Source organism: Dromiciops gliroides, chromosome 3, assembly GCF_019393635.1.
Source record: "Dromiciops gliroides isolate mDroGli1 chromosome 3, mDroGli1.pri, whole genome shotgun sequence".
In the NCBI taxonomy this organism is placed as follows: Eukaryota; Metazoa; Chordata; class Mammalia; order Microbiotheria; family Microbiotheriidae; genus Dromiciops; species Dromiciops gliroides.
In genome coordinates this window covers 418,778,116-418,922,294 of record NC_057863.1, presented here as the reverse complement: position 1 = coordinate 418,922,294, position 144,179 = coordinate 418,778,116, and the positions used below count along the sequence as shown (strand labels likewise).

The 144,179-nt window shown below is 38.5% G+C and overlaps 1 protein-coding gene across 3 annotated transcripts; it reads right to left on the bottom strand.

Annotated features, from left to right (window-relative positions):
- Positions 1 to 38,484: 38,484 nt before the first annotated feature.
- Positions 38,485 to 137,320, bottom strand: HIBCH (3-hydroxyisobutyryl-CoA hydrolase). Of its 3 annotated transcripts, XM_043998698.1 has the most exons (16): positions 137,070 to 137,320; positions 123,955 to 123,997; positions 118,059 to 118,093; positions 114,982 to 115,122; positions 114,669 to 114,753; positions 113,127 to 113,135; positions 105,421 to 105,501; positions 104,673 to 104,725; positions 81,297 to 81,375; positions 75,665 to 75,810; positions 66,288 to 66,374; positions 64,815 to 64,873; positions 63,116 to 63,197; positions 52,545 to 52,664; positions 51,737 to 51,770; positions 38,485 to 38,795 (listed from the first exon to the last, which is right to left on the bottom strand). In XM_043998698.1, the coding sequence occupies exons 4-16, from the start codon at positions 115,117 to 115,119 to the stop codon at positions 38,680 to 38,682; spliced, it is 1,089 nt and encodes a 362-aa protein (XP_043854633.1). In that variant the 5' UTR covers positions 115,120 to 115,122; positions 118,059 to 118,093; positions 123,955 to 123,997; positions 137,070 to 137,320; the 3' UTR covers positions 38,485 to 38,679. The 3 variants fall into 3 exon arrangements, with proteins under 3 accessions (XP_043854633.1, XP_043854631.1, XP_043854632.1); XM_043998696.1 differs by lacking the exon at positions 118,059 to 118,093 and having other exon boundaries at positions 137,070 to 137,319; XM_043998697.1 differs by lacking the exons at positions 113,127 to 113,135; positions 118,059 to 118,093 and having other exon boundaries at positions 137,070 to 137,318.
- Positions 137,321 to 144,179: the final 6,859 nt, after the last annotated feature.

Genomic DNA, 144,179 nt, shown 5'->3' with positions numbered 1-144,179 from the left:
AAATGTTTGAAAGATTTCAATAAATTGTATTATACATGGGGAGCTCCCAAAGGCAGAGTTCTATAAACAATTTGCATTAGTTCACAAATACTGGGAGGTTCTCTGCCTGTAAAATGAATGAATCTGGGTAATTAATTGTGCTGCTTGATACCAAGGTAGCTGGCTTTATCCACTTCCAGAGCAACTTACTTTCTGCGAGGCTTCAAATTCACCTCAGTACATAGCAGAGTACTGCTGCTAAGGCAATGAGACCCCTAGACATTTGGCCATTGTTTGAGTGGAAGGTCATAGGATCAGAGATTTAGAGCTGAAAGATCTTAGCAATAGGCCAGTCCACCTCCACTACCACCACCACTACCCATCATTTTACAGATGTGGAAACTGAGTCACTAAGGGGTTGAATGATTTGTCTAAGATTATACAAATAGTAAACTACGGAGATAGGATTTGAATTCAGGTCCTTTCACTTCAAAAACAGTATTTTCCCCACAACATTAAGATGAGAGAACAGTTTGTTTTGGTTTGTGTGTTGATGATTTAGGAGCCTTATCATGGTTCTGAGGAAAAGAACCTCTCATAGAGAAGAAAAGCTGGGGCCACAGTTTTGAGCCAAGCAAATAAACATGCTTCCATCACAGACCAAACCAGGATTCATAGAGTCAGTACTCACAGGTCTAGGCAGAAGGTCATAGAAGAGTTTTTAGCAAGCTCTAAATCTAGGAAAGTTGGCACTAAGGACGCTTGGGAGAAACTACGAGGACTAACTTTGAAAGAGGAGAGGTGGTGAAAGTCTAATGGTTTTTCTCATGGACATACTTTGCCTGACACAGTATACTTTTTTTTGGTGGGGCAGTGGGGGTTAAGTGACTTGCCCAAGGTCACACAGCTAGTAAGTGTCAAGTGCCTGAGTCTGGATTTGAACTCAGGTACTCCCGAATCCAGGGCCGGTGCTTTATCCACTGCACCACCTAGCTGCCCCCGACACAGTATACTTTTAAGGAGGCAACCTGGTGGGGGGGCAGTAGGTTCTGATGTACCAGTATTACTGAGGATGCAAGCCATGCCTTTTACCTCTCTTTTGCTTGTCAACTTTCTGTTTGAATGATATAACAAATCTGAACCTCCTTGAGAGGCAGCAGGCTTGGTGGAAAGAACACTGTCTCTGGGGTCCAAGGACCTAAGTTCAAATTCTGCCTTGGCTCCTCAGTAACTGCATGATCTGGGGCAAGTCACTTGACTTCTCTGGATCTCCATTTTCTCATCTAGAAAATCAGGTGGCTATACTAGATTATCTCTAAGGTCTTTTATCACTTTGAATTTCGTGCTTTTAATATGGGCTCCATTGATAAGCAAGAAAAAGCAAGGAAGAGGCCTGATGGCAAATTTGTGGGAAGACTTGGACAAAAACTTAGGATGGACAGGTATGGATGGGCTCCAGTAGGTATCTATGTAGGGAACATCTTCATCAATGGGATCTTAGATCCACTTGAGTAATTTGAATCTTAAAGAAATGTTAAATTTCTGGAATAGTTATACATAGCTCATCTATTTTTTAAACTTTGTTCATCTAGGCTTAAGAAAACAAGAAGAAAAAAGTTCCTATGAATCATAAAATAAATGTAATGTTCTTTCTAAATATAGAAGGAAGAAGAAGAGGTTTTGTTGTTCAGTTGTGTCCAATTCTTTGTGAGCCCATTTGGGGTTTTCTTGGCAAAGATACTGGAGTGGTTTGCTCCAGCTCATTTTACAGATGAAGAAACTGAGGCAAACAGGGTTAAGTGACTTACCCAGGGTCACACAGCTAGTAAGTGTCTGAAGCTGGACTTGAACTCACAAAGATTAATCTTCCTGACCGCAGGCCTGGTACTCTATGCACTGCACTACCTGTCTGCCCCTCAGAGGAAGAGGAATAATATTTATGTATTTTAAGATTTTATCCATTGGAAATTTTTCATTTATAAGAACATCTCTTGCTTTCCTGACTCCTCAACTGAAAGTGACCTCTCCCCTCTTATTATCTGTACCTTATTTGTACCTTACACCAGTAGTTAACTTTGTATTGTAGTTCCTTACATGCGTATTTTATTCATCCTTTCTATCTAATAAGCTCATTGAGGACAGGGACTGTGTCATATCTTACTTATATTTTTCTCTCCTATTACATGTATTTTATCTCCAGCATAGTGTAGAGGGTTAGAAAAATTATTAAGTAAATATAAATGTTCAGATCTATATGATCTGCTTTGCTACACAAGCACATTCTTTGTAATCTATGAGCAAAAGCATCAAGAATGGAGATATTAAATTTATATTCTACCTGCCTAACTATATTCTTGCACTTTCATGGCAGATATGACCCACCAGCACCTGAAAGGGGCTTTGAGAGACACCCCTTTGTCACCAACAGGGTAGCTCCAACACTGGACTGAACACTGTGAAGTCCAGCTTTGTCCTTTTCTGTTTTTTTATTCTTATAACACCCCCATTTTCTCCTTTGTAAAATAGGGTGGTTGGACTACATAATTGCCAAGCTGCCTTCCAACTCTAAAGCTTCTGGGGCAGCTAGTTGGTGCAGTAGATAAAGCACTGGCCCTGCATTCAGGAGGACCTGAGTTCAAATCCAGCCTCAAACACTTGATACTTACTAGCTGTGTAACCCTGGGCAAGTCACTTAACCTTCATTGCCTCGCAAAAACAAACAAACCAACTCTAAAGCTCTACAATCACATGATTCTCTGGCTGCTAATCAATCCATTATACAGCACTAAGACCAAACATTTTAAATAATTTTCTTGGGGCATGAGCCATTCCCCCTCATTAAAGTTACGTTGATTTTTCTCAGCACAGTCCTTGTGACAAAGGCAGTGCAAATAACAGTATATTCACTTTACAGATGAGGAAACTGAAAGAGAGTGTGTCCCACAGCTGGAAAATATTAGAGACAGGCTTGGAAGCTGGATCTTCCAACTGGGGGTCTTCCCAGTCATAATCATCCATCCCCTAGTCCTCCTACCCCACTAAGGTGATGAGCTTGTTAGCACACTGGTACAGGAAGAACAGGAGAGGCTTCTGGCTCAAGACAGTGGACTCTTCCCCTTCCTTTACAACCTACTGCAAAGAATGAGAGTAAGGCCAAATCTCTGTAATGCTTTCTGATCACTGTGAACAATTCTTAGGACAAGGGCATTGGTCCTATCCACCTTTAATTGTATGGATTTTTTCTTAATGAGAATGAAAACGTCAAATATCTCAAATGGAAAATGTAAATGAAAGTGTTTAAACCCTGCTGATGAAAGCACGTATGTTTTGTTTACTTGCAGTGAGAGCTCCTTGTTGCACTGTACTTTCCATAGCTATTAGATGGGAAGGATCAGTGCCATGCAGAAAGGAGAGAAAAAGATCGGTTCTTTTCTCATAAGACCCTAAATTAGTTGGTGTTCCCAGTGGAGGATGGGCTATTTCCTTTGTAACTCTAGCACCTGGCATAGGGCCAGGAACAAAGTGGGTGACTAACAGGTGTTTAGTGGTCCGTTTATACCCTGATAGTTTGAGTAGCCTCTTTCCTTGATGCTCTACAACTCTGGGAAATGAGAGAAGGGAGAAGTGGAAAGAGGGAGGGCAAGAGAGAGAAAGAAAACATTGAGGGTGGGGGAAATTGATAAATAGGTGGAATATATAACACTTAAAGGTTTGCAAAGTACAGTTTTGCAAAGGGAGGTAGGTGTTATTATCTTAGTTTGTGGTGTTGTTTAGTTATGTCTGACTCCATTTGGGGTTTTCTGGAAGAGATACTGGAATGGTTTGCCTTCTCCAGCTTGTTTTACAGATGAGGAAACCAAGGTAAACAGAGTTAAGTGACTTGCCCAAGGTCACACAGCTAGTAAGCATCTAAGGCCATACTTGACTCCTGGCCCCAGCACTCTATCCACTTCGTCACCCAGCTGCCCATACCTCAGTTTTACAGAGGATGAACCATGAGGCTGAGAGACTAATTGACTTGACTCACCTCACAAAGCTACTAAGTGTTTGTTTGTGACAGGATTCAAACTTGGATCTTCCTGATGCTATGCCACGCTGCCTCTTAGAGAAAGAGAGTGGTTCAGTTACAGTAGCCCTAAAACCCTGCCTGGCCTGGCTACAGGCCATTCAGAGCAATTCTGGAACCACAGATTTCCTCTAAGGTTGACTTTAGCTGTGTTTTGTCCTGATTGTGGTCCTTGGTATCATGGATGGCCTGAGGTCAGACTGGGGCTACTCTGGCCTGGACCCCAACTTTCAAAACAGAACCAAAGTGCTCTTCTCTGTTCTATTCTGTGTGGTCCCAAACCAAACTACCATTCCAATTATATAGCAAGCAGTGCTACAACCTGGTTGTTGTTGTTTTCCCTTCATTCATGAAGAGGACCATGACATTGGGGTGATGTCATGATTTGCACTGAACTGGATTTAAGTGAGGGAGGGCTGTGCAAGGTCACAACCTCACTCTCTCCTCCAGAGCTATCTGGGTCCAGTGGGAAGATATAGATTAGGACAACTGGAGATGGCCCCAGATGTTTAAGGCAATTGGGGTTAAGTGGCTTGCCCAGGGTCACACAGCTAATAAATGTCTGAGGTGAGATTTGAACTCAGTCCTCCTCACTCCAGGGACAGTGTTTTATTCACTGCACCACCTAGTTGCCCCTACAACCTGGTGCTGTAGAGAGGATATGTACTTAAGCTGGCCCTGGTCACCAGGTAAATTTAAGATTCTGATCTTCCATTGTGTGGGGATAGGTGAGGTTGCCGTAGTGGTGGTGGTGGGGAACTTGTCCTTGTTTGCTATGGTGAAAATACAGTAATGTTTATCATTAAAATCCACCTAGGTTTATGGGGGAAAAACTTCGTTTTTTTTTTCTAGTGTCTGCAATTTCTTTGCCATAGCATGGAATCCTTCCTTACCTTTTCTGCCTTCTCTTCCTGTGTAAGATTTAGCATATTACACTACCACTATGCACTTCAGTCATTCAGGCTTAGAATCATCTTTGGCTTTTACTTCATCCTTAACACCATCCCTTCACACCCCAGCCAATGGGGGTACCAGATTCTATTGATTTGCAGTATGTTTCAAAACCATCTCTGCTTCCATTCCAGCCCCTCCAGCAGCCTGCATCTGGTATCTCTTCCCAATCCACCCTTCACAACGATATACAAGTAATCTCCCTAATAGATCTAAAAGCTTTCAGTAACTTCACACTTCCGATCCAAGAAAATGTAAATGTCCTTAACACAATGCTTGGCACACAGGAAGGACTAAATAAATGCTTTTCCAGGCATTCCAGTCTTATTATTTGAAGCACCTCACTAGCTCCAACCTGCCACGGCACCATACCAGGAAAGGAATGCTGGATCTGTCAGAGGAAACAGGGTGGTACCATCACTGTGGCACCAAAGTTGGAGTGTGTGACATTGGGCAAATTACTTTGAGCCCGTTTCATTGTCTGTTACACGAAGGGGGAGGGAGGTCACACTAGATGACCCTTCAAGGTCCCTTCCAGATATAAATCTCAGATTCTACCTTTCCACCTATATCCATTTGTTGCAAAATGAACCGTTCTCTGTTCCCAATTCTTGTCACACCTTCTCCCACCACCTTTGCTCATTCTCCGTGGAGAAGACCCTTCTGGCCTTGCTCCTCCATTGTTCTCAAAAGGGTGATTTCTCTTTCCTCGGATTTGTCAGAGTATTTCGCTGGAGCTCTGTTCCATTCTCTTTTGTATCATTTGTTTGAGTCCTTCTTTCCCTTCCTTCCCCCTCCTCCACTCCCATTAGACGGTATATTCCTGGAGGGTGGTAGGGGTTGTGTTGCGGTTTGTTGTGCGATTTTTTTTTTCCATTTTTACATCAAAAGTTTATAAATTGAGAGTTCAGAGAGACCTCAAGAATTACCCCATTTTACAAACTTGGAAACTTGGTCCCAGAGAAATTGTGTCCCAGACCCTCTGACTTCAGATCTAGCTCTTTGTCCCCTGCAACACGTTCTCAACCAACGCCTTGTTTAATAAATGTGTGTTGAATCTAATCGAATAGGAGCTAGCGCTGTCTATCCCCAAGGTTAGTCCTCTGCTGTGCCTACTTGCCTTCCTCCAGAGAAGGTCACTCTCTGCAATAGAGTTTATATCCAGGACAGATTTGGCAATGATAACAATAACCAGCTTTTATATAGTGCTTTGGCGTTTAGAAAGGATTTCACCTGTTCTCTCATCTGATTCCTCACAACCACCCAGTGAAACAGGCGCTATCATTAGCCCTCTTTTACTGATGAAGAAACAGGCTGAAAGAGTTAAGTAATTTATCAGGATCACACACCCAGTAAGGGTCTGAGTCGGGATTCGAACTCAGGTTTTCCTGAGCTCTCTTTATCCATTATGCCACCAGAACCTCGAAAAGTAATGGGGGAGGTAGGGCGGGGGTCCCACAGCTGTTGCAGTGGGTGTGGGATGCCAGGCGGATGGGATGGAAAGGTTCTCGAATTCTACGGTTAGCTTCCGCTGGCGCCAGGCGGACGTGGCCCGGGCCGGGGGCTACCTGCGGGCTCCGCAGGCCGGGACCCTGTCCGCGCGGCCCCGCAGGGGGCGCTGCAGAGCCTCGGCTGGCCAGGGCGCTCGGGGAGCGAACGGAGCACGAGCCACCTGCGCCGCCCGGGCGCCGCCGCCTGCGCCGGGCGAGAGCCGGAGAGGAGAGCGGCCAGGCTGGAGGCGGTGCCCGTGCGGGCAGAAGGACGCCCCGTCCTCCAGAGGCGGCTGCTTGTCTGAGCCCCGGGCGGCTCCATCTGCAGCGGCCGCTGCTGCTGCTGCTGCGCTCGCTCCCTGCCCACCTGCTCAGCGGGGCGCCCCCTCCCTCCTTTCCGCCGGTGACGCCGACAGACCCTCGGCCCCGGTTGGGACAGGGAGCTCGGCCCTGGGGCCCGGCCCGACCCGACCCGACCTGACCCAGCGCAATGAACACAGCCAGCTGCAGACTGGGCTTCCCGGGCCCGGCCCGAGCCGCCCCGCGTGTCCCCGCAACAGCTGCCCCGGCCTCGGGCGAGTAAGTGAACATCTGGATCACGCGCGTGTGTCTGTGTGTCCGCGTCCAATGTCCGTCCGTCTTCACCAACTTGGCGGCGCTGATCCGTCCGGGGCCGGGAGCCAGGCAGGTGGTGCGGAGGGCCGGGTGCGCGGGCCCCGGGTGGTTCTGAGCCCCCCAGACACTGGCACAGAAGGGTGGTTCTGCGCTACTCTGTAGATGCCCCCTCCGCTGGTGACTGATCCTGGAAGGAGGCATCTTAGATCTACAAAGCTTAGGATACTAGAACGGTTTGTGTGGCAGAGCTGTTGTCGAGGCTCGTTTGCTGGGTGGGAAACGGCCAGAGGTTTGTTCGGTGGGAACCGTGCTCAGACAGATCCAGCAGTCACCCAGGATGCAGATGGGAACGAAACCTGAGGCCGATCTCGCCGATTCATCAGCCTTTGGGGGGTGGTCCTGGGAAATGCTAGCATCCTATGCATCAAACAGACAGTGGAAGTTTGGGACTTGTTTCCATTGCATTCGTCCTTTCAGTATATCGCATTTGTTAGAAACTGATGCATAGGATGCTTGCCATGGTGCATGTTTCGATTCAGTAGTGCCAAGGCATGAAAAATCGACTTTTAGGATAATCAAGCATAAACCAGAACACCATTCACTGTTCCTTTTTTTCTGACTTTTGGATTAACTTTAAGGTGCTCTACCATAAGCTTTCATCAGGAGAAAAATGGAAGATAAGAAAGCCCAAATCTTGGGGAAAATCTATGAATACAATTTAAAAAAAAACACATTGTTTCATTTTCCTGATCTTCCCTGATATAGAGACTACTTATCCAAACCGTCATACAATACAGGAATCCTATCCTTAACATTACCGACAGGTGACCAGCCATTCAGCTTCTGTTTGAACACCTCCCATGATGGGCAGCTCACTTCTTTTTGGCAATCTATCTCTTTTCTTTTGGACAGTCAATTAATTGGAATTTTTTTTTTACATTAAGCTGAAATCTTCCTTCCTGTCCTGATCATTGATCCAATTGGAAGAACACAAAATAAATTTAATCTTCTTCCATATCATAGTCTTTCAAATACTTAAAAATAGTTATTATATCATCTCTTCAACAATTCATCATGATATCCCGGATGAGCTTGTCAGTGTCTCTCTTTAAAAGTGGCTGCCCTGAACTAAATTTACTATTCCACATATGGTCTTAGCTTTTTTAGTAGCTACATCTCACTGTTGCCTCTCAGAGAGCTTTTATTCAGCTACAGCCCTCAAAGGTTTTTAATATGAATTATTCTTGAGTTAAGCCTTCTCCTTTCTCTACTTATACAAGTTGTTTTGTTAAATTTATACATCTCACTTAAATTTCATCTTGTAAATTGTCTAATTGTCTCCAACTTGCCGACTTCTTCTAAAGTTTTAATTTTTTCATAAAACATATTAACTGTCTCACCTAACTCTGTCTTCTATAGATGTGTTCATTTCTTTTTCTTCATAAACATCAGTGAAAATGTTGGACAAGATAGGGGCATAAACTCCTGAGTCCTTCTTCTTGACTGACATAAGTCTATTAAGCAGCACTTTGAATTCAAAAGGTCATCTGAATCTTTTGTTGTTCAGACTTTTCATAACCCCATTTAGGGTTTTCTTAGCAAAGATACTGGAGTGGTTTGCCATTTCCTTCTCCAGCTCATTTGACAGATGAGGAGCTGAGGCAAACAAGGTTAAGTGACTTGCCCAGGGTCACACAGCTAGTAAGTGTCTGAGGCCAATTTTGAACTCAGGCAGGTGAGTATTCCGGACTCCAGGTCTGGCATTCTATCCACTGCACCCCCTAGCTGCCAAATCTGAATCTACCTCCCTCTTGTTGCCAAAGATACCACAAAACACTGTAAAATTCCTTGCTGAAATCGAGGCAAATTAATATCTACAAAATATTCCTGATCTACCAACTCAGTCACATGCTTACAGAGGAAAGGAATATAGTTTGTTCTAAGTATACTTATAGTGGTTGCTGCTGATCATACCTTTCTTTTCAAAGTGCTCATAAATCATTTGTTTAATATAGCATTTAGAATTTTGAAAGTGTGGTTTCCTGGGAATCCATTCTTTTTACTCTTTTTTGAAAATTGGAATGTGGGGGTGGGAAAGATTTGCCTTTTTCCAGGGTTTTGACAACTTTTCCGTTCTCCATGATTAAAAAAAAATTACTGATGGTAGTTCTATTATCACAGCTGCAAGTTCTTTCTGTACCTAATTATATAATTTGTCTGAGCCTCATGATATGAAGTGATTGCACATGGCTAGGTGCTGGCTTCTGTGTTTACTGTCTCGCCTATTTTGGATACCCATTCACTCTTTTATTTTTTCCCTGGGGCAGTGAGGGTTAAGTGACTTGCCCAGGGTCACACAGCTAGTGTCAAGTGTCTGAGGCTGGATTTGAACTCAGATCCTCCTGAATCCAGGGCTTGGTGCTTTATCTACTGTGACACCTAGCTGCCCCCACCCATTTACTCTTTTTGTTTTTGTTTTGTTTTGTTTTGTTTGCAGGGCAATTGGGGTTAAGTGACTTGCCCAGGGTCACACAGCTACTAAGTGGTAAGTGTCTGAGGCCGGATTTGAACTCAGGTACTCCTGACTCCAGGGCCAGTGCTCTATCCACTGCGCCACCTAGCTGCCCCCACCCATTCACTCTTAATTGTGGTGGTTTTACTTGTTTTCCGTCTGAGGATCATTCTCCTTGAGAAATACAGTGTGGTTATAATAGAAAGAATACTGGACTTGAATCAGGAATGTTGGGTTCAAACTCCAACTTTGAGACTTTTGAACTGTGTTATAGACATCTCATCTTGGTTTGTACTCATTCCACAGCACCCCACAAATGGACTCCATGTTTTGGCAGTCAGTCCCAGAAGGGAGGGCACCTGTTCTCTGGAAATTGAACCTAGTCCCCTAAACCTTCTCCAAGCCATGGATTTCTCAGCTGTAAATAGGGATAATAATGCATGGAATACCGCCCCCTTGTTGGGGGGAACCAATGAAAAAGCTACACAAAACACTTTGTAGCTTAAAAGTCCTCTGTAAGTGACAGCTTTTTGACCATGAAGATGGAAACAGAATGGTTTCCATCATAGATTTCAACTTGGTAGGACCTTAGAGATTATCGAATCCACTGTCCTCATTTTACACATGAGGAGTTGATACTCCACCTTCTTTCTAGTCCCTATCAGTATTGTCAGTCTACCTATGATAAAAGGAAATTTTCTGAACTTGCCATATTTGGTGATCCTTAAGTAACAATTTAAAAAAAATATTAGGTTCAGCAAAAAAAAAAAAAGTATTGCCAGTATGTTATCTTTTTTTTTGGGGGGGGGGAGTGGGGCAATGAAGGTTAAGTGACTTGCCCAGGGTCACATAGCTACTAAGTTTCAAGTGTCTGAGGCCACATTTGAATTCACATCCTTCTGAATCCAGGGCCTGTGCTTTAGCCACTGCCCGCCTATTTGCCCCACCAATATGTTATCTTAAGTAGGATACACTAAGTTGATTTACGTTAAGAAATATTTATTAACTACCTATTGTGTGCAAGACATTGTTCTAGGGGCTGGGAATACAAACACAAATATAGGATAGTCTCCCTCCTCCTTCATCACTCCTTTCTAATGAGTTTATATGTTCCTGGGGAGATACAACATGTACAAAGATAAGTAAATGTGAGGTAATTTGTAGGTGGAGAAAACATCTATGACTGGTGGATCAGAAAAGGTTTCTCCTAGAAGGTGGAAAGTGGAAAGAGACTAAAAATTCTAGGAAGAGAGTTGAGGAAGTGAATTCCAGACACAGAGAACAGTCTGTTCAATAGCATGGAGCCTGGAGAGGGGATGCTGAATTTGAAGACCAACCAGCAGTGCAGTATGGTGGGACCATAGACTACATGAAGGGGGAAGGGGAGGTAGAAATAATGTGAAATAAGACTGGAAAGGTAAGTTGGAGGCAGGCTGAGACATTTTTCTTTTATTTTAGAGGCACTAGAGTTAATGAAAAATTTTGAGCAGGAAAGGGAGGCATTCAGACCTGTTACTAGGAAGTATATTTTGGTAGATGTATATGGAGCATGGATTGGAAAGGGAAAGAGACTGAAAAGCAGAGAGACCAATAAGGTCTGTAATAATTCAGGTGAGAGATGCTAAAGGATTCAACTAGAATGGTGGTTACATGAATAGGGAGAAGGGAAAGGATGCAGGAGATATAGTGGAGGCATAATTGCCAAACCTTACTAACAGATTGGTTATAGGGGGTGTGGCAGGAAAGGGAGGAGTCAAGAATGACTATAAGTGTCCAGAAGAAGGGCTGGTGGTGTTTTCAACCAAGTGGCAAGTCAAGTATTGTGAAGATAAAGAAAGGATCATGGGGGATTTATCATCTATCAGTTAAGATTCATGTTACTAACCTCAGAGCAACTTCATTTGAGGCTTGGGGTCCCAGGTCAGACTGCAAAGGGTTGAGAAGTGAGGATAAGTGGTGAGGAAATGGAAGAAGGAGACTTTTTTAGGAGTCTGGCTGTGAAAGGGGAAAAGAGGTGTATAGTGTGGATAAAGCACCGACCCTGGAGTCAGGAGGACCTGAGTTCAAATACTGGCTGTGTGGCAAGTCACTTAACCCCAATTGCCTCACAAAAAAAAAAAAAAAAGGTGTATAGTGACAGCTTGAAAGGATGCCAGGGGCCAAGTATGAGTTTCTTAAGGATGAGATAGAGTGGTCATTATCCAGGGTGGGATGGGATCATGGGCATGAATAGGGAGTTTGGCCTCACCTGCACAGAAAGCCCACTTTTCCTCAGATACTAGAATAGTAGAGGAGAATTATGGGACAATGGAGAGGAGTTTGGGAGTTTAAAGTAAAACAGAGAATGAATGTTCATGACAGCCTTGATTTTTTAAGTGCAGAGTAGGCAAAGCCCTCTACTGAGAAAGGGTGGGGTTGGGGGATGAGATTGGTTAAAGGGGCTTGTGGGGAGAGAAAACAAAGTTTAGAAGAGCTACTAGAGGAAGGATGATAGTTAATCAGGGAAGACTGAAAGCACTGCCATAAAATAGGGAGGACCCAGTCGAGATTAAATAACTTTAATATGTTGTGGAGCCAAGCAGTGCAACAGGATGACTTCCTCCAATAGAATCCATCAGCATAGTAGGAGGGGAGAACAGGAATGATGGGCCTAACCCAGTGCTGGGATTGGCTAAAGTGCCACAAATGATAGGACGAGGAATACAAGATTAAAGAAGTGTTAAATAAGAAACTGAGTTTACTGCTACTGTTTCACAGTTGGGGGCTTTGTGGGTTTTGAAACAAATAACTATTAGCAGTAACTTGATGTGGGGATAGCTTTTAGTTTTTATTAATTCCAACCCAGTAAGCATTAAGTATCTACTATATGAAATTCTTAAAAGTAAAGAGATATGCTGTTTTCTGGTCTTGTGGTGTCTATAGCTTAATTGCAGAAATGGCACTGTTGTATGAAACGATTTTTGTTGTTTTTCAGTCATGTCTGACTGTTCATGACCCCATTTGGGGTTTTCTTAGCAAAGATACTGGAGTGGTTTGCCATTTCCTTCAGCTCATTTTACAAATGAGGAAAGTGAGGCAAACAGGCTTAAGTGACTTGCGGGGGGTCACACAGCTAGTGTGTGTCTGAGTCCCCATTTGAACTCACTTAATTCATGATCGTAGGCCCAGTGCTCTATCTATTGTGCCCAACTAGCTTCCAGCTAAAGTAGCTCATTGAGGGGCAGCTAGATGGCACAGTGGATAGAGCACCGGCCCTGGAGTCAGGAGTACCTGAGTTCAAATCCGGCCTCAGACACTTACCACTTACTAGCTGTGTGACCCTGGGCAAGTCACTTAACCCCCATTGCCCTGCAAAAGAAACCAAAAAAAAAAAACCTGAGGGAAAACACTAGTAATATGCAAACCAACCCCCAAAAGCCAAAAAAAAAATAAATAAATAAAGTAGCTCATTGAACAGCGTGCTGTTGGCATTTTAGAGGCAGAAGTATGGGGCTGCTTGGGTCACTGGTCTGACCCAGTGAAGAACCTATTAAAGATGTCAGGAGTTCTCAACATGAGGTCTGCAATCTTAAAAAAAAAAAAACATTTTATTATCTGTATTTTCATATAATTGATTTCCTTTGCAGTCCTATGCATTTTATTTTATGCATCAAAAAACATTATTGTTTTTTCTTCTGAGAAGGGGCCTAGAAGTTTCCCAGGCCACAGCCACAGAGTTCTAGGACATACAAAAAATAAGAGCGTCCTTCTTGGGTGTCTTCCATATCTGTCCTCTCATCTTCACTGTCTGCTGCCCCTTCATGGGTAAAGGCATGTTTCTACTCAACAGGACTCATACTGAGAAACCTCCATACAAATTAGGCTTGGTTTAGTTTCCCCCTATTAATAAAAGGCCTATTTTATTTTGACAGTCATTTCAACAAGCACCCCTCTTCCCTTCTCATAAATCAAGTTAATCAAAACCACCTCATAAAGTAATTGCAGCTAAGAGTACATCACTTTCTTTTTCTGTACTTTGTCATTTATTAACAGAAAGATGGGTGCTTTAGTGATTGGAACCCAACATTGCCTCCTGCATTTGACTCGAGTGTTGTTGCACACAGTTGTGTTTTGCTGTAGGCCGAGATACCAGTTGGGAACAAAGATAGACTACTTCTAACATGGGAAAGGTGTGTTTGTCTGAGACTACTTCTGAGAGAATAGTTGCCTTCATTTATGGGATGTGGGGCATGATGAGATCTCAGGGGTAGGGAGAGGTGAGGGATACTGATTTCATGCTGTGGGCCTGCCAGTTACAGAGGAGCAGAGGATTTATTCCCGAGGATGCTGTTCCAGTCTCTTTCATCCTCTTGTTACTCTTAAATGAACAGCACTATCCTCCCATCTGAGAAGTCAAGAGAAAACAATGAGACAAAAAAAAAAAAAAACAAAGCTTTGGGGATTGTAGAGATAACCTCAGCACCCTTCCAGAACCTATCTGTGCCTCAGTTTCCTCACCTGCCAAATGGAGCAAATAGTACCTTACCTCCCTATCCCAGGAGAGTGTTAATAAGAGGATCATCTGAGTTAATAATACATGTAAAAGTTCTGGTAAACTGCCAAGCCTAGAAATCCATGGCAATAGGGAATTGAATAAACGTTTTCTTTGTCACAGGAAGGACATTTGAACATGATTCCTTGTTTGGGGACTCTCAATCTCAAGGTAGTGTTGCTGATGGGGTGGGGGTGGGATTTATGCCAATTATGATCCAAGTTCTGATTCATGCCCAGACTCTTCACCTCACTTACTGATGAGAAGAATGGCCCAGTTGTATCCCATGAAACAATGATGGCCATGTTCTGACGAGGCCACCCTGCTCCTATGGGTCTGCCCCCTGAACATGAGGCCCTTGCATAAAGCTTTTTTCAGTATGGGGAGCAAAGATCAGCTCATTCAGACTCCAGACAGCACATTATCATTTAGCCAGAACATCAGTCAGCAAGACACAATGTCACTCACTATGTGGGACATACAGTCCCAGGAAGTGTTCTAAATCAGGGGCCCAAGTCCTTTTAGAAAAGGGCAGCTACTTTTCATTACCTGAATGGGGGTGGGGAGGGGTACGCCAAATCATTGATTTTAGAGGTCATTCAGTACAACTCCCTCTTTTTATAAATGAGGAAGCCAAGGCCTGGAAAAAGGTGTTAAGAGTAGCTACGTGTTGAAGTAAAGAGTGCTGGACCTGGAGTCAGGAAGACCTGGGTTCAAATTTAGCCCCAGACATTTATCAGCTGTGTGATCCTGGGCAAGTCATTAAATCTGTCTGCTTCAGTTTTCTCATCTGTAAAATGGGACTAATAATAGCACCAACCTCTCTGAAGGTGGTTGTATGAAATATTTGTAAAGCACTTTGAAAACCTTAAGGCACCATGTAAATGCTAGCTATTGTTGTTGTGATTATTAAGTTATGTGCCCAAGGTCACACAGATGTATCAAGTGTCAGGGCCAGGATTTCAATTCAAGATCCTGCACCAATCTGGAGAAATGACATTTTATCCTCCTCATAGATGAAAACTGTGGAGGAGGGGAGTGTGTGGAGTGAGTACTTAAGTCCCTGAGCCAGCTTGGGTAAAAGATTTCTGCTTTGTAAGTGGATTTAAAAAACAAAGACAAAACATCCGGCTTCATTACTTAAAGCAAAGTTGAGAGGGGAAGTGGTTGGGGGCTGCTTGTGGTTGTTACCCTACCAACTAGAAATCCCACTGAATTTAGGAGAAAGTAAGATGTGGCAGTGACATCCGATGTGGTCCATCAGCTAATGCTTACGTGGGCCAGGTTGTTCTTGTCATCCTACTGGGGACCCAACTGGCAAGCTCCAGTTGGGCAAGGAAGGCAGCTCCTCCCTTCCTCCCTCCCACCCTGTCCTCTTGTCTCCTTTCCTTTCCTCCTTCTTTCCCAACTTCCTCTGCCTCTGTCCATATAGGGAATCATACCCTTTACCTGTGGGTACTCTGCCCAAAGAAGTATAAGTTTTGATTGCTGAAATCTCACAAGATGTCTTGACGTTTACGGGCTAGATTTCTTTTTTATGGACAATGCGCTAAACCCAAATCACTCTGGCTCTCGTTGATTGGCCAACAACAGGTGCCAGCCCAAGCCTCATTCAGCCACTGTTTGGCCTCTTGATGTCTCAAAATGAGTGTAAATAGCAATTGTTTTTCTGTTTTGGCCAGAAATCTTGAAGGTCTTCCCTCCCAGATTGACTGACTGATTTTTTTTTTTGACTAGGTAAAAGAGGCCATTGTTTGCCTTATTTATTACCTAGTTTTTGGTTTTTTTTGGTGGTTTTTTTTTTTTTGCAGGGCAATGAGGGTTAAATGACTTGCTCAGGGTCACACAGCTAGTGTCAAGTGTCTGAGTCTGGATTTGAACTCAGGCCCTCCTGAATACAGGGCTGGTGCGTTATCCACTGTACCACCTAGCTGCCCCCTCTTACCTAGTCTTAATCACCGAATGGGCATTGACTCAGGCAGACTGAGACCAGGGAAAAACCTTGGCTTAAAAAGTCCACAGTGTCCCAGTGCATCCAGGGCCATCTCCAGTCATCCTGATCCATATCTTGTCACTAGACCCAGATGGCTCTGGAGGAGAGAGTGGGACTGGTGACTTTGCACAGCCCTCCCTCACTTAAATCCAATTCACTGCAAGTCATGACACTGATGTCGTGGTAGGACAAACAACAACAACAACATGGCCTCCATCACAATATAGGACTCAAATGCCAGCTGGTTTGGGGTTGCAAGTTAGGGGGAAAATTAAATCCTGTGATATAAGGAAGAAGATATATATGATATCACTTGGGAATGAGTAGACCTTGGTTTAAATTCTGGCTCTTCTGTATACTACCTGTATTACCTTTGGCAAGACATTCTATTCTCTGAGTCTTTAATTTCCTCATCTGTAAAATGGAGCAGATTTCTTTGTTATATGGGATCTCTCTCTGGGAAAAGGAGGGATATGGGCGGAAATTTAGGCAACACAGAAATAAAAGATAGCATAAAAATTTATTTTTTAAAAGAATCCGGTTGGAACAGATATCTCTGAAGTGTCTACCATCTCAACAGGCTTTGTCTATTAAATATAGGACTAGGAGATATTTCCATGAATATCAGTTGATTTAGGAAAATAACTGGAAGGAATAAAGAGACAAGAAATCTATGTCTTCCCAGTTGCCACCAATGGCACTTGGAAAAAAATCTATACTCCAAATGTGATCAATCACACATGTACCCTTTGTTTTGGAAGGAAAAGTTGGTAAATCTCTGCTCTGGTATACTCTTTGCGACTTTCAAATAACCATAATGTACCTGACATTTTTAGCCATGTATATTTTTTCCATGGAGGTAGGGAGAAGGAAACTTCTTTCCAGTAGCAGAAAGCATTAATTTATTTTTATTTTTGTAATGGGCACTTGGTAGATGTATAGCCCACCTGAGATGGCATCAACTGTGTGAGAGATACTTATCCCAGGGTGTCCAGACATGTGACAACCTCCCATGAAATTAGTTTTTGTAACCTGCCGTTACATTTTCTTAAAAGTGTTAGTTGAGTAGAACACTTTTGATATGTTTATAGGACTTTAAGTAACTCAGTGTGATTCCACTGACCAACCCATCTTCCATAGTCCTGTTATGCACTTAGTGGGCAGTCTAGCTAGTTTAGTATATAATGTACTTTGCACACCTGCTTTATTTTTCAGGCTATAGGTTAAAGGACAAAGGACAAGAAAGAGCTACCAGTCTCCAAAATATATTTGAATAAGAGCCTTCATTGGTCTATGTGTTTTCCAGAGAGCTAGTTGTTTCCACAACATCTGGAGTGTTGGGTTTAAGCCTAGTTTATGTCCAAGGACTTTTGCAGTGGGTCTTAAGGCCAACAGTGGAGGGTCACATCTCCAGAAAGGGTTTCCCTCATCGCCCATTTATTTGCTTCCTTTTAAGATCCTGGCGAAGGCAGATTAATTTGCTTGCTCTATGACTGACCTTGAAGTCTTACAGCTGGTGATGTGGTTTAGTACTTAACGTTCTTAAGTCAAGGAGTGTTCGCAGAGCACCTTACAAATATCTTTGAGAAGAAGAATTCTTTTCCCATTCCACCTCACACGCTGAGAGGGAGACACTTTTAGTATTTTGGCAAGCACAAAAGACCACTTGATCTGGAGAAAAACAAAGTACTCACTTTAGTAGGCATGTGAACTACTTGGACACAGGATAAACATCATTCTGCAGTTTATCATGACTCCCCATGATTTTCATTACATTGTGCTAGGCAAATGTGAGTTTTTAGTGGTAAGGGGATTTTTTTTTTCAGGACAATGAGGGTTAAGTGACTTGCCCAGGGCACACAGGTAGTGTCACGTGTCTGAGGTCGGATTTGAACTCAGGTCCGCCTGAATCCAGGGCCGGTTCCCTATCCACTATGCCACCTAGCTGCCCCAGGGGATCTTTTAACATTTGGTTCTTTAAAGGGAGAATCAAAGGGTCTGAGGAGTAGCCCTGAAGTTAAATGAAGTTTATATTGTTTTCTACATATATGCCAGTTTTACTCTATTTTTTCAAGTGAACTAAAGGGCCATGGGAATTATACCTGGCATTTAGTATATTAGTACTTAAAATATGATGCAGTCACTGAATTGGGCCCATTTTAACAAGATGAATACAAAATGCCCACTGGACACTGAAACATCTCCTGGGTATTTGGCACATACTGTCCTAAGAGAGCAACCAGATAACCCGCTAGATTGTCGACTTGGATTAATGGTTAATACATTTGCCTGGAGTCTTTCTTCTGCAGTATGAAGTCCAATAAAAGATAACAGCAACAGCAAATCCCTTCAGGTATAATAGGTTGCCTCTTGTTGAGGGTCTATAAGTGGGATTAATAATCATAAAGCACAGCTGGTCTTCAGTGAGATATAAGTATTTATTAGGTACTGGTCAAGTATTCAGCATTCTTTGGCACATTAGTAAACCATTTATTGTGGAGAACCCTAGACTCTTACCATGTTTTAAGGATTTAAAATTTCTCATTAATGATGAAAATCCAAAAGAGTCTGTGTTTAGAGGTTGCTGACCTCTATAATGACAATAAATTAGTATATTAATAATTAATGTTACTTATAGATATATTGATATCAAAATATTATATAAGTTCTAATTAATGCCAATAACAAATAATAGCTAGCATTTTAATACTTTTAAAAGGTTTACAAAGTACTTTATATAACTTATCTCACTTGATCCTCACAATAACAGAGTGAGGTAGGAGCTATTCTTATCTCCATTTTCCAGGTGAGGATGGAAGCAGAGCAAGGTGGTGATTTGCCTAGGTCACTTATGGATTAAGGCAACATTTGAACTCAAGTCTTCCTAACTCCAACACTCCATACCCTGCATTATCTAGCTGCTTTCACCTAAAAGTTTTGAGGAACTTGTCAATCAAAACATTTTTAGCTCTATATTACTCCTTCCTCTCCCACCACCTGTGGCACGGTGATGTGCTATCACTGGGCAATTCCCGGTCTGACCTCTGACCCAGCTACTACAAAGCATGTGATGAGAGTGTCCAAATGTGATGATGTCTAGGGCCTGTTTGGGGAGGCAGCCATCAGTGCCCCTATGTTCTAGGGGCTGGGGAAGGCAGAGCCTTCCCTTCCATTAACAAACATTAGGTTCACAGCTGGTCAAGGGGAAGGGCCCAGGAACTGAAAGTGGAACATTTATTTATAGCTTGTGCTTACAAGTGTACTAAATAGTGCTAGGATTTGCTTTCTGTGTTGACATGAGGAAGGCCAGGCGTGTGGAGACTCCTCCCACCCTCTTTTTGCTGCTTTGAATTTCCTTCTGTTTGTTGCAGGTAGTCTGCTAACGAGCACTAATATCAGAGTGATACAGAAGGTGAGGAAGGAGCCTCAGTCTGTGGGTACGTAGCACCCTTACTGCTTTGTTGTGGCCCTCCCTGTGGTGGCGTGGTTCAGATCCTGGACCATGGAGGTGATTGGAGGAGGACTGGCTTATTGAGGTTGTCACCTGTACACAAAGCCTCAAGGCCGGCAACACCCTTGTAGATGTGGACTCCCATTTGGAATGTTACTGTAACAGGATTAAAGTCTGGATGGAATCCAATGGCTTGGCTGAGAACTCATCAGGGCATTTGTGTGCTCATTAGAAGAGAGGTTGTGTCAGGGTCTGTGTATACAATTTTCACAGGACACTCTCAATGGTACTTAACATTTATGCAATACCAACAGTATACTCAGTGCAGCACATGAATCTCGGCATCTAAAGAAAGGGCTACCGATTGGCGCAGTCATGTATGGGGGAGGAGGGGCTTTGGTGTCAGACAATGGCAGGCCCTTTGAGAGACCGGAGTCCACAGGCAGGATAGAAGAATTATTGTAGGAATTTTAAGTAGGGAACCATAACATGGTTTCCCTAAAGGTTGACAAGAATTAATTAGGGCAGTAGCAGAAACAGGACTTTTAAACTGAAACTGCCAAAAGAGCTCATTAAGGAGCTACAGTGTGCAGGATTGGCAAGACACAATCATAGAGAGGCCTTTGGGATGTGGGAATTGAGGTAATTTTTGAGGTAAATTGATGTAAAGACCCAAGGTGTCTGTGCTTTGGTCTAAGACTTCTGCATCATCAGTGAACTAAAACAAACAAAAAACTTGTTGACCAGTTGTAAGACATCTTTATTCTTAGGGACTACAAGGAAAATTCTGCTTTTTTTGTTTGTTTGTTTGTTTGTTTTTGTGGAGAAATGGGGGTTAAATGACTTGCCCAGGGTTATACAACTAGTAAGTGTCAAGTGTCTGAGGCCAGATTTGAACTCAGGTCTTCTGGAATTCAGGGTCGATGCTTTATCCACTGCGCCGCCCAGCTGCCCCAATTCTGCTTTTTAAAAAATGACTCCTTTAGGTACCACCCTGGTAACAAGGAAGGGAGATGGCACGAGTCACCAAAGTAATTATGCTTCGCTTTCCCTGAGACAAGTATCCATCAGTTTCATTTGTGCTTTTTAAACAATGATGTCAGCATACTTCGGTCCTTTTGGACTTTAATACCTAAAAGCAGGAATTCTACATTAACTCCCAAGATGCTCCATGAAATTGTAGCCAGGTTCTTTACACTCCGAAGGTCAGTGTGCCTTGTTTGTAGCAGGCCTCCCTGCCAGCTCCACCCTTTGGCACCAAGCCTGCCCTCTAGAACCAGATAAAGTCTACTCCAACATCTACAGCAGTGCACTCCAGACTTTTGTTTGATTGCACATCCTTATCATATCCCTTATGCTCCTTTAAGATTTACCTGGTTAATAAAATGATCCTATTATGTAATTATTCTAACCTCAAATTACAAGTAGCTTCAAAGTTGTTATGCAGGTAGCTGTAATAGTTTTATCTTCTACTTAGTGACTTATTGGTTCCTATTTTTAATGTGGCTCTAGGTGGAAGCTTGGAAGTTTAAAGAAAATCAGAAACAAAAAGCATGATGCCTTGTGTGGTTCTTGCTGGCAGGAATATATAGCCAAGCAGCATGTGAAGGCTATATATTTATAATAGAGTTGGATGCTCTTACATTTGCTTTTGCCTTGTTAGGTCACAGTGGCCCTCCCTCTAATTTCCCCCCCCCCCATTGGATGACTATGGTTCTCATTTGTCATTGAACTTCACACATTCTAGTTATTCACTCACCCCCAGAAGCGACACAAAATAAGTCTAACCCCTTTTCCCACGGGACAGCTCTTTGAGTATTTGAAGCCTGCTGTCGGGTTAGGCTACATGATCTTGTAATGCCCCTGCCAGGTCAAAATCTATGATGCTATGATCCCCCCACCCCAAGTCTTGCCTTCTCCAGGCTATTCACATCCTTCAACCAATCCCCATTTGACATAGTTAGTTCTCTCCCTTGTGTACCAGGTCCAGGGGTCAGGCAGCCCATTTCATTGTTTGGATAACTGGTTGTTGGAAGGTTTTTCCCAAGGATGAGCTAAAATCAGCTTCCTTGTAACTGTCAGTCTTTTCCTTTCAGGAAAAGATCTTGGGTTTCTTACTGAATAGAGCCACCTGTTTAGCTAACATCATATGGAAAGAACATTATTTACTGTACTTTTTTTTAAAGGATGCCTTTTTTATTATTTAAAAAAAAATTTTTTTAGTGAGGCAATTGGGGTTAAGTGACTTGCCCAGGGTCACACAGCTAGTAAGTGTTAAGTGTCTGGGGCTGGATTTGAACTCATACACTTCCTGACTCCTAGGCTCTATCCTAGGGCACCACCTAGCTGCCCCATTTACCGTACTTTTAAATGATGCTGTTAAATGAGTCAGAATGATACTTTGCTCTCTAACATGGATTTCTTCCTCCAAGTTCTGGCAAAGACCCCAGGAGATAATTTCACAGTAATGAAAGCAGTGGAATGCTGGGAGATGTTTAACAACTGGCTCTCAAAAAAAAAGTACATGTAACACACTGCTAAGATTAATTTGCATTATTAACATATCACTAACATCACTTTCTCAAATCTAGACAACCAACAAAATAAATCAAACCCCAGTTTGAAGGGTTTGCCAATTTTTGAGGTGTAAATGCTCGCAATGAAAATTGAACAATCAGCTGTCTTGAGTGTGTAGACTCCAGCACGCCTCTGATTGGGAGGGACCTTAGAGATAGGGTTAGTCAAATCTTCCTGTGCAGGAGTCTTGACAGTTAATTAGTTATCTAGCTGTTGAATGCTTCCAGTGAGGAGGAAACCCCTATTCTTTTTTTTTAAACTGCTCCATTACAAGCTTCTTCTTCATATTGACCTTTTATTAATGAGGTAAGAATTGCTGATCCTAGTGCTGGAAGGGACCTTGTCCAATCCTTTCATTTTACAGTTTTACAAACTGAGGCCCAGACAGGTTAAGTAACTTGCCCAAGATTAATAGTAAGTACAAGAGCTGGAATTCAGAGCCAGGTCCCTTTAACTTCCAAGTCCATGCCCTGTCAGCTGTATCATACTTCCTCCCCCTAAGTTCTACCTACTGGGTCTGGTTCTGCTTTCTGATAGTATACAGATCTACTCCATCTTTGGCAGCAGTACTCTCCAAACTTTTTGGGTCATGTATAAAGTGTTTATGCATTCACTACCCAATATGTCTATTTACTTATTTATAAATTTACTTACATGTACTACTTAACTAATAATTGTACACTTGATAATTGATGCAAAAAGATTTTAAAAGAATGAGATAAAGATATTTGATCCTAGATCTTGGAGGCAATAGGAGTTTGAGTAGGGGAGTGACATGGTCAGACTTTCAAGTCAAGGAGATTAGTTAAAAGAAGCTTTTGTAATTGTCTAGAAGCAATGAGTACCTGAACTAGGGTTGTAACTGTGTTGAACCGACAGAAGGGAACATATATGCAAGAGATGTTGTAAAGATGGAAATGGCTAGATTTGACGACTGATGTGGAGTGAGGGAGAATGAAGAGTTAAGGATTACATTGAGGTTGCAAACCTGGGTGACTACAAGGATGGGAGGATACCTTGGTAAAGAGGTATAGCCTTTGTGAGGAAGTATAAAGCTCACAACCAATCCATGCCCACTCACTCTGACCCATCAAAAATATGTGTGTGGGGGGGTGCTACTCACTGACCACTGCCCCCCATAGTACAGAGCCTGGCACTTGCTATAATCACAAGGTGATCTTGGGGAGAGGGATGGGGAAGGAAAATTTAGCTTCAGTAACTTCTGCAAGTATTTAGGTGATAATAGGCATTTGCCCAGGCACAACCACCCAAGGCCCAAGTGAGAAAGTATTGAGGGATAATGAATGGGTAGAGGAGGTAATGCTGGAAATAAGCCCATTATTGCCTATTGTGGGATGCTACTCATCTTCCATTTGGTTGATCACACATCGTTTAGGGTCATGCAGTTGGCCTTTACTTTGGGTTGTACTGTTCTCTACAGTCCTGCTGCCCTTTCATGTATGTATCACATATTTTCTTTCTTTTCCAAGCTAAAAATTCTACATTCCTTCAATAGCCCAGGGTGATAGCTTTTGATATATGCCTTTTGATAACATTTGAAGATGAGCTATACCTTGGGTTTTAACAATGACTTAATTTTTTCACAAACTTAAAATGATCTGTGCTTCTTTCAGAATAGGTAGTAAAAAAAAATCTTCATGGAGGAAATAAGCCCCAAAGAGAATAATTTACTATAATTGAGTGTAGTTAACATGTTTAATAAAATGATAAGAAGAATTGGGCAACTCCCATGGCTCACTTTAAAATTCTGAACTACACAAAGTGACAGACACACACATGAAGCTGTGCCTGGATCAGTGTTTGTCATTGGTTCTCTGCCAGCTTTTTGCCTTTGTGATCACAGGAGGTGGGATATGGGAACCGGAAGCCAACAGCCTTTTCCCAACATACATTTTTAGAGCTATCAGATGGATTCAGTCATGACTTGTTTTCTAGGCAATAGATTACCATTGTTTTTTTCCTTGAATCTCTGCCCAGGATTTAGACAATCAGGAGAATATTGAGAATATTTCCAATGAGAGAAATTAATTTACCAACCGGAGTCTGGGTTGGAGAGGGACCTTTGAGGTCATCCAGCCCAAGCGCCCTGAAACATGAATCCTCAGTATAAAGGCCTAATGGTGGTCAATCCCCCACCCCGGCCTCCACTACAGGTGTTGTGTGGCAAGGAACAGAAGCCCATCGTAGAACAGGTGGCCTCTTGGGGCAGCCCAGTCCTGAATTTCAGTTTTTTCTTCTACTAAGCCCCAATGTGCTTCTGCAGTGTTCACCCAGGGCTCCTGTTCTGCCCGCCATGTAAAACGAAGTAGTAAAGATTTAGTGGAAAGAACACCAGATTTGTACCTAGAAAATCCGGGTTCAGATTCCAACTCTTCTACTTACTGCCTTTTCACCTCAGCCCAGTCACTTGTACCATTTCCTCATCTGTGAAATTCTGGGGCCAGATGGTGTGACCTCTAAAAGCCGACCTTCCCAGATCCAAGTCCCGTGATCCTGCTTCTCCATAGTGGAAGATCTCCCTGCCCCAACTGTTGATCCTCTCTCTGTGGGGCTGTCATTCCTGTTTGAAAGCTCAGGAGAACAAAGGCATTCCTCCTCAGAGGAGGAAGAAGGTCATTGCTGGGCTCCTTCCTCGGCCCTGGTCAGACCGAGTCTGGAGTATTGCTCAACTCTGGGCAGCACATTCTTTAAAGACATCACTGAGCTGTAGAACATTCAGACATGGTAAAGGGCTTTGAGTTCATGCCATAGCAATCCAGCAAGGCTTTATTAAGTGCCTCTTCTGGGCCAGGCTCTGGCATACAAAAACACAAATGAAATGGTCCCTGCACCCAAGGAGCTTATAGAGCCTCTCCATATGAGGATTCCGTGAAAGAGTAGAGGGAGGAGAGACAACACAGTTGTCTTCAAGTATTGGGAGAGCTATCTATTGGCAGAGGGATTAGAATTTTCTTTTTGCCTCAGAAGGTAGAACTAGGAGCAAAAGATATATAAAGATGGTATGGTTTAGTGCAGTTGTTTTCAAACTTTTTGGTCTCAGGCCACCTTTACAATCATAAAAATTATTGAGGACCCGAAAGGACTTTTGGTCTAAATCTTTTTTTTTCTTTAATTTTTTTGCAAGGCAGTGGGGGTTAAGTGACTTGCCCAGGGTCACACAGCTAGTAAGCGTCAAGTGTCTGAGGCCGGATTTGAACTCAGGTACTCCTGAATCCAGGGCCGGTGCTTTATCCACTGTGCCACCTAGCTGCCCCCTATGTGGTCTAAATCTATCAATAGGTATCATTATAACTTGAAACTCAATATTTGAAACCATTTATTAATTTATTTAAAACTAAATAATAAACCCATTACATTTTTAGGAAAAACTAATTTTTGTCAAAAAAATTTGTAAGGAAGGTGCCATTGTTTTATAATTTTTACAAATCTCTCTGTCTGGCTTAATAGCATACAGATTCTCATATCCATTAAGGGTAGCCAAATGACTAAATGGATAGAGTGCTAGGTCTGTAATCTGTAAGACTTGAGTTCAAATCCAGCCTCACACACTTACCAGATGTGTGACCTTGGGCAAATCATTTAATCTCTGCCTGCCTCGGTTTCCTCTAGTATTAGATGGGGATAATAACAGCACCTTTTTTTTTGCAGGGTTGTTGTGAGGACGAAATGAAATTGTATTTGTGAAGCACTTGTAGTACTTGGCACATAGTAGATATTATATATGTTAGCTGTTATTACTACTTTGCATTAAGTCTTTTGTGATCTGTTGCTTTGGTTGAAGGATATGGAGTTTTTCATATGCAAATAATGCCAGTATTATTATGAAAATAATTTTTACCTCAAAGACCCTGAAAAGGGTCTTGGGAACCAAACTTTGAGAAGTACTGGTTTAGTGGATAGTTATCTGGGGGTCAGAACCTGGATTCAGATTCTGACACTCATATGTGGCAGCTTTTTTACCTCTCAGTGCCTCTGGTACTAAAACTATAAAGATGGGTTGCTGATTTATATCCATTGATTATCCTAAGCCAGTAGTTCCCCCTTCCAAATAAATCACAAGTCTGCACCTCCCCTATAAAAGTAAACACTAAAACAATTACCAATTGAATTGAATGCTGGGAAGAGGGGAATCGCTTACATTTTCCCCACCAAATTATGAAAAATCAAAAACATTTTCAGAAATAGCCAATGCTTGTTGTTTTTTAATACCTGGCTTGTATGGATGCTGCTATGCTTTATAGGATATAATCAGCAAGGAAAAAGACAAAACCACCAAACATTTAACAGAAAAAAGTTGCATTCTTCCTAGTTGCAGACAAGAATGAAAGAGTTCAACTTTTGTATCTATAAATCAAGAACCCTCTTGCTTTTTTCCTTCAATAGCATCAACAGCTTCCCACCAAATAAGAATCATCCAGTTTTGCTTAATGGAAGAAGGAAAAACAAAATCACTTAGCTCATAATCAAAGCTTAATGTCTTTACTATCTTGACAGATACTTTAAAAACCATTTTAAATCCCAACTTTTACTGAGTTATTGAGTTATAGCCTGTTTTCCTTCTATCTGCAAAATAAGTCATTACTGTATCTCATATCAACTTGTCATTGTAAAAGTAATACAGGCAGATGATCTTCGGTCAAGCATTCTGTAACCTCAAAATGAACTTTTGCTCTTTTGACAGATTAAACCATAAATGAGAAGAGTGGTGAAAGGAGTTATCGATCCCTGCTCCTAGGAGGAAAAACACTGGTTTATCAGTCACATTACCCTATCAGAGTATTCCAAAGATGCTGCTAAAGTAGCCTTGGACATCTCCCTCCTCCTCAGCCTGATTCCTGATTACTATGGGCTGCATAAAGTCAAAGCAAACTTTCCCTTTTCCCAACACAATCTCAACTGAGAAGAGACAAGACAGTGTGGAGAGATTTCTAACTGAAAAGCCTTCGATGGTTTCTGTCAGAACAGAGGTTGTGAAGGATTCTTCTGCCAGGGTGGTGGTATTAGAGTATGCCCATCGTCTCTCCCAGGAAATCATGGATGAAGCGGTGAAGCAGTGGGCAGCCAATGACAGCAGGTATGGGGACATCCCATACATTGAGAGTGAGGCAGTGCCCTGAGGCACCCTGGCTCACTTGAGAATGGATGACTGTAGGCTTACACAGTGTACACTGGTGCTAGTTCAAAGACAGAAGAAAGCAAAAACTGGTGTGATTCAGTACACAGAATTCCAGCTGTATGTAAATGTTGGTACCACAGTTGCTCTGATGGGAGAGTAAGGTACTTTAAAAACAAAACCTCTGTTGTGATCAGCACTAGGTCAAGAATGTTTTCTGCTTTGTCTTGGATTGTAGCCTGATGTAGCCTACATGGCCAAATAGGGTCTTGTGGCACTGATACATTTAACTGGCTGCTCTCCTACAATCCTGAGACAAGCCTATCACTCCATGCAGCATCACCAAAGAATGAAAAACATCTGTGTTCATGGCCATTGTTAAAAGTATGCTTTTAGCTCCACTATCTATCTAATGATGCCTGACTGTCCCCCAGGCAAAGATCATCAGTATGAAAGGGAATGTTCCCATAATAACACCACATTTGGGATTGGTTAGAGAAAGAATGCCCCTTTTCCCATTCATGGGCAGCCTTTGCTTGCTCCAGAAATAGACAGCTAAAGAGAACCTATGTGCTTTTTATCATGAGAAAATGGTGATGCTTGCATTTTTGAAGAGACTCTTAAGGATTTCCCTTAACAAAACTTATCAAATACATTAAAGAAAAGCACTTACCAATTAACTTTTCAATGGCAGAGTTAGTTAACCTACCATGTTTCTGAGGATGTGTGCGTGAGCACACACACCACACACAGAGGTGATCAAATCACTCAGACTTCCTATATATAAACCACTTATTTCAGATCCTAAAATGATGGAGAACATCAAATCTTAAGATGATGGTAAATGCTAAAACTGAATGAGCAGGTGGTTTTACCACCTCCGCTAGAGGCACCAGTCTTGATGTTGAATTTGAATTGCATTTTCAGGGCCAAGGCAGGCTGACTTATTTCATCTTCCCTTTAGAGCCCTACCTATAGTAGCTTCTGTTGAGTCTAGAAATCAGGGAAGTTCCCAAAAGGATTATGGTTGGCTAGTGTAATAAGTGAGATGTTAAGCCAAAAACCTTTAAGCTCTGTTTCCTCCTCGCTACCTTACCTAACAAAGCTAGCCTGGTGGTATGCCAAGTGGGTCCAGTTTTAGAGAAGGTATGAGTTTATCTTCTGGGGTGTATTTGATTATACCTGTCAGCATAAATGAACATGTTTCCCTATTTAGACAGAAGAGTAGACCATGGGGGACCTAGAGACATAAGCTATAGTACCACTTACCTAAGCTGATATAGTATATTTGGGTGCTTTGCAACTGTTTCCTTCTGTCACTTTCACAGACCTGTTTCTGAAAACTAAAATGCTGATGAGTGAGCACCTTATGGCAAAACCCTCGAAGACTTTTCCAAGGGAGCAGCTACCAAAAACTTAACAAGAAAACTTCAGAATGAATCATTTATTTGTACGGTCATACCCATGGAGTCTAAGCTGGAGCCAGCTCCAGTGTTCTGAGTACTAGATTTGTAGCAAGTTTATTCCCTGTTTTCATGGGGATGGGGGAGGGCATGGAGGGTCTCTTTAAGCACACACTTTCCAGGTCATTTGTTTAAAGCATTGTAATAAAAACTGGGTATGAATTCTAGGACTAACCACAGAGGAGTAGATAAGGGCCATGCTTTACTGCAATCTAGTACTGAAATGAGCCACTGCAGACTTGCTGTTAGTGTCCCCACCCATTTCCATCACCCAAGTCTAAAAGACAAGGAAAGGGAGAATTTAGCATGTAAATAAGGATATATGTATTCTGAAGGCAAAGCAGCCAGAAAAAAAGAAAAAAGATACCTCTATTCACTTAAAAAATATTACTTTGAAACACAAGAGAATCCTAACTAGTATATTTCTTTAAAAAATGAGTGCTATGTCACTGCTATTATTGATGTCCAGTTGCATTTTGGACCCACGATCAATAAAAAGTATGCCACCTAGGCCCTTTTTAAGGAGTGTATGATTCTTAACATTCCATCTTCCCTACTGTTACAGCTACAATCAAGGGAAATGTAAATGATTCCTATTCACACAAAGAGCTGAGATTCGTGGGTCCGATGCTAAACAGAATATCGCTCAGCTCTAGCTGAAAACAATATTTCCAATACTGGTAAATTCCTGGTAAAAAAAAGTTTTGAAAGTTTACTTACATGCTTAAAGTTGGACCAAAGCCTCAAGAGTTGCTGCTTTTAACTAAGGTTGTATCTGAAATTCAGAGCACATTTAGTTTTCACATATCATCATTTCATTTTCTCACAATACCTCTGAAGAATGACAAGCAATTGATAAAATTTGGTTTCCAGTTCTAATCTAAGAAATGGGTTAAATATATACACACACACACACACACACACATATATATATATATATATATATATATATATATATATACACACACCCCTATATATGCATATACAAATACATGTGTATATATAGATATATCTCTATATATTTGTATAGAGATATATAAATATAGACATAACTATGCAAGAATTGTGGCCACCAGACAGAGCTATTTAATGGTCTTTCATACCTCATTTCCCCAGTTTAACCCCTCCTCACAGTATATCTTTCCATCTGAACTTCTGGTCCATCTATGTGATCTCATAGTTATAAGCCAATTATTGCATTTGTTTCAGTCCCCTGGGTTTTGGTGGGTGGGTGAAAAAATTTAGCAACTGTGATGATAAATGAGCAACAGTCAGGGTTGCCTTTCTAAGATGAGTTTTCCAAAAGTCCAATCCATATCCTTAGCCCTGATCCATACTTCAGTACAATGTCAGAGATCTTCTTCCCAGGTGTTTTTCACAATACAATACTGTAGGTGTAAACTGACCCAATGGGGCTCTTCACAGGTAATTCCACAGGATATGAGATTTTAGAACCCATTCTAAGCCAACCTTCCTTTTGACAGATGGAGAAATTAAAACCTAGAGAGATGAAGTAATTTGCCCAAGGACACACAAGTGGAAAGGAGAAGAGACAGGATGCAAATCTAGGTGTTCTGACTAAATACAGGGCTCTTGGCATTCGACCACGTTGCCTCTCCAATAGTATCCATGTTATATTTCATGGGGGAGGGGCTAGAGGAACTTCCTTCATAGAGTGGCTTTGAGGAAACCCGAGATCCAGAGGAATCTGAGGTGCGTAAATAAGGTTGTATTCTCTGTTGCTCAGTTATTGTTTATATATGTAAATATTTGTGTGCAACACACACAAACACACATACTGTTGGTCTACTGCTGTTGATCAGTGTGTGTGTGTATGTGTGTGTGTGTGTGTGTGTACACACAACTGAACAAAAGACACAACCTATTGATGGAATTCCTCTGGATCTCAGGGTTCTCAAGGCCACTTTTCCACAGAAGATCCTCTAGGCCACCTCCCATGAAATATAACATGGATAATATGGTTCCTTTCATACCTTCATGTTGGACCATTGTCCTTCGCTGGTTCTCCCGGGCAATGTGGTGGGGGCAGCATTGAATCTGGGGCCCTAGGACCCATCTGTCAGTCCTGGCTCATTACCCGAGTGACCTCAGACAAGTCTCTATCCCTCTCTGGGCTGTGGCTCCTTCCACTTCTAGATCCTATGAGGTCAGCCAGAGACAGGAGAGTGGAGCCACAGCAGCCTGTCCTACAAGGCAGGCTCATGTGTCCTTTGAGAAGGAAATATATACAGAAGAAAGAAGCCATGTGAGTTACTGGCTGCTTAAAAGAAAGATACTCAATTTAGGCCTGGGCATTAATGTATTACAAGGAAAAAAGTGATGAAATTGGAAGATGGGGTGGAAAAGTAGGAAGAAGAGGGGCTGGAGATGTTATGGTCTGGTTGAAGATGAGGCAGCTCTCTATGCTATAAATGAAGGCGATAAGTTTAGGGCACAGAATAGCATTTTGTTTCTTCCATCTCCTAAGCCCTTGTCACTTAAAAAACTGTTACTTAATGTAACTTAGGTTTAGAATTAACTCATTCACTCAGAAGAATCCAGGCATGGCAGTGTATGTTAAGGTAAGACAGGGGCATATCAAGTGGATAAAACAATTGAGTAACAGTATGGTGCCCTGAGAAATATAGTAATTCTTCATTTACCAAACCCACTGTGTCTACAAATTCAATACACTCATTTCCCTACCTTTCACATCACTGACCTAAGATCCCAAGGTCCTTGACTCCCAACTGCCTTAGCATCTCTTTACAAACTGCCCCTGGTTTATTAGCACCAAAAGCACAATTTTGGAGGGGAGGAAAAGTGAAAGGAGGTTATCATATTATATCTTCCCCAAAAGAATACTGTCAGGATAATTGGTCATAAAATGGCATTATTGTCGTTATTTTTAAAGTAGCATGAAGAATAAACGAAGTAGCATGATACTCCTATCACATGATACTGGCTAACATTTTACTGGCATTAGGCATTGAGGCAAAAAATGTTATCGTATTGTTTTTCTGTTTTTAGAAACTAGACGTGCCAGAGATACTTTATAAATGAGATTTGCTATCCAAAAACTCAGTTCCTACATAACTTTCTTCTCTTTCAATTAAATAAAAGCATTTGTCCTGGGCTGTAGTCATGTGCCTGCAAAGGGTCTGAATTCACTGAGGCCTGAATTGGCTCACAAGCATTGGTTGCTTTTTTCCTTGTCAAACTAGTGTTTGGTTGGCGAGTTCCTTCACTTCCCCATAACTGAAGCATACATATGATAGTATATTTTTACAAGTATTTTTGTGAAAACATTTTTCTTTGAAACTGTACAATAAAATTCAGTTGCCATTAACTAGCTGCAAACTTTTATTCAATTAAAATAAGCAATCAACCTAGCTGTGTACTTGGCATTTGTTCTTAATATAAGAGGATTTCAAATTTCTTCCAGGAATGCAGAAATGACCCCACTTCATTCCCCACTCCCTCCAAAAGTGAGTATAAATCAGAAATTATTTTCAGAACAGGTAAGCTAAGATCATTTAAAGGGCCACTATAAGAACTTCTAAGTAAACATTTACACATGTACCAATAAATGTATCTATTATCATGCTATTTCAGCCTATTTTCAACATGGCTATGAGTTCTTTGGAGGAAAAATGTTATCAACTGCTAGCTAAAATGAAAGAAGCTAGAATAGATGATCCCCATGGTCCCTTCTTGATGCCTCATTCTCAGAACCTCAGCCTGGATGCTTTCTGAAAATCTGAAATTTATTATGAAGGGGGAGGATAGTGTACCGGGTGAGAAAATGAAGAAAAATAGCTAACATTTATATAACACATCACACACATGTGTGTCTATGTGTATGTGTATACATATATATTACACATATCTCATTTTATCCTAACAACAATCCTGGGAGGTAGGTGCTGTCATGATCCCCATTTTACAGATAAAGAAACAGAGACAAACAGAGATTAAGTGACTTGCCCAAGGTCATACAGCTAGTAATGTCTGAGGTTGTATTTGAACTCAGGTCTTCTTGACTCCAGACCCAGTGTTCTATACACTGTGCTCCCTAGCAGAATTGACCTCTGATGATAATGTTGCAGTACTCTGAATCATGCCTTTCAAGTCTGGTAATGGGACTTAACGTATTTCATTCTTTTACATTCTTTCTCACCTTTAGAAATGGTTTTTACAGCTTCAGTTTCTCTTCTGTCAATGCCAGTCATGCAAAGGCCTGTTTTAAACAGAAGCTCTCTTGTTTTCATCTGACTTCATCTTCTGGATTTGATCCTTCTGTAGGGACAAAGGCTGTGTGTGACATCAGTCCATTTTCCTGGGAACAGCCAGAAAGATGACAGAGTCAGCCTTGATTTCAAATTCTGAACAACCAAAAGGGTCTGGGTCTCAAAGCCAGGTCAGGATCCCCTAACCTTAGACCCTGAGTTCAGAAGAAATAGCTTGTCACAGTATTCCCACTGTCTCCAGGTGCTCTTATATTGTGCCCTTGGGAAGCCCCAATTTTGTATTAGAAGGACTACACAAAATTGGCCATACCTCTATTAACTACTAGGTTTTAGGAGACTAGATTGGGGGGCGGGGAATGAAGTTATCTCAACTACTGTACTTCCCTCTTCTGTTTTGGTAACCAAAGCTAGGCCACCCCCTTAGAGTATGATGGCTGGGGCAGAGGCTTTCTTTCAGGTTTTAGCTGAATTCAGGCATTTTTTTTTTCAGGTCATTGATTTGATATGAAATCCAACCTGAGAACCTGTCCCCCTGAAATGCACTGTAATTCTGAATACTGTGCTCATGTGCTCGCTCTCTCTCTTTTTGCGGGACATTGAGGGTTAAGTGACTTGCCCAGGGTCACACAGCTAGTAAGTGTCAAGTGTCTGAGGCCGAATTTGAACTCGGGTCCTCCTGAATCCAGGGCTGGTGCTTTATTCAGTGTACCACCTAGCTGCCCCTGAATACTGCTCTTTTAAAAAAAATAAGTGGCTAAGGAAAAAAATCAAAAGCTAGAGTGTAATAAGTGAGAAAGATTTTTCAAGCATTTCATCCTAACTGAAAGGCTAAGCTTTCTAAAAAGAGTATGTGTGTGTGTGTGTGGGGGGGGGGGGACAGCTAGGTAGTGCAGTGGATAAAGCACTGGCCCTGGATTCAGAAGGACCTGAGTTCAAATCCAGCCTCAGCCACTTGACACTTACTAGTTGTGTGACCCTGGGCAAGTCACTTAACCCTCACTGCCCCACAAAGAAAAAAGAAAAGAAAGAAATACAAAAAAAGGGGTCATTGCAACATTCAGGGCAGCTAAATGGTGCAGTGGATAGAGCACCAGCCCTGGAGTCAGGAGTACCTGAGTTCAAATCCGGCCTCAGACACTTAACACTTACTAGCTGTGTGACCCTGGGCAAGTCACTTAACCCCAATTGCCTCACTAAAAAAAAAAAAAAAAAAAGACTAAGCAGAATAACTATAGGTGTATAGTACTTCTTCACGTTTACTCAATTTAAATAAAAGGGAGAAGCGGGAATGGTATGAAGGGAGAATAGAATAAAGGAGATCCAAAAATATGATTTCAAGTACAAAGGGAGAGTTGATAGTGATTTTAACATATCTTCAAAATATTTCATAAGCCTACAAATTAATGACCAATCACAAAATCTAGGAAAAGAGCCAGTAATAAAACTCAGTGGTCTCCAGTGTCATATCCAAATTCATGAAGTACATGTAAAGAACAAGGCAAGTTATTTGATTTCATTAAGTGTCACTAAGGTTTGGTAAGATACAGCCTGTGACTGGAATGTGATACTGAAAGGGCATACCTTATTTTAGAAGGAAAAATATAGGTAAAAAGAGGTTGGACAGAATAGCATTATTATACATTTAAAAGATGTGCTCACATGAGGAAATCCAAATATCAGAGAAGGAATCTGGGAGCATTTGAATGAATATCAATTAATATTATCATCAGACTAGAGACCTCCTGGACAGAAAGAGGAAACAGATGAGGAATTGGGAAAATATCATAGAGAAGTGATATAGGAATGAAATACATAGGATCAGTGATTTTGTCAGCATGAAAAAAAAAAAACCAAAACCATAGTCAAATACCAATGTTCCCTTGGTATAGGAATTTGTCTATCAGTACATATCACTTTCTCTTCATGGTTAAATTCTAGGGAGTTACCTACAGCACATAATGGTTAAGCGATTTGCCTAAGATCCCACATTTAAAGTCATAGGGTGGAATTTGACTTTAGGTTTTCCTGACTTTATTCCCAGGATTCTATCTCCCATGACATATTGCAGTTAAGGCTGGGCAACACAAGACTGTCATGACCCTGTCAGGACGGTGGCATGATTTTCTCCACTGTTTGGCAGCACATGGGTAAGAACGAAGGTGGCAGATGAGAATGAGCTAAGGCTGAAGTCAGCAGGACACAAGCAGCAATGCAGTCAGGGAGCAAAGGCCTCCAGGACAGGATAGAGTTGAAGTGATTCACAAGATAGAGAAAGGAGGAAATGGTGGCTCATGCAGGGGTGATGGCCTGGGAGAGGACTAAGGGATGGAGGCACTGGAAGAGCAGAGTGTGGGGACAGAAGGCAGAGGGAAGAGACAGAATGACTACAGATTATGATCAGATAAGAGGATTTCAGAGTTGATGGCAATAGCAAAGGCATGACCACATTTGTGTGTGGCTAAGGTGGAGTGGAGGGGTAAGTAATGGGAAATGGGTAAGCTGATGAACTGGGAGCGGGGAAGGTGTTTGGGGTTTTTTTGTTTGTTTGTTTTTTTAAGTGAGGCAATTGGGGTTAAGTGACTTGCCCAGGGTCACACAGCTAGTAAGTGTTAAGTGTCTGAGGCTGGATTTGAACTCAGGTACTCCTGACTCCAGGGCCGGTGCTCTATCCACTTCGCCACCTACCTGCCCCGGGGGAAGGTGTTTGAGGGAGTATCCACACATATGCCAAAGCTCCCCACTATGAGGGCAGGAATTGAGGAGGGAAGATGGTGAGCCAGGAACTGAATTCATTAAGAAAGAAAGGGAAGTATCTTGGATGTCTTTGTAGTTGTGGATCACATAAACTTCAAAGGAGCAGAGCTTACTGAATGATCATAGTAGGGAGGGAACCTGAAAATGGGAATGGGAAGCAAGGAATATTCCACTTTCCCCACCTCAACCAGTGATTGGAGGGAAATGAGTGAAAATGCAAGTATCTGCTGGAAAAAGTTGGCCAGGGAGGCCAGTCATCAGGAAAGAGCCAAGTCTCAGTGAGAGCTACAAGATGGGAGGGGAGTGAGAAAGGAAAGGATTTAAGATGAAAGTGAGTTTGTTGAACAGGTGTCCCAGAGGACACAGTGAGAGGAATGGGTAGCTTTTGGTTGGGACTTTGGGGGTGGGGGTGGGGCGGCATTGAGGGGAATGGGAATGAGTTGAGCAGTGGAGGATACAGAATGAGATGGGGAGGGTAAGGCCCGGGGGAGAAATCATTAAGGGACAATTTGATAGAGATTTTCCGAGTCGACAGTATTATGATCTCTGGGAGGAATCCTTTCAGAATCTTGGACAGTTCAGGCAAAGGGCAGCAAGAATGGTGACACTCTCTTTCCCCCAAGGCAGGAGACCAAGCCGGAGACCTGATAGCATGGCACCCTGTCCTTTCTTCTCAAGGGCACGAGGCGGGCATGATGGAATAGCACTTCTCTTCCCCCAGGATGGAGGTCAGATAGGAGACTGGTGGGACACGTAATGGTGATATGCCCTCCTTCTCCCAGAGAGGACCTGCAAGGAAATGTTTCCTAATAATCAGAGCTATGCAAAAGAATGAGATACCTTGAGAAATCTCAGAATCACAGATTTAGGGTGTGAAGGGCCTCAGAGATCATTTACTTCAACCTCCTCATTTTGCAGAAGAAACCGAGACCCAGACTGATGAGGGCACTTGCCCAATGTCACACGGCAAAGTAGAGAGTTGGGATTTGAGCCCAAGTTCTTCATTTCCATATAGCCTCTCTCTCTCTCTCAAGTGAGGTGTAACATAACCGAAAAGGAATCTTCTCTATGCATTTGACTAGATGGCATGTGAGGTCCCTTCCTCCTCCAATTTAATAATGGTGTGAAAGGAAAATCACCATAGAGATCCTTTAAAATAAGTGCAACTCAGCAAGACCTGTTAAGAGATTTAGAATGACCAAACGACATCTTGTTTAGGTTTTTTCATTTTGATTTCTATCTGGAGTGTGCTAACATTCCTATAAGGCAGCTTCTTCATAAACTGTTACTCTAAACATTCTTCTTTTAATCGATTGATAAACATTTATTAAGTGGCTACTATGCACTACACACTATGTTAGGTATTGAGGATATATAGCAAAAATAAAGCAGTTCCTGCTCTCAAGGATCTTACATTCTACTGTCAGAAAACCCTATAAACAACCATCACTATGTATACATATAAATAAAAACCATATACGTGTGTGTGTGCGAGCACACACACAGAGCAACTGGGGTGGCACTAACAGTTTAGGGCAGGGATAAGGAAAGGGCTCTTGCAGGATAAGCATCAGAGAACCAGGGCAGGCTGGGTTTGGTCCTTGGACCATCATCTGCCAACCCTTGATGTAGAAGGTAGCACATAAGCTAAACTTTGACAGAACATCAGAATTCTTTGAGGTGGAGGGAAGAAGGAAGTGCATTCCAGGAGGAGGGCAGGGAGGTGGAATGTTGTGTACGGGGAATGTCCAATTTCACTAGAACATAGAGTATATGAAAAGTGGAAAGGTCGGCTGAAGCCCATCTATGAAGGTCTTTAAGTAGCAAAAACATTTGCATTTTCTCCTGTAGGGAGCAGCAGGAAGCCACCACCAGAGGTCTTTGAGCACAAAACTATATGCTGATCTTGGCTTTAGAATATGGCTTTGACTGTTATGTGGATGATGGACTGGAGAGGGCAAGAGACTTGGGAGAGCCCGATTAGGAGGTTACTTTAATAATCCAAGTGAAAGATGGAGGAGGCCTAAAATATGGTGATGGGGAAGAGATGCTGAGGAGGCAGAATACAAGACTTGGCAACTGACTGGATGAGTGTTGGAGAGTAAAGAATCAAGTACGACACTGCGGTTGAAACCCTGAGTGAGAACAAGAATCGTGGTACCCTCAACAGAACAGGGAAATTATGAAGAGGGCTGGGTTTGAAATGCCTATGTGATACCCATTTAGAAGTATCCAACAGACGGATGGTAAGGTGGGATTAGAACTCAGAAGAAAGTGTAGGGTTGGATGTAGAGAGCTGAGAGTCTTCTATATAGAAATGACCCCTTAGGAAGTGATGAAATCACTGAGATGGTGCAGGGGGAAAGAAAGGAAAACCTAGGACAGAAACGAGGTACATCCATACAAAGAAGGGAGAACAATGATGATGATTAGTAAAAGAAACTGGGGAGTAGCCAGACAGGCACAAGGATAACTAAGAGGGAGAAGTGTCACAAGAATCTAGAGGCAAAAAAGTATCCAAGAAGACACAGTTGCAAGAGTGTCACTGCAACAGAGAAGTCAAGAATTAATAAGAATATCATATGATCATGTTAAAAGTTTTATCCCTCAAATATTTTAAATTTAAAGCATGACAAGATGCAATATTTTACCCTTACCTGAAGCAAAAAGAGATATCCTTTGAGACATAGCATCAAACAACAATCAAAATATCACAAGCTTTTCAAGAATCTTTATTCAATATTGTCCGCATAAAATACTATACAAGATAATCAATGAATAGATTATCACACAATCAAAAAAATAGACCTGCCATGTCAAACTGAGATGATTTTCCAATCCAAAGAGTGTCAACTTTCCATTTTTCTTACTTGTCCGCTCATAATTAGCTCTGAGAAAGGTGAGTCATTGCAGTTAAAATTTGAGATCATCGCTTCCCAGTGACTTAAAGCAGTCATTCAGAAATTCATCAGTTACTTCTTCTAATGTGGCTGGCTTCCACTTAGGGTTCTGGTCTTTGTCAATCAAAACTGCCAAGAAAAAAGGAAGATATAAGAAACATTTTTACATATCCATGCCAGACTTTAAAAACCAAAGATGCAAAAACTACTCTTATCTTTTTATAATACATCTTGTTTTTTTGTTTTTTTGTTTTGTTTTTAGTGAGGCAATTGGGGTTAAGTAACTTGCCCAGGGTCACAGAGCTAGTAAGTGTCAAGGGTCTGAGGCCAGATTTGAACTCAGGTCCTCCTGAATCCAGGGCCGGTTCTCTATCCACTGCGCCACCTAGCTGCCCCTACAATACATCTTTTCCTAACAAGTTTACACTGTGTTTATTCAAAATTCATTTTCAAGATTGAACTCTGAACTTGTCATTCTTGGTTTCTGAGTGCTAGTGACAGAACATTTGGAGCATGGTTTTTTTTTTTGTTGTTTTTGTTTTTTTGTTTTTAGTGAGGCAATTCGGGTTAAGTGACTTGCCCAGGGTCACACAGCTAGTAAGTGGTAAGTGTCTGAGGCCAGATTTGAACTCAGGTACTCCTGAATCCAGGGCCAGTGCTCTATCCACTGCGCCACCTAGCTGCCCCTGGAGCATGTTTTTAATCCTCTTAAGCCAAAGATTTAAGCTCATCTAAAGCCATAAGGAAATTGCACACCTCCCAATAAGAAGTCAAGTCAACTGTACTGACATCAAAATTAGCCTTCTTAAAGGGGAAAAAGGGAACATGTCAGAATTAATGAAGTCTTTGTTTTAGAGAGTAGTTACTATACTTTAAATTCATTAAATAAAGGCAAGAATCATTAGTTAACACAATTTACTTTAGAAACAGAATATAGAACATTATCAGTGTCACCAAAGAGACAGAAGGAAATAAATAACAGTACTTATATTGAGTATGACAAGTACTGTATTAATATAATTTATTATCTATTAAATGCATAATTATCTATGCATCTTTGGTTATATTCATACCCATACCGTGCTGCCTACACTTTGGCTATTATTCCCTTACCCCCCACCCCCAACTGGTACATTAGCCTTATGTTCCTCACACGCTGGGCTCTGACAGATGATCCTTCACCTTATCCTCCCCAGAACCAGGTCTCCACATCAATTCCTGGTCAGCATTTCCAAACCAGGCCATGCTGTATGATCTGCACTCTGCCCTTCCACTAATTTTCCAGCTCCTCTTTACATGTTCATTATAAGCTCCTTGAGAGCAGAGGCTGTCCTGCTTGTTTGTTTCTGTAGCCCCGGCAATGGGACCCCCAAACAATGGATTCATTTTGCGGAACTCTCTGAAATCTGCTCTCCTAAAGTCTAGGGTGGATACCTAACTACGCTTGGTATTTCCCTCCTTAGATATCACAAGCTCTAATATAACATGATAAGTTTTGTTCCCAAAGTTCTAGTTTCTCCCACTCTATTATTTTTACTTTTTTTTCCCAGGGCAATGAGGGTTAAGTGACTTGCCCAGGGTCACACAGCTAGTAAATGTCAAGTGTCTGAGGCTGGATTTGAACTCGGGTCCTCATGAATCTATGGCCGGTGGTTTATCCACTACACCACCTAGCTGCCCCACATCACTGTAGTATCTTAAGACATTCTAGAAAACCCAGTGGTTTTTGATGCTCTCTTTGCAATCAGATACTCATTTCTATATCCTCCTCAATCCTCCAAAGTTCTCAACTCCCCCTGGAAGAAATGACAAAAACACATGTGCCCCTCCCGGTATCTATCTCCTCCCCAGGATTTCATAGTCACTAGAGATACTAAGTGACAACAGCAGTTCTATGTGGCCTGTACTGAGAAGTTACACCCCACCCCACTTCTCCTGAAGCCAGCAATAGTTGTCCTCACACCTGCTGCTACTTGTAAAGCAGCGGAGGCTGCTGCCCTTCCTAAACTGGCCCAAATACACCCCGTCTGATGTCTTGTCACGGCCTGTTAGGGGTATGCAGCTACTTCTCTTTCCTCTTTGCTCTGTCATCTTTTTATTCTCTCTAGCCTCTTGCCCTCCCTTTCAATTTTCCTGCACCTCCTCAGAATTATTTTATTCTCGGCCCAAGAACTAACAGACTTAAAGACTATTTTAGATGAAAGACCTTCCTCGGTCATGAGATAACTTTGGCAAGTAATTTTTCTCAGATTTCTCACCTATAAAATGAGGAGTTGGACTAAATGTTCTCTAAGACCCTAATATCTAGGAATCCGGGGGAGGTGGGCACAGTTTTAGAGCAGGGGCATCTTAGAGCGGATATAGCGGCTTTGGCAAGCTAGAGGACAGCAAAAGGGCACTGGGTACTTGGTAAGCAATCCTAAGAAGAGAGAATGGGGCAAGAAAGACAGACAGATGGATAGATGTGTGTATAGATACATGTATAAATACATATTCACACACATGCACAGAGGCATTAGGAAACCAACTAACTCCTGACTTACCAACCTTTTTTTGTTTTTGTTTTTGTTTTTGCAGGGCAATGAGGGTTAAGTGACTTGCCCAGGGTCACACAGCTAGTTAAGTGTCACGTGTCTGAGGCTGGATTTGAACTCAGGTCCTCCTGAATCCAAGACCAATGCTTTATCCACTGCGCCACCTAGCTGCCCCTTTACCAACCTTTTTACTGGTCACTCCTCATGCCTAGAATGCCTTCTCCCCTTCTAGTCTCCACTTCCTTCCTGGCTTCTCCAGTTTTCTTCAAGTCTCAGCTAAGATCAGCCTTCTGTAAGATGCCCTTCCTTTTTGGTCTACCTCCTCTTCCTATCCCTTGTGCCCCGACCCCTGGCTAATGCCCTCCCTCTAAGATTACCTTCAATAGATTATCTCCAATTTACCCTGTATCCTGCATGTACAACCCCATTAGAATATGAGCTCCTTGAGGACAGAGGCCATTGGTTTTTGTTTCTCTTTGTATCACTAGCATTTCGCAAGGTGCCTGGATGGAGCACAATGATTTCTGGCTGACTGATACACCAGTGTGTCTGCCACTTGTCTCTTTCTCCCTTTCCTAACTCTTCTAACACCAGCTTCTCCATGATTACAGAGTTCTGTTCCTTGATACTAGCTCACCCTGTAGGTCAAGATTCTGCTGCCCCTGTGGCCTCAGATTTCCCATATGAGAAGTGAGGTGGTTGAATTCCATGGTTTCGCAAGGTTTCATCCATTTCTAATAGTTTATATTCTAAAGACTCTTCCACCTCTGACATTATATAATTCTGTGAATTTGAGCAGTTGTTATTATTTGTTGAAACTCTGTCCCTACTTTGCTTTGTGACCTTGGGCAAACCCCTTTCTCTTCTCTGAGACTCAATTTCCCCTCAATTCAAGAGGTTGGAATAGAGCCTCTAATGACCTGTCTAGCATTAATATGCCATGTTCTAAGTCCACATAGCATAACAGAATCTCAGTGCTTAACACTATAGTTGGGAAGAATGGCAGGTTTCTTGAGAGCAAAGACTGACTTTTATATCTATCACCTACCACAATTTCTGGTATATAGCAAGGTACTGTTTCAATAAATAGTAACAGATTTACTTTGCAACTTTGCTTAGAGCATTAATAGCTCCCTGGCAACTTCTGCCATTGAGAATCCTCTCACCTCTTATTTTAATGACTGTTGAACCTAATGGCCTCAGTTTGTTGGTGACCAGATCTACTCTATACCATGTATAAAATGTGCAAAGTACTAGTTCTGAAATGCTAATAAAGGAAAATAATTAAATTTCCTAAAGTGAAAAAAATTAATTTATGGGGGGGAGCTAGAATTTGTTTACAGGGAATTGCTATATAATTTTTATGTACATGATATTTATTATTTTTTAAAGAATAGCTAATTAATTGTGTTAGAATATGTAAGTGACATGTCTGGGATCCATGATAAATAATGAACTGACACAAATATGTGATTAAGATCAACAGATTAAGTAATCAAAGGTTATGAGGGAAAGAAAAACTGAAACTATAAGTAACCTTATGACAAAAGTTCCAAATAACTAATAAGAAGTGAAAAGTGTAAATTAAAATGTGAGGTTTCATCTTGCAATTTTCCTCATTCTCAGGCTGAAGAGAACTCTAAGAAGTCACATGACTGTTCTGACTAGGTACATTATACATTTATGTTATTCAACTTCAACTGGGCTGTCACTGCATCAAGGAAGATCTTTTATTCCTCATAAATTGATTCTCTATCTCACTCTCCACACAGAAGCTATTTAAAACCTTTTTTCCCTACCAAACAAACTCTATCGCTGTTCTCTCAGTTTAGAATTTTGACTGAGAAAACTGAAGCCTTTAATCCCATTCTCTTCATCTCAGAATCCCTACTTTCTCTACCTTTCCCCCAGTGTCTGCCAACGAGGTGGCCTTTTCTTCTTGCCAAGGCCAACTTCTCCTGCTGTGATCCGTCTTCTCCTGCATTTTTTTGTAGATTACAACTTCAAACATCCCATGTCTCTCCAATCTTCAATCTCTCCCTATCTACTGGCTCCTTCCCTACTGCCTCCAACTATGCCCAAGTCTTCCCCATCTTTATAAAACCTAGACTTGACCCTTTCATTTCCTCAAGCTGTTAATTCTCTCATTTTTCTGTTATACTCCTAAAAAAAACCCTTTCTATACCCCCTGCCTCTACTTTCTCTCTTTTCACCCTCTTCTATACTTTTTGCCATCTGGCTTCCAATCTTATCATTCACCTTAAGTTGCTCTCTCCAAAGTTACCAGTAATATCATAATTGCCCATAATCTGATGGGCCTTTCTCAGTTCTCATAATTCTTTTGTTGTTGTTGTTGTTTTAATTTTTTTTTGCAAGGCAGTGGGGGTTAAGTGACTTGCCCAGGGTCACACAGTTAGTAAGTGTCAAGTGTCTGAAGCTGGACTTGAACTCAGGTACTCCTGAATCCAGGGCCAGTGCTTTTATCCACTGCGCCACCTAGCTGCCCCAGTTCTCATCATTCTTGATTGACATGCTATATCTGACACTAGCCCCAAATTTCCTCCTAGATATTATCTCTCTCCTGTGTTTTCATGACACTAAACTATTCTCTTCTGGTTTTCTTCCTACTTGACCACTCTCTTCATCTCCTTTCTTGGCTCATCATTCTTATCACACAACCCCCTAACTGTGGGCATTATCCAAGGCTCTTCTTTCCTTGGCCCTCTTCTCTCTCTCCTATCTTCTCACCAGCTCCCATGAGTTTAATTAACATCTTTATCTGGATGACTCATATCTATATACCTACACCCAGTCTCTCCCCTGAGCTTCAGTCCCACATCACCAACTGTCTATTGGACATTTCAGATGGGATATTCTGGAATATCTCAAACTCAACATGTCCAAAACTGTCTCTCTCTCCCCAAATCTTTCCAAACCTTTCCAAACCTTCCTATTTATATCCAAAGTACCACCATCCTTCCACTCTCCCAAGTTAATAACAATAGCAAATTCCCCATTCTCCCTCATCCCATATATCCAATCAGTTGCTATTTCCACCTCCACAACATATATGATACCATCAAGACCCCTTCTCTCTACACACACCATTACCACCTTCATTCAGGCCCTCAGTGCCTCTCATCTAGATTATCACAACCCACTCCTAATTGCTATTCCTGCCTTAAGCCTCTCCTCTACTTCAGACCAGCTCCCACACTGCTGCCAAAAAAAAATGTTTCTTAAAGTACATATCTGACTGCTGATCTACCTAAGTACTTACTATGTTATCTCAGATCCGCTACTCAATAAACCCCAGTGGCTTGCTACCAATTTTTTTGTTTAGCTTTTAAAACCCTTTACAACCTTCCCTGCAACCTTTGATAATGCTGGTCACCCTCTCCTCCTTGACACTCTATTCTCTAAGTTTTTAGGACACCACTCTCTCTCTTGGTTCTCCTCCTAACCTATCTGCCCCATCCTTCTTACTCCCTTTTTCTGGATCCTCCTCCACATCATTTCCTCTAACTGTAGGTGTCCCTAAGGGTTTGGGCCTGGACCCTCTTCTCCCTCTATACTAACTTCACTTGGTGATCTCATCAACTTCCATGGATTTAATTACCATCTCTAAGGTGACAATTCTCAAATCTACTTATCCTGCTCCAACCTCTCTGCAGACCTCCAATCACTTCTCCAACTGACTTTCAGATATCTCAAATTTGATGTCCAATTGTTGCAGTTATGTAGTCATTTCAGTCTTGTCTAAGTCTTCATGACCACATTTGGTGTTTTCTTGACAAAGATACTGGATTGTTTTGGCATCTCCTTCTCCAGTTTATTTTTTAGATGAGAAAAATGAGACAACCAGGGTGAAGTGACTTGCCCAGGGTAACACAGATAGTAAATGTCTGAGGTCAAATCTGAACTCAGGTCTTAACTCTAGGCCCTCTTTTCATTATATCACCTACCTGCCCTGGATGTCCAATAGGCATCTTAAAACTCAATATGTCCAAAACAGAACTCATTCTCTTTCCCTCAAAACCCATTCTCTTCTACCTTCCCTATTACTGTAGAGGATAACAGCATCCTCTTTGCCACTCAAGCTCACAAGCTCAGTTTCTCACTCTCACCCCACCCCCATATCCAATTTGTTGCCAAGATCTGTCAGTAAGATGCCCCCTTCTCTGAGACTGCTACCACTATGGTGCAGGTCCTTATCACCTCACAGCTGCACTATTGCTGCAGACTGCGGCTGGATCTGCCTCTCTCAAGTCTCTCCCCAATCTATTCCATCCTTCATTTAGCCACTGCAGTGATTTTCCTAAAGTCAAGTTTGACCATGCCACCTTTCTTCTCAATAAACTCTTCCTATCACCACCTCCAGAATCAAATGCAAAATGCTCTATTTGTCCTTCAAAGCCCTTCATAACCTAGCCCCCCTCTTTCTTTACTCCTACGTGTTACTCCCTCCCCACCATGTATGCTTTGATCCAGTGTCACTGGCCTCCTTGCTGTTCCATGAACAAGATGAGACACTCTATCTCTCCACTCCAGCCATTTTCTCTAGCTATCACCAAAACCTGGAATATTCCTCCTCCTCATCTCCACCTACTGGTTTCCTTTAAGTTCCAACTAAAATCCCATCTGCTACAAGAAGTCTTTCTCAACCTTTCTTAATTCTAGTGCCTTTTCTCTGTTACTCCTTTCCCTGTGTGTCTTTATTGGTTTGTTTGACATCTCCCCCATTAGACTATAAGCTCTTTGAGGCCAGGGACTGCCTTTTGCCTCCTTTTGTTTCCCCAGTGGTTTTATACCCTTCCTGGCACATAGTAGGCATTTGATAAATATTTATTGATTACTTAATTTGTTCCATCTTCCCAAACTGCTTTCAATTCAACTACTCTGTATTTATCCCCTATATTTATTCTGAATATACTAATCTATGTTTCTATGGTATAAGATCAAGAGTAGAGATTATTTCTTTTGTTTGTTTTGTACAGTATATAGAGTGCCAGGAATGAAGTCAGGAAGACTCATCTTCCTGAGTTCAAGTCTAGCTGAGTGGCACAGTGGAGAGAGAACTGGGCATGGAGTCAGGAAGATCTGAATTCAAATGTGACTTAGGACATTTTACTAGCACCGTGAACCAAGAAAGTCACTTTAACCTCTGTCTGCCTCACTCTTCTCAATTGTATGACAGGGATAATAACAGCACTTATTTCCCAGGGTTGCTGTGGTAATTTTTGTAAAACACTTAGCACAAAGTCTGACAAATAATAGGCCCTTAATAAGTGCTTGGTCCCTTTCCTTTCTTTCCCTCCCTAATTATAATAACCAAGTTTGGCCCCCAAAAGATAAGAAAATGTACCTCCTTGCATTCTCTGCAAAGCAGGTGTGGAACATGGCATATGATGTCAGACTTTTGATGGGTCATTTAATTTTGCTGAACTCCTATTTTTCCTCTCTCTTTTATATTCTTTGTTACAAGAGATTCCTATCTTAGCAGCAGGGGATAGGAGATAATTTGGAAATGAAAGTGATATTAAGAAAAAAGAAAGCAGAAACAGAAGCACAATGTAGATAATGAAATTATATAAATAAAAACAACACTGAGAGGTACTAAAAGTCAGGCGACCTCAGATTAATGCAATGACCAAGACAGACAAAATATACCTCCTTCCTGTAGGTAATGGGGTGGGAAGAATTTACCACCATAGTAGATTGTTGTTTATGCCGTCATAGTCACAATTTCTGTTTTGTTCAATTGTTTTTCTTTGTTACAAGGGAAGGTTCAATTAGAGGGGAGGAGCTGTTTTTTTTAATGGTATTTTTATTGTGGTAGAATCTGAATAGGAAAGAATGAACTTCATAAATAATTATAGCTTTTACAAGATCTTTTTTCTTATAATATATAGCAAGACATTTCCAGTGATGACATACAACAAAAACATTGATTTAGTAGGAATCCCTACAAAAAATATAAATGTTTTACTTAAGCCCATTTTGAATTTGGAATGCAAAGGAATAAATTTAAGTTTAAGATGAGTGCTTGTTACATCTAAAATAACCAAGAACAATAATTTCAACATTGAAAAGAAAGACATTCACAGAATAAGGACTTCCTTGAGATTAGCCCCTTTTGGGATGCTGAAAGCTGCCCTGCTGCATCAGTCTATACTGAAATCAGTGTTTTCATCCATTCATAAAAATGTGTAGGGAGAAGAATTTTAAAAGTATGATAAAACATTGAGCTTCCTACTCTTCACTTTCAGAAAAGCAACTGCCACCCTCACAATATCATCAGGAAATTGTATCCTGGATGCCTTGTGCATAACCAAATGGGGTGAATTCCTTCCCTAAAAATTGGGCCCTGCATCTCACTCTCCATTCTAGGTACCTCTCAACAACTGGTCTGGGTCGCTACCACTTACTTCTCCTATTTCACTGCAGTCACCACTCATTGTAGCTACACACTATCCCCTCAAGGGACTGTAAGACAGAGGCAGCCTCTTTGTTATCTCTGCAAGGAGAAGTAGGAAAACAGGAGGCAGGTATGTGCCCAGCATTAATGTAGTGAGGAATTTTAACAATACTGAAAAAGGCAAATGTCGCAGTTCAAAACTGTTCCCTTAGGAGTCTCATGTTGCAGTTGAACAATTTAAGATTCTTCTTTATTAAAAAACATATATGATGTGTATACATATGCATATATTACATACATATGTATATACATGTCATATATACAAGTGTGTATCTCCCCCAAACCTAAGTAAGCACAAAAAGGCAGCTACCTCCTAGGGAATGAAGAGAGGAAAGATTGAAAGAAGGAATAAAGGTAAAATAGGACAATCCTGAATATCTCCTTTTCTACTGCAACAGACTGCCCCTGTAAAAGTGTTGGGCAATCCCATTATTTTCCTAAGATTATGGTGAATTTCAAAATATTATAACTAATAAAATAACTAGTACAAATTAATTTATTTTCATGTTTTCCCAAGTATAAAACTAAAAGGGCAGAATTCACCAGATTTTTGCTATCACCTTTCTTTAGCTTAAATAGCAGCATCTAAAGTCCCTGTGATTAATTCCCTGCCTATTTACTTAGCTTTTGGAGAGCATCCCATAAGATGCCTATCAGCTCATATTCCATTATGAAACTTGTGCTGGCTCACCAGTTCTGCTGACATGACCTGCTTTAATTTTTTTCTGAAACCAAGGAGAGGAGGGCTATTCTGGACAACATTGCCAGAATAGTGCCTTTATTTCATAAAGTTTTATTAAGGAAAGAGCTTCTGTGGAATAGAAATAGGTCTCAGAATGTTCCACTTAATACAACTGAGGTAATAAATGAACTCTTATAACTGACAAACTTCTATAAAAGAAGCAAAGGAGGACACCAACAATTTCAGCACTTGGGGCAACTAGCACCAAACTGATCCAGTAGAATGATAGGTGTCCTCAAATTGACTTGGTAGCTCTGAAGGTAAAAATAATACAAGAAGTGACTGAGATGGAGTAATTACTAGAATGGCTTGGGGAGAAAAATCATAGAGGTGTAAGAGACCTTAGAAAGTCTCATCTATCTATAGAATTTGGGGTGCTATGGTCTTTCTACTCCAACAGATTCAGTGAGGCTTTTTCCCTTATGGGAGGGAAATAACAAGATGATTACATTCACTTGAAGGGAGTGCTGTTGCTCTGTTTGTGGAGGAAGTACAGGAGAGAGGAAAAAGAGGGAAGGAGAAATCCTAGCAAGGGGACGTGGTAAACTGGAGATTTCTTTATGGGACACAAGGAGAAGGAAGTGCATAAAAAGGCTCCAGTCTGCTGCCTTATGCTTCCAAAACCCACCACTGCTCAGTCAGCACTGGAGCAGGAGCTTGAGGCCTCTATGCATTCAATTCTACTCTGCTGAAGAAGGACATGTACTAAATTTTTGTACCCTCTAAATTTCCCACCTTGGGACAAAGCCCCAGTAGTCCAAGGCTTGTTCTAGCTCTGCCTTTAAAGTCCTACTGCAACACACAATCGTAGCCTGGAGGTAGCCCTGGGTTTTCAAAGATCATGCTCTGGAAGTGTGAGTGCCAGTGGGTCTTACATAGTAAAAGTGTGCTTGTCACCTGAGGCCTGTCCTGGCTCACTGAAGACACTATGTTTGTGATCTCCATTTAGCAGAATTTTTGGCCAGAGCAATTTATGAAGATTCTTTACTAATGTGCAGAGGAGTTGTGGTTTGAATCAAAAGAGGCAATCTCCACACCAATTAAATCATGGCTCTTTCAAAATATCCAAGTAGAGAAATAGAGAATAATGATCTTGGTTTCAATATATATAGGAGATGTTCAAGATAAAAGCTGTAAGGCTACTTTTCTGTTTTAACCAATTTGCTACATGAGTAGATACTTTATTTTCTCCCTTTTTCTTCTAAAATAAATGAGCATTTTTTGCTTATGCTCTGAAGTGAATTATAAACAAAGCTAGATTTTGAGAGGAGGAGGTTCACAAGGACAGCTGGTATAGTACATCTGTTCATCTAACCCTCCATTTTAACTTAGTGCTGTTGTCTTTCTACTCTACGCCAGAAATATGAGAGAAATCTAGAGCAGTAGTGAATCACTGTTTACCATTTACATGCCAAAGCCTGGTGTTTTAGGAATTTAGATTCATTTAAATATCTCTCAGGTCAGTACAAGCACTTCCAGGCCTGGAATGGAATCTAAGGAGTTACAAATTCATTGATTAATGAGTTTATTTATGAAATAATTGGCCTTATAAAACATGTTATTCCATGTCCCTATTTTCTAAAATATTGGCAAATGCCATAATTTGTTAAAATAAATAAAGGTGGCTGAGTTAGCATATGGAGGGCACCATCGAAGCCATCAAAGTTCCATTTATTTAGGTTTAAAAGGCATTTTAAAAGTTTCTGTTGTTTCTGAATTTCCTTTCTGGATGGAAGACAGAAATAAAATTAATAACAGAGAGTGCAGGTACTGCCCATTTTAATAGTCATGGGTAGATTCAAAATAATTTCTATGTTTATAAGGGTGGCCTCAAAATGCTGGTGCTCGAGTTGAGCTTTGAAGGAAGTGAGGGATTCTAAGAGGTGAAGGTGGGGAGGGAGTGCAATAAGCACAGATGAAGACACAAAGATGAGAATAAAAGGTCACGTAGAAGAAACAGCAAGGAAACCAGTTTGGCTGGAACACAGTGTGTATGAGATAGGCCTAGAACAGTGGGCTACAGTCATACTGTGCAGGCTTTTAGAAGCCAAACGAAGGAGCCTGTCTTTTATCCTAGAGCAGCTATTCTTACCTGGTGTCCTAGAGGCCCAAGAACTTGGATGGAAAAAAAAATACATCTTTACTTTCATTGCTGTTATTGTTTGCTTGTGTCAGTCATGTCTAACTTTTCATAACCCTATTTGGGGTTTTCTTGGCAAAGATACTGGATTGCTTTGTCATTTCCTTTTCTAGCTCATTTTACAGATGAGGAAATTAAGGCAAAAAGGGTAAAGTGACTTGCCCAGGGTCACACAGCTATTAAGTGTCTAAGGCCAGATTTTAACTCAGGAAGAAGAATCTTTGCAACTCCAGCCTGGCATTCTATCCACTGTGCCACGTAGCTGTCTATTACTTTCATTAAGTTCTAAATAAAATCTAGTATTTCCTTCCATTTTGATTTTTCAGAAAAAAATATTACTCTGAGAAGGGGTCCATAAGCTTCACCAGACTGCCAAAGTGGTCCATGACACTAAAAAGGTTAAGAACCCCTGCAGTAGAGGAAAGAAGGAACTGAAACTCCCTGAGCAGGGGAGTTTCTTTCAATTCTTTCAATTCTTCCCCATCTTCTAGGCAAACATCCCTAACCTTTCCTTTGTAGTAAAATACTGCCTTTTATTTCCTTAAGGCCTTGAAACCACTAGGAAGAAGGAAGACAGTGCAATTATTGATGGTCAAGAGTAGGGAGTGGGGAGGTGTCTGCCTCAATGGAGTAGGGGATGTCTGCCTCAGAGCTTCAGAACTGAGACATATTGGTGACCTTTGGCCATATCCTCTACTGAACACATCCATGAACAGGGAGGACATAAAAGGGGTGATCAGCAACCGACTGGTAGCTCTGCTCTGAACTGTATATGAGAGAATAAAGAAAAATAAGGATTCCACCTTTAAGCCTGTGCCTCCATACTTACATAGTTACCATCTGCAGCTCCTAGGATGATGGACAGCAGCCAACTGAATGAGTCTAATAAGCTCATATTGTACTTAACAGAGGCAGGGCCCTGGGAGCAAGTTCAGCTTTTTAAAAATCAACCCCAATAGTTACCTGGTAAGCTATATTTTAAAAACATTATCAGTATTGGAAGGTGAGTCCTCCCTTATACTATGATGAATAGTACTGATGAAGTACTTTGCTAGCCTGAGAAAAGATAAATTGTCATTGACAAACTATCACATCTTTGACCAAAGCACATGTTATCAGCCTAACCCCAATCTTAGTCATATAACTATCAAGAAGGAAAAATAATTGTTTCCTCACTTGCTCGAACACCTTCATAAAAGTCATGGCCTCTCTGAAAGTGAAAGAAATAAAGATGAATTTAGGTAATATAATGGACATTGAAACATACCAAATTTTTGTAACACAAAATTTTCAAGACAGTTAATAGAATCATTTCTTGTTTCTGATTAAATGAAAGACAAAAAAAACTGAGCTAAATTATTGACAGAGAAGAGGAAAATAAACTGGTTATTTTTTGTTGTCGACATCTTAATCCCCCCCCCAATGCGGGGGGCCCCCCCCCGTGGTTATTTTGTTTCTTTGTTTGGGGGGGGCAGGCTCGGGTTGTACATTAAACAGCACATTTCTTTTTGGTGATAATCACAAATCTCCAAAAATGACTGATTTGTTCCTTTTACATCAAAATGCTTGTTCAGTGGTCACTGTGCATACAACACAGAAATAGACAGGATCCTGCCTGTCAGGATCTCACACTGGTGGGAGGCATGTGACAATGAGATACTTAAATATGCAAATGTGGGTCTTCTTTTAAAAAAAGAAACAGGCCAACAAAAATATGGCATGTATGATTATAATATCTGCTTTAAAATATACTCAGGATAGAATTTTCCAATAATAAAAACAATGCTATTAATCCTTTGTTACCAGATAATATAATAAACCTGCCATTGCATGAGAACAAAACCGTTTGATATAAAGTCATGAATGGCAGCACTAAGAGCAGCCAGTCACTCCATGGCTGAGCTCAAAGTGGGCGCTTAATAAATGTCTCCTGACTGTTAAGTATGCTGAGCTTCCAAGTTCCCAGGCACTAAGAAATTCTTACCAAGCATGCTTGAGTCAGTCTATATTCCATAATTAACACTTCTTGTAGGCTCTTTGAAGACCCCTCCATCATCTGTCTTAACGTGATCTTTAAGGAGGCTGGAGACATTTTTTTAATTACCTGATGAGACAAAGGGTTAAATACGTATGTATAGTCTCTTTACCACCCCTAGTAAACCAACATAATCTTTATCTGCACATACCCTTTATTTGCAGCAAGATGGTTTAATGGATAGTGCTGGACATGGAGTTAGGAAAACCTGAATTCAAATTCTACCTAAGGTTTTTTTTTTACCTGCATGAGCCTAGGTAAGTAATTTAATTCCTCTCTGCCTCAGTTCTTTCATCTGTACAATGGAAATAATAGCAACCACCTCACACAGTTGTGAAAATAAAATGAAATAACACATGAAAAGTATTTTACAAACCTTAAAGCACTGTATAAATGCTAGCTGTGATATCTTCAAATATTCAATACAATAAAAAATTATAGACATGATGACATAATTTTAATACTTCAATTTCCTTTCATATTTGCAGTAGGGGCTGTAGATGGTATTACTACATGTTTGTAGCCATAATTGACTGTGTGGCCTCATAGCCTCAGTTTTCTCATTTAGATAATGGAGATAATAATAGCATCTACTTCATGGGGTCAAGTGAGACCCAAGGGAGATACTATACATTTACAAAGAGCTTTTTAAATCTTAAAGTGCTACATAAATGTTAGCTGCTATTATTATTGTTATTATAAAAAGACCATAGTTCTAACAAACTTAAGATATGTGAAGATTATTCTTTGATTTGCAGCTGCAATATATATATGTATATATATGTGTATATATATACACATATGTGTGTGTGTATGTATGTATGTATGTATGTATAGAAAGTCTGCACAGCCTGTTTCTGAATGACCACCACAAGAACTTTTGGTGATAATTTTTAATTTATTGAGTTGAAGGAATTTCCCAGTAAATTCAGAAAGAGAAAATTCTAATTAGAGACTGCAGGTCTCTGTTGCATTCTCAAATTCAACTACATAAAGAAATCTTGTACCCATAAAAAGACTAAATGGGTTATTTATAAGCTACCAGAGCTCAGAACCCAGTTTTCCTAACACAGTCTCAGTGACATTTACTGAACTTTTCCTGCACTGAACCATTACACAAAGTCCATTTGTGGAACTTTAGTTGTTTATCAAAATTACTTTGCTGATGATAAATTCTCTTGGTGATCTTTTAATAATATAACATTTGTTCATCATGGTAGAGAGGTCTTCCCTCTGCTTGCTCAGGCTTTTTTTGTCCTTTATATATTACTCTTACTGTAGAAATCTCTAATATGATGTCCTCTACAGACAGAGAGGTGATGAACTCAAAGCACATATTGAGACATATTTTTTAAACATGTCTAAAGCAAGAATGTATTTTGTTTGACTAGACATTTGTAACAAGGGTATTGTTTTTCTTTATTTTTCAATGGGGGAGAGAAGGAAGGTTGCAGAGAATGAAGTGGATTTTCACTACCTGAAGAAAATTTAACTAAACAAAATTATGGTACTTTATTAATTACTTTATGGCTCTGTGGTTATTTAACTTAAAAAAAACAGTTTTCTTTATGTTTTAGGTCATTTTGATCTATTCATGAAGGAGGCATAATTGAAGAGTTGAGTTCTTCCCTGACTTCTCATTCCACCATCTTTCTCTAAGTCCATTATATTCTCACCAAAGAATTTTATAGCTATGTTATGTCCTTGACCTGTGAGTCAGGTGAAAGTACAGAGAAAACTATTCAGCAGGCTGGAGGCTCAGCAGCCTTGCTTTAGAGGAACCTATAAAGGTGGCTTATTAATTATTCAGAAAACTACCAAACTAGAACTACCCATACTCAGGATGAGTATTTGATATTTGGTCAATTCATGAAAACCTCCTGAAAACCATTAAATCTTGATGAAGTTAACAAACTGATTTGAAAAAAGAAACTAAAAATTAGTCATGACTTGAGCCTTTCCCCAATTTATAAATGTTTAATGAAGTAGTAATCTGCCTATCTTGCTCATGAGAATGTTCATGTTTTCTCTTTGTTTGGACTATACCTCTGTATAGGCAATTTAGTTTTTGATGGATTCTGAAAAGCACTTCAGGAAAAACTGTAAGTTCGGGATTCCAATTGTTACTACATAGAGCCACAGGTTTAAATTTAGCCCAGCCATCAGAAGTCACTGTAATAGCCTCTCATTAACACAAAGTTTTTTTCATCAGATTTAAAAAACTATAATTAAGAAGTATGGTTTTGATATGAATTCAGAATAGTTACAAAGTATCAAATCAAAATAGTCTTACACATTGAATACATATGTTTACATGTATATGAATATATACAATTACACAAAAATCTATAACATATATGTACACATATATAAACACATAATTCTGTTATACAAATGTTCAGACTGATAATGGAAAAACTCAAACTCATCTATTAAAGAATACTGTTTTATGGAAATATAAAATTTTGCTTTTACCCTTTTGGAGGCAGAGTACTAGGATCATACAAAAAGGCTATTTTCTCATTAGAGATGACAAAAATACTCTTCATTTAAACAAATGCTATTCTTTCTCCTATCTTATCCAAGAAACTTCAGAGCAGACAGCATTTTATAATTTAACTTGTGATAATAGTTCAACATCTACTACAGAGCTTTCACTTCAATTCAACAAGCATGTATTAAGCACCTACTATGTGCCATACACTGGGAATATAAAGGATATATAATATAAAGGTCAAAAAGTCCTTGCCCTCAAGGGATATTCATTATATATTGCAAAAATAAGCATTTAATAAATTTCTGTTGAATTACTGTCTCATGTTAAATGTACTTTTCGAATGACATAAAAAGTGTTACTATTTAAATAAAATGCAAAGATTGTATTCTATGGCTATAAGGGTTGTTATTTAATGATACTCAGAAGGTCCCATGAGATATATCCAAAGTAAATGATATATTCACTAAAAAAGAGTTAAAAATTTTTAAAGCAGATAACAAAAAATTTCTATTTCTTTCTCTTAAAAATTTCAGGTAACTATCAACAACCTAGAGTTATATTCTATACTGGGTCCCTTAATTTCTGCATTTTAGCTTAAGTTTGTATCATAATTACCCTTTTCCTAGAGATACAATATGTCCTCTGGAATTGCTATTAAATGAAAATTGCTCTTATTTATAGCAATAACCAAAAAAGATTCAGCAAAATTATAGCATACTTCTGAATATAAAATTTCTTTTTTTTTTTTGCAAAACCCTTTTATATCTTCCACTTTCCCTTTAAAAGATACATTATATGAAATTGTCTTACAGAAAGGTGAGCTAATCTTGACAAGTTTTCTTCCATAAAATCAAAGCATTCAGTCCTCAAAGGTTATCTAGTACAACCCATACAAGCATAAGCATACTCTATAACATCCCTGACAAGGAGTCATCCAGCCCCTACTTAAGAACCTCTAGTGCCAAGGAATCCATTGTCTCCCAAGGCAGCCCATTATACTTTGGGACAACTAATTGTCAAGAAGTGATGAAATCAGCCTCTTCTGCGAATTCTACCCACTGCTCCTCAGTCTGCACTCAGGGGCCAAACAAAACAAATCTAATTCCGATTCTGTATGAAAATCCTTCAAAGCTTTGGGGACAGCTATTGCATCTCAACAAATATTCTCTTACCCAAACTAAGCATCCCCAGTCCTTTCTTTTAACTGAATCTCATGTGTCTGATGCTCCTAAGTCCCTGTTTCTAGTCTTTCTAACTATCCTGGTGGCTTTCTTCTTCTTCCATGGCCTAACATAGAAATAATGGCCCTCCTCAAATGTGCCACCCATAACCAAGCACAGTACTCCTCATATAACCTGCCCAGTTAGGAGAGATAGTAGAGCTATTACAATCCTCATTCTATGATGACATTAGGCCTCTATCAATGCCGTCTAAGATATCTTTCATTTTCTTGCTACATTTTTCTCTCTGATGGATACGCATGATGATCTTGCACTCAGCACTGATTTTCCCACCTCTGTGTATTTAAGACTTTTGCAGAATTCATCCAGGTCCTTATTATAGGGTCTCCTAAAATCCTTGCAGCAGCCTAAGTTTCAAGGCAGAAAATTAGAACTCATAGGTCTGAGGTGTGACCACTGAGACTTGGTGGGATGGGATGCTTGACTAGAATATGGCTATGAAAAACGTATGCCTTATTCAAATGGAAAAGAAGGGCTAACGGTGGCATTGGTACTGTATATTAAGAAAGCCAGATTCTTTGCAGAAGCAGGGGATATGAACATGGAACGTAAAGATGTCAAACTTTTTCAATATGTTGCTTAGTTTTGCTGAACTGGGTTTTTTTTGTTGTTGTTTTTGGGGGGTTTGGTGGGGCAATGGAGGTTAAGTAACTTGCCCAGGGTCACACAGCTAGCAAGTGTCAAGTGTCTGAGGCCCCATTTGAACTAAGGTCCTCCTGAATGCAGGGCCAGTGTTTTGTCCACTGCGCCACCTAGCTGCCCCTGCTGAATTGGTTTTTTAAGGAGAGGTAAATGATATAAAAACAAAAGATATCAAATTTTTTTTTAAGAAAAAGAAGAAAACTACAGCCCCTTCAAGGAGAAACATAGTAGAGATCATTTAAGTACAGATTGACTGAGAGTGAAAAAATTAATAAAATAAGGGGAATATATTACAAGGCAACTGGACAGGAGGAAATACAAAAGAGATTTGGGAAATGCATCACAAACTTTTCACAGAGAGATGATATAACACTGATAGGGGTGATTTTAACCACACAGATATCTGGCTGGAACTCCCCTTCTGCCCAAAGAAGAATAAGAAAATCTATCTTTGAATTGTACTGATCACAATTTATCCTTTAAAGAGGTAGATGAAGCAAAGAGTGCCCTAAAACTACTATTCTGGACATGAATCTTACCAACAAGGAGAAATTGACTGCAGAAGCAGAAATGATAGAAACACTGGGGACAAATGGCCACTCCATCTTAGAATTCATAACAGAAAGAGGAGAGCAAAACATAACCTGACAACCTACACTTTGAGAGAAGCTTCAGAAAAAAGGAAATGTAGGACCCAAAGGCCTGATGTTCTACAGGGAAAATAAAATCAATGAAGGATGGGAATCTCACAGGACTGGGATTCTTAAACAAAAGGAAACACACACAAAAACCCTTCTGACAAAATTCAAATGGTAAGATGTCTAAGGAGATCAATGTGGATATAAAAGGAACCCAGATTTTTAGAAGGCAGGCTTAGAAGATAGGAGCAACAGCAGCTGAGGAAGAGTCCTATAAAGATGTCATCAGCCCCAAAGCAATGGGAGAACTGACAACAGAAGTCGTCTTTTAGCTATTTTAGAGGCAAGAGAAAGCTCAAAGAAGGGGGAGGATCACTACATGGGATGGATGGAACACTAATAACAGACAGCAGAGAAAAAGCAGGGCTATTCAATTATTTGGCTTCTATTTTCTCTCCCAAGAATAATGAACTTTGGACTAGGCTAGGCCATAAAGAGTGATTAAGGAATTAAAATCTGAGACAAGTGAGGAGTTAGTATAGAACACTTACACAAAGTCATACTTAGAAATTATTTCACCCAGGGCAGGGCCAGAAGTGATACAGAGGATAGTTGGAGGGTACAATAGTGACACAAAGACCTATGGCAGGAAGAGGGCACAGTCTCATGAAGGGGAAGAGGAGTAATAATGGCACAGAGGACAGACCAACCAGAGGTGCCACTGCTCTGGAAGAATAGGTAACCCGCCTCCCCTGGAAAGACCCACCTCATTTCCTTTTTAGACAGAGCATCAAGATAAGAGTAATTCTATAGATATGGCAAACTTAGAATTCATCAAAGCATTTAACACATTCTCTCATGCTATCTTTGTGGACAAGATGGAGAATGCAAACTAGAGGATGGTGCAGGGAGAAAGATTCATAACTAGTTAAATCTGAGAGGCAAATTGTGGTGTAGGATGTAGGAAAGTCTAGCAACCTTCCTGGAGTACCCCAGGAACCTGTCCTTGCCCCTATACCATTTAACATTTTTAGCAATGACTTGGATGAAGGCATACATGGCATGCTCACCACATTTGCAAATGGCATAGTGTTGAGAGCAATAGCTAACAATGGATAAATCACAATTCAAAAAAGATATGAAACAGACTAAAATAATGGCTCAGATCAATATAAGATGAAACCCAAAAGCTAGGGAAAAAAATAACAAGTATAAGATAGAAGAGATCTGGCTAGGGAATAGATTGTATCACAAATATCTAGGGTTGTTATTGCCATCAACTAAAAATGAGTCAACAGTGTCAAAGAACCCCCTCCCCCACAAATGTTATCCTAAATTGCATGGAGAGACATAGTATTCAGGGCAAAGGAAGCAACAGTTCCAACAGTCTTGCTTTCCTCTGCATTACTCATTTCTGGATGTCACATTTTAGAAAGAAGTTAAGGAAATCAAAAGATAATTGGACTAACAGGCAAGTATAGCCTTGAGTACAAAATGAAGCAGGACAGAGATTAATAAAGCTTTCTCAAGATAACTTGCTAGTTGTAGCAAACATTCTTTTTCAACTGTCAAAAAGGTGACTCTACATATGTACATTATCATATGGTCAATATCAAAATCAGGTTGATTATTTACTTTGTAATCAAAGATGGAGGAGCTCCATACAGTCAGTTAAAACAAGACCTAGAGCTCACTGTGATCAAGAGCTGCAGATGGTACCACTCTGATGGCAGAAAGTGAAGAATTAAGAAGCCTCTTGATAGGGATGAAAGAGAAGAGTGTAAAAGCCAGCTCGAAGCTTAACATTGTTTTTAAAAAGATCTTGACAATTGGTTCTATTACTTTCTGGCAAACAGAGGGAGAAGAAATGGGAGCCATGTCAGATTTTTACATTTGTGGGCTCAAAGATCACTGCAGATGGCAACTTTAGCCATGAAATTAAAAGATGCTTGCTCCTTAGAAGGAAAGCTATGGCAAATCTGGACAGTATACTAAAAAGGACAGATATCACCTTGCCAACAAAGGTCCATATGGTAAAGGTATAGTTTTTCCAATAGCAATGTATGGCTGTGAGAGTTGAACCATAAGGTCAGCTGAGTGTCACAGAATCGACACATAAATTGTGGTGTTGGAAAAGACTTTCGAGAGTCCTCTGGATAGCAATGAGACTAAATTGGTCAATACTTAATGAAATTAATTCAGGCTATTCAATGGAAGGTAAAATACTGAAGCTGAAGTTTAAATACTCTAGCCACAAAATGAGGACAACTCATTGGGAAAAACTCTGATGTTGGGAAAGATTGAAGGCAAAAGGAGAAGGGGGTGGCAGAAGATGAGATGGATAATGCCATGGAAACAAGCAAAAACCTGGACAGACTTTGGAAGATAGTGGAGGATAGAAGGGCATGGTATGTTATGGTCTATAGGGTCACAAAGAATCAGACACAACTGAAGACTGAACAACAACAATTAATGAAATAATAGAACTTCTTCAGGAGGGTGGCCAACATAGTGAGGGGGATCAAGATCATACCATAAAAGAACTGGTCGATAGAACTGGGGATGTTTATCCTGGAATAGGGGCATAAATACAGTCTCTGAACGTTTGGACTACTATTATTTGGAAGAGGAATTAGACTTATTTTGATTAGCTCAAAAGAATACAACTAGAAAAATGGGTAGAAGTTATCAAGTTGCAAATTTTAGTTCAAGATAAGGAATTCTTCTTAACAATTAAATCAGTGCAGAAACAGAATTAAAATCCCCCTCAGGAGAGATATTCAAGTGGAAGCTGGATGACCAGTAACTGGAAATACAGAGGAGATTTCTTTTTAGGTATTTACTTTTATTCATTCGTTCATTAATTCTACAAAGGTTTACTGAGCACCTATAATGTGCAGGCACTGTATTAGGCATTAGGAATACAAAGACAAAAATAAAATGGTCTCTAACCTCAAGGAACTTAGCTTCCATTCTAATTGGTATATAGAATTCTATGATTGCTCAGGGGGAAAAGAAGATACTTTTAAGATCAACTAAATCCTAAATCTTATACTGGCAAGGAAGAAGAAGAAATTTCTAAAAGTATTATAATCACTTACACCTTTGTGTGATACCTGTTCAGAGATGTGAATTGGCTATCTTTTCAGACAAAAAAGGAACCATTTTTGGTCTAAAGAGCTTTTTCTATGTCTCTGTTTAGCTTGCCTAAAGGAGAGAATTCTGACTCTAAGGACTAGGTTATAACACGAGTCAGCAGGACTTACTAGGAATTTATTTCATCTCTGCACTTGGCAGTTCCTACCATTATTTAAGAGCAGCAGATAATATAGCTAGTGCCTTTCTTATATCAGGGGCTGACTTTAACTTCCGGTATTTCAAGAGCTGGTGAATAAAAGTCCATCGGGAATAGGTTCATAGATTCAGAGGTGGAAGGGATTTTGCAACTCATTTAGTCCAACTCCATTATTTACAGCTGAAGAAAATGAGGCCTAGAGAGGTTGTGTGATTTGTCCAAGGTCACACGGGTGACAGAATTAGGATTTGGAACAAAGTCACCTTACTTCATATCTAAAATTCTTTCTACTTCACCACATTGCTTCCTTGTTTTGATTGTCTGAAAACTTTCTAAGGACTTTGTTTCTCTTAATGAAAGATATCAAAGCACTAAAAAATGCTATCCGATTTATTCTCCACACTTGAAGGTTGAACAGTTCTGTTTAATCAGATGTAGTTAGGTTTAAAGATTAGAGACGTGTGTTCAAATCGCTGACCTATCATTTATCAGTTGAGTGAACTTTGATAAACTAACTTCTCTAAACCTTAGTTTCTTCATTGGCAAAAAGGGGCTAATAATATCTGTGTTATCTTTCTGAAGGGATCATTTTGAAGAAAACACTTTGTAATGATTAAAGCCCAATTTAAAAAAATAGGTCATTATTATCTGTTCTACTTTTAAATGACTCCATATGTTCTATCAGGCTTAATTATTTTTAAATGAAATTGCTAGTTCTATTGCTTACATTCTCACTGTTTCTGGATAAGCAATAATTACATTAGCTAAGAATGTTCTGGAAAAAAGAGGAGGCACTCAATAAATCTTAGCCTTACAGAACGACTAAGAGGCAGATTTAACTAAAAATATTCATATGCATTTAGAGCAACGGCTTTAACTTGAGGTTTCCTTAAAAATTGTAGAAGCAACAATGAAATTTTTTGCATTTTCACAAGTGTTTTTTGTACTTGTACACAAAAATTCTGGGCAGCTAAAATATTGGTATAATTTATGGCTACAAAAATGGAAAAAAAACCCTCAAATTCAAGTATTTTTGTTATAGTACAAGGAAGGATATTCCCACTCTTCTGCTGAAATGCCAGGAATACTGTGACATTTCTATCTTACTTTAGGCAGATTTGAATAGGGCAAGTACACAATGTGTGATAAATTATACAAAAGCAGTTTTTCTTCCACTTAACTAGGATGTCAAGCCATTGTTAATTGAGAATTACACTAAAGGAAGGATCAGAGTGTACCCAACAATAACACTTGAACAATTATTTGCCCAATACTACTAAGGTACAGATGGAGTCTCTTGTTCCTTAGGGCAAGTGCTAAAATCATTCAGAGAAAGGGGAAATACAAATTGGACCTACAAAGTAATTAGCCACAAAATAAATCAGTATCAACAATTTATCTTCACAATTCAAAGTATGAAACCAAAACATACTTCACAAGCATATTTGAAGGTCACTATTCTTCACAAGAAGGTATTATATCCAAAGTCCATCACTGTCATTAAAAGCAAGTACTGGAATCATTTACCAAATAACAAATTTTTGCAAAACAGTTGATGACAATTTCTAACCTAAAATTTGCTTAAATTTGGTCTGTTTTGCTTTTTTTTTTAATTTGGTTAAACTTCCCTATCAAACCTACTCTTATCCTTGCTTAAAGGGCTTCTATTAGTCTATTCCACAGCAACAGACTTTACAGCTAATTGCTATAATTACCACATATTATTCCTTTTCTCTTTAATAATTTTCCTAATTCATATCTGTCCCTACAGGACATGGAAAATAGTAAGGGTGAGTCCTCCTCTTCTAGGTCTCCTCATCTACTTGAATTTTTCTTTATCATCTAGCAATTAAATGAGGAATATGGGTTCCCAAGAGGTTTTTTTTTTGTTTTTTTTTTTTTGTTTTTTTTTTTAGTGAGGCAATTGGGGTTAAGTGACTTGCCCAGGGTCACACAGCTAGTAAGTGTTAAGTGTCTGACGCTGGATTTGAACTCAGGTACTCCTGACTCCAGGGCCGGTGCTCTATCCACTGCGCCATCTAGCTGCCCCTCCCAAGAGTTTTAAAGAGGTTATGTCTGAGGCTCTCTCACCCAAGATCTACAGGGGAAAATGAGATGATGATAACAGAGTACAATTCAGAGGCTTTTAATGTCATAATTATAGGTCTTACCACAATAATATTATATTGGTGATATGCATACATTACCTTCAACTGCTCAAGTGCAAAAGGTGAACCATCTTCTTGTAAATTCTGAATTATTTGTTCCATAGTACTTCCCGAAAAACAGCTACAGAGAGGAAAATTTATTGTATTACCAATTAGTGATCTATTTTCCCTTTCTGAACTACCAATGAATTTGAATTTGGAGATGGGAAATGCATGATTTTTTTTTCTCTCTACAGTAAAAATATAATTTTTCCAACCTAACTTAAAATAACAGGAAATAGACCACATCCTTTGGGAAACTATTTGCAACCAACCTTTAGTAATGGGAAATTAAGCTGAAATATCCCTTTGCTTTATTTTATTCATTCTACTTACTATGATTATTTCTGAGTTGTTTTGTTGTTTACAGGGGTAGGACTTGTGATTGATTTCACTAGTAAAGATCTTTATGTTCTCCTCCCACTTTCCAAAGCAGAACAATAGTCTTAGAGGGTCACCTGGGACACATTAGATTAAATGACTTGCTCAGAATTACAAAGACAGAGCCTGTGCCAGTGGCAGGACATGAACCTCGCTCAGTCTTCCAGGCTCCAATGCCAGATCTATAGTCATACCATACTGTCTATCTCTTAATACATTCTTCAAAATTAATAGATATGCCAGTATTCTCAGATGTAAAAATAAATACTTTTCAAAAGTCTATGAATGGTTAACATACTCCTCACTATTATTTAGCTTTTTATCTGTTATATTTGTTTTTTTCATGATTTAACCATATATAATATTTTACTTGATGCCTTGAAGAAATGACTCTAAAGAATGTATTACTTGTCTAAAATATGTGAGTCTAGTATTCTTGCTTCTCCATCCTAATCACTGTTACTCTCCTAGAGAAACTTTCAAAGATGAGTGAAATTAAAAGCAATGTGTTATCTAAACTAGAATTGTATACACTACATAGTTACTGTGCAGTTTCTAAACTTCATATTATTGCATGGTTAGTAAATTCAACTTAAAATATTCTTCCTGGGGCAGCTAGGTGGCATAGTGGATAAAGCACTGGCCCTGCATTCAGGAGGACCTAAGTTCAAATCTGGCCTCAGACACTTGTGTAGCTGTGTGACCTTGGGCAAGTCACTTAATCCTCACTGCCCCCCCCCCCCGACAAATCTTCCCACAGGAATGGATATACAAGGATTGCTGCTAAATAACTGTTAATACTGATGAAGGGGAGGGTTTCAGAAAAACCTGGGAAGACCTGTAAGAAAAACAAAGTGAAGAGGGCAGAACCAGAAAAACAATCTATGCTATCAGATATATTGTAAAGATAACAACTGTGAAAGACTTAGTACCCTGATCAAAGCAATGACCTCCTAAAATTCCAAAGGACTAATGATGTAACATGCTATCTAACTCTAGAAAGAGAACTGATGAACTCACATGCATATTAAAGCATAATTTTTTCTCTTCCTTTTGCTTGCTTTTTTGGGGGGAGGAAACAAGAGACATTGCTAATGTAGAAATCTGTTTTGCATGATTACACATATTTGTAATAGGTCTTGTTTTCCTTGCCTTCTCAATGGTTAGGGGAAAGGGAATGGGGATGGAGAGAATTTGGAACTGAAAAAAAATTATTTTAAATCTCTGTGCTCTAAACAAATGAATAAATGAGAAAATGAATAGTCAAATGACTAAATGAGAAAAAAAAGGAAAGCACTGAAGAGCTTAAAAAAAATACCTGTTAATACTGTCCATATGCTCCTCAAGTATGAAAGGTTTGTCTTGATCAACTTTACACTGCATAAAAAGAGATGACAAAAATTTTGTTTTGGTTAATTGAAGGAATTCAAATAATGTGGAAATGTTACAATTGCTATGTCAATGATAAATTTAATAATAAATAGATTATAGATCTATTAATAATAGACAGTAATAAAATATAGGTCTATTAAGAGACAATAATAAATTATCATGTTTAATAAAATATAGATCTATTAAGGGATAATAATAAATTATCATGTTTAATCTTCTACAATGGCAGATGAATATATATAACTTACTACCATGTTCAAAATCCAGACTGTATTATAAGAATAATAATTTATATATCACTTTAAGGTTTACAAAGCTCTTTACATAGATGTTCTCATTTTAGAGTATCAAATATGCTTTGTTATGGACTCAGAATTATTTTAAACATTTTGGGGCTTTTTGTCAGTATTCACAAAAGATTAAAAAGTCTACTCATGTATCAAGCTTAATGCTAATAGTTAAATCTACAACTTTCTGGCTTATGTGAGAGAATGTAGATTCAGATAATCTCTAAGGAAAATACTGGAATATTGGAATATACTTTAAAACTTTATGTTCAAGTCCATTTTAGGTTCTTTCTTTTCTTTTCTCTATTTCTTTCTTTCTTTCTGACAATGTCATCCTGATCATTAAAATGTAAACAAATAAAATGAGTGGAACTTCTAAAAAATGGTGCTATACATTTCAATGCACAACACAGGTTTTACATAACTGTTCACTGGTGGAAAAGGCATTGAAGAAGCAAAGTTGTGACAAACCTTATTAGAATGATGTGTACATTGTATAGGCTATCAAAGGTGAAAGGTCCTTCAAGGACATTTAATACACACACAAGTATTAATTCTTTATGTAACATCAATAATGAGGGGCAACCCAGCCTCTTTGTGAAGACCTCCATGATGAGAAACTCACTACTTCTAAAGGTAGTACATATACTTTAGACAGTACTTTGATTAAGCTCTTCTTTACATCAAACACAAAACTCAAATCTACCTCCTTGCAGATTCCATCCATGGTCCCCAATTCTGCCCTTTAGACCCAAGCAGAACAAATTCAACCCGTTTTTTCATATTATTCTGTCTTGTTTCCCAGACTCGTCACTAGGTGTCTCTTCTCTAAGAGGAAACTGGAAATAATCTCAACTCTTAGACAATCTAGAACCCTGAGCCCTCAAGCAAAGACTGACAGCCTCCAGTGTATACTCACACACTCTCACACACGTGTGTTCTCCCTCTCTCTCTCTCTCTCTCTCTCTCTCTTCCTCTTTCTCTCTCTCTCTCACTCCCACTCTCTCTCAGCTTAAAACTCATACACATGAATGACTATTACATATATATGGTAATATCTTAGTAGAGTTCCTTTAATTAAAATCTGAGGTTAAAACTATCAATTGGATTACCTTCTTCTGGTAAGTATCCAAGACTTCTGCCACATTTTCTTTTGAAGGAGATTTCAGGGCCAACAAATCTTTCTCCAGCATAGTCAACTAAAGAGTAGAATTTTTAAAAAATTTTGAAATCTCACAGAAAAAAGAGTAAAATTTTAAAAACCACTTAAAAAACCCCACAAGATATAATCTGAGTTAGATATGATGTTACTTACTCTTTTTTGACAGTCTATATACATATATTTATTGCAAATACTTAAAATTCTTATGTAAAATGATTTTCTATGTTATTTATGAAAAATACAAATGGTATCAACACCAACTTCTCTATACATACCCTCAATTGTTAACAAATCCTTTAAAAAGGCAAAAGACACTAATATTTAGCATGTACTAAACCAGTCTGTACAAACCTTATAGCCAGGAGGAAAAAAAAAAGCTTGTGGTAAACAATGTCAAATTTATTTTGAAATAAAAAACCAACCCCAGAACTATCCCCTTTACTTATTGCATCATATGGAAATAATCTGAGTGCCTTCAGTCTATTCCTTGGAGAGTAGTGCCTCTTCAGAGGCCCCGGCCCCAACATAGCTTGTATCAGAAATTCACAAGTCTTCCACTGTCAATTTATTTTTTACAGATATTAAAATATATTATTGGAAGGCTTTTTTAAAACTTATCTTCGGGGCAGCTAGATGGTGCAGTGGATAGAGCACCGGCCCTGGAGTCAGGAGTACCTGAGTTCAAATCTGGCCTCAGACACTTAACACTTACTAGCTGTGTGACCCTGGGCAAGTCACTTAACCCCAATTGCCTCACCAAAAAAACAAAAACAAAACAAAAAACAAAAACAACAAAAAAACCCTTATCTTCAATATTTGTATCAAATGTATAGGCTTAATAAAAAATAAAGTGCTATTTAGTCTTACCGAATCAATGATTTAATTATTCCTCCTTGTAGGAAGGCACATTCCTATACAACAAATATTACTTGGGGAAAGCCAAGAAGGTGGAAGAGAAACTGGGCAAAGAGAAATTATATTATCTACCTTTGTCTATTTCCTAGTTCCCCAGCCAGTCCCATCTTATTAAGCCATTTCTTTTTCCTCTTTCTCAAGATAAAAAAGGATAGCAGCAATCAGCCTTTATAGCTATTTTAAATAATTATATCTAAGTTTCTAAGAAGCACTTTACAGAGGTCTTGTTTTAAGGAGCTGAAGCAAACAAAAGAATAGAAACATTTCCTCGTGCTCATAAACTATATGGGAAAGCTGATACTAGGTTTTTTTTTCCTTCTTTTAATTTAAGGGTACATTTGCATTTGTCTCAGATTGATTTCTTTACATGCAGCATTTGCAGCAAGTTCACCAATCTATACAAGTACTATATTCTTTAAATCACAACTATATGGTTAAGTCTTGTGCAACATGTTACATCTTACTCAGTGTCAGTGGACAAGTTAGGTATTTGCATGACTTTAAGAAGATCCAATAGGAGGTAGAGCCAAGCTAACAGAGTAAAGGCAGCTGATCTCTCCCAATATTCACCTCCAAACATCTTTAAAATAACTCCTCAAATCAAATTTTGGAGCAGCAGTGCCAACAAGAGGTTAGAGTGAGATATTTTTCCAGCCTTAGACAACTTAGGAAGTCAGCAGTAAAGGTCTGTGACATCAAGGTTGGAGCCATCCTGGAGGGTGGCAAGAGCATCAGTGGTGGGCCTTGGAGTTGGCCATGACAGAAGCAGCAGCAGCAGCACCTTGAGGAGCAATCAACTCAGAAACAATAAGGAAGGGATCTGATAACTGATCAGAAAGAGATTACAGGGAATGATCCATTGCTAGTACTGGGTACAGCTGGTGGTGATTGGCAACTCTATTGCCGATAAGCAGTTTGGGGTTGCAATTCCAGGGCAGAGAGAAGTACCTGTGGTGGGTCACAAGGGAGCAGGGGACTTGGTCACAGTTCCAGGGCAGAGAAGAACACTAGCACTTGCAGCTTCAGGGAAGCAGAGGCCCTTCCTGGATAAAGACCAGAATAGAGACCAGGAGAACAGAGATCACACTTTTCCCCATATTGCATCACCTTGGAAGCACCAAAACTTGTAGACCCTCCCCAGAACTAGCTCTGAAAAAAGCAGCACACACACACACAAAAAAAAAGGCTGAAGCTTGGAACACTGCCTCCTCATGCCCAGGTGAGCAGAACCAAACTTTTAATAAAGTTCAAAGTCAAGAAATAGGCTGAAAAATGAGCAAAAAACAAAAACAAAATGAATAAAAAAAACCAAATAAACACCTTGACCAGAAAAAGCTACCACAGTAGCAGGAAAGACCAAGATATAAAGAAAAAAGAAAAAGTAGAAATAGCTACAAGGAAAGCCTCAAAGAAAAATGCTAATTGAACACAAGCCAAACAAGAATTCCTGGAAGAGTCACAGAAAGAGATGAGTGGTAGAGGGAAAATTGGGAAAAGAAATGAGAGTGATACAAGAAAATTATGAAAAGAGAATTAACAGGGGGCAGCTAGGTGGCGCAGTAAAGCACTGGCCCTGGATTTAGGGGGACCTGAATTTAAATCCGGCCTCAGCCACTTGACACATACTAGCTGTGTGACCCTGGACAAGTCACTTAAGCCTCACTGCCCCGCAAAGAGAGAGAGAGAGAGAAAGAGAGAGAGAGAGAGAGAGAGAGAGAGAGAGAGAGAGAGAGAGAGAGAGAGAATGAGAATTAACAGCTAGCTTAAAAATGCATAAAAAGTTGAAGAAAGTAACACCTTAAAAAACAGAATTGGTCTAATGGTAAAAGAGGCACAAAAATTGACTGAAGAACTCCTTAAACAGTAGAAAAGGCCAAACAGAAAAGGAGGTACAAAAGCTCACTCAAGAAAATAATTCCTTAAAAATTAGAATTGGGCAAGTGAAAGGTAATGACTCCATGAGACATGAACAATAAAATAAAGTCAAAAGAATGAAAGAAAGAAAAAATGTGAAATATTGGAAAAACAACTGACCTGGAAAACAGAACCAGGAGAGATAACTTAAGAATTACTGGACTACCTGAAAGCCATGATAAAAAAAAAAAAGTCTAGAAACTGACTTTCAAAAAATTAGCAAGGAAAACTGTTAGCTATTCTAGAATCAGAAGTTAAAATAGAAATTAAAAGAACCCACCAATCACCTCCAAAAAGAGATCCAAAAATGAAAACTCCCAGGAATATTATAGCCAAACTCCAGAGCTCCCAAATCTAGCAGAAAATATCACAAGAATCCAGAAAGAAACAATCTAAATATTGTGAAATCAGGATCACACAAGGTTTAGCAGCTTAAATGAGCAGAGGGCTTGGAATATACTATTTCAGAAGGCAAAGGAGCTAGAATTACAACCAAGAATAACCTAATCGGCAAAACTGAGAATGATCATTTGGAAAAAACTGATATTTAATGAAATAGAGGACTTTCAAGCATCACTGATTAGGGCCGGGTAGAAAATCTGACACTCAAAAAAAGACTCAAGAGAACCATAAAAAGGTAAACATGAAAGAGAAATCATAAGGGACTCAATAAGGTTAAACTATTTACATTCCTATATGGGAAGATTATATGTGTAACTCCTAAGAACTTTATCAGCATTAAGGTGGTTAGAAGGAATCTAAATAGAGAACATGAGTGTAAAATGATTATGTTGGGATAATCTCAAAAAAAAACTTAAAGAGTTAGAAGGAGAGATGCACTGGGAGAAGAGGGAAGGAAGAGATAGAATGGGGAAATTTTTCTCTCATAAAAGAGGCTTACAAGGAAGAGATTTTATAGTGGAGAGGAAAATGGAGGGGTGGCTAGCAATGTTTGAACCTCATTCTCATTAGAATTGGTTCAAAGAGAGAAGAATATAATATACTCTCAGGTGGGAATAGAAATCTATCTTACCCAAAAAGGAAATAAGAGGGGAAAGGGATAAGAGATATAGGGGGAGGGGCAGTAAATGAAAAAGGAGGCTGAATCAAAGGATGCAGTGGTCAAAACAGAGTTTTGAGGAGGGTCAGCATAAAAAGAGAGAGAGAAGGATAAATAGGAGAAAAAAAGGATGAAGGAAAATACACAGTTAGTAATAATAATGTGAATGGGATGAGTTTATCCATAAAATGGAAGCAGATAGCAGAAAAGATTAGAAACCAGAATCCAACAATATGTTGATTACAAGGGACACACTTGAAACAGAAAGACACACAGAATTTAAAATAAATGGCATGGGGTGGCTAGGTGGCTCAGTGGATAAAGCACTGGCCCTGGATTCAGGAGTACCTGAGTTCAAATCTGGCCTCAGACACTTGACACTTACTAGCTGTGTGCGGGGCAAGTCACTTAACACCCATTGCCCCACAAAAATAAATAAATAAAATAAAATAAATGGCAGGAGTAGAATCTAGTGTGCTTCAGCTGAAATTTTAAAAAGCAAGGGTAGTAATCACAATCTCAGACAAATCAAAAGCAAAAATAGATCTAAGAGAGATAATCAGGGAAACTGCATTTTGCTAAAAGGTACCATAATGAAGTAATATCAAAAAATTTTATAGCAAGTTTCTCTAACAAAGTCCTCATTTCTCAAATATATAAAGAACTGAGTCAAATCTATAAAAATAAGAGCCATTCCCCAACTGATAAATAGTTATAGGATATGAACAAAGAAAAATTTTTTTAAAAATCAAAGCTATCTGTTTTGTTGCTGTTCAATCCTTTCAGTAGTGTCTGACTTTTCATAATCCCTAAGACTAGATCTGAACTTCAGGAAGATCAATTTTCCTGATTTCAGGCCTGGCACTCTACCTACTGTGTCACCGAGGTGCCCTACAAGCTATTTTTGGTCATATGAAAAAATGTTCTAAATCACTACTGATTAGAGAAATGCAAATTAAATCTGAGGTACCAACTCATAACTATCAAAAATGACATATGCTAGAGGACATAAGGAAAAATAGGCACACTAATAAACTGTTACTGGAGCTGTGAACTGGTCCAACCATTCTGAGAACAATTTGAAACTATGCCCAAAGAGTTACATAACTGCGCATACCTTTCACCCAGCAATACCACTACTAAGTCATGAACCAAAGAGAACAAAGGAAAAGAAAAAGGACCTACACGTACAAAAATATTTCTAGTAGCTCTTTTTGTGATGGTAAAGAATTGGAAATTGAGGGGATGCTCATCAATTAGGTAATGATAAAACAAGTTGTGGCATGTAATTGTAATGGAGTACTATTCTGTTATAAGAAATGATGAGGAGGGTGGTTTCAGAAAAAAAAAAAAAACATGGCAAGACCTATATGAACTGATGCAAAGTGAAGTGAGAAGAACCAGGAGATCATTATGCATAATAACAATGTTGTAATGATGATCAACTGTGGAAAAGCTTGGCTATTCTAATCAATACAGTGATCCAAGACAATTAATTCTAAGTGACTCATGATGAAAAAATGCTACCTATCTCCAGAGAAAGAACTGATGAACTCTCAGTGCAAACTGAAGTATAATTTTCTCACTTTTTCATTTTGCTTTTTTGTGATATGGCTAACATGGAAATATGTTTTACATGATTTTACATACATAATTAACTGATATGATTTTGGTTGCCTTCTCAGACAGTGAGGGAGGAGGGGAGGAAGAGACAGAATTTGAAACTCAAAATTTAAAAAGAAAAGAACACTAAAAAATATTTTTAAAAATATATAAACAGGGGCAGCTAGGTGGCACAGTGGATAAAGCACTGGCCTTGGATTCAGGAGGACCTGAGTTCAAATCCAGCCTCAGATACTCGACACTTAACTAGCTGTGTGACACTGGGCAAGTCACTTAACCCTCATTGCCCAGCCCCCGCCCCCCAAAAAGACAACCAAAAAATACAAACGAAAAAGAAGTCCAATATATGAGCCTTAACTTATAAAAACTACCAATTAGGGAATGATTATTCAATTTACAAATGACCTTAACCCAAGTTTCCTTTAAATATGAGGTTCTGAAAAGTTGTTTGTATAATTTGTTTTTATAAAATGAATTCTACTTCCTCATTGACATCATCTTTTTGAAGAAGTGTTTAGATGTACAATAAATAACACAAATAAAAATTCATTCTTTCTGGAATGGTATGTAGGTGAGAACTGAGCATTCCAAGCTCAATCCTCTCCCTTGATGCTTTTAGGAAATAGTGGAAATTTCAATTCCAAATATACAGATCACTCACAGTAAACTAGTATCAAAAATTACTGACATCTAAGAGCACTTGCGTGGTATATCTCTGGTTGGATACCTAAGGGAGAAAGGGAACTCAGAAACTGAAGTCACTGCTTACAGCATCCATTGGAAAGTAGGAAGACTTGCTACCCATCAAACTAAATGGGGAAAGTCTGATCATACACACAAAATTAATAACCTGGCATCATAACTACCTTCAAGGCACAGCAGGTGGGAAAGAGACTCAGTGGAAAGAGATGCACTGCAATGCAGTCAGGTTGTACATTTTATTTCCGTGCAGTGGACAGAGCACCAGCCCTGGAGTCAGGAGGACCTGAGTTCAAATCTGGCCTCAGACACTTAACACTTACTAGCTGTGTGACCCTGGGAAAGTCGCTTAACCCCAATTGCCTCACCAAAAAAAACCCAAAAAAACCACTCTAAATTAAAGAAACTTATCAATTACCAATAGAGCAAAAAGTTGTAAAAATTCTTAAATTCTTGAAAAGCATTAAAAACTACAGGTAAAACCTTATAAAAACAAAACCTATTCCAAAGAGAAGTGATGTCAAACAAAAATAGCTCTGAAAGGTAATAGTGACTTGTTTAAAAAGGCATAACCCTAGAGGACAAAAGGTTTTTTTAAATTCCTGATCTAGTAGGGGAATTCTAAGATGTATGTATAATGGGCACTAGGGTAGCTAAAAGCTCTGTCGAAGGAAAAACTCTTCACAGTTTTTTATTGTTTTGCAAAATAATAATAATTATTGTTGTTGTTGTTATCCTTCAACTTCCCTCATTCTTCTTATCTTAAACACCTCAGTCAAGCCACCAAGAACATACAGTAAAAAATCTCAACCCCAAACACCAAACAATTCAGAAACCTAACAAGAAAAACATTTCCTTCTTTCCTTCTACTCTGACAACTCTCTCCCAATTTGCTACATAAAGACTGGACACCAGTTATGTTTTACTTCTAAATTCTATAAATTGAAAATGGTATTTCTAGTCACATGTGCCTCATCATACAACTACCTTACATAAAACCATGTGAAGGTCCTGCAAGGCCCATTATAATGGGACTTAATCTGTAAATTGCATCTGTATGAAATCAAGAATCAATCTTATTTGTTCTAGGACCAGTCAAAGGGCTAAAAGTGACTTGGATTTATCTAACATTCATATTCCTGTAGAAGGTATACAGAGAAAATTCCATCAGTAATCACACATTAGTGTTCTCTACTGTTTAGCAACAACAGTACAGTGGCTAGGTGGGGAGACTATGGGGATGAATCACTGAAAGTCATTGGTTGTTGTGGAAATTTATTTTGACTTGGGGACCCTACCTTTAGGCTGAGATTAGAAAGCCTTAGGCCCTCAGGGTTTCTTCCCCCTCCCCCTCTGCTTTAGCTGGGGCTGTACAAGACACTGGGTCAGAGAGCTGGGGGGAAGAAGCCCCCAGCTCCCTCCGCCCTGAGCGGAGGTATCTGAGAGATGCTGGGCTCTGGCGTGGCCTGTGCTGTGGCACGTAAGGCTCAAGCGCAGCCCCCCCCTCCCCCCAGCTGCAGCCCTGGCTGGCAGATTAGCTTGGTCTGTGGGGGCGCAGGAAGCCCTGAGATTTGAGTGGAGAGAAGAAAAGGTATATATAGACCTGGGGGTTAGAAGCAGGGGGGGGACAAGGAGATGGGGGCTGAGAAGAGGTCAAGCGGTGGCTGATGAGATTAGAAAGGTTGGAGTGCGGCAGACTAGAGATAGGGCTACAAGGACGCAGGAGAAGATGAGGACTAGGAGCAGGGAAAAGAGAGACCGAAGGGCAGACTGACAGAGCAGACAGACAGATGGTCGGTCGGTGAGAAAGAAACACAGGGGTTCAGTAGTGGCAGTAAGGAGAGGAAAGTTAGAAGCAAGGGGATTTACAAAGTGAAAGGGGCTCGGAGTTAGAATAAAGGACTGAGTGCCCTGAGGCAAGAGGCGGCTAAGGCCCTTATTGTATTAAAAAAGTTCAAGGCACAGCAGGTGGGAAAGAGACTCAGTGGAAAGAGATGCACTGCAATGCAGTCAGGTTGTACATTTTATTTCCGTGTATTCTTAATTTTCAATAGTATCTCATAAATAAACTCTGCTTTGATTATTTGGTTAAGAGGCTTCTTAATATTTTGCTTATCAATTTTGGGAGTAGAGCAGTGTGGTGGAACTTTATAAACGGCCCACATTAAATTAATAGCAGTCAAATAGCCAAATAGTCAGAAGTCCCCAGATTAGTCCTCCAGTCAACCTTAGCCCAAAAATTAGCCCTAGTTAATAAAATATTTTTACATTGTAATGAACTATTCTGTATGTACTATAATATCTGGCTCCAGCATTAAAAGCAGAAACTGTATTGACTCTTTCAGGAGGATATGTGGATAAATGACTGTCCTACCTTGCATATATAAGGATAGCTTAAATGGGAAACACACTGCTATTAAAAGCAATAAATATAATCTGCTAAATTAGAAGAGCAAGGGTCACAAGAAAACTTCTGGCTGAGGAAAATAGCCCGATCACTTAAAGTGAGAGTATTATAGGTGGACCAGGCTTTATGCAAAAGATATATTCCAAATAAATTATGCAGGAGTCAGTTTTTTTAATCTCCCTCTTGACTAGCTATATTCCTTGGACTAGAACCTGTCATGATCATGCCCCTAGAAACTTCATTACCAGGAAAATCATCATCCTGTGAAGCTGAACTAGCTTTGCTGTTTACAGTACCTCTGCCCCTTTAATTCCAGGGCTGGAGGGTGGTATGAAAGACTCCTCCCCAAACCTCCATTTAAATAGGGTGCCCACGCCCGTCATCTCTTCATTTCCTACCAGCTGTACTACTTGAACAAGACTTGAATAGGTACCTTCTCCCTCCCGCTCCTTTGTCTTCCCTCATTCATTACAGGGGGGTTCCTTGAGGGAGAGGACTTGGCAGTGCCTGGCACACTGTCAATGTTTAATAAATGTTTATTGACTGGCTTTAAAAGCATTGAGGGGACTCACCACTTAGAGAACCGTGTAGAGCAAAATGATTTATTCTTTGTTTTATTTAATTCCTATGACTGACTTTTTTATGGTTAGCCACACCTCTAATATCAAGTTCTCTCATGAATGAAAAATGGAATCATAAAATTCCTAACCTTGTCAGAGTCTACAAAGTGCGTAGCAATTCCTCCTTTATGGACGTCTCTACCTTTCACTCTGAATCCTGTGAGTGCGAGGAAGTAACCAAGTTTTCCTGGAAGCCGTGGTAGAAAATAACCTCCACCCACATCAGGGAAAAGTCCTGCAATTTAAGAAATTCTTTTTAAATGAAAGGCAGTAGTACTGGTTCAAATAAAACAGATCAGGAGCACTCATCCACATGATTAAATATACTTTAATCAGTACTATAAGTCACAGTAGAGTTAAACCAGAAATAATCAAGATATCTATGTATGATAGCTATAGAATTAAATGCCATTAGATTGAATAAATGCAACATATGAAATTAAATTTAACTAGCAGTTCATGCATGAAGACACGCACGTATACAGGATTTTTCATGAAATATATTAAGAAGGCATAGGAATTTCAAATTTTAAATTTGTTAACTGTGGTCTATTCCTAAACCACAGATCTGACTGACCACATCATACTCCTACTCAAGAAACTCAAGGGGCTCCCAAGTGCCATTAAACTAAGACCTCCAACTCCTCTGTTAAGAATTTAAAGGAAAAGCGAGGCCAGGCAGGCTGAAAAGAAGCCCAACCATCGCCCGGGCCATGCTGTAGCTTGAACAGTGTGTCTTGGAAGCAGAGCCACACTTTAAGAAGGAGTTAAAAGCCAAGAAATAGTAAGCCAGGATGAGTAGGCAGAGAAAGCAGAAGACCATTGAAAACTTCTTTGGGGGTAAGGTAGACCACAATACAACCTCAGAAGAAGATAATAACAGGGTCAAAGCTCCAACATCCAAAGCTTCCAAGAAAAATATGAACTGGTCTCAGGCCATGGAAGCTCTCAAAAGGGACTTTGAAGAGAAAATAGGAGAAATAGAAAGAAGATGTAGAGAAAAGGAGGAAAGAATGTTAAGGGAAATAAGAGCGATGCAGGAGAGTCATGAGAAAAAAGTCAACAGTTTGAAAAAACAAATGGAAAAGGAGATTAAAAAACTGTCTGATGAAAATAACTGCCTAAGAATTAGGATTGAACAAATGGAAGCTAGTGACCTTATGAGAAACCAAGACACAGTAAAGGAATTCCAATTGAACGAAAAAATAGAGGGCAATGTGAAATATCTCCTTGGAAAAACAGCTGACCTAGAAAATAAATCTAGGAGAGAATTTGAAAATCATTGGACTACCTGAAAACCATGACCAAAACAAAAGCTTAGACACCATCCTCCAAGAGATTGTGAGGGAAAATTGCCCTGATATTCTAGAAGCAGAAGCTAAAATAGAAATTGAAAGAATCCAACCATTACCTCCTGAAAGAGATCCCAAAAGGAAAACCTCCAGGAATATTATAGCCAAATTCCAGAACTCCCAGGTGAAGGAGAAAATGCTGCAAAGCAGCTAGAAAAAAGGAATTCAAATACTGTGGAGCTCCAATAAGGATAAAGCAAGATCTAGCAGCCTCTACATTAAAGGACCGAAGGGCATGGAATATGATATTCCAGAGGGCAAAGGAACTAGGATTTCAGCCAAAAATCACATACCCAGCAAAACTGAGTATAATCTTTCAGAGGCAAAAATGGGGTTTCAATGAGAAAGAGATCTTTCAAGCATTTATGATGAAAAGACCTGAACTGAATAGAAAATTTGACTTTCAAATACAAGACCCTAGAGAAGCATAAAAAGGTAAACAGGAAAAAGACTTCATGAAGGATATTAAAAGATCAAACTGTTAACATTCCTATATGGAAAGATAATACTTTGAAATCATAAGAACAATCTCAGTTCACAGAAGACAGGGCTGAACTGATTATGAAGGGATTATATCTGTAAAGCATTTATGTTTTGTTCTTTGTAGGGCAGACAGGGTGGGGTATCTTATGTCTGGGGCTGGATTTGGGCTTGGGGCCTCCTGGGTCCAGGGCTGATGCTTTGTCCACTGTGCCACCTAACTAATCCATGATGACATCATTAAAATAGGGTTGAGGTGTAGGAGGAATAAACTGGGGGAGGGAGAAGGGGAGAGATGGTCTGGGGAGAGGTAGTTCACATGAAGGAAACAAGAAAAAAGCTTATGGAGGAGAGTAGAAGAGGGGGAAGGAGTTGGGGAGTGAGTGAACCTTAATCAGAATTGGCTCAAAGAAGGACTATACATACTCAAGTAGGTATAGTAATATATTTTTGCCCTGAGGGGAGGGGGAGGGAGAAAAGGGGAAGGGGAAAGAGGGGAAGGAGGAAAGGGCAGATTGGGAGAGAGAACAGTAAAAAGCAAAACACTTTCAAGGAAGATGAAAATGTTCTGCCCCAGTATGACATACTGAATTGCTTGATCTCATAGGGAGGGTTGAGGAGGGAGGGAGGAAGAACAATTTAGAACAAAGAATTAGCTCAGGGACCCTGAACTCATTGTAGTGGGCTCATGGAGGGGACAGCTTTCATACCCAATTGGGAGGAGCAATCTATTTAACCCTGCAGGAAAATAGGAGGGGAAGAAGATAAGGAAGGAAGGGTGAAAAAAGGGAGTGCAGAGTGAGGGAGAGGGTAGTCAGAAGTAAAACACCTCTGAGGAGGAATAGGTAAAAAGAAGAGAGAGTAAATGTCATGGGAAGGGAGTGGGATGGAGGGAAATGAAATAGTTATGATGACTGATTATAATGGCAAAACGTATGGTACCTACTTTGCTGGGCTTTTATGAAGAAAATTCTCTGTCAAGCTTAAGGTACTATATACAGGTTATGATGAACAGGATACTATCAGAAAAACCTGTAAAGACCTACATAAACTGAAGCCAAGTGAAATGTACTGTAAACAAAATAACAGCAATAGTGGGGGATGATCTGCTGGGAAGCATGTGGTTATTTTCAGCAATGCAATGATCCAATATAACCCTGAAGGACTTATGAAGATTGCAGCCCATCTGCAGAGAAAGAACTGATAGTATCTGAAAACAGAAGAAAACACATTAAAATTTTTTTTTCCTTTCCTCTTTGACAATTGCTTAATCTGAAGTTTTGGGTTTTTTTGACTGTTTTCTCTCATAACTAGCTAATACGGGAATTTTTCCATGACTACTCATGTATAACTTATTTTGAATTGCTTGAGTTCTTGTGGGTAGGGGGTACAAATGGAGGGGAGGAAGAGAACTTGGAATACAAAGTTTTTAAAAAATTAATGTTAAAATTGTGTTTTTACATATGTGTTGGAAAATAAAATTCTATTCAAAAAAAAAAGAAGAATTTAAAGCCCTCAATGGGGCTCCAGCTAACCTTTTGCATCTAACCAAACTGGTCTACTTGCTGTTCCCAGTATAGGACATTCAGTTTCCCATATCTGTGCCCTTGCCCAAGCTCTCCTCCACTAAGCACTCCTTTCCCAATTCTGCCTCTTAAGCTCTTCCACTGAAATAACTTTGCATATATTTTGTATATATTTTGTACTGACTTACCAATGTTGATGTTGCTTACTCCCAATAGATTGTAAATTACTTGAGGGCAGGGATTCTCCTTTTGTATTTGTATCCCAGCACCTAGCATAAGGCTTGGGACCCAGTAGGTGTTTAATGAATGAATACATGATCAATGAATGAATGAACATGAAAATTAAAAATCAAGTTTGTGTATCAAAAGTGGATAGAGTACACAAAGTAAGGAAGAGCTGATTTCAAATCCAGGGTAAGTCACTTAACCTCTGACTCTGTAAAATGCGCATAATAATACAGCATCTATACCCATCTATACCTATATTCATCATGAGGATCAAAGGAGATAATGTACATAAAATCCTCTGTAAATCTTCAAGTGTATTGAAATTCCATCATTATTTTTTATAGATTATTTACAGATTTGTATTAAAAAGGTTAATTGTAACTTCCTTATTTACATTCAACCAAGTATTTATACTTCACATTTTCCATAACTCAATTCCAATCTAAAAATTCTCCTGACCATTGCCCAGTAATAAAGGAAGACAGTCCACTTGCAAATTATGCTAGTGAGCATTGTAAGCACTTGTTTTGTGGTGTTTAGTTATACACTGAATAAATCAGGGCTCATTAGCTTTATAGAACTATCATCATAGCCTCATTCAGGGGACTCATGGTAAGCATATTTGTAAATACACAAATGATTTTTGGCTTCCTCTGGACAATAGTTTTAAATTTACATGAATAATGCAAACTGACTTAAAAATCTCTGACTCTGTCAAGTTGTCAGATATTGATAGCTTCAGTTACAAAATCTGATATTTACATTCATTGGGTTTTTTTAATACAGCAAACTAAGATAAGGTTTCTTATCTTACATCAAACAGCACTTATTCAAAAATGAAATTATTACATTGGTTAGACAGTAGAGATCAAATATGAGAATCTCAAAAGGTGAAAAGGGCTTGTGAGGATGTCTAGTCCCAAAAGAAAGAGTATTATATGAACAGCCATAAATCTTCAGTCAACTTAGATTAGTTCTTATAACATCCAGTATATCATACTTGGAGATACATAAAACTACAATAAGTCCAGCATATGCAACATTTAAGTAATCAGTTATTTACTTAGTTATTAATTAGTTTTTCCAGATAGCTTCAATTGATTAATTTTTATAACAGCTCTCAGACATGGGAGAGTCCTGAAATAACACTGACAGATTAACATAGCATTAATGTTTATAAGGTGATTTCCTCACAACACCACCATGAGGTAGGTAGCGCAAGTGTTAGTCTCCATTTCACAGATTTGGAAACTGAAGTTAGTAAATAGCAGATGCAATTCAAACACAAATCTCCTAAGTTCAAGTCTAGCACCACCTTTACTAATCTATACAGATGGGTGGTAAATTTGATCTACGATTAAAATCAAATTAACTATGGAGGCAGCTAGATGGAGCAGTGGATAAAGCACTGGCCCTGGATTCAGGAGTACCTGAATTCAAATCCGGCCTCAGACACTTGACACTTACTAGCTGTGTGACCCTGGGCAAGTCACTTAACCCCCACTGCCCCGAAAAAAAAATCAAATTAACTTCAATATAATTTTATGCTAACGGAATTGTTTTCTCAAACTCAGAATACTGCCAATTTGTGTCAGTTTATGTGGCATCGTTTTAATATTCAGTACATTTGAACAACCAGAAGACCAAGTTCTTCAGATACCCTGTATAATTTAAGAATCAAGCTTTTTATTTGCCTGTTCCAGAATTCTGTGCCTGACAATTAAAAGACGTTCCTCCTTTTAATTCATAACAAAGTTTTCTACTAACAATCTTTTATCTTAGATCTTTAGCAATATATTTGTGCCTGAATACCATTAAGATTTCCTTGATTGTCTATACAAATTATGTATTTAAACTTATAGAAAATCATTTAAATATTTTCAATTTGGTTTTATTTTCTTTCTTTTTCTTTGCAGGGCAATGAGGGTTAAGTGACTTGCCCAGGGTCACACAGCTAGTAAGTGTCAAATGTCTGAGTCCAGACTTGAATTGGTTTTATTTTCAATAATTTTCAATTCTTCTTTCATTTTTTTTAGCTCACATAAGATTCCTACCAATTATTTCAACAATTTTCATGTAATTTGAAATACATTAAAAGAAGACAATACCAGAAGTAAAAACAGAAAAATTTTAACCTAGTGCTGTTTCTGGCATAGCAAAAAGTGTTTTCTCTGTAGCCACTCGGAAATGCCCATGAACCGAGATACCAGCACCCTGAAAAAAAGAACAAAATTTTATTATGCTTTAAAATTAGTCATACTTAAAATAAAAACAACTAAAATGACATGATTATATTAATAAGTTCAGAAAAATCTTTGAAAAATCCAATATTCACTTATGCTAAAATAATTATCATAGCTATTATGATAAAAATCTCCCCAAAGCATAGCATATAGAAAGGACTTATGATCTAAAAATATTTATCTAAACATTCAGACTAGCACTACTTGGCAATGGAAAAAACAGTGGAAACTTTTCCCATTAATATAGGAATAGACAAGGGCAGCTAGGTGGCGCAGTGGATAAAGTACTAGCCCTAGATTCAAGAGGATCTGAGTTCAAATCCGACCTCAGAAACTTGACACTTACTAGCTGTGTGACCCTGGGCAAGACACTTAACCCTCTCCACAAAAAAAAAAAAAAAAAGGAATAGACAATAATGACTTTGCTATTTATAAAATAAAATATTATTTGACTTATTCCTAGAAATGTCATAGTAAAAGGTTAAGGAAAAGAAATTAAAGACATAAATATTGAAATTATTACATTGGTTAGACAGTAGAGATCAAATATGAGAATCTCAAAAGGTGAAAAGGGCTTGTGAGGATGTCATAGCTATTTGCAGGGAAGATGATTTAATTATAATGCTCTAGAGAATCAGCAAAGAAACTAAAACAAATAATTTCAGTAAATTAGCAAGATATGAAATAAATCCATAAAAATCAGCAACATTTCTAGAAAGCAATAATAAAAGACATAAAGGAATTATATTAAGAGAAATCAGATTCAAAGCAGGTATAAACTACATTTTCAAATCTGGAAATCAATCTAATAAGACACTCAAAACCAAAATAATTGCTCTTTACAGACCTAAAGGAAGGCGTATAATTTTAAGATATTCATTGTTGACAGCTCAGCTACTCCAATATAATAAAAATGATAATACCTAAATTAACTGGGGCAGCTAGATGGTGCAGTGGATAAAGCACTGGCCCTGAATTCAGGAGGACCTGAGTTCAAATGTGGCCTCCGACACTTGACATTTACTAGCTGTGTGACCCTGGGCAAGTCACTTAACCCTCATTGCCCCACAAAATCAAAACAAAAACAATACCTAAATTAACTTACAGATTTAGTGCTATACCAATCAAAACTACAGAAGGATTAGTTTATAGAATTAGAGAAAATAATAAAATTCATATGGAGGGGGAAAGGTTTAGATTTTCAAGGGAAATAATTTAATTTTTTAAAAATGGGAATTAAGTGGGAATGGAACTTCTAGCCCTCATACTACATTATAAAGCAGTAATTATAAAACTATTTGGTACAAATTAAACAACACTAAATTAGATATATAGAACAAACTAGATAAATTATCAGAAATAAGTGAACTTAATAGCTCAGTGGTCAATAAAGCCAAGAACAGACTACTTAAGAAAGGATTTAATGTTTGAAAAGAACTGACAGAAAAACTAGGAAGCAGTTTACCAAAAAATAAATTTGGACAAGCATCTTACATGATATACAACACTAAGTTTCAAATGTGTATTTACCATAAAAATAAAAGTTTATATCATAAAAAAATTAAAAGCAAATGGAAAAGGGTACTTCAAAAAAAACTATAGCTTGGAAAAGAATTCTTTATCAAATAATGAAAAGGGAAGTTAATAAAGATAAAATAAAAACTTTTGATTACATGAACCTCAACAGCTTTTGCATGAACAAAATCAATGTAGCAGGTGAGAGAGTAAAAGATTTAGGATAAAAGAAAGTTTGTTGATTGTGGAATAGACATTCAAAGGGCTCAGTGGAAGGGAAGGGTGGCATTTGTTTTGGGGTAAGAGGGCTGGGGGGATAGAAATAAAGAATTGAATAGTGGGGGATAGGGAATGAGGTTTGGATAATGATCTTCAGTGTTTCAGAATCACTGGAATATACAGGGGATGCTCAGTCCATCAAGTCCAAATCTGGCATTGCTACTGAATGAATCCTCCTCTCATCAACCTTTGGGCTAGGTCTCAAAGGTCACTTCCGACAGTCACTCTTTGCTCCTCTGGGCATTGATGCTGAACTGGCTGCAAAGCCAGGATGCCAGGAAGTCTAGAAGCTTGGTCTCCTGACTGTTTGAAACTCACAAACTTGGAGTCTACAAACCTCTTTCCCAAATGGAAAAGAACAAAAGTCAAGGAACCAGGACCAAGGCCCATTATCATAGGGGCTCACATGTAGCCTCATCCTGGAGAAGGTCTTTCCCATCATCTCAATATCTCTCATCAGAAGCTCATCAGCAAATGAATCAAATCAAGAATATGCACTCCCAAAAATGAGGACCATAGCTCTGGTTGCTAATTCTTTTTTGTGTTTTGTTTTGTTTTTTGTTTTGTTTTGTGGAGCAATGAGGGTTAAGTGACTTGCCCAGGTTCACACAGCTAGTAAGTGTGAAGTGTCTGAGGCCAGATTTGAACTCAGGTCCTCCTGAATCCAGGGCCGGTATTTTATCCACTGTGCCACCTAACTGCCCCTGCTAATTCTTTTTTAAATACCTCTGTAGCCAACTGAAGAATAATGTTTTTAAATCCAGAAGATAAAATCAATAAGAAAAGAATATAGATTAAGAAATATGCATAGCAAATATATTATATTTTTATAGATGGTGAAAGAGTTATAAAAATATCTTTTTTAAAAGTTCACAGGGGGCAGCTAGGTGGCACAGTGGATAAAGCACCAGCCCTTGATTCAGGAGGACCTGAGTTCAGATTCGGCCCCAGACACTTGACATTTATTAGCTGTGTGACCCTGGGCAAGTCACTTCATTGCCCCACCCTGCCCAAAAAAAGTTCACAGACTCCAACAACCCCTGACAAGATGCTTTCAATCAAGCATGGCAAGGAGCAGATTGGTATGATTCAATCAAGCAAGTATTTACTAAGTACCTACTGCATGCCAGGCACTAAACTAAGCATTTAGTAATACGAAAACAAAAGTAAAACAGTCCTTAGTCTTGAGGAGCTTATATTCTAATGGAGAAGGCAGTATGGACATACAGAAGTACATGCAGAATACACATAAAATGAATGCAGGGCAGTTTGAGGAAGGAGGGCACTAGCAGCTGAGGGAGTCAGGAAAGGCTTCATGTGGAAGATGAGCTGAGCTCTGAATGAAACTCAGGATTCCAAGAGGTAAAAGGGAGAAGGGAGAACATTCCAGACTCGGGGAAATGGAAGAAAATGAGATAAGTATTTTATGTGTCGTAGGCAATTCTCAGCAGAAATTTACGGTGGTTGTCATAGAGCTTTTCTGTCAGGCTCTGCAAACCTGAAATAACAATTAATTCTTTTTTTTTTTTTTTTAGGTGAGGCAATTCGGGTTAAGTGACTTGCCCAGAGCCACACAGCTAGTAAGTGTTAAGTGTCTGAGGCCACATCTGAACTCAGCTTAATAGCTGTGTGACCCTGGGCAAGTCACTTAACCCTAACTGCCTCACTAAAAAAAAGGAAAAAAAAGTGATCAAGGAAGGGAACATGGAAGCATTGAGTCCTGGTCTAAAACAATCCATTACCATTCAATTAATCTTTGAAATCTTCATGTTCATTAATTAGAGAACAGGAACTCATTGTATTAACCAAAAATCTGTGACAAAGTTTATTGAAACAGACATCTAACATTGCTCATTTATTCTATGATTCCCTACATTTCACCCCCAGTGGCATGAACTAGTAGATCTTTTAATAAAGATAAAACTACACGATGGCACTACTTGATATTTCAAAGCAAGAAAAAACTGGATGGGGGAAGGACACTGAGGCAAAGAAAATTCTTTTCTCAAATTTTTTCATAATGTGTCAATATGTTCAATATTCTAGTGATAATGGTGAATGAGACCATCAGATGTCTTATTTGGATTTAAGAAATGTAAAAATATCTGCCTCATGATAGATATTGAAGAGAAGTAAATTTTTTCTATTATAGACTTCAAATAGGTGAAATGGTTACCTACTTCAATGATATTTCATTGATCTTTGAAACAAGTAGATAATGAGATATTAAACCAACAATTTGATCTTTGTTTTCCCTCCCACTGCTTTTCTCTTATATTGGGAAAAAGTCAAGAGGAAAAAACTGGTCATAGATTACATGGAACTATGTCTTCCCAGACATATGTTGGGTGCTACAACAAATCAGTGATCCATGCAGTATGGCTCACACTTCCCCCACCCCACATCACTTCATAGGAGAAGCAAGGGAAAGTTTCTAAGGCCCTATAGTCCTGGCCTTAGAGACCAGGAGCTTTTATTTTTCATTTACCACCCACTACTACCCTAGGGCTAACAATTTACCACTCCCTGTTTCTTCTCTATATTAATTAACTACCAGCAGTATAAAACTATCCCCAACTTCTATTCTCTCACCTTTCTCCTCAATCCTATCTGGCCCACATTCTACTCCAACCCTGTCCACTTTTTCCACCATGCCTTCAGCAATTTTCATTCCATACTGAAAAACACTTCCCTGGACCTCCTTCTCTCACACTCCTTGCATCTACTATCCCTCAATGCAATCTAGCATCCCACTATAATACTACATCACTAGACTTCCTCTCTACCATAACCCTACACACAACAGTAAGGAAGGTGGAGTCAGAATACTCCTTGCTCCCACTTGTGTAGCTATAAATTGGTCCAGACATTCTAGAAAACAATCTGGAACGATGCCCAAAAAGTGACTCAACTTTGACCCTGTGATACCACTACTAGGTCTATGCCCCAGAGAGATCAAAGGAAAAGGATATGAACCCATATTTATAGAAGGTCTTTCTGTGGTGGCAACTAATTGACAACTGAGGGTCTCCCCATCTTTTGGAAATAGCTGAACAAGTTATGATCAATAGAGTTGAGTAAATATCTTAAAGATTTTTTAATACAATTTATTCTCAACTGTCAATTTGAGAGGAGATGACAGTAGATAAATAAATACTTCTTGATTGATTTATTAAGTACCTACTATGTCACGTACTATGCTAGGTACTGGTATATAAGCACAAAGAATTAAATAATTCCCATTCACAAGGAGGGATAAAACTACTCAGTTCATAAATAAAAGATTTATGTGCATATGTCTTTTGTGATACAGACAGAAGAATAAGGTATAGTCAAGTTTTCCTTTATGCAATTTGTAGATTTTATAGTCTATTTCCCAGTCTCCCCCTTTCTTCTTATTATTACCATTTTGGCCATTTCTCTTTATACAATCAGAATTGGATGGGACCTCAGACATTATTTATTTCAATCTGTACCTGACCAAGAATCCCTTCTATAATATTCTTGTCCTATATCCAGCTTTTGCTTGAAGACCTCCAATGAGGGGAAACTGATGGCTACCCAAGGCAGCCCATTCTATTTTTGGAAAGCTCTAATTGTTCATAGGGTTTTTTCCCTTAGATCAAGCATAAATACTCCTCTTTTCCTATTGCCTCTATTTTGTCCTTTGAGGCTGATCAATCAACAAGTCCTTATTAACTACCTACTAGGTTCAAGGTACTACAGATATACATATGCAATACATGAAATAATTCTGACTTACAAGATATCCTTATATTCTAAGACAAGTACTTATAGCAGTAAAAAATAATAAATATAAAGAAAATAAATACAAAACAGTGAACTACAAAGTAGAATGAGAGGCAGGGCACTAATAGTTGGAAGTGATCAGAAACGGTTTCCTGGAGAAGGTGGGGCTTCTGTTAGACAGAGAGTAATGAGAAAGTGCATTCCAGACACTGAGGGATGGCCAATACAAAAACACAGAGAAGGAAGATGGAGTGTTGTGTGTGAGGAACAAAGAGAAGATCAATTGTGCTGAATCACAGGCAGTAGGAAGAGAAGCAGGAGCTCAGTTGTGGAGGGCTTTAAAAGCTAAAGAGAAGAGATGATATATGGTCCTAGAGGTAAAGGGGAGTCATAAGTTTATTGGGTAGGGAAGTAACATGATCAGATTTATACTTAAGTAAAATCATTTTTGCAGCAGTGTGGAAGATAAACTAAAGTGAGGAGAGACTTGAGATCAGGAGACCAATTAGGAGGCCATTGCACTAAATCAGAGGAGAAACAATGAAAGTTTGAACAAGTGGGAAAGCTAAAGGAGCAGAGAGAAGGGGTAAGGAGCCAAGAAGAACAATGCTAATCCCTCTTCCTCTTTACAAGCCCTCACATACTTAAAGGTGGTTACCATACTTCTTTCTTCCTCCCTTTCCATCCCTGCCCCCCAACAAGGCTTCTCTACTCTTAAGTGCTTCTACCAAGGTGAGAGAAGAAAAAGAATAAAAAAAATTTTTTCTGTTGCAAGAAATATTGGGAAAAGTTTTGAAGAAATAAGAGACCAAATGAGGTTTTGAAGTTACCCATGGATTCCATTTATCACTGCTTTCTCAGTTAAATAATCTAGATGAAAATAACAATAATGGTACTTACATATCTTATATAAACTTTAAGGTTTACAAAACACTTTACAAATATTAGTTCTTTTTAACCTCATGTAACTGCAAGGCAGCTGACTTACCCAGAGTCACACTGTCATGAAGGTCTGGGGCAGGATTTAAAGTCAATTCTTCCTGACCTCTAACTCCTAGACTCTATCCCATGGCACCACCAAGCTGCTTAATTTTTCTGTATTAACAAATAGCTATTTGAGTTACAGATCATCAGCAACTACCATTGGCTAGTACAAAAATACAGCAGAAATCTAGGGTTCAAGGCATGTGTCACTACACATATAGAGAAAAAAACACATCAGTATAAGCAATTCTGTTCTTTTTTCCTTCTCCATCATTTTATTTTATTATTAAAAAATTTTTAAAAACATTTTTATTTAAAGCTTTGAGTTCCAAATTCTATCCATCCTTCCCTTCCCTGAGGCAGTAAGCAATCAGATATAGGTTATACATGTACAATTATGTAAAACATTTTCACATTAGTCATTTTGTATAAGAAAACAAATAAAAGAAAAAATGAAAAAGAAAGTGAAAAATAGCATGCTTCAGTCTGTGTTCAATCAATATCAGTTCTTTCTTTGGAGGTAGATAGTAGGCTTCATTATTAGTCCTTTGAGATTGTCTTGGAATAGTTAAGTCATTCACAGTTCTTCATCAAACAATATTGTTGTCACTATGCATAATGTTCTCCTGGTTCTGTTCACTTCACTATATATCAGTTCACATAAGTCTTTCCAGGTTTTTCCAAAATCATCCTCCTTGTAATTTCTTATTTATTTGTTTGTTTATTTAAAGCTTTGAGTTCCAAATTTGATCCCTCTCATTCCCTCCCTCCCTACCTTCCCCCCTCCCTGAGGTGGTAAACAATCAGATATACATGGGTAATACTCCTTGTCATTTCTTATAGCACTATAATATTCTATCACCATCATCTACCACCGCTTGTTTAGCTATTCCCCAATTGATAGACATCCCTTTGATTTCCAACTCTTAGCCACCACAAAAAGAGCTGCTGCAAATATTTTTGTACAAATAGGTCTTTTTCTCTTTTGGGGGGATGTCTTTGGGATATAAACCTAGCAGTTCCAAATTGGGCATGGTTCCAAATTGCTCTCCAGAATGGATGGATCAGTTCACAACTCCACCAATAGTTGATTAGTGACCCAGTTTTCCCATATCCCCTCCAATATCCAATATTTTCCTTTTTTATTATATTTGCCACTCTCATAGGTATGAGGTGGTACCTCAGAGTTGTTTTAATTTGCATTTCTCTGATCAATAGTGCTTTATGGCATTTTTACATCTGACTATGGAAAGCTTTGATTTCTTCATCTGAAAACTGCCTATTCATATCCTTTGACCATTTAAGTGATTCTCCTTTTCAAGAACTTCTAGCAGCTCCCTATAAAACACTACTATGATGAAAATGGGCATTTAAAGTCCTGCATGGTATGGCTCCCTCTGATCTCTAGTATTATTACACATGACTTTCCTTTATGCCCTCTACATTACAGCCAAATGGATTAAAAGAAAAAGAGATTCCATCCCCTCCAAAAAAAAAAAAAGAAGAAAAAGCAGAAAATTAAAAGAGAAAAAAAAAATCAAATCCACCTGCAGTTCCCTGAACTTCCTGCCTCTTACTCCTGACCTCAACCTCTGAGAAGATCTCAGTTCAAGGGCAACCCCTTACAGGAGGCCTCTTTTGATTCTACCACTTAATAGTATACTCTCCTACCCCCAAGTTACTTTATGACTCTGTATATCTTTCTTATTTACTTAACTGCATATGAGTAGTACTACCCCAGTAACATGTAAATACACAGAAGAGACACTACTTCATTTTTAAGTGTCTGGCACAGAGCCTTTGCACTTGGTAAAGACTTAATAAATGCTTATTTAACTAAAAGCAGGATTTATGAATTATATGTATGAACTATATAACATATCTTAATATTATATTTTGTCATCTGGATTTTGTAAGAAGCCCTTTCAGAAACTGAGCTGCTCTTGCCCTTGTATCACCACACTTAAGCCTCATTTCTGACTTCAGACTTCCCATTTTCTATACGAAGAGAAAGGCAACTAAAGTTCTCTGAAGAACCAAAACACCTAGAGTGTCAGAGTCCATAAACTCTGTTGTCTGCCCAGATTCTGGTTTAACAAACACACTGTTCTTTATATTACAATAGGTTGGTGGAAAGAAGCAAATTTAGCTGGCATTCAAAGGAGTTGTTATTTTGATACTATAGCTGTTTTTAGAGGCATGATGCTAGCTCTGAGAATCCAAATAACTGCTTCCAATAACTTGTCTAAAATAAAACAACAATGGTACAATATATTTTCATCATTTACAAGATTTAACTGTTGCTTGATTTACAGGTTCATGAGACAAATGCACAATAATGCTATTCCAGAGTTACAGATGCAAAAAGACACCAGAATGTGAATAAGAGTTTTGTTTTGTTTTAGTTACAGGATCTAAGGCATCCATTGCAGCTAGAGGTTAATCACATTGGCTGAAAAATGCTAAGTGATATGACTTTGCTTTAAAAAAACAAACAAACAAAAAGCTTAGACAACCAAATTCAGGGTTGGAAAGGGCCACAAAGACCATTTAATTCTATTTGCTTATTTCATAGTGAAAAATAGTAAAAAGTCTCAGCATTTATGTAGCACTTTGAAATCTGCAAAACATTTTTTACGGAGGCATAATGGGAGTGACTTACATGAATTCACACATCTAGTTATAATTTTGGTATATACCAGGTCTTCTCAAATTCTTATGAAATCGTAATTATTTTTCCTGGATTTTCTAAAAAGATCATATTTCTCTACATTGTTTTAGAATGAGTTACTCAAATGACTAAATAAAATAATTTAAGTTTCCCAGTCTATTAAAGCAGGAGTGGGAAACTTCTCGCCCACAAACCAGATCCGGTACTAAGCTTAATTTCATATGATTTCTGCCAAGTTTTATAAAATGAGGTATCTGTTGGTTGTCTCTGCCTCCTGTAGTTAAGAGCAACAGAGTTATACCAATATTTTAAAGATTGTATTTGTACAATTTACTCTCAGCTGGCAATCTGAGAGAGAAGGCAATAGACAGTAAGTACCAAGTAGATCTAGGCTTCTAGGAGTTGATACAGATGATCAGCTGGGGGCATTAGAAGTGGGGCTTCTGATCCCTAAATCTAGGTCAATAAAGAGAAATGTTTTAACCTATGAAGAAGGGTAGAGAGGGAATGGATCTCTTCCAAAACTAGATACCAGAAAACCGGTTAGTGGTCAGAGACAGAAGCTCTTACATCAGCCTAAAAGTCATCAGATAATGCACTTCTACATCACAAGGTTTGGAGGAAAAAACTATAAATTTGAAACCCTATATAAAAGTGAATTATTATTACTATTATGCTAACCAATAGTTATATGGAGGGTACATCAAGGCACCTCAGCTTACACTTGAAAGCCCAAGAAAGCCTATAATTTTCAGTGGGAAGAATGAGTATAAAGGAAGACAAGAAATGTAGCATGGCATAGTTGAAGGCCCACCTTGGAATCAAGGGCACCTTAGTTCGAATCCTGCCTCTACTTCATATTAGCTCTATGACAAATCCCTTAACAGTGGGCATCAGGCAACTCTCCAGATAGATAAAGCACTCATTAATTGCTTCCTAGAGTCAGGCGCTGTGCTAAGCAGGGGGAATACAATAAGGTATAGGCAAAAAAGACAGTCTCTACTCTCAAAGAGCTTATATTCTAGTGGAGGAAAAAATATGGGGGCAGGGGGAGGGTGTAGTGCTGACAGTGGAAAAGCCCAGAGAGTCAAGAGTGGATCTGGAAGAGACTCTAAGTTATGAAGGAGTTATAAGTTATAAGCCTTTAAGTTATAAAGGAGTTGTCACTTTGCATGACTGGAGGGAGAGTCTACATCAAGAGTTTCCCACATCAATGAAACTAAAGCAGAAAGAAACAGAAATTAAGAAAGACATAGAGCAACAGATACAGAGTTGGGGGAAAAGCAAAACAAAACTAATTTTTGCAGTTGTCCCCAGAGACAATCATTTATTTGACTGAAAATTAAAGGAAAAAACCAAGAGGTGAATAAACTGACAGCTAGATGGTGCAGTGCATAGAGTCTAGATTCCGGAAAACGATTTCAAAATCCAGTCTCTGACACTTACTAGCTGTGTAACCCTGGCCAAGTCACTTAACTTCTAACTACCTCAGTTTCTTCAACTATAAAATTATAGAAACAGAAATAGGTATAACATGCCCCCATCCCCTTGCTCTAATTTCTTATATCCTTGGGAAGCAACATCAAAATGCTTCCTACACTTAATAAAGACTGTTCAAGATACTAATGTAATGATTGAGGTCCTAAATTGTATTAAAGAAGTAGGTAAAATAGCAACTGACACAATTATATTTCCACAAGATAATTATTACCTTTAACCTGTGCACCCATTATGTGCAATTATTTGACCTTTTTTTTGAGCACTCCTTTTTTTTACAACATAGTTTTTTAAAGTATCCTTTTAATGCTTTTATTGTTAAATGAATAGATGGCATATTTCTTCTATAATAAAGTACTGGTTTGTTCTTTAATTTCCTCAGGTGATAATGAAACTTGGCAGCTTATAAAAAAGAAAGAAGCAATTCTATACCTTTTAAATTCAGACAAGATACTGCCATGTACATAGTTCTTATTTTAATAATTTACCTAGGTGGTACACAAGCAGCCAGGTGGTACAATGCATAGAGTATTGGAATCAGGAAGACCTGAGTTCAAATTCTGCCTCAGACACTTGCCATCTGTGTGACCCTGGGAAAGTCACTTAATCCCTTTCTACCTCTATAAATAGGGATAGTAAAAGCAACTACCTCACAACATTGCTGTGAGAATCAAATGAGATAACATATGTAAAGCACTTTGAAAACCTTAAAGCACTAGACATTCTAACTATTGTTATATTTATGTTAGACTTTACAATCATTGAAGTCATCCACCCCTAAGAGACCGCCCATCCCATTTTTCAGACAAGGTAAATAAGAAAGTTGCATATGGTCCCATAATGATAACAATAAGAAATCATCATCATTATCCTCCAGATACAACACTGATTCATAAAACCTTAAAAACAATGTTTTTAATTAATTTTCAAGCTACGGAGAATGCTATGCTTTCAAAATACAGAGACTTTACAGAAGAGACCCAAATCATGTAGGAACAAGATGCGATACACATCCTCCCCACTCTTTTGTTATTTGAATTGTACTGAGAATGCCCATTTTTATTCAACAACCACCTTCACAATAGCCAGAAGAACATAATATAAATAGAAAACAGTAGTTCAATCTCAGACATTTACTAGCTTTATGGCCTTAGACTAATCACTGAACCACTCTCGGCCCCACTTTTCTCATCTGTAAAATGGGGATAATTAATATCACCTCTCCCTAGAACTATTGTGAGGATCAAATGAGGTAATATTTATAAAACATTTAGCAGAGTAACTGGCATGCAGTAGGTACTACATAAATGTTACTATTGTTATTCTTGTTATTTTTACTAATATTAGTGCATTGCTGATGGAGTTGTGAAATGATATAATCATTTTGGAAAACAGTGTTGCAGGGCAGCTAGGTGGCACAGTGGATAGAGCACCAGCCCTGGATTCAGGAGGACCTGAGTTCAAATACAACCTCAGACACTTGACACTTACTAGCTGTGTGACCCTGGGCAAGTCACTTAACCCCAACTGCCTCACCAAAAAAACCAAAACAAAACAAAACCAAAATCAAAAAGCTTGTCAACTGAAAAACAACCGGAAAATAGTGTTGCACTAGATCTGGAGGCCATATTTCTTCTGTTGTTAGTTTTTCTTATTGATTTATCTGTTTATGTTCAAGGTCTTTAAGTTTTCTTCTTCCTGAAGTCTTTGGTATGTTAGACAATTCTTTCCCGCGCCCCCCCCCCTTTATTTTCCTTATCATTCGTTTCCTGACTCCTTCTCCTCTAAGTGTGGTTTCTCTGAGGACAGATCTGGAAAGTATCTCAGCCTTTTCCCACACTAGGCAATTCAGGTGGTAGAACTCATCTCAGCTGGAGGCAGTTCTGTTCCCCTCAGGATTGGTGGAGTGCTACACAGTCTCCCATATGCACAGGTTCCTACCCCAGTGACCTATCCCAGTGACCTAGCCCATTCTCTCAGCTATCTGGCCTAGCACCGGCAGTTCAGTTTGTAGCACTGTTGCTTTCAGGTTACAGCCCCTTGCAGGATTTTACTCCTGAAGAGCTGTGGCTAAGCTGATTGTGAAGGCCTCACCAAACTTTCTCACACTGGAGCCAGGTACTCCACAACACTGGAATTTGGGAGTAGGAACCAGAGTGCAGGGATGGTTGTGATGTAAAGTTGTGTCATATCCTTGAATCGCTACAGCAGCCTTGCTTCTAATAGTGAGGAAGGTGGGGGAAGGGTAATGAGTGACCTCAAAGTCAATGAGCATAAGTTCTTAGGGGGGTTGGATGGCTTTTTAACCTCCTTTTGCATTCTAGGTGTCCTAAATCATGGAGACAGCTGAAGTTGCTTTTCTTGGGCATATAACTTCTGTTTTAGAGAGGTTTGAGAGTTTGAGGGGATTGTAGAGAAAATGTCTAGTCTTTCCTCTTGATGCCCCAACTTCATTTTCTCCATTAGCTCTGTGGTTTGTATTGCATGGCATTCATGGCACAATGATTTTTAGGAATGCATATATCATATTATTGCAGACCATATATGTTTTAAGTAATATATGAATCTTTCCTCATTTTGTCCTTCTGTCACATTCCAAGTGCCTGCTTACTTTGCCTACCTTTAATTCCAGTTTTCTTCTTGAATACATAGAAATGTAGTGATTTTTTTCCATTAGACTTCAATTTTTTTTTTTTTGCAGGCAATGGGGATCAAGTGACTTGCCCAGGGTCACACAGCTAGTAAGTGTCAAGTGTCTGAGGCCAGATTTGAACTCAGGTACTCCTGAATCCAGGGCCGGTGCTTTAACCACTGTGCCATCTAGCTGCCCCTAGACTTCACTTTAAAAGCAGTGGTATTTTTAATGATTAAAAAGTAGCTCTCTTCAACCACTTTAAAAACATTAAGTTTATTTTTTCTCAAAATTTGATTTAATTTTAGAAAATCTACACGGGGAAATACCACCACTAAAATTTGATTCCAATGTCTCACAGTGATACAAATTTGTCCATAGATTCTCAAAGACTATGCAAGTAGAAAAGAAGCTCTAGCAGGTCCTACCAAACTGAAAAGGCTTTGTATAAAGGCCTCAAGATAGACTATATATTTCTGTTGTCCAAAAATCCTGCTGGCTAATTTTGGAGACATGTATCAGAGAGACAGAAGTGTTTTGAACACAGAAACTTTCAAAACTTTCATAGACCATCTACTAAATTATAGAGGAGTTACAATTTGCACTGGTAGAAGGAACATACAAAGTGATTAAATTACAAATTTTTGATGGACTGAAGTAGAAAAAAGACTCAGTAAAGCATTGAGATTTTATTCTATACCTGTTTCCCCAAAAAAAGAGCTTAGCTTAGGCTACCAAAATACAGACTGTAATTAAATCTAGCCATTCCTTCTATAAAATTCTGGAACATATTACATAAAGAGTAATAGAAGAAGAAATTACAAACCAAAATCAATTTTACAAATCAATCTCAACTCTGAAAGAGAAAATAAAATATGCATAGCCAAAATGAAGCTCCATGGCCCCATCTACTGGATCATTCACATTTTCCTAATAGTGAACAACCTAGCTCTAATTTTCATTAGGCCTTTAAAAAGACTTTTGATTTATCTTATTGATTCAAATCCAGGTTAAGAGAAAAACAGAATTACACCTACAATGAATTCCGAAATGGGTTCAGCATGCTTTTTCTTTGGAAATATTAGTCCTCCCTCATCTCACCAATCTTCCTTCCTCAGAGGGAATAAATAAGAGATTTACATTAAATGATTATTTATACTTCAAAAATCCTGCTTTGGAAAAAAACACCTTAAATTTTAAATTATAGAATGCTAGCACATAAGTCAAAGCTACATTTTTACAGTCTAGTTCCTTAAAGTACTAAGTTCAACTGTTAGCTCTTCAAGAGCAAGCGCTGCTTCTTTTTGTCTTTCTGTCTCTAATGTCTCATACAGTATCTGGCTCACAGTAGGGGCTTAATAAACACCTGTTGATGAATTAAAAGCATTAAAATTCCTTGAATTAACTTCTCAAACAAAAGATGATTAAGTCTACCAGAAATATATATTTAAATCACATGTAAAAACAAGTTTATTCTCAATTTTTAATGAGGTTGCCCACTCTTGGATACATTATAAGTAGCAAGGCAACCTAAGGAAGAGTCAGGAAGGGGCAAGTACTGGGCAAATTGGACCACCACTTCCACCTTAACTCTTACATCCCCTTAGACCTCAATGGACACAGCTCAGAAATAACAATACCTCCTTGACCACACACTCAGCTTCCAGCCTGAACCTCACAGCCATCATGGAGAGGTGCAATGACTTCGGAGAAGGAGCCTAACAATTTCCTTACCACCAGCAGCAGCAGCTGATCAACTGCTTTCAACAGGCAGGTAAGGCCCATGAGCCCTGGGAGAGGAAGCAGCCCCCAGAAAACCAGTCCTGCCTCCAACTCAGCCCCCACAGCCATCATCCCAGGAGGCAACTTTCATGCAGATACAGATATAGCTCCTAAAGACCAAGAAAAGAAAATTCTTTCCACCAAAGTATTTAGCAGTAGAAAATGGCTCACTATCAGAAACTAACATGATTTTATCAGTAGAAACGACATTAAAGAAGCTGCATTACCATCTGCTTTGCTACTGCACCTGAAAGATCACGGGACCCTCCCATCTAACTTAAAACTAACCTCCTAATCCTGACTATCTTACATTCTTTGAACATAGTAAATACTTAAAAATGCTTTTCCTTTTTCACTCATTCAAACTATTTACTACTACTATGACTATCATTATTTTCTACATAATGAGTAGATGGTCTAAAAGACAGACTGCTGAGTTAAAAAAAGATTGGAATTTGCATCAGTGAAGCAAATACCTACATTGATTACCAATTCTTGAAGAATTGAAGTATTATTACCTCAATCTCATAAGAATTAAAATTAAAAGTGACCCAAAGTACAGAAATGTATGATGCATATGGGTAAGTAGTCAGTAATTTATTATCAAAAAATTATCTGCTTTCAAGAAGTGGCATAAAAGACATCAAGGATAATAAAGTAAAAATAATCTTTCAAGAATACACTGTTATACATTAAATATAAAAGTACCCAAAAGAGGGCCTCCAGTTTCTTTAGTTTATCTTCTATGAGAGATTTTTGGAAATGGAGGACAAGAACTGACCAGAACAAGATGTCATGGAAGAATTATAATTTATTCAAAAAGAAGAAATACCCACCATCAATCAAATTAATTCTCTGAAACATCAGAGTTATTATAAATATCTGTCTAAAAGATATTCAAGATATAAAGGGAATATCTACTATGTACAAGTCACTGTGTTCAGTACTACTGGAAACTGAAAGATACATAAGGCAGTGTCTTCCTATCAAGTACCTTAATTCACTTGTAATTCACAATGTGAATAAAAGGTTGTGGACTTAAGAGAGATAAGACAGACACGTGGGAAAAAAAGATATATATGTACAAATAGCATAAGACAAAGTATTAAACACAGACATTAAGAACTACAGGAACATGGATAACAAGCAAGGTGGCAAATCAGTCACTTTCCCTAAACCACTTCAACTCTCTAAAAAAAGGGGGGGAGAGGGGTTAACACCAGATGTAGAAAACTTATAGTTAGATCCACAAGACTAAGACAGAACTCCCTCAAGGTAAAAATCCTTTACACAAATATCAGAGAACTCTGATCCTTAAAGTACTCATTCAGCACCTCTCTACCAGCCTCCAATCACAGGAGCACAAGATATATTACAGGTTTCTGCAAGGGTCCATCAGGGGATACCATATTTGGGAAGAGACACTGCTGGGATACTCTCCCTCCCCCACACCTTCTCCTACCCCTCAAGGAGTAACAGACACTGACTCTGCACAATCATAAATGGGTGAAATGGAAAGGGGAAGGGATTGGGGACTTAAAACATACTGCTTTTTCACTGGGGCCCAGCCTAGGTTAAGGACTACCAAAACTGCAGAGAGACTGTTGAGATCTCCCTATCATTCCTCTCAAAAAGCAGCAGGTTCCAATTTAGCCCATTCATGAAAATAAAAGGAGACCCAAAGTAGGAATCAGTACAAAGTACCAGTGTATCCAGCTGTGCAGGGGGCAGTCCTATCCTCCCTTCCCCCCACAGAACTCCAGGCAGGAACTGGGGAACCCTACAACCTCCAATGTAAGAAGCCTAAGGTAGATTGGTTGTCTAGCCTTGGGGGTTGTTCTGAGTCAGGAAAGATTTAAACTAGTTCAGAGGTTAAGGTACAGGATCAGAATGAAATGAGTTATTTACCAACCATATAACATTTAACAAAAGAAGTTTACTTAACAATAGTAAGGAACTGATATTTAGCAAAAAGGGATAAGGGGATATATGGCCTAAATTTTATTAATAAACAGGAGAGTTCCTCACCTAAGAGCACGGGGGGGGGGGGGGGGGGGGGTAGGGAGTTTGGGAAGAGGAGAAGGTTTAGAATAGCCATTGTGGAAATAGAGCTAATGAGAGAAGATTAAAAGCATTGTTGTGCAGCAGTGTGAGATTAGAAAACATCATTTAGTAGCAGATCTCATAAATACAGTTGTGACTTCCTCCAGCATCCTGGAAACAGGAGTGTATGGTGGGGATAACTCATGTATGGAGTTTGGCAAGACATGAATAGGAATCGACTAAGAAAGCAAGAGAATCAAGAGTGGAAAACAGTGTATAAAGTGATCAACCACAGGGCCAGCATTACAAAAGCAAAAAAGTAAGGAAAAGAAGCAATCATAGACTGGGAATAGAGAGAGAGAAGCCATGGCAAGCAAATAAAACAAGTGTTCTGCTCATGATACTCAGTAATTGCTTCTGAATAACATGATCATGGGTAAGGCTCTGAATGTAAAAGACAGATGAAACTAGAAAGCCTACATTTGGTATAAAAGCAATCACTATGTTTATAATCCATTAACTGTATCTACATTCTAAAAAGGCCCAAAAGCCACCTTTTTTTGGTTTTGGCTGGGCCTCATGTAGTACAACTATCTGATACTCTATCATATTTGAATTATTATCACATTTTCCTTTTGAAAGAACTTTTGGGGAGGTGGAGGCAAAGTGATAGAGAAAAGGCAGGGACCCATCTGAGCTCTCCCCCAAAACCCTTCCAAATGCCCTTAAATAATGCCTCAAAACAAATTCTAGAGGTGCAGAACAGGATGGAGTGCAACAATTTTTCAGTCCAAGGCAACTTAGAAGGTTGTCAGGAACCGAGTGAGAGTGAAGTGCCAGCCATGCCAGCACAGCCTTGGGAGTGACTGAATCAGTGGTGGCAGTGACCATTTCCAGACCTCTCAGCCCACAGATTGTAAAGGGTTTGGACAGCTGGTCAGAATGAGATTCCAGGGGTCCCTTTGCTGGCACCAGGGGTAGGACTCTATTACATTGGCCATTTTTGGATCTGGATCACAGTCCTGGGTCTCAGTCCCAGGACAAGGAGAAGCACTAGCACACCAGAACTTGTAGCTGCAGGGGAGTGGGGAGCCTTGTCACAGTTCTGAGGCAGAAAAGAGGGCTTTTCTCCTAGACCAGAGCACAGGCTGGAAGAGTCATAAACGCACCTCTCCCTAGATCATAATACCTTTGAAGAAACAAAAACTTACAGGTCCCCAGAATTACCTCTGAAAACAACCACACAAAAAATCCCTGAAACTTGGGATGGTGCTCCCTCCACTCCAGAAGCAAAGCCCCACTTTAGCATAGCATTAAAAGTCAAAGAATAGGCTGGAAAATAAGCAAAAGCAGAAAAAGATGCCTTAGAAAAAATTTTAATTGGCCTCAGTCCAAAGATATCAAAAAAGATTTTAAAATTCAAGTAAAAGCACCCGAAAAAAATCAAGTAAAAGAAATAGATGAAAAATTGGAAAGAAAAATAAGAGCAATACAAGAAAGCCATGGACAAAGAGTCAACAGTTTGGTAAAAAAAAAAAAAATCCATGAAAAAATACTGAAGAAAACAATACCTTATAAAAACAGAATAGGCCAAATTGAAAAAAAAAAAGTACGAAAATCTACTGAAGAAAAAAACTCAAATGGAAAAGGAATTACAAAAACTCACTGAAGAAAATACTTCCTTAAAAATTAGAATTAGATAAGTTGAAGCTAATGAGTACATGAGACATCAAGAAACAGTTGAAAAATCAAAAGAATGAAAAAAATAGAAGAAAATGTGAAATATCTCATTGGAAAAACAACTGATTTGTAAAATATATACAGGAGAGCTAATTTAAGAATTATTAAACTTCCTGAAAGCTACAATTAAAAAAAAATGTAGCTATCATCTTTCAAGAAATTATCAAGGAAAACTGCCTTGATATTCTAGAACCATAGTGTAAAATAGAAATTGAAAGAATCCACCAATCACCTCCTGAAAGAGATTCCAAAATGAAAACTCCCAGAAATATAACAGAAAAATTCCAGAGCTCTAAGGTCAAGGAGAAAATATTGCAAGCAGCCAGAAAGAAACAAATATGGAGCCACAATCAAGACAGCACAAAATTTAGCAGCTTCTAGATTAAAGCATTGGCTTAGGATATGACATTCTGGAGGGTAAGCAAAGGAGGCCAGGATTACAACCAAGAATCACCTACCCAGCAAAACTGAGTATAATTCTTCAGGGGTAAAATGCATATTCAATGAAATAGAGGAGTTTTAAGCATTCTTTTTTTTTTTGGTGAGGCAACTGGGGTTAAGTGACTTGCCCGGCGTCACACAGCTAGTAAGTGTTAAGTGTCTGAGGCTGGATTTGAACTCAGGTCCTCCTTAATCCAGGGCCGGTGCTCTATCCACTGCGCCACCTAGCTGCCCCACTTTCAAGCATTCTTGATGAAAAGACCAGTGCTGAGTAGAAAATCTGACTTTAAATATAAGACTCATAAGAAGCATTAAAAGGTAAATGGGAAAGAGAACTCATAAGGGATTTAATAAAATTAAATTGTTTATATTTCTACATGGGAAAATACTTGTAACTCCTAAAACTTTCTCATCTTTAGAGCAGTTAGAAGGAGTATGCATAGACAGAAAACACAGATGTGAGTTTAATATGATGGAATGATTATCTTAAAAATAAAATTAAGGGGTAAGAAAGAAGAATGTACCAGGAGAAAGGGAAAGGGAGAGGTGGAATCTGACATAAAAGAGGCCCAAAAGAGATTTGGAGGACTTACGGTGCTAGGGTGGAGCACATGAATCTTATTCTCATCAGAATTGGTTCAAAGAGGGAATAACTTACACACTCAGTTGGGTGTATAAATCTATCTTACCATACAGGAAAGTGGGAGGGGAAGGGGTAAGAGAAAGAGGGGCCTGATAGAAGAGAGGGCAGACTGGAGGAGGTAAAAGCCAGAAGCAAAACACTTTTAAGAATGGACAGGGTGAGAGGAGAGAGAGGAGTAGGATAAAAAGGGGAGATATAGGATGGAGGGAAATACATAGTAATCATAACTGCAAAAAAAATTTTACAGCAAATTTCTCTGGTAAGGACCTCATTTCTCCTGACTGATTTTCTTTCTTTCTTTCTTTCTTTCTTTTTTTTTTTTTGTTTATTTGTTGGTTGGTTGGTTTTGGGGGTTTTTCTGGTGAGGCAATTGGGGTTAAGTGACTTGCCCAGGGTCACACAGCTAGTAAGTGTTAAGTGTCTGAGGCCGGATTTGAACTTAGGTACTCCTGAATCCAGGGCCAGTGCTCTATTCACTGCGCCACCTAGCTGCCCCAGGACCTCATTTCTCAACTATATAGAGAACCAAGTCAAATTTCTAGAAATGAGTCATTCCTCAAATAATAAATGGTGAAAGGATATCAACAGGCAATTTCAAACAGTAATCAAAGCTATTTATAGTCATATGAAAAAAATGTTCTAAATCACTACTGACTAGAGAGACACAAATTAAAACAACTCTAAGGTACCACCATATACCTATCAGATTGGCTAATATGAAAGAAAAGGAAAATGACAAATGCTGGTGAGGATGTTGGAAAATTAAAACACTAATGCACTCACTGTTAGTGAAGTTGTATACTGATTCAACCATTCTAGAAAACAATTTGGAACTATGCCTAAAGGGGTACAAAAAGATGCATAATCTTTGACCAAGCAATGCCACTACTAAGTCTATATCCCAAAGAGATAAAAAGCAAAAAGGAAAAGGGCTTATATGTACAAAAATCTTTATAGCAGATCTTTTTGTGGTGGCAAAGAATTAGAAATTGAGGGGATGTATGTCCATCAATTGGAAAATGGCTGAACAAGTTGTGGCATATAAGTGTAATGGAATACTATTGTGCTATAAGAAATGATGAGTAGAATGCCCTCCAAAAAATCTGGAAAGGCTTGCATGAACTGATGAAAAGTGAAGTAAGTAGAACCAGGAGAACACTGTGCACAGTAACAGCAGTACTGTATGATGATCTACTATGAATAACTTAGTTATTCTCAGCAATACAATGATTCAAGACAATTCTGAAAGACATGATGAAAGGTGCTATCCATCCCCAGAGAAAGAATTGGTGGAGTCTGAATGCAGATCAAAGATAATTTTTCTTTACTTTCCTTACTTTTCTTGGGGTTTTTTGGTCTGTGTTTTCTTCCACATCATGATTTACATGGAAATGTGTTTTGTTAAGACTATCTCTGGGGCGGAGCCAAGATGGCGGAGAGGAAGCAGCAAGCTGCCTGAGCTCTCCTTCTATTCCCTCAAAAAGAACATTAAATCAAGCCTCTGGATGGATTCTGAAACTACAGAACCTGCAAAGAGACAGAGAGACACAGTCCTCCAACCAGAGATAATTTAGAAGACTTCAGGAAAAGGTCGGTCTGACTCGGGCAAAAGGGAGGCCCAGCGCAGGGCAGCAATCCAGCACTGAGGGGGTCAGGGCAAGTCAGCAGGAGCTGCGGGCCACAGCCGAACAACTGAGGCCCCTGGAACCTGGTTCAAAAATCTGGTGGCCAAGAAGGACAGTGGAAAAACCTACCTGCACCGGCCGGGAGGGCCACGAACGGGTCAGGCGGGATCAGACGCCAAGATCGGGTGCCTGGCTGGCCGAGGGCAATCAGACAGGAAGTGCAGGGTGGGGGATCTCCACACACCATAAAGGCCTCAGGGTAAAAAGCCAGTCACACAGCACCTATACCCCTGCACAAGAAGCCCAAAACAGGGACCCTGGTGCCCCCAGAGCAGACCTCAACTTAAAAAATAAATAAATAAGCGGCAATAATGAGTAAGAAGCAAAAAAGAGCCCTCTCCATTGAGAGCTTCTGTATCAATAGGGAAGAAGCCAATGCAAACTCAAATGAGGACAATACCCTCAAATTGCCTACATGTGAAGCCTCACGAGGGAAGGTGAATTGGTCTCAAGAACAAAAAGCCTTCCTGGAAGACCTCAAAAAGGATGTTAAAAATCAATTGAGAGAGGTAGAAGAAAAAACGGGGAGAGAAATGAAAGCAAAACAAGAAAACTATAAAAAAAGAATCAGCAGCTTGGAAAAGGAAGCACAAAGATTGACTGCAGAAAACAATGCCTTAAAAAATTCATCTGGCCAAATGGAAAAAAAGGTGCATAATCTCATTGAAGAAAACACTGCCTTAAAAAATTCACATGGCCAAATGGAAAAAAAGGTGCATAATCTTACTGAAGAAAACAATGCCTTAAAAATTAAAATTGGACACTTGGAAGATAAGGAATCCATGAGACACCAGGAATCAGTCAAGCAGAATCAAAAGAATGAAAAAACAGAAGAAAATGTGAAATACCTCATTGGAAAGACAACTGATCTGGAAAACAGATCTAGGAGAGACAATTTGAGAATCATTGGACTGCCTGAAAGCCATGACCAGAAAAAGAATCTAGACACCATATTCCAGGAAATTATTAAGGAGAACTGCCCTGATATCATAGAATCAGAGGATAAAATCATCATTGAAAGAATCCACCGATCACCTCCTGAAAGAGACCCCAAAAGGAAAACTCCAAGGAATATTGTAGCCAAATTCCAGAATTATCAGGTGAAGGAGAAAATACTCCAAGCAGCCAGAAAGAAGCAATTTAAATATCATGGAGCCATAGTCAGGATTGCTCAGGACCTGGCAGCTTCAACATTAAAGGACCGCAAGGCTTGGAATATGATATTCCGGAAGGCAAAGGAGCTTGGATTGCAGCCAAGAATCTATTACCCAGCAAAAATGTGCATTTTCTTTCAGGGGAAAAGATGGACATTTAATGACATTGGGGACTTTCAATCTTTCCTGGTGAAAAGACCAGAACTGAATAGAAAATTTGATCTCAACATACAAGACTATCCCCGTGTCAAGCTGTTTGCCTTCTCAATGAGGGGAGCAAAGGAGGGAGAGAACTTGTGACTCAAAATTTGAAAAAAGAATGTTAAAATTGTTTTTACATGTATTTGGGAAAAAATTAAATATTAAATTAAAAAGAAAAAAAGAACTTTTATATCGGCTTTGACATAGTAAAAATGCATGTCTCACTAACTGTAATAAAACATTTTACTTACTCCACCCATTGTAATTCCATCAATAAGTGAAACATAAGGCTTCTGACAAGTACCTACAAGAAATGTAGCTATAATTAATTTCAATATTTGAAAACTTGTTTTTTGGCAAAAACACTTGGAAAAATATTTAAAGCACAAATATTTACAATATAAAAGGAGAAAATTAGAGGAGTGGTCAACAAGAGTAGTTTGAAAAATATGGAAATAATTAATCCATATTATTTAATAAAAAATAATTATTAATATACTACTGTGATCTACTAATCACCGTATGGTCAACATATAATAGAAACTATAATGATAGATTCGAAAACCATGACTATAGGTTAACAGTGTTCTTTCTATCTATACGTCTTCAATTGACTTCTATAAGGCATTTTACCTATGTGTGTATGTTTCAGCAGAATAAGATGTGTACATGCATGTAGCTTTTCTCATATGTCATAATGGGAATAATGATGCTTGTACTTAGTAAAGGTTGAAGCATTATAGAAATGTAAGTTTTTCCTATGTCCCATAGAAAGAGACCTCAGTTTTTACATGCTGTTTGCACTATCCAGATAAACACACAGTTATTAATCATTCTCAATGAAGTATATTAAGCCAGATACTTTCAACTGAACAAGTTAGTCTTTTAATAAAATACTAGCCAGTGCACAATAAGGATTTATTAAATAATTAAAATTTTAAAGTTAGATATGCACCTTATTTCTCAATTCTGCTTTAGGACAAAGCATAACATACATACCAATGGTACTGTTCAGAGTATATTCTTCTTTGAAGAACTCCTGAGCCATTTTCTGTTTTGTCTTCCCTGCCTCAAATATGGCTGGGGGGAAAAAAGAATAAAACATCAAATAGAATAAGGTCAAATTTTTTTGACACCAAATATTCGAAAGTTATATGATTTTTCCATAATCAATCATGGGGAAAAAAAAACCTCTAGAAAGTCTATCCACATACTCTTAAAAACTAGAAGATGGCTTAGGTGTCATCTGGTTGTACCTCATCATTTTATAAAGAAAGGATCAAAGGATTTGGAGATGGAATGATTCTTAATCATCTTTCATTTCAGAAATAAAGAAGCTGAGGATCCAAGAGAGTTAGTGAATTCCCCAAGGTCACACAGACAGAAGTTACAAAAGATTTGATTTAAACCTAGTTGCTCTGAATCCAAATTCACTAAAGTCACCTAATCAGTGGCAGAGCCTGGACAAGAACCCAGGTCTCTGAGCTTCCAGTCCAGTAGTCTTTCTACTACATCATGTAGTCCTCATCCCTGAATCTATTGTCTTACATAGGCTCTGTTCATTTTTCTTTTAAACTGTAATTTCTTCCACCAGGAAGCATTTATTTCCTAAGTGGTCTTATCTCCATACAACCTTTAGTGCTGAGATAAAAAACGCCCATGCTTTTGACCATGCCACCCCTCTCTTTATTAGCAATTGTTACATTTAGATATGGTATCTGAAATTAGACATATTTTTAAATTTTGACTATGTGGAAAAAATTATCTAAGAAATTGTTGGTATTATGTTTATAACCTAAGAAAATCATAGACAGAAAAAAGTTACTGGTCTTTACATAAAAATATTCATATGACAGCATTATTTGTGAAAACAAAAAGACAGAAACAAACCATGTACCCAACTCTTGCTGAGTGTTTAATTAGATTGTGGAATGCAAATTTAATAGAGTATATAAGGAATGAAGAATTCCAGGTATTATGGGAAGACATACAAAATGTAAAAGAATGTGAAAGAGTGAAGAAAGCAAAAGCAAAAGAATAACACTCAAATATGCTACAAATATGTAAGTAAAAGCATTAAAACAGTGTAATGATTGGAATGACGCCACCTGCTGGAGAGCTACCGTAGGAAAGCTCTGCCATGAGGAGAAGGCATCTGAGGGCAAGCCATGTGGCTTTTCTTTGGCGTCAGAAAGTGACTTTTGCTTGTGGGAGGAAGGAGGGGTGAGGCTGGCTCTCTCACTCTCTTGTGAGGACTCTGGTGGAGAGTGGAGCTAAAAATGCGTTCTCCTTGGATAGATAGATGAATCTAGGCCTTTTTCTCTCTCTTCACCAAATTTTTATTCTCCTTAATAAATTCTTAAAAGTCTAAACTCTTGTTAAAGCTTATAATTTATTGGCAACCACTCATTAGATATTTTAGATAGACTAGTTAGAATTTTAGCCCCTTACAACAGCAATAAGATTATTAGTTAATACAATGGACACAAATGGTACTTTCTTTTAAGATTGGTACACAGTTTTTCATTCTTCTACCAGCAAATAACAAAAATGAATTATCATAAATACAATTTGAAATCAGTTTTATGCATTATCTTGTTCTATTATATTTCATTTGTTCTGTTAAGACCAAATTCACCATTTTGAAAAGTAAAACTGTCATTTATACTCATTTCTGATTAATCCTCTAGAATTTATCTGTCTTCTTTCAAAATTTTCCAACTCTTGATTCTTTCTAAGCTATTAAATGAAATCTGACAGCTGCTTCTTTCATCTTACCTTTCTTTGATCAGCCTGAAATCATTTTATCCATCTGCGCTCTTTTGAGTCAACCCTACTGAAGCTTCCCTTTTAAATAAAAATAGTTCTGATTTGGAATAAAAGTACTGTCAAGACAAGCTATTTGTGTACTCTAAACAAGGTTTGAGCCTTCATTTTAATAATTCCCAAATTAGTATATAGATACCATGTAGTATCAAAACCTAAATAGGGTACTTTACATATAGATTTTTTCAACGTACATTGGAAAAGTAAGTGGGTAAAAAATATCAAGGTGAAAAATAAAAGGAAACTTACCTTGCCAGATTTTTTTTTTTTTGGTTTTGGTTTTGGGTTTTTTTGCAGGGCAATGGGGGTTAAGTGACTTGCCCAGGGTCACACAGCTAGTGAGTGTCAAGTGTCTGAGGCCGGATTTGAACTCAGGTACTCCTGAATCCAGGGCCAGTGCTTTATCCACTGCGCCACCTAGCCGCCCCAAGCATAAACTTTTGATTCCATTTTTGTATTTTTATATTTTAAAATCTGGTGGGGCGGCTAGGTGGCGCAGTGGATAAAGCACCGGCCCTGGATTCAGGAGTACCTGAGTTCAAATCCGGCCTCAGACACTTGACACTGACTAGCTGTGTGACCCTGGGCAAGTCACTTAACCCCCATTGCCTCACTAAAAAAAAAAAAAAAAGTTTGTGCTTGAAAAACTCAAGATTATGATGACTCATATTTATATAATACTTCAGGGTTTACAAAGCTTTCCCCCCCACAACATGTGAAGAAGGACATTCAAGAATTACTATTCCCCTTCTGTACCTGAGGAAGTTAAATGGCTCACCTAGGATCACTGCCCATTTGAGAGCTGAACCTTGGTACTTCTGATTTCTATCATAGTACAATGCTTCCCCAAGACACCACAAAACTTTGGAGAAAAGAATTATGTTTTAATAAAAAATTTTAAGGAAAGCTAGACAGTATAATGAAAAATTAATTTAGATCCATTTCTCTCACTACATAGTATTTTTAAAAAATCTAACTGATCACTCATCCAATAATTTTTGAACATTCAAAATCTGAGATGACTCTATTATTCCTTTTTTCTACCAAATGAAGAAAATAACAGGTTTTGTTAATCAAGCAAATAAGACATCACTAGAAACAAAATTGATACTTCAATTTTTTAAAAATAGTACAAGAAAACAACAATGTACCTAGAATAAAAATAAAAGGATTGAGTTTATATGTGATAAAAAGCTGAATCTCAAAGAAACTTGCATGAATTTACCAAAAAAAAAAAAACCCATCCTCCTCTGGAGAAATACTCAAAATATATCAATATACTGTTATTTGGCACATAATTCAAGGAGATCAAAGACATCTGGAAAGGTCTAAAATATACAAATTTACTTACAGCAGTACATTTTATAGTAGCAAATAACCGGAAGCAAAAACTTCTAGGGAATGGCTGAGCAAATTATTCTATATGAATATAATGGTATCACTGTGCTATAAGAAACAATAATAAGAATTCAGAAAAACTTTCTAAGATTTTCATAAACAGATACAAAACAAAATATATGAGGAGTACAATAATGTCAAAGAAAAGAACACTAAAAAATATCAGACTGATCAATGCAGTAAGCAGTTGTGCCTTCAAAAGGCTGGGGAAGCACACTTCCCACTTTTCAGTAGAGCAGTGTTTTCTCACACTGGCACCACCATGGTCAGGTCCTCGTCACCTCATGTCTGCACTACTGTAATAACTTGCTGGCTTTTTCTCTCTGCCACAAGTCTCTCCCAACTCCAGTCCATCTTTCACTCAGCTGTCAAATTAATCTTCCAGGGGCAGGTAAGTGGCGCAGTGGATAGAGCACCGGCCCTGGAGTCAGGAGTACCTGGGTTCAAATCCGGCCTCAGACACTTAACACTTACTAGCTGTGTGACCCTGGGCAAGTCACTTAACCCCAAATGCCTCACTAAAAAAAACAAAAAACAAAAAACAAAAAACAAATTAATCTTCCAAAGGCACAAATCTGAACATATCATTTGCCCTATTCAATAACCTCCAAGAACTCCCTATCACCTAGTACCCTGATTTTAGAGGACTTAGATCCTGATTCATACCCTACCCCTCTTTCTGAGGAATAGTTTGTCCCTTCACAGGACTGGTGTTTGCTCTAATCATTAGCATGTACCAGTCTTCGCCCAGTAGGATATAATACTGTCATGAACATTAAAAGAAAAACAAAGGCCAGTTTAATAAATATAAATTTCATATAGTAATATATAGATAATATCTCAACGTATAAATGATTCAGTTATTCTTTTCTACAGGAGGACCCTGCAAAGTACAAATGAGAACGCTTACAAGCAATATCTATCAGTATCTATCACCACTAGCTGGTAACGGTGCATTAGATCAACTTCTCTGATCTTAGAAAAAAAAGTTACAGTTAACAAACTAGAAAAATAGTCCTTTCTGGCTAAACTGTTTACATTTCTACATGGGAAGATGATACTTCTACTTTTTAAGAACTATATCACTAGTAATGCAGTTAGAATGAGTATACATGAGGGTATGGGTATAAGGTGACTTTGAGGGGATAATATTTTAAAAAATCAAGGTGTGAGAAAAAGTATTACAGCAGTAGAAGGAAGGAAGAGGTAGAATGGGATAAATTATCTCACATGAAGAAGTGCAAAAGACCTATTACAGTGGAGAAGATGGGAGGGTGAGTGGTAGGCATCGCTTGCACTTTACTTTCATCTGAATTGGCTCAAAAAGGGAATAGCATATACAATTAGTTGGATATAGAAATCTATCCTAACCTATAGGGAAGTAGGGGGGCTTTACTAAAAGGGTAGAGGGGACTGACAGAAGGGAGGGAAGACTGGGAGAAGCAGTGGTCAGAAGCAAAATACTGGCGAGGAGGGAAAGGGTGAAAGGAGAGAGAGAGAAGAAACAGGAGGGAAAATAGGATGGAGGGGAATATACAGTTAGTAATCATAAGTGCAAATGTGAATTGGATGAACTCTCCCACAAAAGAGAAGTGGATAGCAGAGTGAATAAAAAAAGCAGAATCCTACAATATGTTGTTTACAAGAAACACACTTGAAGCAGAGAGAGACATACAGAGAAAGGTAAGGGGCTGGAGCAGAATCTATTGTGCTTCAGCTGAAGTAAAAAAAAAAAAAAAAAGCAGGACTAGGAATCATGATACCCAACAAAGCAAAAGCAAAATTAAATGTAATTAAAAGAGACAAGGAAAGAAACTACATCTTGGTAAAAGGTACTATACACAATAAAGTAATATCAAAAATAAACATATATACACAAAGTGGTATAGGATCCAAATTCTTGAAAAAGTTAAGTGAGTTACAGGAGGAAATAGAGAACAAAACTGTACTTGTGGGGGACCTCAACTTTCCCCTCTGAGAACTAGATAAATCCAACTACAAAATAAACATGAAAGAAGTTAGAGGTGAACAGAATTTTAGAAAAGTTAGACATGACAAGACTTCTGGAAACAATTGAGTGGGGATAGAAAAGAATACACCTTTTTCTCAGTGGTACATGGCACCTACACAAAAATTGACCACGTATTAGGGCATAAGAACCTCACAATCAAATGTAGAAAGGCAGAAATATTAAAGGCACCTTTTCAGATCATAATGAAATAAAAATTACACTCAATAATGGACAGTGGAAAAATAAATTAAAAATTAATTGGAAACTAAATAATCTCATCCTAAAGAATAAATTAGTCAAAAAAACAAATTATAGAAGCAATCAATAATTTCATTAAAGAGAATGACAACAATGAGATAACATATAAAAATTAATGGGATGGGGCAGCTAGGTGCCACAGTAGATAGAGCACTGGCCCTGGAATCAGGAGGACCTGAGTTCAAATGCAGCCTTAGACACTTGACACTTACTAGCTGTGTGACCCTGGGCAAGTCACTTAACCCCAAATGCCTCACCCCCCTAAAAAAAAATGTTTTTTAAATAAAATTAATGGGATGTAGCCAAAGCAGTACATAGGAGAAAATTTATTTTCTAAATTCTTACATCAATAAAATAAAGAAATTAACTGGGTATGCAAGTAAAAAAAAATAGAAAAAGAACAAATGAAAAATCTCTAATTAAGTACCAAATTGGAAATTCTGAAAACCAAAAGTGAGGTTAATATAATTGAAAGGAAGAAAACTATTGAACTAATTAATACATAAAACTAGGAGCTGGTTATATGAAAAAACAAATAAGATAAGCCATTGGTTAATTTTATTTTTATAACTTCGTGTTCCAAATTTTTTTCCTCCCTACCTACCCCCACCTTAAGAACTCAAGCAATTCAACATAAGCTATACATGTACAGTTGCTAATTTGATTTTTTAAAAAGAAAGAAAACCAAATTTCCAGTATTAAAAATGAAAAGGGTGAATTCACTACCAGTGAAGAAGACACTAAAGCAATCATTAGGAAATATTTTGCCAAATTATGTGCCAATAAATCTGACAATCTAAGCAAAATTGATGAATTTTTATCTTATAAAATAATAAACATTTTGATTGTACATACATAATCTATATCAGTTTTTTTACTGTCTTGGGGAGGGGGGAAGGAAGGAAGACAGGGAGAAAAATCTGGAACTCAAAATCTTACAAAAACAAATGTTGAAAACTGTATTTACATGTAACTGGAAAATAATAAAATACTTTTAAGATTAAAAAAATAAACATTTATATTTAAAGTTTTGAGTTCCAAATTTTATTCCTCTTTCCCCTTGCCCCTCTGTGAGGCAGTAAGCAATCAGATATAGGTTATACATATGCAATTATGTAAAACATTACCATATTAGTCATTTTGTATAAGAAAACTTAAATAGGGGGCAGCTAGGTGGCACAGTGGATAAAGCACTGACCCTGGATTCAGGAGGACCTGAGTTCAAATCTGACCTCAGACACTTGACACTTACTAGATGTGTGACCCTGGGCAAGTCACTTAACCTTCACTGTCCTGCCCCCCCCAAAAAAAAAAAGAAAAAGAAAAAAATGAAAGAAAATGAAAAATAGCATGCTTCCATCTGTTTTCAATCAATATCAGTTCTTTCTTTGAAGGGAGATAGTATGCTTCAAAACTGATGAATTTTTATGAAAAAATAGATTGTCCAGATTAAACAAAAAATAGAATATTTAAATAAACTCATCTTAGAAAAAGAAATTGAAGAAGCTATCCGTGAACTCCCTAAGAAAAAATCCCCAGAGCCAGATGGGTTCACAAGCAAATTCTACCAAACATTTAAAGAACAACTAATTCCAATACGATATAAACTATTTGAAAAAATAGGTGGAGTCCTACCAAATTCCTTTTATTCATGTTGCTGATACCTAAGCCAGAAAGAACTAAAACAAATAAAGAAAACCATTGAACAATTTCCCTAATAAATACAAAAATATAAAATAAAATAATAACAATCAAACTACCAAAAATATTTTATAGAGCTAGAAAAAAAAACAACAAAATTCATCTGGAAGAACAAAAGGTAAAGAATATCAAGGGAATTAATGGGGGAAAATGCAAAGGAAGGTGGCCTAGCCATACCAGATCTCAAACTATATCATAAAATGGTAACCATCAAAACTTTCTGGTACTGGCTAAAAAATAGAGTGATGAATGAGTGGAATAGATTAAGTATATGGGACACAGTTGTAAATGACCATAGTAACCTGGTATTCGATAAACCCAAAGATCCCAACTTCTGGGATAAGAACTTACAATTTGACAAAAACTACTGGGAAAACCTGAAAACAATATGACAGAAAATGGGTATAGACCAACAACTTACACTATATACCAAGATAAGGTCAAAATGGGTACATTATTAAGATATAAAGGCTGATACCATAAACAAATAGGAGAACAAGGAATAGTTTACCTGTCAGATCTATGAAGAAGGGAAGAATTTATGACCCAAAAAGAGAAAAAGAGCATTACAAAATGTAAAACAGGTAATTTTAATTATATTAAATTGAAAAGGTTTTGCAAAAACAAAACCAATGCAACCAACATTAAAAAGGAAAGCAGAAAGCCAGGAAACAATCTTTATAGCAAATATCTCTGAAAAATACTTTGTTTCTCAGATATAGAGAGAACTGAGTCAAATTTATAGAAATAAAGAGTCATTCATCAGTTGATAAATGGTCAAAGAATATGAACAGGCAGTTTCCAGATAAAGAAATCAAAGCTATCTATAGTCATATGAAGAAATTATCTAAATCACTATTGATTAGAGAAACACAAATTAAAACAACTCTGAGGTACTACTATACACCTATCAAATTGGCTAATATGACAGAAAAGGAAAATGACAAATGTTGAAGGGGATGTGGGACAATTAAAACACTAATGTACTTTTAGTGAAGTTGTGAACTTATCCAACTATTCTGGAGAGCAATTTGGAACTATGCCTAAAGAGCTATAAAAAGATGCATACTCTTTGACCAAGCAATGCCACTACTAGGTCTTTATCCCAAAGAGATTCCCCCAAAAGGGAAAAGGACCTATATGTACAAAAACATTTACAGCAGCTCTTTTAATGGTGGCAAAGAATTGGAAATTGAGAAGATGACTATCAACTGGTGAATGGCTAAACAAGCGGTGGTATATTAATGTAATGGAATACTACTGTGATATAAGAAATGATGAGCAGCCAGATTTCAGGAAAACCTTGAAAAACTTACATGAACTGATACAAAATGAAGTAAGCAGAACCAGGAGAACATTATACACAGTATCAGAAACATTGTGCAATGATCAACTATGAATGACTTAGCTCTTCTCAGCAAAACAATGATCCAAGACAACTCTAAAGGACTCATGATGGAAAATGCTATCCACATCCAGAGAATGAATTAATGGAGTCTGAATGCAGATTGAATCATACTATTTTTACTTTATTTTTTTTCATGGTCCTTTTTTTTAAAACAATTTTGTAAACTTTAACTTGAGGAATTTATATGTACTCAATATACAGAAATATACAAATATATTAATTTCAAGGTTATAACCAGAATAATTCTGAATTGGCTTCCAAATAATCTTATACATAATTTACTGAGAAAAAGCAACGCATTCATGATAGCAGTTTTTTCCCCACCATCTGAAAAAAAATGACAAAACAACATATTAACAATACCACCTGAATGTCATGGCCACAAAGTCCAGGATTATAACTTAAATACCTTCTCTGATGGCTCTGTTCTATAATCCTCTTCCCCATCTCTACAAAGCTCTAAGTGTATACATTGAGACTTTAAATCAAAAAGGCATTTTTTTAAAAAGCATTTCAGCTTAGATATTAGACATGATTAAAACTTACTATTACTCAAACTATAAAGCACAATTATATCCATTACTATTTTTAAAATCTGTCAGTTGAATTGAAAAATGTTTTGAAGTAAAAACCAAATTTTTTTACCTTTGACATCACCTCCAGCACAGAAAGCCTTTCCTCCGGTTCCTTTTATAATTATCAAAGAAGTTTCTGGTTCTTGTTCCCATTTCTATTCAAATACAAAAGAAGAAGCTAAGAATAGCAACTGACATTCATCTAGTACTTTAAAGTTTCTTTTTTCTGTGTACAAATTTTATTTTCTCAATAGAGTGGAAAATCTTTGAAGGCAAAGTCTATTTGACTTTCTTTGTTACAAGGAAAGGTATAATGGGAGAAGGGGTATATTTATATTTTTTTAAATCAATATAACTTTTTGAAAAATAAAAGAGCTACAAACCTTTAACTGTGGATAAATCTGTCGTATCATGGAGAGATTCAGTGAGTTCAGAGCCTTTGGTCTGTTTAATGTTATCACTCCTGCACAGCCTTTTCTTTCCAAGAACACCTCTGGTTCTGAATCTGTGTGCTTAGCCATTCCCTATATGGGCAAGAGACAAAAATTTTATAATAGTGTTAGGGTTTGTTTTTGTTTTTTTAGTTTTGGCACATATTATAACATAATCATTTGTTTACTACAACTTTGGAGATTGTTATAAATAAATAGAATTGGTTCACTAAATTTTACAAATCTTTCTTGAAACCTTCTGAATACTAACACTCTACAAATAAATTATTTTTCTAAAGCAAGCTATATATGATATGATATTGTTAAAATTTCAATAGAATGAGCCTATTGATTTACCAGTATTATATGCAATTAGGATAGTATTTGCTCCCTGGATTCAGATAAACACTGAATGATTTATGCAACTATCTACTGCCTTAAAGCCTTATAATTTGATTGTCATCACCTGTTGGTGTTGTTGTTGTGCTCAACTGCAAGGGTTCATGGCACATTTTAACACATTCAACACATTACTTTTTTCCAACTACAAGAGTTATCAATACTACATGGAGAGAAAATACAGCACATGACTGAAATAAGCTTTTAAAATTCAATACTGGAATGCTAATGAAAACTACAGAGAGAACAGTAAAGCCACACTCTAAGAAACCTACATGAAAGGTCAAAATCATATAAAACTAAGAAATGGACAAATAATTTCTTCAAAATGTGATTAGATACTTTAAATATTGAAAAGGGTTTTTTTTAATCCACTTTTCAGGGACAATTTTAAGGGGGAATGGAAGGTAATGATAGTGATCACCCCAAAAATGAAAAGAACATCAATGAAACATTTAAAAATGCAGAAGAGTGCAGAAGGATATTCCAAAAGGGACACATAAGCAGGGCAGGCATAGTATTACCATATTAAATTTATTTTATACTTTTAAAAGAATATCCTGTACATTATATAGATTCACGATTTCATATATTAAGAAATCCAAAATCAGTCCCTAACTAATGATAATTGCTACTATACATTCAAAAAGGCAGTAAGAGTACTAGACTATACATAATTAATAAGCACTGCTTGAAAAACTATGTTTATAGTTTCTACCACATAAGTCTTAAAGAATTTTCTTTGTGGCCACCTCCTCAGGGGAAAAAAAAGACCACATTACAAATAAAAATGCTTAACACAGTGAGAGTAACAAACATTTAGATATCCCAAAGTGAGGTTTTATAGTACATGACAAGGATACAATCGAGAGGTACATTGCTGACTAAAAAAGAAAGCAAATCTAAATGCAGACATGATTCAGAATACTATAATCTGTAGCAACAAATGTAAAAGTATTTGCAACATAATTATGAAAGAATAATCTTTGGAATCATGTGTTCCAGTTTAATTAACATGGTTTACAAGATCAAGATAAGAACCAGGTACACCCTTTCCTTGCTCAAAGTGTTAAAAAAAAAAAACCAAACACAATTAAGTACAGCCAAGTAAAACCTAGAATGGGGGTGTGTGTGTGTGTGTGTGTGTGTGTGTGTGTGTGTGTGTGTGTGTGTGTGTGTGTGTGTGTGTGTGTGTGTGTGTGCGAACCTTGCCACCCTGCTATTGTAAATTTCTCCTCTGCTAAGCCTTAACCCCCTCCTTTCCTATGGCTTTTCTGCTAGTGCCCTCCCTGTTCCCTCCCTCTGAGAAGCTCTCCCCAAGACTAAGCACTTACTAGCTAAAAAGGCTCCCCCATACCAATCAGGCCACTAGGAATATGCAACTCTCACTTCTGAATTTAATCAAAGCACCTCACATTAATTCGCAGCAGTAATTCCAACTTACACCTTGGCCCCAAATGCCAGAACTTCCCAGTCTACAAGTCCCTTCTCTGAAAAGAAAAATCAGTAATAAAATTGTTGTTGTTGTTGTTGAATGCAATCCAAAGAATTTCTGTAACATAAAGGACTACGGGATGAAATCCTCCAGAAGTCCAAATAGAAGCAGCAAAAGACACAAGGTACCAAAGGAAAACCTAAGTTGAATGTATTAAAGGAATATATTAAGAAGGACAGCATTTTCATAGTGATAGAGAGCCAACCTTGGTTTCAGAAAAAGCAGGGTTCAAGTCCCACCTATAAGACATATTAAGCACATTGTTTAACTTTGTACCTCCTCTAGCTACTTAACCCTCTAAGACTAAACTGTGGGTGTCCATTGATAGAGGGAGCTTCCTCAACAGGAGATCCTTACACCAGTGGTGTCAAATTCAAATAAAAACAGAGGTCACTAAATTGTAAATATGGATTCTTGCGGGCTGCATATTGACTTAGAAAAAAATACATGTTAACAATATCTAACATTATCATGCCTAGAACAGAGCCTGATATATATTAGGTGATTAATAAGTGTTTATTGATTGATTGTTCTATATTCTGTCATATTTTTATTAATTTTGTTAAATATTTCCCAGTTAGATTTTAATATGGTTCGCGCTATTCTTAGGAGCAGAGCAAGCCACAATACAGCATGTAGGCCAAGTTTGACACTGCCTACAGCAATAAAGCAGTAGAAATAAAATGTAGTAGAAACCATAAACGTAGCTTTTCAAGCCATACTCATTAATACTGTTCTATTAATTAGAATCTATTACTCTTTTATTGCCTTTCACAGGTCCAGCCCCCTCTCACCTTAAAAATTAAAGAAAGATTCTAAATTAGTTTCACAAACTGAACATACAAAACATAAGAGATGAAGAAACAATTAGTAAAATAATGAAACACAAGAACTGAAATCATTGGTAGCAGAAACTACAAATAATAGAATAAATGAAATTAAGCAAAGACCAATACTTAAAAATAAGACTAAAGAACAAGTCAAGGAATTAACAACTGGAAAAGCAACTAATAGATATTCAGGACAAAATTACAAAATTATAGAACAAAAGGCAAAATAAGTACAAACATTTTATGAATTAGGTTTCCAGAAGATAATGAAAAATGCAAGTTAGACAATATATTTGAGTACTTACCTAGAAAAACTTTTTTTTTTCTAGAATGGACAAGACTGTGAGTAGAAATACCCAACAACAAAAGAAAAGATCCTATTAATCACCAAAATATGTCTATTTATTAAGCTATAGAAGTATGAAAACAAAAATTTCTCAAATTGGAAAATTATGACATCTATTTTTAAAATAATTAGAATAACCATGAACTTTTCAAAAAAGGAGGAAACCATTAAAATGAGATAAAATACAGATGTAAAAAAGACATTTTAAAAAAACTAAGCCCTAAAATTATACACTGCATGAATGATTTCAAATCATATTGCTTGAAAACATTAAAATGTACTTCAAGATTTGTAAGAAGTTATCCAAAAAATGTAAAAGCCACCCTTATCATAGAATCCCTACAAACAGTAGAGGAGGAAAGCCCAAGTTACTAAACATAAGTGAATGATGAAAATAATAATATACTTTAAGCTGGTTATAATTTACAGTTGTCACGTATGTGGTTATAAGAATAAGTAACAAAATATTTTCTAACTTTAAAGACCTCAAGTTTATAATAAAAATATGTATTGTGATAAACATTAAAGTGTTAAAATAAACAAATTCTAAAGTACATCCATTTTTCTTAATAAAAAGGAATTTATCATGGATGAAAAACAACAAAATAAAGGACTAAGAAATCCAAAGGTAAAAAACTCTGCTTTCTGTAATTTAAAAGTATGTTAAACCTCAGAAGAAAGTTAACATGGCATATTAGATAAATGACCAACTTTACAGAGAAGATCTAGGATCAAGTCCTACCCATAATAAATACTAGCTTTTTGACCATGAAAATCTCAATGCTCTAGGCCAAAAATGTCAAGCACATGGCTTGTCTGAATTCTGGCAACACTTCCAAGGGTGGCCGAACCAAATTAAAATGTAATTGGGAAATATTTAATAAATAAATAAAAATATAATAGAACAGAGATAATGTTAATATGTGGTTTTCTAAGTCAATATGTGGTTTGCAGGGAACCTTATATATAATTTAGCGGTCCTGTTTCTAATCAAGTTTGACACCACTGTCCTAAGCAACTCTCAGTCTATAAGTTACAGAGGAGTTACCCATCTGCATGAGTAGAAGTTTTCACACTAGTGGTTCCCTACAATGATTAAGTCACGAATCCAGAAACCTCTCACCTCAACCCACCTTCTCCCAAAAAAAAGGACTCAGGGAAATATAACTAGTAATCGCTTTAAAAGTATCAGTATGTCTGTTTTATTTATTTAATGGTTCAAGTAGATATAGAAAATTAAGACAGACTTTGGTCTGTCACCATAACTTTATTATGATGGGTTTTGGGGTGTTTTTTTCTCATTCTTCCAGTCTTACTTCCTGATTTTGGATTTTGTTTTAGGGACTGACAATGCACACTTCTGGAGAGAATAGTTGGGTCACATTTGGTCCTATTTTGTGACCTCTTATATATTGTGACTATTTTCTTGAGGTACTGAGCAATGTTATCCCAAGATCTCAGAGACAGCTCAGGCAAGGAACTTGAAATCTTTCAGTGTGCACAAACTGGTCTGATACATGGTGAAATCTAAACACTTTTCTCCTGATCTGAGTTATGCAAGTTCTTGAAGTAGGTTTAGTTGGACTTGAGAAACACAATTGTGGGCTTGCCCCTGATTGGAACTCCAGCTGCTCCTCAGTCCACACCAAATCTGTGACCCAGCACTGAACAGTGAGCCACCAGAGGTGGAAGTTGACACCTGTTCTATCTCCTTTTTGTGTCAGGGTCTCATGTGCTGGATGTGGGATCTCTCCTTGCTCTGATGCACAGCCTTAGGCAGGTCCTCATTCAGACTTTGAGCTGGAATGTTCCATGTCATGATTCCTGGCTAAAGCCCATTCCCAGTGCTACAGACATCTCTCTCTCTCCCAAAGTCAATCTGAGCTGGAAAAAATAACTCTGTGATTTTTTTTCTTGGATTTTCCAATCAGGATATACTCTAGTGATTTTCTAGATCTTTGTAGAAAGCAATTTGGATCTATATCCAAAGGACTATAAAACCATGCATATCCTTTGACCCAGTAATACCACTACTAGGTCTGTATCCCAAAGAGATCCCCAAAAAGAAAAAGGACTTACATGAACAAAAGTATTTATAGCAGCTCTTTTTGTGGTGGGAAAGAATTGGGAGCTGAGGGGATGCCCATCAATAGGGGAATTCCTAAACAAGTTGTGGTATATGTATTGTGATGGAATACTATTGTGCTACATAGGAAATGATGGGGGGAATGGTTTCAGAAAAACCTTAGAAGACCCATGTGAAGTGAGAAGAACCAGGAAAACATTGCACAAAGTAATAGCAATACTGTACAATGATTAATTGTGAAAGACTTAGCTACTCTGATCTTTACACTAATTCAAGGAGGACTCATGCTCTCCACCTCCGGAGAGAGAACTGATTAATGCAGAGGGGAGGGGAGGGGAGGAGAGGATTTGTTTGGCTCAAGATTCTTAGTCAAGTCACCAAGCATCTATTAAATGCCTACTATGTGCCAGCACTGTGATAAGTTCTAGAGATACAAAGAAAGGCAAAATCAGTTCCTGCTCTCAAGTAGCCCACATTTTAATGGGGGAGACAACAAGTAAACAGCTACATACAAACAAAATAAATGCAAGATATATTATTGGAGATAGTCTCAGAGGGAAGGCATTGGCATTAAAGGAACTAAAGAAGACTTTTAGCAGATAATGTAATTTTAGTTAATAGCTGAAGGAAGCCAGGAGGAAGATAAAAGTAAAGAGAAAGCCCCAGGCATGGGAGGCAATCAGAGAAAATGCAGAGTCAGGAAATGGAGTGTCTTGTGTAAGGAAGAAGCCAGTGTTACTGGATCAAAAAGTATGGGGAAGGGAGTAAGGTGTAAGAAGACAAAAATGAGAGGGCTAGGTTATGATGGGTTTTGAGTGTCAAAAAGAACATTTTATATTTGATCGTGGAGACAACAGGGAGTCACTAGAGTTTATTGAGTAGGTCTGACATGATCAGATCTGCACTTCAAAAGAAAAATCACTTTGGTGGCTGAATGGAGGATGGATTGGAGTAGGGAGAAAATTGAGGCAGGCAGATTCACCAGCAGGTTACTGCAATAGTCCAGGTGTAAGGTGATGAGAGCCTGCACTAAAGTACTGGCAGTGTCAAAGAAGAGAAGGGGTTGTATTTTGAGAGATGTTACAAAGGTGAAATCAGTAGGCCTTAGCAAGCACTTGAATATAAGGGAGTGAGAGATAGTGAGGAATCCAGGATGAGTTCTATATTGTGAGCCTGAGGGACTGACTGGAAGGATGGAGTTGCCCTTTACTGAAATAGGAAAGATAGGAAAGGGGAAGGATTTGGGGGGAAAGATAATGAGTTTTACTTTAGACATTCAGTTTTAGATGTCTGAAAGGCAATTGGCAATAGAAAACATAGAGGTCAGCAGAGAGCTTAGGGCAGGATAGGGAGATTTGAGAATTATCAGCATAGATATGGTAATTAAATCCATGGGAACTGATGAGATCAACAAGTGAGGTAGACTAAAGGGAGAAGAGGACCCAGGACCAAATCCTGAGGGAAACCTACAGTTAGAGGGCATGATCTGGAGGATTCAGCATGGGAAATTAAGAAGGAGAGGTCAAATTAGGTAGGAGGAAAACCAGGAGAGGGTGATGTCCCAAAAACCTAGAAAGAAAAAAGTATCAAGGAGAAAGTAAACAACAGTGTCAAAGTTACAGATGTGAGATTAAAATTGGATATTAGATCATAAATCTCCCCTACTTAACCTTTCCCTTAATTTATCTCCCAGACTAGTAAATGGAAGAAGCTTCTGGTTTTCTAGATAGAGCCTTTATTGTATGGTAGTCACAAGGTGATGTTGATTAGAAGGATAGGAAAGTAGAAATACAATACAAATCGTCTTAAGTCTAGGCTTAGTCTATATTCTGTATAAAACTCACCAAACCGAAGGCCACTTTTGGGGAGAGAGACCGAGTCAAGCGTGCTGTTAACCGAGAGCCGGGTCAAGTCAAACTCCAGTCCACGTCTGTCTGTGCAGCGCAGCCAGGAGACCAGCGGAGCAGAAAAAAGCCCCCCCTTCCGTTCTCTCCTTGCCTTTTCAGCTTGCACCCCGGAAGTCGAGTGCATAGCAGGCAGTCTGAAATGCACAGCAGGCGCACTGGCGTGCGTAGCTCATGCCATTGGTCTCCTCCCTGAAAGGGTGGTCCTTAAAGAAAAACTGGCGTCTTTCAGTTATCCTAACCTACTGTTAAAAAACTTTCATATTTTTTTACCACACAGAGAGTTCAAGGAGAATAAGGACTGAAAAAAGCCACTGGATTTGGCAACTAAGAGATCACTAGTCACTTTGGAAACAGCCATTTCAGTGGAATGATTTATCTAAGAAGAGTGTTCTGCTTTCCACAAGTGAACCTCATCAATAGTAAACCTTGGTAGGATTTGACTCATGACGAGAATCTGGTAATAGAAAGGTATACATTTATTCACATGGAATACATGAGACAAAAAATAATTGTGGAAGTAAAATTATACGTAAGAAATACTTTTTTTTTAGGAAATCTACTAACTAGATAGAATACCTTGGTAAGAGATCTACCAAGGGAAAAAATTATACTATGGCAGAAGAATACTAAAAAACAATAGAGCAAGAAGAAATGATGATTTCAAGAAACACATTATAAACCTTGTATGGAAGCATGATATAGCAGCGATCAGAAATTTCAACTATCTGAATATCTTTTTGGAGCTCTCTGGTTAAAAACTGTTCAGCTGATAAACTCCTTACTTGCCTCAATAATAATTCCATTCTTCAAGAGATGAAACAATAATGGTAATTGCTTCCCTGGATGGATTTTAATGAGGAGAAATGGTCACTAAAATAGATAAGGAGGGGACTGTTAGGAGGAAATAGCCATGCTATAATGAAATACAATAGGCAGAAAACCAGATTTCAAAGAGAGAAAAGGTAGGATGGTTTCCAGAAGGATAATAAGCTTCTAAGAACAGTATTTTGGATGACATGTACACAAACAATTCTAATGAGAAAAAAGGAGCTATCTGAAAAAACTGAGATAAATGCAGATAACATTAACCGACTTTAGATTTTAAAGAAATATATGATATATAATTATATATTACAATCACAACAGCTGATCTTTGGTGAAGTATGGTATGCAAGGTGCTTTACATACCTTACTTCCTACCATAGATTTTCTTTACCACATTGCTAAAAGTTCTGAGATTGAATCTGACATTAAATTTTTTTTAATTTATAAAGTACAAATGGCACCAAAGGAGAACACTTCACCAGAAATTCTGACAGCAGGACTATAGCATTCAGCAATCAGAAGACATTCAACAAATGTTACTGATATACTTCTTAAAGAAGTCCTGAAAACTCTGAATTTTGTCAGTTAACTACTACACAGGCAAGCAAAAACCACCAATCAAAATACTTGTTACTGTATCAAACTGCCTACAAATTGGTCAGTTTTGCATCTAGAATACTTTGCTTTCATGCAAGATAGATTTTGTCATGCAAGTTTCACTGGTATCCTCTTTAAAAAAGGACTGCTTGTGTCTGAAAATTTTACCCATAACAGGACAAAATTACCTTTTGCACCTGAAACATTTAAATACCACTTAGCTAAAACGAAACAAAAACAACATGACAGAAAATAAAGGAAAAATTGAGGTCACACAGGTATAACGAGTTAGTGGATCTACCCAGTTACCATTTGTCTATATTCCCTCTCTAAGATAGCCCAATGCTAACAACAGTGTTATATACATATGTGTGTGTACATGTATGTATATATATATATATAATAATAATAACAAATGGGGTTTTAAAAGTCAGACTTACTAAATGTTGTAGTATAATCTGTGTCCTCTTGAATGAATTGAACCTGAAACACAAAACACCATTAATAATAAACACTATTTGGTAGTTTCATTTAGTTGGTGGTTACTTATCCTACAAATCCCTTTTTCTTGTCTCTAACACAAAATAAAACTTTGTGTTCTAAAAATATATTCAGTTCTCAAAATAAACCTTGTAATAAAAATTCTCCTTACAGAAATATTTGTTGAAAAATTATTTATGTTCGTGAACCAATCCTAGACCTGAGGACTGTAAGTAAAAATGATTAGCAGCTCTACTATTTGTATAGTATGGAACAGTGGAAAGAACTCTGGCTCTAGAGTCAGAAGACCTGCATTCAAGATCACCTCTGGTATTTATGACTACCAGTGTGACCTTGGCAAAATCAAAACCTCCCATAGCCTCAGTTTCCTCATTTGTAAAATGAGGGAGTTGGACTAGACGGCCTTGAAGGTCATTTCAGCCCTGGATCTATAATGCTAAGAGCTAAAATACAAGAGCATGAAGAGTGTTATTGCAATGGGAACCATGTTGAATCATGCTGTGACTTACTGCAAGGGCTACTGATTCCTAGGCATCTTTTGGGCTAGAAGTGTATTTGTTGTTGCTTGTCCTTCATTTTTGAAGAGGAGCATTGACCTCACAGGGTCATGAATTGGAGTGAAGTGAGGCAGAGCTGCATAAAGTTGTCAGCCTCCCTCTTTCTTCCAAAATCATCAAAGTCCAGTGGCAAGACATAAGTCAGGCAGACTGGTGAAGGGCCAGGATGCAGCGGCTGACCTTGGCAATTTTGGTGCCTGACCAAGCTCCAAGTGCTCTGCTTTAGCCACCCTCATGGCTGTTGGAACAAATTGTTCTCATCCACCAATTTCACAAGCTTGGGATAGACAGCCCACTAATTCATTGACAGGTTTATGGCCCATTGGTTACCTTCAACCTGATTTTTAGCGTGTCGGCCAAAACAGTTTACCAGGATGTGGCCGCTGTGCTTGCTACAGCTTCTTGGAGTCACAGGTAAGAGGTGAGTGCCAGGTGAATACCAAAGATGGATAAGCAGCCTTGAAAAGGGCTAGGTCAGAGGCAGCTAAGTGGCGCAGTAGATAAAGCACAGGCCCCAGATTCGGGAGAACCTGAATTCAAATCTGGCCTCATTTTGTAAAAGGAAAAAAAATTATTTGTTTTGAAAAATAGCAGAGATAAAATTTTGACTTAGAAGGCTTTTACATGTAGAAATTAATATACTTTTAAATATTAGTATATTGTCACTAAATACTTCTAGAATTTGTTATAGTGGTGTTTTCATGAATTAATTTATTACAATAACTTAAAAGCTACAAAATTTAATGGTACATACTAATATTAAATGAAATCAGTAGAGGGCAGTATATTCCTAACCAGTAGAGATATATGTCCATATGTGTACAGTCAGTCTCCAACTTATAAATAGACTGTGCTCATGTATCAGGTTGTTTACCATCTCTTGGGCAGGGCAGGGGGGAAGGGAGGGATAGAATCTGCAATTCAAAATTTTTTGAAAGAATGTTAAAAATTGTTTTTATATGTAATTGGGGAAAAATAAAATATTATTTTAAAAATAGACTGTACTCAAAAAGTTAAATTTCTAAGTCAATTGCTTAGAACTTGTTTTCCCATTAAAACAATGTTTGTTATAGTAATCCTTTGAATGCTTTACAGCAACAAGAACAGAGCTTTGTACATTAAATATATTTTTGAATTAACAAATGAGGTTACCAAACCAGCTCACAAAATGTTATTTAATTTATAATATACCTGAAGGATGGCTCCACATAAACTAGCCACCATGCTCTTTGTATCCTGACTCCCTGCCTACCTTTCACTGGATTTTCCCAATGCCTTGAAAGCTCTTCCTCCTCACCTCTTCCTTCAGGACTCGGCTCAAATCTCACTTTAAACAAGTGGTCTTTTCCAGTCTGCGCACACAGTCCCCCCACTGCCAGTGACTTCCCTCTGGGATTACCTCCCATTTCTACAATATATAACTTGAGTGTTCATAGATTTTTGTATGTTGTGTGACAGTCCCTCCCCATTAGAATGTCAGCTTCTTGTGACCTATCTGTACCAGGTCTAAAACTATATTTTAAAGCAGCAGTCATCAAAGCTATTTGGTACTAAGAAATAGTGGTGGATCAGTGGAATAGGTTAGGTACATAAAACATAGTAGTAAATGACTATAGTAATCTACTGTTTGATAAACCCAAAGACTCCAGCTTCTGGGATAAGAACTCACTATTTAACAAAAACTACTGGGAAAACTGGAAAATACTTTGACAGAAACTAGACATAAACCAACATTTCACATCATATACTAAGATAAGGTCAAAATGGGTACTTGTTTTAGAAATAAAGGGTGATACTATAAGCAAATTAGGAGAGCAAGGAATAGTTTACCTGTCAGATCTATGGAGAAGGGAAAACTTTATGACCCAACAAGAGATAAAAAGCACTACAAAATACAAAACAGATAATTTTGATTTTATGAAATTAAAAAGGTTTTGCACAAACAAAATAATGCAAACAAGATTAGAAGGAAAGCAGAAAGCTGGGAAACAATTTTTATAGCAAGTATTTCAGATAAAGGCTCAAATATATAGAGGATTGAGTCAAATTTATAATACAAGCCCTTCCTCAATTGATAAATGGTCAAAGGATATGAACAGGCAGTTTTTAGATGAAGAAATCAAAGCTATCTAATAGTCATGTGAAGAAATGCTTTAAATCACTATTAATTTGAGAAATACAAATTAAAACAAGTCCGAAGTACAACCTCACACCTATCAGATTGGCTAATATGACAGAAAAGGAAAATAAATGTTTGAGATGACGTGAAGGAAATTGGGACACTAATGCATTATTGGTGGAGTTGTAAATTGATCCAACTATCCTAGAGAGCAATTTGGAACTATGCCAAAAGGAAAATCAAACTGTGCATACCCTTTGATCCAGCAACACCACTACTAAGTCTGTATCTCAAAGATATCCCCAAAAAGGAAAAGGACCTACATGTATAAAATATTTATAGCAGCTCTTTTTTTGTGATGGAAAAGGGTTGGAAATTGAGGAAATGCCCATCAATTGGGGAATGGCTGTGGTATATGAATATAATGGAATAACATTATGCTATAAGAAATGATGAGCGGGTGAATTTCAGAAAAACCTGGACTTAGATGAACTGATGCCAAGTGAAATGAACAGAACCAGAATATCATACGCAGTAACAGCAACATTGTGTAATGATCAACTATGATAGACTTAGCTTTTCTCAACAATAAAATTATCCAAGACAATTCCAAAGGACTCATGATAGAAAATGCTATCCATATCCAAAGAAAGAACTATGGAGTCTAAATGCAGATCGAAGATACTGTTTTCACTTTTTTTTTCATGGTTCTTCTCTTTTGTTTTGTTTCTTCTTTCACAACATGACTAATATGAAAATATGTTTAACATAATTGCAAGTGTATAACCTATATCAGATTGCTCCCCATCTTGGGGAACAGGAAAGGGAGGGAGAAAAATGTGGAACTCAAAATCTTTTTAAAACGAATGTTGAAAACTATCTTTACATGTAATTAGAGAGAATAAAATACTATTTAAAAACATACATACACAAAGAATGTCAGTTTCTTGACATTCTTCATTAGAATGTCAGATTCTTAACATTCTTTTTAAGGATCTAGTCCCTTAACAAGGGTTGTTTTTGTGTTTCTTGGTATCCCCAATACTAAGCACAGTGACAAGAACATAATAAGTAGTTAATAAATACTTATTTACTGACAAACCATTTAAACTCTCTAGGCCTCAGCTTCCTTATGTATAAAATGAGAGTATTGCATTAGATGAGCTTGTAGGCCCCTTTGAAATTTTAGAAAGTGCCTTTGCCACAACAATCAGGTTATCTAGAATAACAGAGCAGCCAATACAATCAAATTCAATTCAAATTCAACAAACTTTTATTAAGTGTACATAGTACAATGCACTATGTTACATGAGCACTAAAGACAGAAAAACAGTTCAAGGAGCATATTACCTACTATAATAGATCCATTCCACACATGGATAAATAAATAGAAAGTAATTTCAGGAGCGGGAGAACACACACAAATGAAAAAATATTGAGGGAAGATGTATCCTGAGCTGAGCTTCAAAGGGGGCTAGGAATTCAAACTGCACCAAGAGACTGAGGAGGATTAGAACTAGGGAAAAAAAGACTATTTAATGTCTGCTGGTGACTGAAAACACAGAATCGGTTCAATGAGGATGGGGGGGTAGTGATTGATGGGGGGGTGAGCATGGGAAGGGTGGAGACCAATTGCAAAGGGTTGAGGGGTGAGCAAAGGCATTGTTTTTCCAAGTTTAAGAATGTCAGGGAGGAAAGATGGGCCAGTAGCTAGAGAAAATAGGGCATGGGATCATAGATTTAGAACTGGATAGGGTTTCAAAAGCCATTTAGTTGAAACTCCTTATTTTACATATGAGGAAAAAGAGATCCAAGGAGGTTAAGGGAATCAAACGAAAGTTTATTCAGGATTGAAAAAGCTTAAATATGTCTCTAGGCAAGAAGCTAGGGGAAAGGTGGTACAAAGTTGTGGAGAGAGAAGGCGAATGGATCAAAGGCACAGGTGAGAAACACAGACACCTCCCCAGTCTATTTAACCTGCAATATACCTGAAGGACCATCACGTTCCTGTGACCAGTATGAAGGGAGGTGACCATTCTTAGAAGTTTTGAAGAATGCAAGGAGCTGAGTGATTTTATGATTAATCTTCTCAGTGAAATATGACGTTAGGTCATTTGCCATAGTGTGAGGGTATAGCACTGCACTGAAGGGAAAGGAGAAAGCTCTGGAGTCATCCCTTCAAGAAATGAGGATTTATCATGCTTGATCTTAAGTCATCTACATGAATTCTAAAGTCCTAAGAACGATATTAGAGGATAGCAGAAAAGAGGGGAACCATGAGTCCAGGTACCAGCATCATTAACAAAGTTTTGCAAGAGTGGTCAATAGAGGACAGTGACAAGAATGAGAGGAGAGAGGTCCTGATTGCCCGGGAATCCTCTCTCCTTATCTCCTTATCCTTTATTAATAAGAAAGGTTATTGTAGACATTTTTTTTTTAGTGAGGAAATTGGGATTAAGTGACTTGCCCAGGGTCACACAGCTAGTAAGTGTTAAGTGTCTGAGGCCGAATTTGAACTCAGGTCCTCCTGACACCAGGGCCGGTTCTCTATCCACTGTGCCACCTAGCTGCCCCATATAGTAGACATTTTGCCAGAAGAAGCAGGCAAAGAGAAGGCTCTAAAATGAGGGGCTGGATTGAATGAAGTTGTAAAATGGCTTATTTTTTTTTTAACTAATGATTTAAATTTTAAATTTGCCAATTGAAGCAAAAGCACTGTAGATTCCAAACGTTGTGTATTTCTATTGTTGTTGTCACTTCAAATTACTTTAAGTAACTAAATTTACATGAACTTTCATAATCTGATTTTATACCATTTACCATTTATTTTGTTCAAGTGAGAGAAGAAAAAACTAAGTTTGATTTCTTCTAGTTGTGTAACTGAGGTCATTTAACTTGTAAGCCTCAGCTTCTTTCTCTGTAAAATGAAGATAATGCCTTTTACCACAGGATGCAAAAATTAATCTGACATGCATGTTTAAAGTGCTTTGGAAAATGTTATGTGCTAGAACCAAACTTTCTAATTTCTCCTTAGGGTGATTATGGTATTGTGGATAAGAAGTCATCCTAGCTCCCAGGAAGACAAGGGTTCAAGTGTTGCCTCTCACACGCGTAGTGGTAATAACCCTGGTCCAATCATCTAACCTTACGGAGCTTTAGGTGGCTCTCTAAGACTTAGTTGCAGAGAGGATAGTGACTGTCATTAGTAAAAGGAGTTTCCTCACTTGGGAATTCCTTATACCAATGAAATCATTGGTCTAGTCCCTATCCCTATCCCTGTTTTCCAGAAAGACCTTGAGTTTTTCAATGTGGCTTAAATGGCAGAGTCACTAAGTCCAAAAGGACCAATATTTGAAGAGGAAATCTTAAAAATAATCTAGAAATATAGTACATAAAAGTCCCAATGTTTTAAGCAAAAATCCATCCTAAATGATATCGTAGCCAGCATTTATAAAGGGCATAATCCTGTAAGACTTTTATACATCTCATTTGAGTCTCACAATACAACAGGCACTATAAGTGTGTAGGCTTCCATCAGTCTCGGACAAGCCATGGATCAGCGCCTTGAAGAGCCACAGGCCACAGTGTGGCTGTGCAGTCAGATATGGAGCCGCAGCTCCTGAGTGACTTATAACTGGTAACTGCCGCATCCCATGGTTGTATCTACCCCATGAGGAGTAGCTGGAGTGTCCTCTCCAGGGCACTGGCCTGGGCGGATCAATATGGAAAACAAGCTGTTGCCCATGGAGCAGGTTTTCCCTCTCCTCGACACTGGTGAATCCAAAGGAGAGGCAGAGCCAATACAATTGGGCACCAGTGCCTCCGCAGGAGTTGCCAGAGGGATGTGATGTCCAACATTCAACTGCCTAAGGGACTCCGAGTCCTGATTTTTCCTCGGGGTTAACTCCCGAAGCCTTTCCCATATATGGGTATAGCCGCAAGGCAGCCAAGGGCACTATAAGTACAGGTATTATTATCTCCATTTTACCGATAAAAAAAAAACCACCGTTTCAGAGAGGGTGTTTTGCCCGTGGCTACATAACTAACATGTCAGAGGTGAGATATGGACCTGGGTATTCCTGACTCTAAGTTTGGCACTCTATCCATTAGGCCATGCTATTGCCCCATCACAATCATGTAGCAAGTAGCTAAGGTCAGAGAAAGGAAGGAAAACAAATACTCTTCCCGTGATTCTGTGGATTCAGGTGGTGTAGAAAAGCATTCAGCAAGGACTGCTGAAAGAAGCACAAGGCAAAAAGATGCCAGATCTGGAAGATGGCAGTCATAAACAAAGGCACAGGCCAGCCTAAAAAACAGCTTACAAACTGGCCTCAAGCAATACCCAAGGCAGTGGCAGTAGCAAAGGTCAAATCGAGAGTGAAGCTATTAGGACACCTGTTGGTGTTCTGAGCCTTTTTCAAGCACTGGGATGTAAGTAAGGAACCTACAAGTTCAACATGGGATGAATGCTGCCTCTAACCAGTATCTAAATGCCTCGGTTTTTTTTTTTAACTGCTTTAATTCCAAATGCCTTGATAGATTTGGAGAATGAGCATCTTGCGGTATAAAAGTGAACATCCCACTTCTTAATGAAAACTCTAAAGGCATCCAAGAGAATGATTATTGAAAAGCCCCCAGGATAGGAACTGAGGCAGCTAGGTGGCATAGTGGATATTGTGCTGAACTTGGAGTTAGGAAGATCTGAGTTAAAATGTGGCCTCAGATACTTACTTTTGTCTATCTCAATTTCCTCAACTGTAAAATGGAAACAACTACAGCACCTATTTCATAGGGTTGTTGTGAGGATAAAATGAGATGATATTTGTAAAGCACTTAGCACAGTGCCTGGCACATAGTAAATGCTAAACCAATGCTTGCAATAATAATTACAACACACATTTCTACAACCCTTTAAGGCTTGCAAAATACTTTGCTCACAACACTGAGGTAGGAAGCATAAATATTAATTTCATTTTACAGATGAAGAAAGGGAGGTTCTGAGAGGTTAAGTTTACTCTTTCTACTTTGCTAATCAGATTCATTCTCATGGCTTCAATTATTAACTAAGCAAATGGCTCCCAAATCGTCTGGTAGTTCCAGCAATTAAATCCCCTTAAGTAAGGGTCAATCAACACTCCAATAATACTGAATTGGGAACCATATGACATATCACATTATACTGAGGTAACTGTACATTGTTGTTTAGTCATATCCAACTCTTGGTGACCCCATTTGGGGGCTTTCTTGGCAGAGATACTGGAGATGGTTTGCCATTTCCTTTTCCAGGTCATTTGACAGATGATGAAACTAAGGCAAACAGGGTTAAGTTGACTTGCCCAGGGTAGCACAGTTAGTGTCTGAGGCCAGATTTGAACTCAGAAAAGTGAGTCTTCCTGACTCCAGGCCTGGTGCTCTAACCATTAGCTACATCACCTGTATATTAAGTATCCATGACAAAACAATTTTTTGAAGAAACTTGTTTAACTATGTAAATTCATGTTTTGTTTCAAACTGTATGGAACTAAGGGTCTGGAAAAGTTGATTTGTATCATTCATGATCTGGAGGAAAAATAGACCTAAGTGAGGTAAGTAGGAATACTACTTTTCCTAGTTCTCAACTTTCTTGACCTCTCTTCTTGATACTCAGACAGTGCTATCAAAAAACGGTACCTATATTTTCCAAAACAAAAATCAAGACACAATGGTTTGACAAAGAATTTTATTATTTAAGCAGACTGCCACAATTGTTCCGTCTTTTATATCAGTGCATATACAGCAGTGTTTGTGGAAATATACTGTTAAAGACACATAATCCAAGCATACCTTCAAGAGTTTTTGTGATAATTTTTGTGTTTCTTCAACCACTTTTCCATCCTATGGTCCCTAAATATTTTATCAAGTATGTATTTACTGACTTGACTTATACCATCATCATGTGCTAAAATATTAAATCCATTAAAATATTAAATCCCACGATTGGGCCTTAGGAAACACCCACCATAAACAAATGTAATAAGGATGATCCAGCAAAGGAGACTGAGGAGTCAGCCAGATAGACCAAGAATAAAGTAGTGTCACAGCAACCTAAAGAGAAGAGAGTATCAAGAAGAGAGGTCAAGAAGGTTGAGAACTAGGAAAAGACCATTAGATATGGCAATTAAGAGATCACTGGTAAATTAAGAGAGAAGTTTCAGTTGAACAATAAGATCAGAAGCCAAACTATAGACAACTAAGAAAAAAGTGGATGTGTAAGAACTAGCCATAGAGAGCCTTCTGAAGTTCAGTAACAGAGGGGAAAAGAGATATGGAACATCCAACTGGTAGAGCTAGAAAGATCAACTCAGAGTTGTTCACCTGGCAACAGCCATTGAGGTGACAGCAAACTATTTGGACAGTGTTTAAAGGTCATTCTAGGACTTGTCCTGAAACAATAACCCCTTTTAAATAACAAATGTCACTGCATTTTTTTCTGGCCAAAAAACCAGGGGGCAGCTAGGTGGCACAGGCTGTATGACCCTGGGCAAGTCACTTAACCCTCATTGCTCCTCAAAATAATAATAATAATAAAACCACACAGTTACTGTGTGTCCAACAGTATACAGATAATGAAATATAAGACACAGCTCCTGTCCTCAAAGTTACAGTTCAAAACTGTCCTGTCCTGCCCTGAGGGAAAGGATGGAACAAACCTTTATCTTATGACCTGATTTAGTTCAATGCCTTAAGAAAAAAAAATGGTTTTTGTACACAGTATTATCAACATTGTATGTTGATCAACTGTGATAGACTGGATTCTTCTCACCAATACAATGGTACAAGAAAGTTCCAGGGAGGGGGAAAGGGACCCACATGTACAAAAATATTTATAGCTGCTCTTTACGTGGTAGCAAGGAATTGGAAGTTGAGGGGGTGCCCATCAATTGGGGAATGGCTGGACAAGTTGTGGTATATGAATACAATGGAATACTATTGTGCTGTAAGAAATGATGAGCAGGAAGAGTTCAGAGAAACCTGGAGGGTCTTACGTGAGCTGATGATGAGTGAGATGAGCAGAACCAGAAGAACATTGTACACAGTATCATCAACATTGAGTGTTGACCTACTGTGATGGACTATATTCTTCTCACCAATGCAATGGTACAGAAGAGTTCCAGGGAACTCATGATAGAAGAGGATCTCCAAATCCAAGAAAAAAAAAGAAAGAAAGAACTGTGGAGTATAGATGCTGATTGAACCATATTATTTCTTTTGTTTTGGGTGCTGTTGTTTTTTTTTTCTTTCTCTATTTTGAGGTTTCGCATCACTGCTCTGATTCTTTCTCTTGTAACAGGATTAATGCAGAAATAGGATTAATGTTATTATGTGTATATATATATATATATGTGTGTGTATATATATATATGTGTGTGTATATATATATATATATCTATATGTATACGTATAGAGATATATAGATATAACCTATACCAGATTACCGGCTGTTTAGGGGAGGGGGGAGGGAGGGGAGGGAGGGAGAAAAATCTGAAATTGTAAAGCACGTATAAACAAAAGTTGAGAACTATCTTTACATGTAATGGAAAAAATAAAATATCTCATTTAAAAAAAAAAAAAAAAAGAAAGTTCCAGGGGACTCATGATGGAAAAGGCTCTCCAAATCCAGAAAAAAAAGAACTGTGGAATATGGATGCTGATACTATTTCTTTTGTTTTTGCTGTTGTTTTTCTATTTTGAGGTTTTTCCTTATTGCTCTGATTCTGCTCTTATAGCATGACTGATGCAGAAATAGGTTTAATGTTATGTATATGTGTGTGTATAAACACCTATATCAGATTGCCTGCTGTCTGGGAAAGGGGGGGAAGGAGAAATATTTGAAATTGTAAATCTTATGTAAACAAATGCTGAAAGCTATCTTTACATGTAACTGGAAAATAATAAAATACTTTTATTCAAAAAAAAGAAAGAAAAAATGTTTTAAATTACTAGCAATATTTCCAATAGGCTGTGCATATGTATAACTATGTGTGATGAAAAATAAATTAGTGCATAGCTTTTTTGCAGAACCCAGCTAACCCAGTTTCTTTTTCTAAGGATTAGCCTATGACTGAATGGACAATCTTAATCTAATATCTTTGCCATGCCAGGTTACTGCTCAGAATTAGGTAAAAGGTATTCCTTCAAGGCCCAACCAAAGATAAGATATTTATGGCTCCAGATATATCCTGGTTGTACTTCTGAGGGATAGAGACTGAGCTTGTGATTTCATTGATAATAAAGCACTGCTTAGATGAGGAAACTCGACCAATGCAGATGAGTACCTTTCTGCAGCTTAGAGTATTATTAAGAGTTTCCTAATACACTGAGAGGTTAAGTGATTTGTCCAGGGTCACACAGTCAGTATGAGTCAGATGCAGGACTTAAGCCAGATTTTCCTAAACCTGAGACTAGGTCTCTACCATTCTATCTCTCAGATTCCACCATAACAAGGAATTTCCTTCTAGAGAACTGGATTGACATCAAAGGATCTGGGGTTATACAGCAGTTAATCCTGCAAGTCACTAACTACCTGTACTGACTCATAATCAGTCTTTTTATTTTGTTGCTTGTGTAGTTAGGTTATCTTCTCACAACTTAAAAAAGTTTCAGATCATTAGAACAAGTATTTCACTTTCATGATTCACTAAGTGTTATTTCAGATGAAGGGATAACAATTAACTTGGAACAACAAACAGGTTCTGCTAAAATGAATATACTAACCCTCCAAATTGGCTTTCTAATCAAAAGAATGCCATCCCTCCATCCATCAAGAAAGGAATCTCACCATTTCCTATGATTCAATTAATCAAAGTCTTGCTGACTAATGCTTCTCATTTCAATTGTGCATACATAGGTGCAATTTAGACATTTTTCAGAATAGACTGAAGATTAATACAATCCAGATATTCAGCTCAGTCTACTAAGGGTGGAAGACATTTTTATAAAAATCCCTTCATCTAAGGAACTCAAAATTTTTGCATTAAAAATAGAGTACCAGGCACTTTTAAAGTGTTTTTAAACAGAATAGTATTAAGATTCTTCCCATTTCTTCCGCATTTCAAAACTGTTTTGCTATTTACAAATCCCCATAAAATTTCACACTATTCACCAGAAAGTAACAGTCTGTAGGAACTGCTTGCACTGTGACAGTGAAGAGAATGCTGTACTTTAAGTCTGATAACCTTGGTTCAGGTCTCAGCTCTGCCACTTACTTGTATGACCTTGGGCAAGTCAAGTGGTCATTCCAGGAGGGGGTTGGTCTAGTTAAAACTTCAAGTCTCTTGTCTATATCCTACATCTATGATCTTGCTACAAGCAGGGGATGAATTTAAAGTGATACAATCATCTTGTCAAACTAGTTCTACAGTCTATAAAGTTTGGAAATGATTTCTAGATGTTCCTCTCATCTACCACCGTCCTTTGCTAATTTCATTTATTCACAAGGCTTTCATTATTACTTCTAAACAGATGGCTCCCAAACGTTTACCTCCAGCCCTTAACTAGCTACTCAGTTCCAATCCTGCATTTTGAACCCCCTGGTGAAAATCCCCATCCGGATACCACAACCCCTCAAACTCAACAAGTCCCAAACTGATCGTTTTGCCTGCCAACTGCCCATCCTCCTGCCTTACCTATTTCTACTAAAGGTAATGCCCTTTCTCAATGACCCAGACACAAAAAAATCTAATTTTCCAAACTCTTTATCACTTGTCCAGGCCAGCACATATCTTCGGCCTTACTCTTTCCTCTACATACTACATACTCTAGTTCAAAACCTCATTAATCTGCACTACTGTTATAATCTCTTAACTGGTCTTTTCTACTTCCAATTCATCCTTCACACAGCTTCCATTTTTTCCCTAATACAAAAGTAAAAACAATGTCATTTCCCACAGTTCAAAGACTTCAAGTGGCTTTCCCACTGTAGGGAAAACATATAAACTCCTTATCCTGACATTCTACTTTGTTTAGACTTCTACAACCGGATCTCCTTGATCACATTCTACCAAATAGCGTATTGATTTCTGTAAACATCTTATCTCCCTCCGTCTAAACCTCTAAAGAAGTGCAACAGTTTTTCATCTTTGCATCGCCAGGGACTAATACATTACGGGTATCTAACGCTGGATGAACAGCTGGGAATATCTGAGCTGGTCTCAAATCCCACATGCCAGAGCTAGGGGGAGGGGGGCGAAGAAGGGAGTGGAAGACAAGGGTCTGGGGCATAAAGTGGTGCTGGGCCCCGAGACCAGGCCGAAGGTAGTCAAGTGTCCAGGACGGGCAATGCCGCCCGCCCTTCCTCAGTAACCTTTCAGTTCTTGGGGCATGTGGCTCGGCCACTCACCTGGACACCGGCCCGAGCACCTCCGAAAGCCCCATGCTGAGAACAGTTACCAGCTACGCTCAGAGCCCGGGACACGCTAAATGATCACGTCACCGCGAGGCGCAGGAGAAGCGTAAGGCCGTTGCTGGGGCAATAGAGGAGTGATCCTCCAGGAAACCTAGAGCGGTCCGCAAGCCAGCTCTTCCGCCTAGGTACGCGAAGCGAAGTGAGAAGAAGGCCCTAAGTCAGAGGAAATGCGTGCGGGCGAGGGAGGGGCTGGTGCTTGTAAGGGTGGGCGGGGGGAAGGGAGGGGACAAGGGCGTGACGTCATGAGGGAGGCGGGGCGAGGTTTGGCGTGCTTGGGCGGAGCCTCGTTCAGTTTGTTCAGGGTTAGGTCTCCAGTATCCTGAAAGCGCTTTGAAACTTAGCGTGTGATTTGCTGCAGGATTGAAACGTCAGAAGCGGATCCCTCTCTCCTTCCAGGGCAATTCAGAGTGTCTATATTCAGTTTTCTCCTAGAGTCCCATATATCCAAATATTTATCTTCGTCTTTCAAAAGGTCAAAGTAGTATCATTGCTGTTGCTTTTTACTGTAACACCTTGTCTATAATATTGATACCAAAAATTATAATGATATTCCTTAAACAAACATTAAGTGCCTACTTTGTACCAAGCAGTGTGTTAATCTTGAGGACTACAAGAACAAAAATTAAGCAGTTCCTGCCTTCAAGGGGCTTGCATTCCGTTTAGAGGGAAAATTATATATTAGGAAAATGAAATGCAAAATACGTACAAAGTGATTTTCTGAGAGAGGGCAGAGGAGCCTCAGGATAGGATTGCTCTAGGAAGGTGATACTTGAGCTGAACTGTCTTGCCTGATGTGAAAATAAGTGAATTATACGTGAGCTGATGATGAGTGAGATGAGCAGAACCAGAAGAACATTGTACACAGTATCATCAACATTGAGTGTTGACCTACTGTGATGGACTAGATTCTTCTCACCAATGCAATGGTACAGAAGAGTTCCAGGGAACTCATGATAGAAGAGGATCTCCAAATCCAAGAAAAAAAAAATAACTGTGGAGTATAGTTGCTGATTGAACCATACTATTTCTTTTGTTTTGGGTGCTATTGGTTTTTTTTCCTATTTTGAGGTTTTGCATCACTGCTCTGATTTTTTCTCTTGTAACAGGATTAATGCAGAAATAGGATTAATGTTATTATGTGTATATATGTGTGTGTATATATATCTATATGTATATGTATATAGATATATAGATATAACCTATATCAGATTACCTGCTGTCTAGGGGAAGGGGGAGGGAGGGGAGGGAGGGAGAAAAATCTGAAATTGTAAAGCTTGTATAAACAAAAGTTGAGAACTATCTTTACATGTAACGGAAAAAATAAAATACCTTATATGTAAAAAAATTAAAAAATAAAAAATAAAAAATAAAACATACTACCTATCTCCTAATAGAGAGATGATAAACTCAAAAAAAAAAAGAAAAAAGAAAATAAGTGAATTAATGTGCATGGGGGTGGCTGGGTAATAACAGTGATGGTGGTGGTGATGATGTTGATGATGTCCAAAATTCACTGTTTTGATTAAGTCACTTGTTTGCAATCGTAGATTCACATTCAACATTTCACTCTCCTAACAGAACTATATAAAATCAGATTCAGAGTCCCATGGATGTTCTCCACAACACCCAACATCCACCCTCTTCTCAGTGATAATAGGTCCACCACTATTGTTCAGGTACTCAGCCACTCTAGCTGAGACTATGGCAATGACTGCCCAACTGGTTTCCCCATTTCCAGTCTCTCCTCTATTAAATTCATTCTGCACACGGCTGCCAAATTAATCATCATAAAAGAAAGATCTGATCATGTCACCCCTAAAATGAAAGGATTTGATTGGATGACCTCTAAGGTCTCTTCCTGCTCTAAATCTACAATCCTAATCAGAATCTTCAATGATTCCCTTGTTCAAGGATAAAATAGGAACACCTAACCTTGGCTTTTAAAATAGATGTTTTTTGTTATTATTTCTTGTAGTGTTTGTAAACTCTGAGAGTCCTTATTCCAGTTCCCATTCAGGTGGGTTCCACAGAGCAAGGCTACATCTCCCCTTCAGGATTCTAAAGGCACCTGTGCACCTAGACCTAATTTTAAATCTAGCCTCAGACTTATGACCCTGGGCAAGTCACTAAAGCTCTGTCTGCTTCAGTTTCCTTTATTTGTAAGATGGGAATAATGATAGCACCTATCTCTCAAGGTTTTTGTGAGGATCAAATGACATAACAATTGTAAAGTGCTTAGCACAGTGCCTGGCACATAGAAAACTCTATGTAAATGTTAACTAGTATTACTCTAGAGATACCCCTGAGAGGTTAACGTTTTTCTCTAAAAGAATCAGCTTGGGGCCCCATTCCAGTGTTTCCATTCCAATATCAATCATCAGTTATGGTTAGTCTCTCCCTTACATAATTTACTGACACAATGATCAGTGTCACAGTTTCATTTAATCAATTAACATCCATTCATTTTTAAAAGCTACATTTACGAAGAAGATACAACAAGAGCAGATGTACAAACATCTCCCTTTAATAACAAGTTCAGTCTCCCCTATACCACCTCAGTTCTTGCAGAGAATAGGTTCAGACTTAAAATAGTTTCTACAAAGTATTCACCCCCACCAGATTAATTTCCAAATGTAGCTTGACTGATAGACAGAGTCCATTCCATGCTTATAGGACTTGGCATTTTGGCTTGGGGGTGGCAATGTGGGGTCGATCCACTGTTGGGCTGGATTGCTGCTCCCTGGGGCTGTCATGAACTGGGCTGAATCTGAAAATTCTGGCATGGGTTCCAGCTCCTGGACCTCTGTTGACTCAAAGCTCACAAGGTCACAATGTCCATTCCATCTCCAATACTCCTTCACTTATGTCAGGAAAGAGTAGACACAATACAAACAGAAGCAACAGCAGGGACATGTATTGTGATTCAGAGTAGGCCAACAGTGCTGGTGCTACCTCTGAGGGCAGAGATACCCTCACACTTCATGCTATCTACATGTGAGAGAGAGCCTAAGGCCTCCCTTTTGCTCAGAGACCCACAGCAGCTTCTCCCTGTCACTGGAGGAAAAAGGGGCTGAATAGCCACCTTGAGAGTCTTTTTTTTAAAAACATTGTCAGTTCTAGTTCAACAGCCAATCAGAAATCCATTTTTCATCACATGGTTAGCAGGCCAGAAACAGTCATATCGGGGCATGCTTTGAGGTAGAGAGCAAAAATCTCCATTATATATCATCACGCACTTTCTGAAGCAAGCTCAATAAGCCTCGCTATGTGGTTTGGCAGCAGGTGGAACATGCTCTGACGACAGGGCTACGACTGGTCCATCTTCCATTATGGATCCCGATCATTTCCAAACATAATCCCTGGCACCTGTCTCCCTGTACTTCTCTCAGCTAGCATTCAAAGCCTTTCACAATCTGACTCTAGCCTCTGAGTTTTATTTCACCCTGCTTCCTTTCACACACAATGTACAATAGAAGAGGCAGCGATAGATAGACTTGGAGTCAGGAGAACCTGGGTTAAAATCCTACCTTTGAAACTTACTAGCTATGTGACCTTGGTTATCAATCTCTCTAAGTCTCAATGTCTCTTCATATGTAAAAATGAAGAGTTGGACTCAGTGACCTCTGAGATATCTCTCAGTTCAAAATTGATGATCTTATGATCTGTAAACTAGTCAAAATGTCCTATTTTGTTCCCAGAATTTGGGAACAAATTCTGCCTTTGTACAGGCTGTCCCCCATTCTTGGCCTATGTTTTTCCCTCACTTCCACGTCTTAGAATCCTTAGCTTCCTTCAATGTTTGGCTCAGTTGCCACTCATGGAAAATTTTTTCAGATTCCCCTAGTTCTTAATACTTTCTCCCTCCCTCCTCATGCTGTCATTGTAAAGAAACAAATGAGGCAGTGGGAACTCCTACATGTAGCATGATCATGTGTAATAAAGCACAGGGTGCCTTACCTGGAAGGGATATGATGGATAGCTCCAGGTCTGTGGAGCACAATTACCCTGCAGACAACTGGTATTGCCTTGGCTCAGCTCAGGTGTCTTCGAGGACTTATCTTAGTTAGGTCAAGGGATATGTATATGCAATTAGGCCTCTTACCTTATAGCTTCTGTTTATGGAAACTAGCACTAACTTATGGGTGTGATTTTAGTATGCTTCCCATGCTTATGAGACTTACAAAGCAGGAGCAGCATCTGTTCCTCCTTCCCTTTAGTTTCTGATGAAACAGAAATGTGTCTTCTATTGGTCAGTGTGGAGACACTAAGAAAATCAAAAACAGTTCTTCCTCTCAAGGAACTCATAATCCAATGGGAGAGATGGCATGCAAACAACCACGTACAAACTAGATGTGTACAGGATAAAGATAAACAACAGAGGAAAGGCTCTGGTATTAAGGGGATTGGGAAATGCTTATTGTAGAAGATCGGATTTTAGTTGGGACTTGAAGGAAGCCAGGGAGGCCTAGAGGGAGAGTATCCCAGCTATGTAGAACAGCCAGTGAAAATGCCCAGTCTAGAGATGGCATACCATGTTTGAAGAACAGCAAGGAGGCCATTCTCTTGCCTTTTTTGAGGGATCAGAACCTCCTCCTTGATCTATACCACCTGCAATCATTAATCACCCCCCCCCAAAGGATTTGGCAACTGCTTGATTTCTTCTTTTTATAACATAGCATCCATTCTGATTATCTAACTCCTCTCCTACTTCTTCCAGAAGCCTCTAAATCCAAGTTCAAAAAGAGATTACCAAGCTGGTCAGTTCTGTCATAGTGTCTGCTTGAGGCTCACAACTCAATCTTGTCTGGAGAGACTGTGAAAACTGAGGATTATATCATACATATACTCAACTGTTTACAAGTTGCATATGCAGTAAAATGTAGGCTCCTTTAAGGTAAAGACTATTTTTTGTTTTAGTCTTTTACAGACCCAATGTCTCTTTATAGTTGGCTCTTAATGAATATGTTATTAAATTAGCTCTAAATGTATTGTTATGGCTGAAACTTAAATTATCCCCAGAACATACTAGACCATTTCACTCTGGACCACTCCTTACCAGAGGAATGTTCTATCGGCATCCAAATTCCACCCACCAGCAACAAACTTTCCAACCATATCTCTTACAATGCAAAGGTTACTGTGTTACCAGAAAGACTCTATTCAATGAACAATTTCCATGGCATGGTAAGGCAATTAAGTTTAAGTGGGTTTTTTTCTTCCTGGCCAACACTTTAAAGATTTTTTTCTGGATTTTTACATTAGTCATATAAATCAAAGCTTATTTTTCTGACCAGAATCTTCTACAGTAGCTAAATACCCTGTGAATTAAAGAGGAAAAAAAGACACCATCAGACTAAAACCACACATTTCAATTGTTCTCTATTTCATGTATCTTATTTTTCTTCCCCCTTCCCCCCAAATAAATGATAAACTCTTTGGGGATAAGAACTATATCTAATAATTTGTGTGTTTCCTAGTGCATTGCTCACTGTGGCTATTCAGTAAGAAATATGTGTTTATTGCTTGGCTGACTGGTTAGAATATGGGTTTGGGAAGCAGTGATTCACTCCACCCACTCACCCCTCCACCCCTTGAGTAGAAGTTTGTCATTTGTACAGAATTATATCATCATAAGATTAATTCACATAGGACCAGTATGGAATAGTAGAAAGACCACCAGATTGGAAGTCAAAAGAATGGGTTCAAATCCTAGCTCTGGCAATTATTAGCTGAGCTTTCCTCACAAAGTAAATGTTTAAAACAAAGAAAGGTAAATATATTTTCAAGATAAACTTTCCCTTGCCTAGAGGAAAGACTTTGGGCTCCCCTGAAGGTATCCAAGAAGAAAAAGGAAATAGAGAATTATACCTGGGGACTGCTGTTTAGGGACTTGCTGGCAACAAAGTATCCATCTATATATACAACTAGTGTCATTGGCCCACACAGCCTTCTTCCCAAGAGTCTGCATCTGATGTCCATGGTAGCTGCCTCTAAAAAGACTCCTATTCCTCTAAATCATGACTTCTCACAGTCTCTCTTCCTCCAGTTCCATCTTTTACAGCATCTCATTAGGAGCTGGGTGTCTCCTTAAGTCCCCAGTAGACTAGTAAGTTGGGGTTGCCTGGAGATCGACCGCCCGGAACTTGGCAGACAGTCACCTAGCCAATGGCTACTTCCCCTTATATAATTCAGAGAACTCTTTCATGTTTGTTAAAGGGTTGACAGGGTATAAGTAAGTCTTTGTACTTTATTATCAGATTAATATCTCTGTTATCTGCCTCTTTCTCTTATTATATCAGTTAGGTGGTAAGGGTAGGAACCAAATCTATCCCAAGTCACTGGAGAACTTTCTAGAATTGAGAATATGGATTCTGTAAAAAAAAAAAAAAAGTCTTTCTTTCACCACCCCTCCCCCAGTTAAATATTTGCTGTCCCCAGCAAAGGGGAGGCTTTTGGCAAAATCCATATTCCCAATTATGGAAAGTTCTTCAATGACATGAGGGTAGGGAAGGCCCAAGCATTGTCCTTATAAATGCCTTCCCCAAAACCTTATACTAAAAAGTCTCAGAAAACTCCATGTGGAATTTTTTTTCTTTTAAACAATCCAGAAATTAACATTCTTCCATAAGGGTCCAGGCCTAATATAGCTGATAGGCCTAACAGTTACACCCATCCCCAAATTCAATCTAACAGACATAATTTTAAAACTTTCTCATAAGTTACTACAACTTGTTCAAACACTTACAAAGGCCTACCTGACCCAAGGACAATAAAGAAAAGAAAATGGAGGGGAGAAATCAAATTCACTCCAGAGGAAAATCTGGTCCTAACAGGGCACCCAACAAGGAATAAGGGACTTAGGGTTAATAGTATGAAAGCCAACCATCCTGGGTCAAAATTCCTCTGGATTTTCACAACACCTAGAGAATCCCAAATTTTCAGAATAGATTCTTGTAACATATAGAGTAATCTAAATGGAAGTTGGAACTCACCCCTAATTAGGACAAGCAAGCTAGCTTAAAAGAGAAAACAAACTCAAAAATG

What these genes read in the sequence shown, in the direction of transcription:
- HIBCH (XM_043998696.1), bottom strand. Translation starts at nt 137,104, where the DNA reads ATGGGGCTTTCGGAGGTGCTCGGGCCGGTGTCCAG. An exon ending in AGATTTATCCACAGTTAAAG is followed by an intron (nt 114,754 to 114,981) that starts GTTTGTAGCTCT and finishes GTATTTGAATAG; the next exon opens with AAATGGGAACAAGAACCAGA. An exon ending in TACTCTGAACAGTACCATTG is followed by an intron (nt 104,726 to 105,420) that starts GTATGTATGTTA and finishes CATTTCTTGTAG; the next exon opens with GTACTTGTCAGAAGCCTTAT.